The sequence below is a fragment of the Pelodiscus sinensis genome, chromosome 8, assembly GCF_052426305.1.
Source record: "Pelodiscus sinensis isolate ZL-2025 chromosome 8, ASM5242630v1, whole genome shotgun sequence".
Lineage (NCBI taxonomy): Eukaryota > Metazoa > Chordata > Testudines > Trionychidae > Pelodiscus > Pelodiscus sinensis.
The window spans coordinates 32,657,980-32,781,600 of record NC_143059.1 but is presented as its reverse complement, the minus strand read 5'-3'; the positions used below and the strand labels follow the sequence as shown (position 1 = coordinate 32,781,600).

Genomic DNA, 123,621 nt, shown 5'->3' with positions numbered 1-123,621 from the left:
CGACTTACATACAGATTCAACTTAAGAACAAACCTACAGTCCCTATCTTGTACATAACCCGGGGACTGCCTGTACAGATACATAATGGCTCATGTGCTAGAGGCTCTGCAGGATCAAGCAAGCAGGTGAGAGTGACTCTAGCCCCTACCAGTTAAGGGTAAGGCTTACCAGTTAACCTTTTACATCCCTAGTTAAAATCCTACTTAGTGGCGAGACAGTTTATACTGACAAGTTCTTTTGTCCATATAACTAGTCAGATCTCCAAATGAAGACTCAAGTAAGCCATGCCATTTCACTATTTCTCCCTTCCCCCCCAAAAAAAGTCCTTTTGTTGGTGTAACTGCATCTATACTAGGGATTTTGCCACTATAGACTTTGAGATTCCTGACTTTTCTAGGAGCTTCAGGGTGTAGCCGAGTTAGTCAGTTACAGAAAAAAAACCAGCAAGCAAATAAATGGTCTGGTAGCACTTTATAGACTAACAAAACATGTAGATGGTATAATGAACTTGTGGGCACAGCCCACTTCAGATGACTGGAAAAAAATTGACTTTGCTAGACTCTGAAGTTTCTAGAATAGATCTGATAATATTGTTCAACAGTTTCACACTTCTGTAAAGCAGCAATCTTTAAATTCCTTCTTGCTGCAGAGAAAATAAGACACTCCATACAGGAAAACGCATAGCAGAGCTTTGGTAGGTAGGTAGGTATAGCAATTTTGCTATTTAGCCACCTCCCAACAGCTGACTTGTGTGCCCAACCAGAATAGCCATCAAAAGGTACCTTAGACCCTGTTTAATTGCTCCAGGATGGTTTGTAGAGGCTGTTAATCTCTAACAAGATAGGTGCAGAAAGACAAGAACCAATGCTTCAAGTGAAAAATTTAACTTTCCAAAACCAAGTTCAAGATTTACAGAATACTAGTATTTCTGCACAATACATTTTTACCACCAAATCACTTTGGCTAACTCAGCAGAACTTCAAACCACCACAGTATTTGATTAAATGCCTTTTAAGTCCCCCCAAAGCTACCAATGAAGTGGGAAAAAACCCACAATTTCATCTGACAATGGTTTTATATAAGAGTAATCCCCCTCCTCCTTATCAAGGATTAGAAACCTAGATTTAACCACAAAAGCCAGAGGAGAACTCCAGACCTGCAGGCTCTCATTCCTTTTTTAAAAATCATAACCAAGGCAGCATCTGCAAGTTACAGACATTTGTGTCAATGTTCTTAAACATTCTGAGGGGCTTCCTTCCAACCACAACCTGTGTTGCAGCCATTATCTGGGAGGGCAAGCATTTTTCAGAATCGGGAAAATAAGCTTGCTTATTGTTAGAATTTCAGCCCTGACAATACAGTTATCTTTTTAATTGACACATTAAAGTCAGCTTCTTCTTAGGTGACTGTTGCCAACACTTCAGGAAGTTAGACTGGACATGCCTGTTCCAACACACTTTGAAGTTATGTTAATAGGATTCTGTTATAAGAAACACTGGTGTTTGATGGAATCCTGATTAACTTGTTTGATGAAGAGTTGGTTTTAATTTTGTTATAAATGTAAAGACTGACTTAAGAAAAATAAAAATCTCTCCACTGTTGCTATCAGAGCCCCAATTTGAACCAAGTTTTGGCAGCCACTGACATTTTAGAAAACATATCAAGGTGGTGATGAGGACACCACCGGCCAGCCAACACCAGTGCTCAAAAAAGTTGCTACTATTGGTCAAACAGCACCAGTGAGGATATTTAATGGGGGAGAAGAAAGAATATAAACATCTTAGTGAACTGAGATATTTAAGCAATTACTATAAATATGTCTGGTATTTCCCAGGGAACCCAGGGTCAGCTAGGGAGTCCGTAGCTGACCTCAGGCTCCCTGCAGCTGCCCCTCTGAATCACGCACCAGACTTATGGTTCAAAGGGATAGCCACCGCACAGCATCTGCCATGTGATTCAAAGGGGCAGCTGCCTGGAGCCTGGGATTAGCTCACAAGTCCCCAGCTGACCCTGGGCTCCTAGTGACATGCAGCAGTAGCATGGAGCCCAGGGTCAGCGAAGGACTGTACATGGAGTTCCACATTCCTAAATTGACTAGTCAACAAGCATTTCAAAGAACTCCATTTTAACATCCTTAGTATGGATGCAGGTTCAGAGGGGAGGTTTGAGGAGTCATCTTTGTATGAGGGGAGTCTGGATATACAGGGGTTAGGCAAACAGAGGAACACCTTTTATGCTGGCTTCCCTCCCATGAAGGAAGAGTGATAAAGAGTCAAAAATGGAAAGGGATGATGCAGAGCTTCCAAAGCCAGCGAAGTGGGGTCTGATCTAGTCTAGACTGTTTTTTGCAAGGGAAGACAAAGTCCTGTCCTCTATAGCCCAACCTGGACTAGCAACTTACCCTAGCACAAGATCCCAGCCAGTAGCTCTGACATTTCCCACCCCACTAATCCTACTCCCATTTACTTTTTTCTGTTGGCTGCTCCAGGCACCCAAACAATGCACCCTCCTCCCCAAACCCTCATACTCCTCTTACACAAGGGTGTAAGAATCCTTGAGCATAACAGACAATTAAAGAGCTATATGCAGTGTTTCCCAATTGTATTTGGCCATGGAACCCTTTTAAACTCAAAAGAATTTTGCGGAACCCCTAACAGTCTAATATATGGAACTGAAAAAGTAGACCACAAATAAGTAAAGGTAATAATAACCAAATGCTCAACAAGGTCCTGAGATCAACATTTAAAAAAAACAAATATTAAACATTTTATGATTTAAAAAAATAAAATGTTATTGTAATGGAATTCTCACTGAACCCTTATTTTTACTTAGCAGAACCCCGGGGTTCCTCAGAACATCATTTGGGAAACACTGGCTATATGCACAGCCTGATCTCAAATAAACTGGGGTCCTCACTAGTTCCAATGTTACCTACAGGAGTCAGACAACATTTCAAGCCTGCAGACAGATCTCAATTATTCACTGAGAGTGGTACTGTCAGCTAGTATGTGTTGGGTCCCTGTCCCAGGGCAGTGATTACAAGATCCTGCCAGCTAGGAGGTACCTCTTGAACAGGAATGAGGAACCCAAGGCCTGAGGGTCAGATCCAGCCCCTAGCTTTCCTGGATCCAACCCAAAGCTCAGGGTTCCGCCCAAGACTGAGGAGCCTGCACTGGTGCTTCAGTGCTCTTCCCTGTGTTGTCTCCCCATGGGGCTGGAGCACACAAAATCTACTAGCCTGAGCCGCCCAAAGCTCTGGTGTGTGAAGGGAATGTGAGGAGTGTCTCACCTTCTCAGTCAGGGGCCACAGGGGGAATCCCCCCCCCCAATCACTTGGGTATACCTCCTGACTGATTTTCTGTGGCTCATTGAACCCCCTGCTCTACAATTATATGGATATTTTGCTAAATCCATGGCAGGGATATGAATGATTAACTGGTTCAGACTAGAGCAGCTTCCCATCCACCACAAGGAGGGGGCTTCTCCAGCCCCTGCCCACAGCAGGCCTGGGCTGGGACAGCTCTGGCTGGATATAGCAGCCTGTGTGCAGCAGGCCTAGCCTGAGCAGTCCAGAGCCCTGTCTGTTGTAGGGCAGCCCCACACCAGCCCAGCTGCATTGGAGCAGCCCCCCCCCCCCCCACACACACACACACACACCTGCCTCCCCTTTAATTGGGGAAACATTACATTTCACCAGTTCATCAATTAAATGGGATTTTACATCCCTAATCCATGGTGTGAATGCCCTCCTTTATTAAAACCATTTATAGTATAAAAGAAAGCTGAATCTTTACAACTGCAGATGTATTATGTTCTCTACAAAATTAGGAAGTAACTGCTGGGTTTCACTCCTACACTAGATTTCAATTAAGAATAGTTTGTTTCATTCAACAGAAATATTAACAGTAAGACGGAGAAGAGCTTAAGAGGATTCTTGCAATTAAACTCTTCCTCCCCCCCTCCCCCCCCCCGCCCCGCTCTCACCTTCTTTGATCTCCAGCAACGACAGTACACAGCTTTGTCGCCCAGATCTTCCATATCAAATGCATGGACTACCTTGGGGTTATCTTTCTGGATATGGAGATTTACCAGTGCTTTGCAGCATTTGTCTTTAGAAAGCCATCTTCTGTATGCTAGATATCCAACAGCAGCCGCTCCCGCAGCTAATGAGATTGTAGCAATCCATTCAACTGGAGCAAGAGAAAAGGCAATGATTATGTATCATTCAAAGGTTGAAATTCAAACCAGAGTCATATTTGTGCTTAAAGGGCAGTTCTACTTATTGACACAAGGCTTTGAAAGGAACACTCCCTGATACCACAGCACACCTGGTGCCTGAGCTATGTGACTTTGTCCTCACATACAACTATTTCCAATTTGGGGGACAATTTATATCTTTACATCAGCTGCACTACTATAGATACCTACACAGCCTCACAATAGGCCAATACTTTTATGGCTGACTAGAACAATGTTTCCTCAGCTCCTGTTCCCTAGCACCTTTCCTCTGCTTATGCTACTTTGATGACATCCTCATATAAACCTACAGGATGGAGACTATTTTCCACCCCACTATCAACCCCAACCTGGACCAGTCCACAGAAGAGATCCACACCTTGACACTATGTGGCCATCATTTATTTGTATTGTCAACACCACCCTGTACTGTACTGGAAACCTATGGACCACTATTCCTACCTACATATCGCTAGCTTCCATCCAGGACACAGATTATCCATTGTCTACAGTGGTGGGCAGCCAGTAGATCGGGATCTACTGGTAGATCTTGGAGCCTGACAGGTGATCTTGACTGGTCTGGCCAGGAAACTATCAAGTGCTGGCACTTCAGTTGCCCTTCCACCCATTGTCATGCTCCTCCTGCCCTCTGCCTTGGAGCTGACACCTGGAAGCCTCCTGCTTGCTGTGCAGGTGTGGAAAGGAGAAAAGGGGCACTGATGTCAAGGTGTCCCTCCTCCCCTCACTTTTGAACTCTATCTCCACAGAGAGAAGGGAATGAAGGGAGCTTGGTGATGCAAATGTCACACAAATACACAGTCCATTCTCATCTCCAGACCCAACATATGTGGGGGGTTGTTACTTTTACTGTTTGTGAAGTGTGTTTTTTGTTTTTGATTGGTCTGTGCATTTGATAATTCTCAGAATTAATTGTAAGCATGAGAAATGAGTAGTGAGTCCTAAAATGCCTAACTTGTCATGGCTGGAGTAATTATCCCTATTGTAATTGTTACTCAAAGTGGCAGGCATGTCCTTGCAGATCCTGAGAAAGGCAGAGCTGGGGGTCTCCACAAGCAGTCTTTGCCTGCTGGCACCACTCCTGCAGCTCCCAATGCTCAGTAACAGAGAACCATGGCCAGTACAAGCTGTGGGCTCAGTTCCAATAAAGGAGGGGCTCACATGGCACCATGGAGCCATTGCTGTACATGCCAGCTGCTTTCAGGAGTGGTGCAGGGCCATGGCAGGAGTAACCCTGTCTTAACTCCATTGCTCCACCACCTGTAAGCAGTCTCAGTTACACGGTACCCAACCAGAGCCTGCTTCCTGAACCCCCCACTACACCCAACCTCCTGCCCCATCACCACCTGCCACCACATCAGAGGCCCATACAACTGTACATCCTCTATGTGAAATATGCCAGCAATGCCCCCTGCCATGTATATTGGCCAAACTGGACAGTCTCTGCAACAAAGGATAAATGGACAAGTAGAATGGTAACAGAAACCTGTAGAGAACCATTTTAACCTGCCTGGACACTCAACCATGGATTTAAAAGTAGCTATTCTTTTACAAGGCATTTCACTACCCAATTAGAGAGGGACTGCTGAACTCAAATTCATTTACCAATTAGACACTTTCCCTGGGCTTGAATAAAGACATTAACTTGTTAACCCACTACAAAGCTATTGGCATTTTCACACCAAAAGCTATGAACAAAACATCAAGCCCACTTAATTTGCTTTGCTATTACAGGACCTACAATTGATAGGTAGCTGCTTTTAATATGATATGTCTTGGTTTCTGTTATTTGCACTTCTACTCAGATGAAGTGGATTTTACCCACAAAAGCTTATGATCCTGTATTTTCTGTTTGTTTCTAAGGTGCCACAGGACTAGGCATGTTTAGGGTTATGGGAATAAAGCAGTTTTACTTTAATATCTACCTAGTTTGTACCTTTCTATTAAAGGAGAAATGCAAGAAGCCCATAGAGGAAATTGAATTCACATGGCTTTCCATTCATTTGTTGTTCAGACATCTACATCACTGATGTAAACACAGCTCTGCTACAAGCATTTGTTAATTAGCAATATCGACATCAGCATAGTGACATCAGCACTGTTTTTAGGTTGAGCAAAAATGGTTCCTTTAAAAATAACTAAATAACTTAATAGAAAAGGTTTAAGAGTCCTCAAGACCACATGAATAATGAAAGGAGCTCCACCCAAATTTTCAAGGTAGTCAAATTTTTATTATAACTGGTTTACAGTATTCTCTTAAATACATTGTTAGCCACTGTATGCTCAGCATAAAAGGAACTTGTTTCCTATTATAATTTTAAGTTACAGTTAAGGGAATTGAAATAAAACTCAAAGATTAAATCCCCACTTAAAAGCATGAACCTTTTACAGTACCAAGGTCTTGCATTTCTCAAAGAAACTATTTAGATAAAGGTTTCTCCCCATTTCTCACTTTTGTCATCTTATGCTCATCTCTGCATCTAAGTCTTTGCACTCTGTCTCACTTGATATCATTTTCCTTCTCTGTAATTAATCCTTTTTAAAAAAATCCTGCTTTCAGGTTTTGCCTCGTCTTCTACTTGACAGCACTGTAAGTTTCTGCCCAACTGTCACAGAATTCTCCTGCCTCGTTGCCATAACACCCGTCCCTAGAAACAGCAGGTGTCTCTCTCTCTCTATACAAAGCAGCATAACAGTTTGCGGGAAGATCTTCTCCTATTGTAGATATAAAACCTGTAACTCAACTGCTCATCTATAAAGCAGATGTGCATCTGAGGCCTACAAGGGTCTATTTAAAAACAGATTTAAAAAGACACTTGACTATGCCATAAGCCACCTCATATTAGGAATTTCAGCAAGCCATACCCATCACATGATACAGTAGGCAACACTCATTCTAATCAGAGAATAAAACATGCTTACACATATTCCTGACATCCCCATCTCTATTGTGGGACTTTTTACTACACCCTTCTTAATGATCTTTGTGAAGAGCCCAGTTCCTCTTGCACATTTGTAAAGTCCTGCAAATCCATGGACATTAACATCCACAGATATGGAAGCAGATAGCTGTGGATCATTTTTGCAGAGGCAGACACCAATTCTGTATCCACATAGGGCTATGAGCATCTGCTTTGTACAACCTGCCTTCTTCTTCCCCCCTCCCCCCCCCCCCCCTTCAGTATCTGGTCCCTGTTAACAGGAGCAGCAGCTCAGAGGCATCTTTCACTGCAATTGCCGAAGGGGCTGAAGAGTTTTTCCATAACTGTTCTTAACTAAGCTCTCCCACAGGCATAATTAAGCCACACCTAATGAGTAGCAATAGCTATGGTGACAGGAGTGAGGGCTTCCCATACCCTGGCTGACTGAAGCACTGGGTGTGGAGAAGGGATGTAAAAATACTGTTTAATTGGTTAACCATTGTTTAACCCCATGGTGTGCAATCAGTTCTGAAATAGGAACTACTGCTACAGTGAACTAATCACACACAGCCAGCCAAATAGCCACATGCTAGCATGTTTGATACCATGGTTTAAACCAGATAACTACTTTAAAAGGGGGCAGCCACAGGGGGTTGCTCCAACCTAGCCCCTGCCTGCAGTTCACCACACACACCCTAATCCTGGAGTGGCAAACCCATTTAAAAAAAAAAAGAGCCAAAACAGCAGTGGAAAAAAATGCAAGGAGCTGCACCAGAATTGAGAAAAAAAATATTAAAAATTGAAGACAGCCACCATCTTGGGCACCATTTTTAAAACCCTACAGCTCCGACCCAGTAAGCATAGGGAAGCCAGGGGGTGGGGGGTTAGGGTTGGCCATGGCTGCCCTAATCACAGGCAAAAGCTGGTCTGGCCCAGCCAGGATAGATCCTGCCTACGGAGCACCCAGGTTCACTAAAGACAGAGGCTACTCTCGACACTAGAGCATCCCCTAGTCACGGTAGGATGTTGATGTCGATTAATTGACTAATTGTGTAACTGCATCAAATTTTAGTGGTTATACATTTATTCAATAGCCCCTGGGGGGCAAGGCAAAGCTGACAGGAAGCAAATGTACTTGCAGCCCCATGCCACCTCATGCTTCTGCCTCCAACAGAGGTAGGGTAGCAGCAGCCTGAGGGGCCACTCCCCCCCAGCTTCCCATGGACAGAGGCTATGCCAGCATGCCATGGAGCAGCAACTCACAGTGGAAGATGGCTATTCAGCAGCAGCTGCTCCCACCCCACACTGCTGCCCCTGAATACCTGGAAGGCAGCAACAGGGGGAGCAGGCGGCTCCATGGAGCCAGCATTAGGGATACAATAGTGTAGTCGATAAACCGATAAGCCTTTGCTAATGCTCTAGATTACACATACTCCCCTCCCCCTTCCCAGTACATTTTTTAGTAGGCTGGCTAGCAGCCTGGCTCAGTCCCAGCTTGCAACCGGTTCAAGACCTACTCCTACTGCAGCTCTGCATTTAAAGCATATTTGGAGCCAGGTGGGTGGGTGGCCCAGCTCAATTCTAGCTTGAGTTGGATCCAGGAGCTCAGATCCCCATGTTAGACAGAGGCTGCTGCCTCTATCCCACAGCACAACAGGCCTGCAAGGAAAGCTGGTTTTTAGCCTTGCTGCCCTGGCAGAAGCAGTGTTTCAAAGGGCTAGCTGCCTCACAGCTGAGCCAGGGAAGGAAGCCTCTGCATGTTTCAAGGGACAGTGGAGCCCAGGCTCAGCTGGCAATTCCCCAGCTGATCCCAGGCTCCACAGGGCATTTCCTGGAACCCATTATCAACTGGGGAGTCCCCGGGTGACCCTAAATTCCAGGGAAGTGCCACGTGGAACCAGAGTTCAACTGGAGACTGACCCGAGATTCTGAGGAGATGCCTCACAGAGCCCAGGGTCAGTTGGGGAGTTCCCAGCTGACCCCAGGCTCCAGTTCCCCTTTGAACCATGTGGAGGCGGTGTTTTAAAGGGGCAGCCATGGAGCCCGGGATCAGCTAGGCACTCCAGCTGATCCTGGGCTCCCTGTTGCATCAAAGAGGCAGTGCACCACTACAGCACTTCAAAAGGACAGCACTTCATGGAGCCCCAGGGTCAGCTGGGGACTCTAGCTGATCCTGGACTCAATGCAGAGCTGCCCCATTGAAATGCCACAGCAGTGTTTCAAAAGGGAGGCGCGTACAATTAATCTTGTGATTTATTGTGATTAAATTTTTTAATCACTTGAGAGCCCTACTGATACACAGACTTATCAGCTAATCATTTCATCTACATCTCTAGTTCACAGTGGACTCCCATAGAGTTGGAGCAGCCTGTGCCTCAGGAAGGTAGGGAACTGCTCTAGTCCCCACTGGTTAACCAGAACCAGTAAGCATCACCCAGTAATATGGGTTTTGTTACACCCTCTCCCCTTCCCGACAGAAGTTTTGCTAGCACTTGTCAGTGTAGTGAAAGCCATATTCACCCTCAAGAGCCAAATTTGACATTCCTGAAGTATCATGTTGATATCATTAAATGTACTCACTATGCTCATTCTATGTACATTCTATGCTCACTGCATTCCACACATTCAGAAATTAGTTTGATTATGCACAAACAGGAACTAATTAGATAGTTACAGATGGTGATACCCATTGTGATGAAGAACCCATTGCACAATAGATTCTGCAACTGGTCATTGTTGTAGTCATCATGGAACAGGTGGGCAAGAGGCAGCTTGCTGGCTGAATCCGGCCCATATTCACCTCTCCAGCAGCTGCTCTATAGTAAGGGTGCAACTGCTGCTTTCAAAAGCAAGCTGCTAATTGCTCTACAAACTAGGCAGGGAGAAATTTTGCTGAAGGCAGGGACAGCTAATGAATCCTTCTTACTCTCTCCTCCCTGTGCTAGAGCAGAACCACATGGAACAGCTGACCTAGCACACAGGTAGGGTGCCTGCGAAGCTGCTGCCTGGGAGCCACCCTTCTCTCCCCCCACCCCCCAAAACTACCTGTCCCAGGCCATCACCAAACTCTGTACCCCTTCTCCCCACCATGTCACAACTCCCTCAGACCCTCTACTCCCTTCTACACCCATCTTCCAGAACAGAATCCTCTCCTGCACCTCAAGCCCCTCCTGGACCCAGCTCCTCAAACCCCTAACCCAGATAACCCCGTTCCTTCACCCAAAATCCCTTATACACCCTACCTGCTGTCCCAGGCCCCACATACCCCTCCACAGAAGCACAGCCCTTGACCACTCAATCTTGGAGTGGACCCCCATTAAAAGTTGCCTAGCCAGCACAACTATTTTTTGGCTACAGCCTCTGAACATAATAGAAATTTGGATACAACTTACTAAAGCTTCTAAAAGAAGAGACAAACCTAGATCACCAACATTACATTTGGAAATGGTTGTATATTTAGCACTATTCATCTTTCCAGATGGAGAGTTTACTTTCTATGTAATAGAATAAGCTGAACACTAGGGCAGCTGCCCAGGGGAGGCTGAGGTTCCACCCTTCCGGGTATTATGCTGATAAGAGCTGGCAGCACATACTTCTATTAGTGGTGTACTTCTATTAGTGGTGTACATAACTTATTCTGCACACGGTTAGAAAAGTTAGTGAGAACATTACTCAGGCTGCGTCTAGACTGGCATGTTTTTCTGCAAAAGCAATTGCTTTTGTGCAAAAGCTTGCCAGCGGTCTACACTGGCCACTTGATTTTGCACAAAAGCAGTGATGTTCTACTGGCTGATATCAGTGCTTCTTGCGCAAATGCTTTGACGTTCCCGTTCGGGCAAAAGCCCTTTTCCAGAAGTGTTTTTGCGCAAGAGGACCAGTGTAGACAGCTAAAAACTGTTTTGCGCAAAAAAGCCCCAATGATAAAAATGGCGATCGGGGCTTTCTTGTGCAAAACCGCATCTAGATTGGCATGGACGCTTTTCTGCAAAAAGTGCTTTTACGGAAAAGCGTCCATGCCAATCTAGATGCTCTTTTCCGCAAATGCTTTTAATGGAAAAACTTTTGCGGAAAATCATGCCAGTCTAGACGTAGCCTCAATGTATTTCTCCCCCAAGCCATTCTCCATACCTCTCTCCCCACCAAAAAACAAGTATTTGTTAGCATAGTTTTAAATGCTGCTACCATGAACTTCACCACTTTATTCTCAGAATAATTATGCTAGCTCTTATCACTGCTACCACCTCCCAGTTTATTGTCATGATTATTAGAGGCTAGAGGGGAGTAATGGGGGAAGAAGACTCAAACTGAGTCGACAGAGTGGTTCATTTTAGAATAGTAGTAGAGATGTAGCCGTGTTAGTCTAGTCTAGCTGAAACAAAAAACAGGACTATATATATAGTCCTGTTTTTTGGTTAATTTTAAGAGTTGCACCATCCTACTTAACACAGCCAATGCTAGATGCTAAACAAGAACAAGTCCACTTGTAAAGGCTAGTTTAAGCAAGTCAGACTACTGAAAGTCAAAATTTTTAAGTTAAATTTTCTGCCATGCCGTTAAGCAGGATTTCAAAGCCCCCCCAAAAAACCCTAAAACCCTGCATCTCACAATTAGTTTTAAATGCCTGTAGACACTTATGTATCTACATAAAAAATTTAAAACTGTTAAGTCAGGCTAGACTATACAATAGTTTTAAAGGATTTACAGAAGCCTTTCAGCTTACTCCCAAATTTTAGACCTATTATGTAACCATTTTATAACTCAGTAAAATACCTTTACTTGGCTGCTCATCAAAATGCTACTCAGTCACATGAGCCCCTACAGCCAAGGTTATACAAGCTTTCCCTCCCCTCCCCCCACTACTGAGTTACTCACTTTTAGAAAGTGAGTTTGAGCAACTGCAGTACCAGTCAATAACCCACAGTGGTAGGCACTGGTTACTATGTTTATAGATTTAATGCACCTTTCTGCTGCATTACTTTAAAACATGACTATTTAGGTAGCAACCTAGTTATGAGTGGTCATTAATAGATTAGTGCTTTTAAATGCTACAGAAATGCCACCAAACTTTGTAATTTAAAATTGTGTGTTTAACAACTAAGTCTGGAACTTTCAAGATAAAGTTAGTCAATCACTAAGTTTTCAAGAGAAAAGCCAAGCATACACTACAAAGCAAATGGGCAGAGGAAAGGGGGAGCAGAAAACATACACTCATAAGGATTCTTTAATAAGAACTCCCACCAAAGGGCTGCTTGGAAGCACTGGTGGGTGTGTAAAAGAGAGGTAGTTTGCTTTGTTTACACCGCACGTACAACAAGCAAGGACCGATCCCGAGGCTTCTGCATACCATTATAAACTCACAAAACCAGACCTCAGAGCCAGGGATGAGGCCATTGTGCTAGATTTTTTTTTTAAAGCTAATAAAGACCAGAAACTTGGATACACGCTTGCACGAAGGTACCAGCTACACAAGAGCATCTGAAGGTCACTGCACGTCTCAGGAAAGCCCCATCTTCGCAGTCATCGAGAGGCTTCTGCCAAGGAGGTCCCTTGCCTGCGGCTCGGCCAGCACTTCCGTGCACCGCCACGCTGCACCGCACCGCCACCCAACCACTGCAGTGCCCCGCAAGAGAGGAGAAGGGATTCCGGCCAGGCCCCTCCTGGAAGGTGGGGAGGACCCGGTCCAGACACACCCCCGCCAGAGCGGGAAGGGCCTCAAGGTGAGAGCAAGGGGAGCCCGAGCACAGCAATTCAAGCGGAAGGGGGCGGCGAGCAGCCAGGAGACAACATCCCGCTGCGCCCCCGCCCGCAAGCTGCCGCTCGCCTACCCCGCACGGAGGAGTTCGATCCGAGCCCCATTGCTCCCGCACCCAGCGCTCCTCGCCGCCGCCGGCCTCCCGAACACCAGAGGATCCAAAGGCTGCCCGCCCGCGCGTGCGTACAGGAGGACCCGCGGCGGAGCCTGCTCTTAAAGGGGCAGAGCTGATGGGGCGCGGCTTGCGCATGTCACCCCCGCCGCTAAGCAAAGGGATCCGGTTTCCCTTCCGCCCGTAGGCTCGTCCGCGAGCAATTCTGGGGTCCTGCGCCCCTGGCCCCGCAGACAGCAGCGTGGGGGACCTGAGGCCTCGGTGGGCTTTTGTGGAGCCTCCCTCCCTACCCAAGTGCTCCGTTACCACGAGGCTGGCATCTGCGGAGCGTGCATCGTTCGGGTTTGGGGGGGGGGTCCCATTTTTTCTTTTTTCCACCTGGGCTAGAGACTTAAAAATTCAATTCTCAGCTAAGCCCAGGAGTTGGGGTTTTAAGGAAAACACCAGATAACCAAAGACTTGCTCTCAAGTGGCTGTCACCGATTGGAATGAAGTAAATAATTCTATTCCTGGTGCATAAATAGACTCATAGACAGACTTTAAGGTCAGAAGGGACCATTATGATAATCTAGTCTGACCCCCTGCACAATGCAGGCCACAGAATCTCACCCACCCACTCCTGGAATAATCCTCTCACCTATATTGAAGTCCTCAAATGATGGTTTAAAGACTCCAAGATGTAGAGAATCCTCCAGCAAATGATCCATGGCCCATGCTAAGGAGGAAGGTGAAAAACCTCCAGGGCCTCAGCCAATCAACCCTGGAGGAAAATTCCTTCCTGATCCCAAATATGGCGATCAGCTGAACTCTGAGCATGTGGGCAAGACTCACAAGCCAGACACCCAGGAAAAGTTCTCTATAGTCACTCCTATCATCCCACCATTGGCGTATTTACCACCAATAGTGAAAGGTCAATTAGTTGCCAAGATCATGTTATCCCATCAAACCATCCCATTCATAAACCCATCTAGCTTAATCTTAAAGCCAGATAGGTCTTTTGCCCCCACTACTTCCCTTGGAAGGCTGTTCCAGAACTTCACTCCTCTAATGGTTAGAAACTTTCATCTAATTTTGAGTCTAAACTTCCTGATAGCCAGTTTATATCCATTTGTTCTTGTGTCCACATTGCTATTGAGCTTAAATAATTCCTCTGCCTCTCTGGTATTTATCCCTCTAATATATTTAAAGAGAGCAATCATATCTCCCCTCAGCCTTCTTTTGGTTAAGGTAAACAAGCCAAGCTCCTTGAGTCTCCTTTCATAAGACAGGTTTTCCATTCCTCAACTCATCCTAGTGGCCCTTCTTTGTACCTGTTCCAGTTTGAATTCATCCTTCTTAAACATGGGAGACCAGAACTGCACACAGTATTCCAAATGAGGTCTCACCAATGCCTTGTATAACGGCACTAACACCTCCTTATCTCTACTGGAAATACCTCGCCTAATGCATCCCAAGACCGTATTAGCCTTTTTCACAGCCATGTCACATTGGCAGCTCATAGTCATCCTGTGATCAACCAGGACTCCGAGGTCCTTCTCCTCTTCCGTCACTTCTAACTGATGTTATAACTAATCTTATAACTAAAATTCTTGTTATTAATCCCTAAATGCATAACCTTACACTTCTCACTATTAAATTTCATCCTATTGCTATTACTCCAATTTACAAGATCATCCAGATCTTCCTGTATGATATCCCAATCCTTTACTGAACTGGCAATACCTCCCAACTTTGTGTTATCCGCAAACTTTATTAGCACACTCCCACTTTTGGTACCGAGGTTAGTAATAAAAAGATTAAATAAGATTAGTCCCAAAACTGATCCCTGAGGAACTCCGCTAGTAACCTCCCTCCAACCTGACAGTTCACCTTTCAGTATGACCCGCGGTAGTCTTCCCTTTAACCAGTTGCTTATCCACCTCTCAATTTTCATATTGATCCCCATTTTTCCAATTTCACCAGTAATTCCCCATGTGGTACTATATCAAATGCCTTACTAAAATCAAGGTAGATTAGATCCACTGCATTTCCTTTATCTAAAAAATCTGTTATTTTCTCAAAGAAGGAGATCAGGTTGGTTTGGTACGATCTACCTTTTGTAAAACGGTGTAATTTGTCCCAATTGCCATTAATCTCAATGTCCCTAACTCCTTTCTCCTTCAAAATTTTTTCCAAGACCTTGCATACTACAGATGTCAAACTAACAGGCCTGTAGTAACCCAGGACACTTTTTTTCCCTTTCTTAAAATAGGAACTATATTAGCAATTCTCCAGTCAAATGGTACAACCCCTGGCTGCGTCTAGACTGGCAAGTTTTTCCGCAAAAGCAGCTGCTTTTGCAGAAAAACTTGCCAGCTGTCTACACTGGCCGCTTGAATTTCCCCAAGAACACTGACGATCTCATGTAAGATTGTCAGTGTTCTTGCGGAAATACTATTCTGCTCCTGTTCGGGCAAAAGACCTCTTTTGTGCAAGAGGACCAGTGTAGACAACACGGTATTGTTTTGCACAAAAAAGCCCCGATCGCAAAAATGGCGATCGGGGCTTTCTTGTGCAAAACCGCATCTAGATTGGCACGGACTTTTGCAGAAAAGCGTCCGTGCCAATCTAGACGCTCTTTTCCACAAATGCTTTTAATGGAAAAACTTTTCCGTTCATTTGCGGAAAATCATGCCAGTCTAGACGTAGCCCCTGAGTTTAGAGATTCATTAAAGATTTTTGCTAATGGATCTGCAATTTCATGTGCCAGTTCCTTTAATATTATTGGATGAAGATTATCTGGGCCCCTCGATATACTCCCATTAAGCTGTTCGAATTTGGCTTTTACCTCGGATATGCTAATATATACCTCCATATCCTTAGTCCCATTAGTTATGTTGCCATTATCCCTAAGCTTCTCATTAGCCTCATTAAAGACTGAAGCAAAGTATTTGTTTAAATATTGGGCCATTCCTAGATTATCCTTAACTTCCACTCCATCCTCAGTGATTAGCAGTCTCACTTCTTCATTTTTTGTTTTTTTCCTATTTATATGTCTATTAAACCTTTTTACTATTGGTTTTAACTCCCTTTGCAAGGTCCAACTCTACATGACTTTTAGCGTTTCTCACTTTGTCCCTACATGCTCTAACCGCAATAAGGTAGCTTTCTTTGCTGGTCCCTCCCATCTTCCACTCCTTATATGCTTTCTTCTTTTTCTTAATCACCTCTCTGACATGCTTGCTCATCCAGCTTGGTCTAAAACATCTGCCTATAATTTTTTCCCCTTTCTTGGGATACAGGCTTCTGATAGCATCTGCAACTTTAACTTAAAATAATCCCAGGCCTCCTCCACCTTTAGATCCATAAATTCTTTAGTCCAATCCACTTCCCTAGGTAATTTCCTTAATTTATTAAAGTTAGACCTTTTGTAATCAAAAACCCTAGTCTCAGATTTATTTTTGTTTATCCTTCCATTTAGTTTGAAAGAGAATCCATCTTACTCTTACTGAAAAAATGAGGAAGAACGACTCTTGCGCAAACCAAGCTCCACAGCTCCTTTTTGCGCAAAAGCCTCTTGTGCAAAAAGGCCCCTAATTAATTACGCAAATGAAGCATGGCAATATGCTAATGCATGCTTCATTTGCATATACTTTTGCGCAAGAAGGAAGCAAGCAGTATAGACGTAGCCTAGATATGTGGGTTACATACTTCCCCTAGCTGAGGAAGCGCATCCAGAGCTTCACGGTAAGTCTACACTGCAGAACTATTTTAGGTTATCGGAAGTATCCTGATATAGCTATTCACATCTATTGAAGCAGCCCATTGTTTCGAAATAAAATTTGAAACAACGGGCAGCTTTTTCTGACGTCCTGGTAACCCTCATTCCAAGAGGATGAAGGGGCATTTTGGAATAGTGAGTTGTTTTGAATTATGAAATAAGCTACGCAATTTGTGCAGTGCAAATTGTTTAGCTTATTTTAAGCTAAAAGTGCAATGTAGATACACCCTCAGAGACCAAGTTGAGATCCCTGATGAGCCCTGTCTTGTTACCATCACCTGGCAGGTCTGAATCTCAGACCTAAGAGCTTAGTGTAACAGCCTCTACCACTTAAGCTAAAAGCCAACTGGCTCTAAGCTTAGGTTACAGAACTCCCTTGTTCTTATCTCTTGCTGTAAATCAGGGCTACTCAACTTTGGAAGCCCTAGGGGCCACAGTGATACTCATAGCACATGGTGAGGGCCGCAACTTAAGTGTGGTTACATATACATGTATATGTATATGCAAATAGCTTCTTTCACACTGATGGGTATGAATACAAAGATTAAGGCAAGACTACACAACCCGCAGGCCCTATTTAAGTCAGTTCAGCTGATATTAATAAAAAATGCAATATTTACCCCATTTCCACCCATATGACAGAACTTTTAATGAGCAATGAGAGTCCAGGAATTTAACTACTAAAACGCATATCAACAGAAGACCATTATATTGACTACTTTTTTGTTTTGGCTCTCACCTGCGGGCTACGTGTTGAGCCCCACATAAACCCAAACTGCACCACAGGCTGCAAACAAACGGGCTGCAGGCCACATGCAGCCCACAGGCCACGTGTTGAGTAGCCCTGCTGTAAATGGTCTAAGTGCCACTACATGGGACAATGAAACACACTAGGGCTATGTCTACACTCGCAGCTTCTTGTGCCAGAAATGTGCAAATGAGGCTAAGCGTGGAATATCGCCGAGCCTTATTTGCATGGCTACTGAGCCGCCATTTTTGCAGAAGAGGCTCTTGCGCCAGAAAGAGCTGTCTGCACTGACCCTTCTTGCGCAACAAAAACCCTCTTGAGCAATGCCGTTCTTCCTGAAAAATTATCAGCGTAGCAGCATTGTGCAAGAAGGTTTTTGTTGCACAAGAAGGGGCAGTATAGACAGATCCTTCTGGCGCAAGAGCCTCTTCTGCAAAAATGGCAGCTTATTACGTATGCAAATGAGGCTCGGTGATATTCCACGCTTAGTCTCATTTGCATATTTCTGGCGCAAGAAGCCATGAGTGTAGACATAGCCTAGGTGTGTGGATTACACAAACATAAGTCCTGTTTCTTTTCCTTTTTCCCTTGGTAGTTCCCCTGTTTTTCCCACTCATTTCCTGTTTGTCCCTAATATATAGAGCGGTATTTTCAGGTATACCTTAACCCCGTGGTCACCAACCAGTAGATCGCGATCTACCGGTAGATCTCGGGCTCTAAGAGTAGCTCTTGAGCCCTCTCTGAACTGCACACCTGCGCAGTACATTTACATTAGATTTCCTCATGTAATGTAGGCGGGGCTTCAAGGAAGGGGCGGGGCAGTAGATCTTCGCCTGTTCTGAGACTTAAAAAGTGATCTTGGGTGTAAAAAGGTTGGAGACCACTGCCTTAACCAATCATTTTACTGAAATTTAACTAACCAAGCCTAGCATATTATAACATGATCATTTAACCAATTATATCCCACCACCTTAATTAGTTTACACCTGGCAAAATTAATTATACAGGAGACAGAGACAATTGAAGATACACTAGTGAGAGTACTGTGTGTGTGAGTACTTACCATGCAGCAAGCTATCAACCTTAGTTTCAGTGACTGGTTGGAATATTTTGAATGTATCTCCTAGCTTCAGAACAAGGCCTCAGACAGAGCTTGTTCTTATATAGGTCTTCACAGGCATCTCTATGTCCTAACACAGATTACCAAGCAAACTGACTTTCCAGAATCTTCTCCAAACTGTGGCAAACTGTTTATGTATCTTCTGATATATAAACTTGTAGAGAAATGAGGCTTACTATCTCTACGATTCCCAGATGTCAACATCAGCAAGTATTTGAGTGGTATAGTTGTAATAATGATTTTAAGGCTATATACCCAGAGATCTTCAAGTGAACAGTATTCTAAAAGTTACTATGCAATTGTCTTGTGTGATTAATGTTCATGTATACAATCTGAGTAGATTTACAAAAAGTTCATTACATGCTATGGCTCAGCTACTACTTGGAATAAATGTGATCAGTATATTAAATTGTTGTATTTGTGATATAACCTTACTTTTCCCATTACTTAGTGATTCTGAGAGATTTATAGAATGTAAAATGCATGTGACCTGAACTGTCATTGAGGTACAAGTGACCATTCACAGAAGCATCTCCAGTATTATTCTTTTATTCAGCCTTGTCTGAAGAGCATATGACATGCAGAAAACTTCCCCTAGGAAGGGATTACTTAGGGTATGTCTACACTGGGAAATGTTGGTGACAAAAGTATTGTCAACATGCAAAACTCACCAGAAAGAAAGTCAACAAATCACATTTACACTGTCAGGAAGCTTGAAATCTTACATGGAGCACCTGGACAGAAGTTAAGATTGTTTTAATTTATTTAAATTAATTAAATATATAACTTTCCATCTGAAATTTCTAGTCTTATAATATTTGATTCTGGAATAATTATAAACATCTGTGTAATTTTTGTTATCTTAAATTACTGATACCAACCAAACTGATGCAACCCATAACTGCATCTCAATGCTTTTGATGTTGTTGTTGTTTGTCTCATAATGCTAAGAAAATCCTTCTAGCAAGAAAGTGCTTCTTCCTGTGATTCCTTTACTACAGTCACATGAAATGTCCAGTTGTGGGTAGGTCTGAGTTCATTAAACATTTTTCCAATTTTTGTGTTCAAGTGAGTGAAATTCATTTGAAAAAAGGTGAACTTCTGCCTTGCTTGCACTAGATCTGAACAATCTCACCCAAGAACAAGGGGAATAAATCAAGCAATTGCTGCCTTTGTCTGAGGCTGCAAGCATTATAGAATAAATTTGACTGCATATAACCCAAAACTGTTCTACTGACTTTCTTTACCCTGATGACAGAAGGTGACAATTGAAGGTTTCCAGTACTGCATATGGATAGGCTTCTATGTATGTATCCTCAGCAGAGAACAGAGCTAGACTATGACTATCGCTTCAGGCTCCTCCTGCCAAAGATAGGTTCTCATGAGGTTTATGAGTAAACCAATGTGCATGCACTTTGAGTGAAACCAGTGAGTGACTAGCTAGGTCTTGAATTGCCACTGGTGATGGAGAGCAGATATATGCTGTGCAAACTTATTGGATGATGGACAAATATAGAAAAAGAAATGTCTATGTTTTTGTTGCAATTGATGTGAGTATAGAGCCTTCTTGGGCAGAGCCTCATAAGATTTTGCAGTATAGGAATATAGAGTCTAATGTAAATGGAGCATACTTTAAAATATAATCTTACTGGGCAAATAAAGTGTGGTCCCAAATAATAAAGACTGCAGTGTCTTGTGAGAAATCTGCTTGACAAATTATGACAAATGATGCCAGATGATAATTATATACTAATTCTTGTGAATATGTGTATATCTAACTCTTATGATCATACATACAATTAAAATAATCACAGGCACAAAATCTGGAATATTCTATTAAAATAAATGTATATCTGGACGAGCACTCTTTGGCTACGTCTAGACTGCAAGCCTCTTTTGAAAGATACTTTCAAAAAAGAGAGTCTAGACTACAACCAGAGTCTAGACTACAAAAAGCAAGACGCTTTTTCGAAAGAGAGCACCCAGGCAGTCTGGTTGTTCTTTTTCGAAAAAGCACAGTTTGCATTACATAGCGCCTTTTTTCAAAAGAGTGCTTTCAAAAAAAAGTGTTATTCCTCATAAAACGAGGTTTTCCACGGTCGAAAAAACTGCCACGTTCTTTCGATTTACTTTCGAAAGAACGCGTCAGCAGTTTAGACGCAGGGGAAGTTTTTTTCGAAAAAACTGCCACGTTCTTTCGATTTACTTTCAAAAGAACGCGGCAGCAGTTTAGACGCAGGGGAAGTTTTTTTTGAAAAAAGGCAACTTTTTTTGAAAAAACCCTGTAGTCTAGACACACCCTTTTAGTATTTGTTGTTAACCTTTTAGGAAGATCAAAGTTGAGTGTAAACAGTGTCAGGAATCATTAGCACATTGCAAATCATGTGAGACCTGACTTTCTCAAGGACAGTGCAGATGGTCTAATATTGGTGTAAAAACACTTGTAACTACTTCCCAGGATGATTTATACTTTGAACTTTACTAAAACAACTTGTTTCCAAAACTAGTTTGTGTAACTTGGCCAAGTTTTTAAGGTGACATTCAAAGGAAGATAATATTGTCTGAGCTCAATTTTATTTCCTTATTATGCATACAAATCTGTTAAAATTTAAAGTATTATTTTCTGCGGGGGGGGAGGGGGAGAGGGTACATTAGAATTTAAGATCTAGCCTACCGTGTTTCTCCTGGGATAATCTATTCATAGAATCATAGAATCATAGAATAATAGGACTGGAAGGGACCTCGAGAGGTCATCGAGTCCAGCCCCCCGCCCTCAAGGCAGGACCAAGCTCCACCTACACCATCCCTGACAGATGTCTATCTAACCTGTTCTTAAATATCTCCAGAGAGGGAGATTCCACCACCTCCCTGGGCAATTTATTCCAATATTTGACCACCCTGACAGTTAGGAATTTTTTCCTAATGTCCAATGTAAACCTCCCCTGCTGCACTTTAAGCCCATTACTCCTTGTCCTGTCCTCAGAAACCAAGAGGAACACCTTTTCTCCTTCCTCCTTGTGACACCCTTTTAGATATTTGAAAACCGCTATCATGTCCCCCCTTAATCTTCTTTTTTCCAAACTAAACAAGCCCAGTTCATGAAACCTGGCTTCATAGGTCATGTTCTCTAAACCTTTAATCATTCTTGTCGCTCTTCTCTGTACCCTTTCCAATTTCTCCACATCTTTCTTGAAATGTGGCACCCAGAACTGGACACAGTACAGGCAGTCCCCGGGTTACGTACAAGATAGGGACTGTAGGTTTGTTCTTAAGTTGAATCTGTATGTAAGTCGGAACTGGCGTCCAGATTCAGACACTGCTGAAACTGACCGCCAGTTCTGACTTACATACAGAATCAACTTAAGAACCCCAGGCGTCCCCAAGTCAGCTGCTGCTGAAACTGATCAGCAGCTGATTCCAGAAAGCCCGGGGCAGAGCAACTCTGCCTGGGGCTTCCTGTAGTCAGCGCTGGTCAGTTTCAGCAGAAGCTGACTTGGGGACGCCTGGGGCAGAGCAGCTGGGGTGCTACTGGACCAACCCAGCAGCACCCCATCTGCTCTGCCCCAGACGTCCTGATTCAGCCGCTGCTGAAACTGACCAGCAGCGGCTGAATCAGGACCTGGGGCAGAGCAGCTGGGGTGCTGCCGGGTTGGTCCAGTAGTGCCCACGGGCGCTGCAGGACAAATCGGCAGCGCCCCAGCTGCTCTGCCCCAGAGTCCAAAACAAAAGCCTGGTCTGCTGGGGGGGGGGGGGGAAGCACACTAGCTGCGCCCCCCCCCAGCAGACCAGGGACACGGGTAGCAGAGCCGCAGCAGCAGCGGGGTGCCGTGCCTCTGAGGCTTTGCTCTGGCAAAGCCTCAGAGGCGAGGGACCCCGCCACGGCTGTGGCTTCAGTCTGGGTGCCTGTGGTCTGCTGGGGACGGTCCCCAGCAGACCACAGGCACCCGGACTGAAGCCGCAGCCGCGCGGGGTCCCGCGCCTCTGAGGCTTTGCCAGAGCAAAGCCTCAGAGGCGCGGGGAACCGCCGCTGCTGCCGCTCCAGTCTGGGTGCCTGTGGTCTGCTGGGGACGGTCCCCAGCAGACCACAGGCACCCTGACTGAAGCCGCAGCCGCGGGGGGGTCCCGCGCCTCTGAGGCTTTGCCAGAGCAAAGCCTCAGAGGCGCGGGGAACCGCCGCTGCTGCCACTTCAGTCAAAGCCTCAGAGGCGCGGGACCCCCCCGCGGCTGCAGCTTCAGTCAGGGTGCCTGTGGTCTGCTGGGGACCGTCCCCAGCAGACCACAGGCACCGGATCTCAAGGGGCAGCAGCAGCGGTTCCCGCGCTTCTGAGGCTTTGCTCTGGCAAAGCCTCAGAAGCGCGGGAACCCGCCCGGTGCCCCTGGTCTGCTGGAGACGGTCTCCAGCAGGCCAGGGGCACTGGAGCAGCTTACGAATGGGGCTTTCTCGCCCCGACTTCCGGGGCGAGAAAGCTCCGTTCGTAAGTGCGGATCCGACATAAGTCGGATCCGCGTAAGTCGGGGACTGCCTGTACTCCAGCTGAGGCCTAACTAGTGCAGAGTAGAGCGGCAGAATGACTTCACGAGTTTTGCTTACAACACACCTGTTGATACAACCTAGAATCATATTTGCTTTTTTTGCAACAGCATCACACTGTTGACTCGTATTCAACTTGTGGTCCACTATGACCCCTAGGTCCCTTTCCGCCATGCTCCTTCCTAGACAGTCGCTTCCCATCTTGTATGTATGGAACTGATTGTTCCTTCCTAAGTGGAGCACTTTGCATTTCTCTTTATTAAACCTCATCCTGTTTACCTCTGACCATTTCTCTAACTTGTTAAGGTCATTTTGAATTATGTCCCTATCCTCCAAAGAAGTTGCAACCCCACTCAATTTGGTATCATCTGCAAACTTAATAAGTGTATTCTCTATCCCAATATCTACATCATTGATGAAGATATTGAACAGTACGGGTCCCAAAACAGACCCTTGCGGAACTCCACTTGTTATCCCTTTCCAGCAGGATTTAGCACCATTAACAACAACTCTCTGACTACGGTTATCCAGCGAATTATGCACCCACCTTATCGTGGCCCTATCTAAGTTATATTTGCCTAGTTTATCAATAAGAATATCATGCGAGACCGTATCAAATGCCTTACTAAAGTCTAGGTATATGACATCCACCGCTTCTCCCTTATCCACAAGGCTCGTTATCCTATCAAAGAAAGCTATCACATTAGTTTGGCATGACTTGTTCTTCACAAACCCATGCTGGCTATTCCCTATCACTTTATTACCTTCCAAGTGTTTGCATATGATTTCCTTAATTACCCGCTCCATTATCTTCCCTGGGACAGACGTTAAACTGACCTGTCTGTAGTTTCCTGGGTTGTTCTTATTCCCCTTTTTATAGATGGGCACAATATTTGCCCTTTTCCAGTCTTCTGGAATCTCCCCTGTCTGCCATGATTTTTCAAAAATCATAGCTAAAGGCTCAGATACCTCCTCTATCAGCTCCTTGAGTATCCTGGGATGCATTTCATCAGGACCTGGTGACTTGCTGACATCTAACTTTCCTAAGTGATTTTTAACTTGTTCTTTGTGTATCCTATCTTCTAAACTTACCCTCTCTCTGCTTGTATTCACTACGTTAGGCACACCTCCAGACTTCTCGGTGAAGACCGAAACAAAGAAGTCATTGAGCATCTCTGCCATTTCTAAGTTTCCTGTTACTGCTTCTCCCTCCTCACTAAGCAGTGGGCCTACCCTGTCCTTGGTCTTCCTCTTGCTTTTAATGTATTTATAAAAGGTCTTCTTGTTTCCCTTTATGCCTGTAGCTAGTTTGATCTCATTTTGTGCCTTTGCCTTTCTAATCTCGCCCCTGCATTCCCGTGTTGCTTGCCTATATTCATCCTTTGTTAGTTGTCCTAGTTTCCATGTTTTATATGACTCCTTTTTTATTTTGAGATCATGCAAGATCTCCTTGTTAAGCCAAGCTGGTCTTTTGCCATATTTTCTATCTTTCCTGCACAGTGGAATTGTTTGCTTTTGGGCCCTTAACAACGTCCCTTTGAAATACTTCCAACTCTCCTCAGTTGTTTTCCCTTCAGTCTTGCTTCCCATGGGACCTTACCTACAAGTTCTCTGAGCTTATCAAAATCTGCCTTCCTGAAATCCATTACCACAATTGGGCTAGGTCTAGACTGCAACATTTTTGCAAAAAATCTACTCAAAATGCTCTTTGCATTTTGCATAGCTTTTTCTGCTTTTTTTTTCTGAAGAGGCTTTTCTGCCATTTGGCCCCGTTTAGACAGGGCCAAATGGTGAAAAAGCCTCTTATTTCAGTGGAGCCCTTATGACTCGTAAAATGAGTTATACAGGGCTCCCCAAAAGAGCGTGTTTGGTCTTCCACAAAGAAAAGAGGAAGAGCAAACGTGTTGCTTGGATATGGTGGATTTTTGTGGCCCCGTAGTCTCTAAGTAGCCCTGCAGAATACAAAGGATTTTTACCTCACACTCACATGAATTAAAAGTATGGCTAGATGAGAGAGGTTTAACTAAAGTATTTAAAACACTTTGATTTTGTTAATATTTACTTATTTAATTCCGATAACAGTCAAAAGATGGGAGAAAAGATTTCCTTGTGAAATGCATGCCTCTGTGTGTTTTCATAGATTTCAAGGCCAGAAGAGACCATTATGATCATCTATGTCATATAACACAGGACATAGAACTTCCCTAAAGTAATTTTGGGGCATATCTCTTTGAAAAATATCTAGTCTTGATTTAATAATTGTCAGTGACACAGTAGCCACCACAATCTTTGGTAAATTTTTCCAATGGTTAATTATTAGACGGTTTTCTTAAATTCAGGGTCGGACGGCGGCATGGGTGAGCTGGGCAGCTGCCCAGGATGCCAACCGATGAGGGGCGCCTGATGGCAGCTGTAAGTAGCGCTCGGCATCTCTTACAGCTGCCATCAGGAGCCACGCGCCCGGCTCCCGTAGCGCCGGCCTGCCCGCATCCCCGTGGCGCTGGCCAGCAGCGCCCTTCCCTCCATGCTGCGGGGCCCTGCACGGCCCGGCGCGCATGCCAGCAGCGCTGGCCAGGCCAGGCTGGGCAGCGCACGCACCGTGCGCCCTGGGGGCGGGCCCCGGGCTGCGCACCAGCAGCTGTGACCGGCCCGCGCATGCACCGAATGTCCCATGGGTGGGCCCGCTCATGCACCCTGTGCCTGGGGGCAGCGCCGCGCTCCCGGGCCTAGGGTGCCAAAAGGGCTCGGGCCGGTCCTGCTTAAATTATATATTCATATGTGTATAGGTGCTACTGGAATATAAATAATAATTATACCCTTAAACACCAAAACATCCTAATCCTATAACTGTTTCTGAAAGAATAAAAGTATGCTTGCATTGCTACTTTGGTAGGTTCATATTGTGGCAGTGTTAAAATCAATGCAGCTTGGTCGTTGCATGGCTATAGTCTTGTTTAGTTATGTCTACAAAAAGGACACTTCTGAAATATTGCCACTGGAACATCTGGGAGGTCCATTTGGAATTTTTGAGTAAAGTTCCATAATTAAGAAGACAGGGAAAAAATGCAACTTAAGTTCCCAACATGTTTGGTGGGAGCATGATAAGGTTTAAGGCAGTGGTCACCAACCTTTCTACACCCAAGATAACTTTTTAAATGTCAGGACAAGCCAAGATCTACCCCGTCCCTTCCCCAAACCCCTCCCCTTTCCTTGAGGCCCAGCCCTCTCTGTTCCCCTTCTCTCCATCACTTGCTATCCATGACCCTTTTACACTCCCAGGTTACGGCTACACTGTCGCTTTTTTTCGGCAGTAAAAAAAAGAAAGAAGAAATTTTCCCAACATTTGACCTATCTAGACTGGGCCAAATGTCGGAAAACCCCCTTCTTTTGGAAACCCCCTCATTCTTTGTGGAACGAGGAATACAGGGGCTGCCAAAAGAGCGTGTTTTCCGGAAAAACTCCTGCAGTCTAGCCATACCCTCACTGTGTTGAGACAGGAAGTGCAGGTTCTAGGGTGTGCATGAGGGATTTAGGTATGGGAAAGAGTGAGAGGTGCAAGCTTTGGGACGGAATTTGGATGCAGGAGGATGTGGAGAAGGGGATGTTGGCTCAGAAAGGGGGCTCCAGGCTGGGGAGTGCTGGCTCAGGTGGAGAGTTGGGGTGCTGAGCAAGCCACAAGCTTGTGGATGTGAGGGTGCAGGAGTTAGGGTTGAGGACTCAGGGCAGAGAGGCTAGGAGTATGATGGGCTCAGGACACAGATTTGCAGTGTGTGTATGGTGCAAGAGTGTTGTGGCAGAAGATTGAGGATGTGGAGGTGCAGGAGTTTGGGAATGTGAGGCGCTCAGGACAGGAGGTTCCAGTGTATGATAGGCTCAGATTTGGAGTCGGGTGGGGGGTACAGGAGTGTTATGATGCTGTGGCCAAATGAGGACTTGGCCCCAACTGGGGGCTTGTTGGCCAGGCTTCATTTTTAAATAAAATATTATGTCAAACACAAAAGGTTTCAGCATTGTCTTTATTTATGAGAAGGGTGGGTAACCTGTTTTGAGTCAGGGGTCACTGGCCCACAGAAAAGTCAGTCAGGACCATACAATGAGATACAAAAACACAACCCCTCCAAACCCCTCAAACCTCACTAATGTGGCCCCAACTGTATTTGTGGGTACCGGGACAGCGTTCTGGGGCAGGGTGCTTGTGGGTGCTGGGACAGGGTGCCAGGGCAGGATGTTAATGGGTGCTGGGGCAGGGGACAGGGTTCCAGTGGGTTCTGGGGCAGGATGCCAATGGGTGCTGGGGTAGAGGACAGGGTGCTTGTGGGTGCTGGGACAGGGTTCTGGGGAAGGGTACCAATGGGTACTGGTGCAGGGGACAGGGTGCTTGTGGGTGCTGGGGCAGGGTATTCGTGGGGGTCTGGGTGAGAAGGAGAGGACAGGGACCGATACCTGAGGATACTGCAGCTGCATGCCAAGGCCCAGAAAGTGCGCAGGTTGTTCCCCCATCTCCCAAACAGCGGTGCGGTACCTGACACGCTGGTCCATCGCACACCTGATGCCTTCCTTCATGGGGAGAGGGGGAGTCCCAGACTGCGCCAGCCCCAACTCCTTGGGCAGCACACACCTTGCTCCCCTGCTCCACACAGCAGCACACACCGCCTGAGCAGCCGGAGCCAGCGCAGTCCTGGATTCCCACCCCCTCCCCCATGCGCAGGAAGGCACCAGGGGAACAAAGTCCCCAGCGCGCGATGGACTTGTATTTTAGGTACCACGTCGGCTGTTGGGGCAGTGGGGAGAGCAGCACTTCCAGGACCTGGCGCGCAACTGAAGAACTGCCCCCCGACCCCGCAGGAAGCCCGCGCTACCTCCATGGTCCCTGGAAGTAGCATCAGTGTGGCCTGCATCTTGGGGGTAGGGTGATAGTGAGGGGGGGCCCCAAAGCCTCGCGATCAACAGGTCAAGCCTCCAGGATCAACCAGTTGATTGCGATTGACGGGTTGGTGACCATGGGTTTAAGGTTATATGCCCTTTGCATCCTTTCACATATCTATTTATGGTGGAGAAATGATCATGGAGTAGAGGTATCTCTACTTTTGAATTTACCCCTTGCTTTAATCCCAGGAAGAGGTAGTTAAGATGATGCGTTTCTATGCCCTGCTCCGTTATGAAGGAGATGGTGGGCTGGGGCACTTGACTACTAGACTAGATCCTGGGGCTCTCCTGTAGGCTGCCACACTAAGCAGCAGTCAGCTAGGCAGATTAAAGGGACTGGCTTATGTCTCCCCCGACCCCCGCAATACCCCTGCACATACATACCTCACCTGTCCTGAGCCCCTTCTTACACCCACAACCCTGACTCCTTCACCCACCACAACCACAACCCCCTGCTCTGAGCCCTTCCTCAACCACCCCCAACCTCGTAAACCAGAGGTTGGCAACCTCCTCCTTAGCCAAATATTGCTCAGTAGGGAGCCACATAAGGCTCTTTTGCTGCTGGAGCTCAGCCCCTCCTCCCCACAGCAGAGAGTTCACGCTGGCAACTCCAACCTCATGTTCCCCCCTCCCCACCGCAAGACTGAATCTCCAGTGCCATCTTCCTGCAGGAGGAGGGGGAAAGAAAGCCCGAAGCCTCCCTGCCAGATCAAGCTCGTGGGGAAGAAGCAGAGCCAGAAGCAGCTGCGTGCGTTGCGCTTTCCTTTCCCTGGCTGCGGGAACATCAGAGCATGCACATGCTTCCTGGAGGCTTTCCCCGCTGCTCCCATTGGCTGGAATCTGGCCAATGGAAGCAGCAGGAGGCTTTGTCTGAGTCTCCTATATCAGAAACTCTGCCCTGAGTCCTATGCACTCCACCTCTACACTTACATTTCATTCAGTTACTATTGTATCACAACCTCCTAGCTTGATCACAGCCCTCCCCAAGGGAATGCCACATGACAGTACCTGTAAGAAATATTAAGTTACTTTCATTAACCTCTGATCCCAGGCTGAAGGGCAGGGCTACTCAACATGTGGCCTGCAGTGCGGTTTAGGTTTACACAGGGCTCATCACGCAGCCCATGGGTGGGATCCTTTGAACATGGCATCCACTGGGAACATGCTCCACAATGGCAAGTCAATAAATGGTCTTCTGTTGATATGCATTTTAGTAGTTAAATTCCTAGACTGTCATTGCTCATTAAGGGTATGTCTACATTGCAAGCTTATTTCAGAAAAAAGCTATTCTAGAAAATATCTTCCAGAATAGCTTATTTCGAAATAAAGTGTCCATATTACAGGGAAGCCTCCAAATTAGGCCAAGGCAGGCAGGCTCCCCTAATGTGGACGCGCTGTCTCAATTTAGAGCCCCAGAAGGCACTGGGGAGGAAAAACTTAGAATGGCCCTGGTGAGGAGTTATTTCGACATAGCAGCACTGAAGCATCCACATAAACCCTCTTCTGAAAGAACTTTTTTGGAAGCTGCCTTATTCCTCATGGAATGAGGTTTGCCAACGTCAGAAAAAGCCTTCCTTTATTTTGATTTTCTTTCAAAATAACCCAGTTGATGTGTGGATGTTAGTATTGTTTTTCTGGAATAACAGCTGTTATTCCAGAATAACAGTGCAGTGTAGATGTACCCTAAAAGTGCTGTCATATGGGTGGAAATCGAGTAAATATTGCATTTTATTAATATCAGCAGAACTGACTTAAATGGGCCTGTGTGTTCTGTAATCTTGCCTTAGTCTTTGTATTGATGCCTGTCAGTGTGAAAGAAACTATTTGCATATATTTGAATATGCATGCAACCACACTGAAGTTTTGTGGCCCTCGGCATGTAGCTTGAGGGGCTTCCAACGTTGTCCCTGTGGCCTCCAAAGTTGAGTAGCCCTGCTGTAGCGTCTTGCAGCAGCCAGCAATTGCCACTTCTGCCTTCGGGCAGTCAGCTGGCTCCCTAGGCCTGCTGGCTCCGCGGCCTGACTGCAGGGGGCGCTGCGCCTCCTCCCGCCCGGGACTGCATTTCCCAGCATGCAGCGGGCTCCGGGCTCTGTCTATAAGTAAAAGCGGAAACAAAAGAGCCAGCGAGTGAGAGCCAAGCGGATCCGGCCTCGGCCCCTGACGCCCTGCGAGAGCCCGGCCCCCGCCCGGAGCGACTGCGCGCACCCAGCCGGGGAGCAGCCGCCCGCCGCCGCCTCGCAGAGCCCCGAGCCGGAGCGTGTCTCCGCCATGGCGCTGAAGCGGATACAGAAAGTAAGAGCGGCCGCGCCGGGCCTGCCGGGGGAGCCGGGCCTGGGGTCCCCGGGGGGAGCGCGGCCGGGGGAGGCCGCTGAGGAAGGAGCTGTGCGGCCGGGGGGCTCGGGAGCGGCCGGGGGAGAGGAGACGTGCAGGCAGAGGGGCGCTGGGGGAAGGGAGGCCCCACTAGAAGGGAAGCTGATGGCAGGGGAGAGGGGGATTGCAGGGGAAGAGAGGCTCAATGGGCAGCGAGAACTTTGTGGTGCCGGTGTCGGAGGGTAGAGCAGTGGGTGTGAAATCTTGGCTGTGTTTCTCCTCCTCGGAGTAATGAGGTTCTCGTGTCTTTGCTCATACCAATGGGGATATTGATGGTTTGTTGCTTCTGGGAGACTGTTCTTTGTTCCTCTTACCCCGTGGAAAAGGAGTGCCAGTCTGTGGTTGGAGGAGGATTGCCTGTAGAACCCTGTCGGAATGGTGCTGTGCAGCTGCATAACAGTCTGGATAAAGTATAACCTTGTGCATACACTAACCTTCACAAGGCCCAAGTGAGGTGGGCAGAGTTGCAGTTACCTTACAGTGGGAGAAACTGAGGCACCAAGATGAGGCTTGCCTATACTAGGGATGTTAAAAAGAAGGTAATTGGATAAACATTTAACAGCTGAAAATCTCAGCAGTTACTGCAGTTGCAAGTAACCGTGTATGGGGCATGCACTGGCTCTTGCCTGCCACTCAGCTCCTCGGGGAGCCAGCTACCACCTTGTATTGCTGCCTCTGATACTGACATCTGCCTTCAGTACTACACAGTATTCCTCTTGTATTGGCTAGCGACTAGAAAGTATAACCATGTAAACAGTTAACCAATAAGCCTGGACTCATTGGTTAATATTCACGGTTACATGTGGGTTCCCATCCCACTCCTGGGGAGTCAGGTGGTTCCTTGGGAGGTGGTGTGCACTGGGAGTAGGCTTTTAAGAGGCAGCAGCTGGCTCTCTGGGGTTGTATCTAGACTAAATAGCTCCGTTGATGAAGCCATGTGAAGTAGTTTACTCGATATAGTCAATGAAGCAGGGATTTAAATAATCCCCGCGTCATTAAAATAAAAATGGCCACCACGCTGTGCTGACAATCAGCTGATCCGGCACAACATGGCAGTCTAGACATGGCACGGTGGACAAGGGAAGCCTTTGTTGATTGCTCTGGTATGCCTCGTTTCACTTTATCACCGCGCGGTGGCCATTTTTATTTTAATGAAATGGGGATTGTTTAAATCCCTGCTTCATTGACTATTGAGTAAACTACTTTACATGGCTTTGTCGATGGAGCTATGTAGTCTAGACACACCCTGGGAGTGGGGCTGTGGATGGGATCCAGCAGCTGCCTCTGCACTGCTGCCTCTTAAAAGCCGACTCGCAAGAAAGCAGTTGGCTCCCCAGGAGCAGGATGGGAGCCTGCATGTAACAGCGACAGAGTCCTGTAGCGCTTTAAAGACTAATAGATGTATTGGAGCATAAGCTTTTGTGGGCAAAGACCCACTTTGTTATGTAACAGTGAATGTTAACCAATGAGCCCAGGTTTATCAGTTAACCATTTACACGGTTATATTTTCACATCCTAGGCTATATAAGGGAAATACTGTGTGATACTGACAGCAAGTGTCAACAATAGAAATAAAACTAGACTGATGCTGAATGTAGTTGAGTTGATATGTAATCAAAGAAAAACTGTGTTCAATGCCACTTCCAAAACTGCATTAATTCTGGTCTGGCCAGTTATTGGTAGGTTCCATAGCAGATCAGTGGAGGAGCTGAGATTAGAATTTGAGAGTTCATGTTTCTCAACACTTAACCGCCAGAAGATCATGTTGCTTCTCAACGGGATCAGTGTTTTGTGTTAATGTCAGAGAGACTTTGGTTTAATTCATCTTGTTCCCCTGATTGCTAACAATTGCTCTCCTAAATCTGTTTGCTTTTCTATCGCATTGGGTCTGCTCAGTAAAGCAGATTGTATTTTACTTTAGTTGATCATTTCCTCCCTAATGTTGCATACTTTGTCCAAGGGCTGGTAGTCGAAGTAAGGGCCTATCTTATGTAGCCTGTGTCCAGGTTACAGTTATGACAGTAGCACAGTTTACCGTGCATTGCTTTGTTGTGTAGCATTGTAGTGTAGATGCTTCTTAAAGCAATGGAAGGGTTTTTTTCCATCAATGTAAGATCTCCAACTCTCTTGAGTGACAGAATTTTTCACACCTGTGAGCACTACAGTTATATTGACCTAACTTTTAAGCATAGACCAGAACTTTGATTGTCTTGCCCCCAAAGATTTTACAGTCTTTTTTGATTATGCTCCTTTGTACAGTGCCTTTCACAATGGGGTCCTGGTCCATGACTGAGACTCCTAGGCAATTTGATAATACAAATTATAATAATGAATAATACACCATTTACATGCCACCTTAGGTCTGAAACTGTTGCAATGGAAATGCATCTGCTACTAACACAGATGTTCCTAATTATCAGTTAGGGTGGGGATATGAGAGTTTAACTGATAAGCATCAGTGTGTCAATTCCTGTTAACAGTTGAATTCTGGGAGGGATCTGCAAGGCCAGCGGCCCATAGCCTGGCAGTCTTCCCTCCCTATCCTTACATTCCTAGATAACCCATTTAACCGTGTAATCAATAGACTTCTGATTGGTTACATGTTTACTAATTTTATACATTTTTACATCTCAAATTCAGGGTATCTTGTTGTGATCTTCCTGCAGAGCATGTTTCTCTCTGGCAACTTTATCACTTGAAAGGTACAACCTGGACATCTGATAGGAATTCTGTACCTAGAAAAGATGGGTTAAGGCATGATTTTTATGTCAGCAAAATAAGCAAAAATGTATGGTATTTTTGGTTTGTTTAAGGGGAAGGAGTTGCAGGAGGAAAACCCTTTCAGTTTTCCTAGCTTTAGGCCCTGACAATCAAGGAAATGGGATGTGTGTAGATATCTGAATCTTTAATTTGTCATTAATATCAGAGATTGATCAAACTTACTGTTGACATATCTGTCATCTTGAGCGTAAGACTGTACTTCTATGAGTAGGACTCCATGTTTGTCCCGAGGTTGTGGAAGACATGCATGAATTCTGCAGCGGTCAGTGTAACGGACAGCCACTGCTGCTGGAGCGGGTTGGCGTCCAGCAGCTGGAGTTACCTCAGGGAGTGCCAGAGCATTGATTTTGGGGGTGCCTAAAGTAGCTGCTGGTCCCCTGGAACTTCCTCCATGACAGTGGCCAGAGCAGCTCTGGGCCATCTGGAGTATCCTCCACAACTGGTGGTACAGGCATCCCACTCCACAACAGTACTCCCCACAAAGGTTTGAGTGGTATTTATGGTATAAGTCATGGCCTATAACTTTTTTCTTGTCCACAACCTGTCTGATTTTTACTAAAAATATCTGTGATTAAATTGTAGCCTTTGTTATGAGCCACTAGGGTCAAAGGTAAAGTATGAAGTACAAGTATCAGACTTAATGGTGATGCAGAAACATTAGACATTTGTTATTTAGAATTGTAATGTTTTGAGAACCTACTAACTAATACTGGTCTTATGTCAGATAATGTCCTGTCCTATCCTATCCTATCCACAGTTAGAAACATGATCAGCCCATCTATTTGACCCTTGAACATATCACTAAATGAGTTTGTAAATGGCATCTGTAAATGTCAAGGATTAAATGACGGAACTTCTTAAAACAAAAAACTACCAAAACACCTTTCTTTTCAAATAGTACTTGCCCTATCAGAATCCTTGCAACAAAAGATAGATGTCCATTATGAAAACTAAGAAACATGGGAGACCAAGGAATATTTATATGGATAGCTTATGTAAAGTTCTAAAACTAATATGTACTTCATCTTGTTGTTGATGCCATGTAATGAGTGTGTTTTTATCTAACACACACTTTTGCTCTTTTTACACAAATTGCTTGATTTCTACATTACAGTTGATAGTGGAAATGGAGGTTGGTTATTCAGCAATAACCAGTTCACATGTAGTTAGTGAAAATATTACTTCAATTGTACCAATTGCTGAACAAATTGCTGAAGAAATTAAAGCAGAGATTGGGATCTGGGAGATAGAAGTTCTGTTTTGTTTGGAGATCTAAATCTATTCTGCCACATACTGTTTTTTGTGATGTTGAGAAAGTAACTTAATTCTATCAGTCCCTGTCTGTAAAATGACAACAGTTCCTGCCTATCTCACATAGGTTTCAAGTTGGTTTCAAGATTCACTTGAATGTTGGCTTAGAGCTTTGAGGTCCTTGGACAAAAGGCATATTTCAGGTTTTTTTGGTATTGCTATAGTACCTTGTTTTTACCAGTTGCTATCTTAATTACAAATTGGGACTGCTTTGATGACAAATAGCCAGGGTGCAAGTGGGAATGTCAGAATTGTTATCTTGGATCATTTAGTTCAGCATCCTGTCTCCAACAGTGGCCAGAACCAGATGCATCAGAAGAAGGTGCAGGAACGAGCAGTGGGCAGGTCAGGAATAATTTGACCCCTACACTCTCCTCTCCTTGTTTAGATCTCATCCTGATATCTCATATATGGAGACTGACTTAAACCCTGAAGGATGAATCTTAATAACCCTCCCCAAATCATCATCAATCATGGTAACTCTGGTTAGTCTAATTGTCCAAATAAATTTCCATTCCCTTTTTGAATCTTGCTGAATTTTTGGCTTGACTTTCTGTGGCAATGTTGTTCTAAATGCATTACCATTAGTCTAAATATTTCCTTGTGTTGGTTTTGAATTTGCCATGTTTTGATTTGTCAATATCCACTTGTTCTGTTATAAACCAAGAAGAACAGACACCGAGGCAATTTACTATGTCATTCTTTCTTATATATTTTTACCACATCTCCTTTCTAAGATAGTCACAATCTTCACCCATCTTTTTTCCCCCATACATGAGTTTTGCCAGGCCTTTTCTGAACCCTTTCTAATTCTACACTATTGCTTTGTGATAGGTAGAACAGTGCTGCATGTAGTAATCCAAATGTGAGGGCAGCACCATAGATTTTTATAAAAAGACGTTACATTTTCTGTATTGTTCTGCATCATATTTCTCATGTATTCATCTTTTTTTCAAATCTTCCTTGTTTTGGAGTGAACTAGTGTATAGTCAGAATATTTTGAGAAGCATCAGTTATATGCTTGAATGACTTGTGAATAAATGTTCACTCTAAGAAAACTTGTGCTGTCTATCTTATTAGTAATTTCTAAAGCAGGGAGATAGGAAGCAGTTGGTTTAGATTGTACAAGACTATTTTAACTACCCAATTGTTTGTTTTTAATCTGAAATAACTGAAGAAATGGTAAAGGAGGAATGTGACCAGGTGGACTAGGCTCAGAGGCTCGCTGCTGGAGACCACAAAGTCCTGCCATGCTCGACCCAGGTAAGGAGCAGGGGAGAGGTCATCTGAGCAGGCTAGAGTGGCTGCAGGGGAAGAAACCAATTAGGGCCTTCTCCTATAAAAAGATGTAGTTCAGTTCCTTGCTGGAGTTAGAGGCGCTCCTGGCTAACAAAGGGAACTGTAACACAATGAATAGCTCAGTGTTAATAAAGACTAGGGGAGCAAGGAAATGTGTCAGGCTGGCTACTGGGCCTGCACTTAGAGCCCTGAGTTAAGGGTAGGAATTGGTGAAGGCTGGGGCCATAGAGAAGAGGCTCAGGAAACTGAAGGTAGGTTCCCCCCGCCCCTCCCAAAGGGATGTTGACATGTGACTGCTATTAAGATTCCTGGGCTGGGGCCCAGAGTAATGGGTAGGCCCTGTCCCTCTCTCTTTCTCCCAAAAGGCCACTGGGGGTGGGGGAAAGCCTAAAACTGGACATCAGTTCAGTCCCCTTCTGGGGGTTTACTGTCAGGTGGCCTAGCTGAAGACTGGGGTCAAACCAAACTAAGAGGGCAAAACCATTGCCTTCTTGGAGAAAGTCCTGGAGGTAGTATCCGATGGCAGGGCTGTGACTGGTTTAAAGGTTGCAGACACACCCAGCGAGAGGAGATTCTCATAAAGAAGAGTGAAAACCACATCACAAATAGATACAGAAGGGCAGCTGAAGTTGATAGGTCTAAATTAAACACTTTTCTTCTATCTTGTGAAGTGAAGATGGTGGCTTTCTCAGATCTTCTCCCTCCCCTCCTTTTCTGCTAACACCTCACCCCTGGACATTTTTTTTCAAGGGTGTGTATTTTGTCATCAGCCAACTTAATGAATGGCACTACAATAACAAACTAGCATGGCGTGGATGAGAGAGATGGGTCATTAAGGAAAATCAGTTAAAATGAAATACACTGACACATTATCTCCTTAAATGATGTTCAGTTTTCCAACATGATTATGAAAGCTAAAAAAGACTAACTCTATATGGTCTCTTAGAAAATTTAGTTTTCAGTTGGTATGTTTAGTCCACCTGAGAATATAACACAGAACTCAGTGACTTTTCAGGTTTACTGTAGATATTGGTTCTTATATTGTGGGGCCTCAAGTCTATATTCAAGTTAAGTATATAGAAGACACTGAACAGAGAGAAGTCAGTGAGGTCTTTATAGCTTCAGCAAGCACCTGAAGGAATTCTTGGAAGAATAAAGGGCTGGTAAACAACTCATGGAAGTCACTTTTAAAATTCATGTCAATCTAGACATATTGTCTCTGGCAAAGCTTGAGTATTCTTATGAGAGCTAGAAATTATCTGTCTTAAAAATAGCTATAGAACTTGGTAATTCATTGAACTGAAGTGTCTGCTTAGAATAATAGTTCTACGAATATACATGTTAAAAGGTGGCAGTACCTACTAAGGAAATAGAGCTGTAATACACATTGAACATTTTCTTATTTTGGTAGTATTGGTTGGTAGGATCTTATTAGTATCAGCATCATATTTTCTGCTGTATCATAACTTTTTCTCAGCAATCTATCCTGTAGGTGTGGTTTCCTGGCCAGGCGCTTTTCAGAGATGGACAGCACACAGGCTTCTAGAGCAAACTAATACCTGAAAAGAGGTATTCTACTCTATGGGGGAGGTATAGACTAAACTTCACCAGGTGCTCCCAACTCTGTGACAAACCTATATTGAGTCCTTCAGATTTCCCTCTCTACGCTCCAGTGTATATTTTCATCTGCCTTACAATAATGGCCCTCCCCTTTGACTGCCTCTGGTCAGCCATCTTCTTTGTCATTGGACACAAGGGAGTTGATAGATTTGTGTAATCAAAATAATAAATTTTGACTACACAATGATTGATCCACAATGAAAGCTCCTTGAGGCAGGAACGATAACACAAATAAGAGATATGTGCAGGACAAAGTACATAGCATTAAGTAAATAAAATATATACAAAAATTCACTTCTGACACTCTAAATTCTAATCTCTAATTACTGTGCATTATGAAAGCAATATGCTACGCTGTAGACTAGACTTGAGAGGTCTGCAGATTAGTCTTTGAAAATTGGTGCGAGAACAACTGTTTGGTGCTAAATATGAATGTATAGGTTCTAAGCTCTTACTGTATCAATTAGGTAGTTCAGTGAATTTGTTCATATGGCTCTTTTGTGGAAAGCTGTTGTCTCATGGTTGATGCTCATAATCCTTCATTTTCATCTGTTTGTGGACTTTGGTTTTCATATGTATTATAGGGTTAATATTGAGAAGACTCTTTAAGCGACTATTTTCCCAGGACCTTACCTCTAGTGATCAAGGAGAAATGGAGTTTCTGATACTTTGTTCGTAGCTTAAATGTAACTATTTGGAAATACTAAAACAAAAAAAATCTTTTCAGCTATTCTTGTTATGAGTGTGGAGGAACCTGGATGTTTTTTATTGCAGTAGAGTTATTCTTGAAAGTTTAAGTGAACACAGAACAGTAAGGCTTGTCCATTGTGTCAAGAGGAAGAGAGGAGGGAAGGTATTCAGTGGGATTTCTCATCTATTAGTACAAAAATTCTAAAAACTAATGTTAATATTGGCTGATGCCATGGATTTTAGGCTTTTGTTAGTCTCGATTTAGCAAAGAAGACTGGACTGTGTAAATGGAACTCTTGTTTGAATCCAGAACATCTAAGTTTGATTTCATGTTCGAGGATCTGAGCTGAAGGGTTTTATAGCGTGTGCTCACATTATCAGAACAATAACAGATATTTAAAATATTTTAGAAAATGAGCTATTCATCCTAAATATTTCAGCAGTCTTACTTTAGCGAACCAGTGGCTAATGTTAAATATGTTGACTGAGCATATTTGACTGTTGACTGATTCTTAGGTTGGAAATGACACCTTTATTTGAAGGGACTATTGTGGTTAATTTCTTCCCGTGAATGTCAGTTAAATGTAGACAAGAAATGCAACACTTCATACAACCCTTGTCATATGCTCAATTTACATTAGGTAATGCTCCATCAGCTGTAATACATGAATCCAGTGCTCGTTCCCTTCGTTATGCTATATTTCTAATAGATGAATTACTATTATCTCACTTACAACCAACTTTATTTCCATCCCAAAAATGTTTGCGCTCTTACGTGCTTGGCAACTATTGAGTTTGTTCTTAACGTTTTCATTTGTATTCAGTTTATATGCACTGAACATCAATACACTAGATGCTGACAGCCACATTCAGTGTCTAGTGTATTCAACAGCAAGAGGTTACCCAGGCTGTATATACTTATCCAAAGAGAGTTGCTTTTTTACATATATAATTTATTTTAAAAGAATTGTATGATTGGAAGGGAAGGGCTGCTTGTTCCCATAGAACAAAATACTCCGACCCTACCACAAAGGATGTTAAAATACGTTTATTTGTGTAAGCTCCTGTTCCCCCTTTTTCTCCCCATGCTTGGAGAGACAGGGGAAAGAGGAAAAAATAGTGAATAAGATTGTTCATGTAACTTGAACAATTTTTTTTTCTTTTCCCCCTTACTCTTCCCCCTCCCCTCTTCACTTATTTATTCTTGGATCTGGACTTGTAATACTCCAGTCATCTAAAGAAGTGGGTTTTGCCCATGAAAGCTCATGATACCATCTCCATACTTTGTTAGTCTGAGGAATGATGAAGTCATCCAATAGAGTGTAAATAACCAATTGAAAGCATAAACCACGGGAAATGCATCCTTTCCTATGGTGTGTCAGATGCTTTCATAAGGCAGTCAGTCAAATTTTCCAGCATGGAAATTTCTACTACTAACGACTTTGTATTCCTTCCCTTGTTCATTCCCTTGCTTTTCTACCTTTGGGAAAACCTACAAGCACTCCTCTGATACCCTTTTACATCCATCGCTAGCATTGCTCTTGCTGTTCTATCGCCGACGGAAGTGATATATCTGGTACAGGAGCCTATTCTCCAGTTTTGCACAGTTTTAACTTCTACACCTGATCTAGGCTTAATTTCCTCTAACAACTGGAATGATGCTGTAATGCCTCTGTAGGCACAATCCTGAAGACCAGGAAAGTAAACTGGAGTTCTATAGCAGAATAGGAAAAAACAGCTAATTCTCCATATCATTGAAGTGACTCATGGCATGTTGAGTTCCTTCATTATAGATCCTCTGTGATCCTCACTAGGGATGTTAGCGAGTAGTCGACTACCCAATAAGCATAAGCTTATCAGGTAATCGACTGGAGTATCGACTACTCTTTCCCCCCACCCCCACTCCCTTTCCCCTCGCTTGCTGCCTCTGAACAGGAGCAGGTGCTGGGGAGAGCTGACTTAAAAGCTAGTTCCTCTAGCACTATCTCTGCAGTGCCCCCTCAGAAAAACCCACACCCTCAGCCACTGGTCGCTGCCTGCAGGCAGCACCACCTCCTCCTTTGTCTAGATTCCCAAGCAAAAGGTGTCACCTGGTCACACGCAGGAGCGGCTCGAGGCCGGCTGCAGCAGCTGGCGCCCTAGGCGGGGCAGCACAATCGGCGCCCTTGCCTGCACAGCCGTCAATGGCCGTGATGTCATCACTGGGCGCCTGAGCCAGCGGCGCCCGGGGCAGCTGTCTAGCTCGCCTTAGCTCACGGGCTGCCCCTGGTCACACACCGCTCCCAGGCTGGGGTTACAGTGATCATTGCATAAGTGATGGGCTGTGTACTCTGTGAGTTATACCTGCAATTCCCATCCCCGTCTACATGGTAGAGCAATGCCCAGGGAAACTGAGGCACTCATGGGGGTTACTACAAGACAGTAGAAATCACATGCAACATAACAAAGTGCATACAATAGTATCAAGTAGTCACTAAGCTACCAAATAAGCATATGCTTATTGGGCAGTCGACTGCTCAGCTAGTCATTTACATCCCTAGAGCTACCCCAGGGCCTGGTTATTTAAAAGGGCCCAAGGCTCAGTGGCAGGAGCTAGAGTCCCAGACCTTTAAATCACCACTGGAGCCTCAGGTGGTGCAGGCTAGGCAGTGCTGAAGGGCTGGCTGGAGGAGACAATTCTGTCGGCAGCCATGCCCATGGGGATCTCTTCCTTATGTTGAGGAATCTTTAATGCATTTCCTGGAGATAGAGGGCAGATGGGGATATGCATAGAAAGAGTAGCTAAATTTTGTTGCGATGTATTTGCTCTTCTGTTTTCTGTCAAGTAGGATGTTTCCAAAAGGGCATTTATATCAGACTTAAGATGTTTGCTAGATGTAACACACTGACAAAATAGAACTTGGTGAAAAGCTCAGTAGCATAGCCCAGTGATCAGATCTCTTCAAATATAACCCAGTCCAGTGGTTTTCAACCTTTTTTTTCTTGTGATCCAGTTGAAGAAGACTGTTCATGTTCACAACCCAACATAATGATATCTTTTGACTGGAGTGTGGGCTCCGAGGCTCTAGATTGGGGGGAGTGTCAGGGCTGGGGTAGGAGGTTGGTGCTTGTGGTTGGGCACAGGCTTACTTCCAGCGGTTCCTGGTCAGCAGTGCAGTAGGGTTGCTCAGGCAGGCTTTCTGCCTCTCCTGGCACCACCAACCATGCTGTGCCACAAGCAGCCAGCAGCAGGTCATGCTCCTAGGTGGAGACACACAAACAGCTTTGCATACTGCTCTTGCCCACAGGCACAGATCTCCCCCAGCTCCCACTGCCTGGGAATTGGTCAATGGGAGTGTGGAGCCAGTGCTCAAGGTGGGAGCAGCACATGGAGCCTCATGAACTCTCCCAGCTTGGAGCCAGGATGCATTGTGATTTGCAGTGCCAGGACAGGCAGGAAGCCTGCTTGCACCTGTAGCACCCTCACTACAGCAGAGTGACCCAGTGCCTGATGTTGTGCAACCCAACACTTGGAAAATCACTGACCTAGTCTGACAGCAGTTTATGCATTGTGATCTTCATGAACACCAAATCCAGTTAATCTTTAAAAATAAATTATACATATTGACTGCTCCTGTTTTTCTATCTTCTGAAACTAGTTGTCTTGTATGTGCCTATTTCCTAGAACAGGTAGGTATTTTTAACTGGCTTTAATAAGCAGGACCTAGAGAAAAGTCTTCTGTAATGACTGAGTTGTTGACAAATTGCCTTGATGCATACATTTAAGTGACTCAGATGATGTGGAAAACAGATTAGGGTTTGAACTAGAAACTAATCTTCAAAATAGTTGAGTGTTTGCTGGCAATTTTAGTGGGAAGAGTCAATAGCAAACCCTCAAACACAGGTTCTACTTAGGGAGTAGTACTGGAAGTATTTTCAGACCTCCTTTCTATTTTTATACTCAAATGTGTATATTTAAAAGTCAGTTAACCACCTGAATGACCGGTATCCTAACATGGCCTATTACTATTCAGATAGGATATTCTCTCCAGTTTTCTTTAAAACTAATATGGGAATCTTTCTTTATATTTACTGGAATTGCATGGAAGCCCAAAACTGGGGCAGGTTTATAAAGACAACAGTTAAATACAGTCTGAGGACCAAATAATTTTTTTAAAGCTCCCAATTATATGTGGACTTAAACATTAGTCTTAACCCCACTATATATTGGAGAGTGTTTGTGTGAATGTCTCTGTGTTTGTTCAAGAACTAGTGCTTACCATTTAGGAGGAGGACCGCCAAATTCAGTATGTGGCTTCCTCTTATCATGACTCAAAGCAACATGAAGGCTTGGTTGTGCCAGAATAACGGGGATGTGCCTGGAACTGGATTGCTTCTCATAAAATCATGCAGAAAAGAGCATCAGCAAGCAGGGGAAAGGATCTGGGTAGGGGTGTACCCACCTCATCTGGGATTGCCCCAGCCCTGAGCCTCCCATCTCCTGGGTGCTCTTTTGGAAGAGTGGGGAGGGAAGCCTGAAGCTCCCATCACCCCCTGATTTGTACAGGGGCATTGCTGGCTCTTTCTCTTGGTCGGGAAGTGAAGGGAAAGTGCATAGCTTGCTGCATTTCTTTGCTCACTTTGCTCTTGCTCTCTGACAGGAAAAGGAAGGGGTAGGGCAAGTAGCCCTGGTACAAATTTCAGCAAGGGAGGAGGGCTTTGGCCCCGTCCTTCCTTCCCACCCCCTACGCACACAGTTCCCTGGCCAAAGCCCTTCCTTAGCCCCCAACTCTGACTTGTGCATTCTCTAGCCCCTTGCCCTGAGTCCTTCCAATTATGATAGGTCTTAATACTACACTTGTAGAGCACCTTTTGAGGGGGAAATTGACACTTTACAAGCTAGTTTAAATCAATTAATGTAAATCAATAACGTCAAGATTGGGCTGTGCAAAACATTTCACAGTTAAAGGAATACTCAGTTAAGCATTTAAAATTTGTCCTTAATACTTTAAATAATTGAACTTAACACTTAATATTCTTATTTTTCATTTTCTACAGTGAAATGACAAGTGCAATTGATTTGTGATTTAGCAGATCTGTTTTACATGTCAGTAATACAGTTCTTGAGTTGCAAATACTGAAAGGAATATTTATTCATTTGGGAAAACTTTGCATTTTCACTGGCACTTTCATTTCTATTGGGGGGGAAGGGGTTTAAAGTCCTCTTTATATGCAATTGTGGTTAAAACTGAATTTGGCTTGATTTTTAGTTATCTTATTCTTCCTTGTAAATATATTTTTAATTTACAATATTTTCATGTTTCTCATAGGAGCTAAGTGATCTGCAACGTGATCCACCTGCCCATTGTTCTGCAGGGCCTGTTGGAGATGACTGTAAGCTCTTGATAATTTACTACAAAGATCCTAGCAATTTTTGTCTGAAGGAGGGATAAAAATTGTCTAAAATACTTAATGTGTTTTGTCTTTCAGTGTTCCACTGGCAAGCAACTATTATGGGACCTGTAAGTATGTAATTCATATAACTGAAATAATCCCCAGTCCCTTAGGGTGTGTCTACACAGCAAAGTTATTTTGGAATAACGGCTGTTATTATGAAATAACTTTGTGAGCATTTACACAGCAATTCCATTATTTCGAAATTATTTTGAAATAACAGATGGCTTATTCTGGCTTCTGTAAACCTCATTCTACGAAGAATAATGCTTATTCCAAAATAGCTATTTTGAAATGAGTGTGTAGATGCTCCACTGTTGCTATTTCAAAATAGCTCCTCACCAGGGCCATTCTAAGTTATTCCTCCTGGGGCTCTAAATCGAGGTAGCACATCTACACTAGGGAAGCCTGCCTCGGACTAATTTTGAGGCTTCCCTGTAGTGTAGATGTGCTATTTCAAAATAAGCTATTTCAGAATAACTATTCCAGAATAGCTTATTCTGAAATAACTGCAGTGTAGACGTAGTGTTAGAAAGAAGGCCTGAGGTATTGACTTCTCTGACTATGGAAAGGATTCGTGTTCACACCAGCATTTGACCACCTACAAGCACTGTAGTCTTGGATTAAACTATCATATTTTCAAGTTAAATATTTTTGGGAAACTCTGCTATTCTAGTAGCTTAATACTTAGCCTCTTCTACATACTCCACCTACTTTGTTACACTTCACTTTCACTTTCAGTGAAACTTAAGAAATTCCTCCTTGTGCCCTTGAAACTATAAAAATTTTTTAAGATAAACAACTTCAGTCTACATTGAGCCTTCGAAAATGAAAAGCCTGTTCTTTCACCCCAGGGATGATCACTTGTACTGTAATGTTAGGTGTATCAGTCCAAATGGAAAATTTAGGGTAATTTAAAAATCACATGTAGTAGCTCTAAATACAATTGTCATGGCACAGGATGAGTGGGGGCCTTTAAAGGGTGAAAGTTCCTCCCACTTCTGTGTTGTGGCTCTACCAAAAACAGAGCAATTTTTGTACTCGTGATCTAGCAATCATGGAAACAATAGGCTACTAGATATAAAAGATCTGCTTTCCTCAGTTTGAAGAAGGTCAGAGAGCTGGTAGGATTTGCCATGAGACTCTCTCCCAAATAGGTGATTAGAGAAGGACAAAAGGACTGTTCTTGCTAAAAGAGAAGTGCTTCGGAATGGAAAGAAACCTGTAAATGAATCCTGAAGAGGTTCTTGAACAAAGGACTATTTGAGAAAAATGAACCTGTGAAGGAAGAGATGTTTACTCAGACCCTGAGAAGGGGATCATAGCCCAGATGTCTTTCCTTTCGAACTTTTTGTTACCGTCAAGCTGAGGCCCTAGCCAAATCTGATGACAGGAGGGTGATCAGCAGCATTACATGGTGAAAAGGGGAGTTATGACTGATTTGGGACAACTTGTTTTAACATATTTCAACACAACTCCAGCCTCTCAAGAAAAGGATTAGGCCTTAACCTACCAATGGAACATTAAATCCCGTTGTCTGTGTTCTTTGGAAGTTTCATCTGACTTGCCACTGATCCATGAGCTCTCTGGCTAGGACATAATTTATCAATAATGGATTCATATTCACAGCAGCTGAAGTTATCCTTCTGTTTCAATGACTTGCTTCCTTTCTTCTACCCCCTTTGCATTACTGAAAGACAAATGACAGATCCAAAAAGGACATAGCATTAAGACAATGCTGAATGTTTCAATTAACAATGCTGTGAGGCTTGCTCAGCACAAAAAAGGGGGAAGTGAAGGAAATATTTTAAAAGAAAGATACAGAATTTGTCCCAATAGTGAATGACTGTGATGACCTGAATAACGCACAAATCCTAATCTCACCTCATGCCCTGTGCAGTTCACCTTTCATATCCTGTAGCAGAAACATTATTTTCTTTCCAAACATCGAACTTGCACAAGAATAAAGATGTGCTTCTCTAGTGGTCAGTGGAAACAGATCCCTTCACAGTCCATATCTGGCATTAGGAAAGGCTGTGATATTGGTGTAGTGCACTTGTAGTGCACTTGATATTGGGGGGAGACAAAAAACAACATACTCTTTAAAATACTCCTGGTGAGCTGTAGAAAGCACAAGATTAAAATTAACTTTCAGAATTCATTTCCCATGTCTGCGGGTTAAGATGACTTGTATGCTATTTTGGGGCCAACCAAGGATAAATATTTCACACTGATTATGTTTCAAATGACTGGAGCTCTGGAGAGAGAAAATATCTCTAGATGCCAACTTTCAGACACTAGCAAACTTTTACATGTACAATTAAAATAAATAGTTCTTAATCCAACTATTAAAGCTTATATGTAGTGTTATAAATCAGGGTATTTAAGTTGTAAATTTGGAAGAATTAAAAAAAATGTTGACAATCATTATTGTAAGCACCTTTTTATTTTTTATCAATGTAACCTTTTGCTTTCCTGAAAAATTGGATGGGGTTGAACAATAATTATTTATTGACAATAGACCTTGAGATTTTAAAAAGGTAAAGCTTTCTAACCATTAAAACACACATTGTTGACATCACATGTCAAAATATCCAAAATGAACTTAGTTTGATTTAAGGTATTTAAGTGCCATTTTTCTTACCTTGCCTATCTGCATGTTTTGATTAATATTGATAGAAATAGTTATTCGGTGTATGTGTGGTGAAGTTAACTTTCACCAATAAAAATGTAATTCTTCCAATTTTAGTTATCAATACTAATGGACTAGAGAGAGAATTGTCCTCATTTGCAATCTTTATATGCAAACTATGCCAAATAAAGTACAAGCTTGTTTTTCCTCCTCTTCAGTATTAAATTTGTTTATCCTTAAAGCTTTTTAAGATCATTGACAGGTCCATTTAGTATGCATTCAAACTCTCATTTTATTCCTAGCATTGTGGCAAACACTTTTGGTTTAGTATAATACAGACTTCTTAGCATTACTGTTTTAAACTTGTCTCTGACTTACAACAGTTTCTTCATTTGGAAATATCTCTGCATGGAAGAGTCACATGGTTTTCCCTATGACACTTTTTCCTAAAAAAGTAGAAATTATATTTTCCCCCCTCTGCCTAAATAAAGAGCAACAGACCATCTTAGATCTACGCAGGGAACATGAGAAGCCAGTGTACTTGCACTACTTTGTGGCAGGCATCAGATTCCCAGCAATTATATTAAACATACCAACTAAATTGGAAACAATTATTTTTTTCTTTCCTTAGTCAGAAGTCACAGGGATGCTTCAGCTTTGAGGCCCTCAGCCGTCTAATCTTGGGTTTTTTCCTTTGTAATTATGAAAATCAAGGGTTTCCTCGACAGACCACTGCAACAGACAGATATTTCTCTTAACTGTGTGCAACCTGGACTTAAACCTGTGCACATGTTGTCTAACAAAATGCATGTTCACAGATTTATACAGGTCACAAAGATGTTGTGTGTTTAAAAACTTCCTGAGATCATCATGATCAGCTGAATAATGTTGGAAAATCCTACTCTTTGCACCTGCAAAGAGAGCACACTTCTTAAGGTAAGTATATTTGTGGCTTAAAGCTGGAGGAAGGCCTTGAATGTAGCAGAGCAATTGTGGTTCTGGTGCACACAGGGTATGCTGTGGAAGTTCTGCTAAAGAGGGCCTGCTTAGAGGTTCTGTGCTGTCATGGAGCTGAGTTCCAGGTGCACTTTGCTGCCTGAACATGCAGGTGAAGCTAGCTTGGAACTGGTGCATGACCAAGTAAGCAGATTCACCAGCATGGGTGTCCAGTATGTTAGGCGGGGGAAGGCTTTGCCTTCACAAACCGCCAGGCATAGCCCTGCCCACACTCCATCCCCAGAATGCCTGCTGGGACCATGCTGCACGCCTTCTGCCCTCCTCGAGGCTGGGCTGAGACGTGTAGTGTGCCCTTCTCCCTTCCCCGGTGCTCTGGGGCTGGAGATGCTGAGCCGATGCACTTCCTCCCCCAGGACTGGAGAGGTGAGGCTGGGCTGGGCTAGGCCAGGTCACATGGCATGGTGCATCGCCCTCTGGGGCTGGAGCCATACTGCACACCCTGCGTGCCCCTCCTCCCAGAGACTGGGGTGAGCGTGCACCCACCCGCACCCTTCTCCTCCCTGTGGTTGGGAGGGGGAGTGTGTGCGTGGCTCGCTGTCCCGCCTCCCCATGGGGGGGGGGTAGGGGCAGAGGTGGGGGGAGGGGGCTTGCCTCCCCCAGCCCTGCCTTCACCAACTGCCCATGTTAACAAGCCGAACATTCTTTCTTTTCATCTCTTTGCTCCCCGGAAGTGATGCCCAGCAGGGTATGGGTTTCTGCAGTAGTGATCAGAGATGGCTCTGCTTTTGCTCCACAGCCTTGGGGGAGGATTCCATCCCTCATTGTCAGCCACATGCCTTCCTAGCAGTTAGCCTGCATACTTGAGCTTTGTGCTGGAAAATAAATTTTAGTCCAAAGTTGCTGTAGTTTTGGGAAGGCTCTTCAAATTCAGAAGGGACCCTAGTAGTATAAATCATGTTTTTTTGTCTTTTACAGCCTGATAGTGCATATCAAGGGGGAGTGTTTTTTCTCACTGTTCATTTTCCAACAGATTATCCTTTCAAACCACCAAAGGTAAATACTTAATTTTCCTAAAAGTGTTATGAAAGTCCTAGGCTGTTTCTGTGTCTTCCCTGTTTAAAACTCAGTTTTTGGAGATAAAAGGAGAAAAGTCAGTAAAAAAGACCTATTCATATTGAATTAATATAGCTGTCCAAATGTTAAAATTGGTTTATAAGGTCAGATATATGTACAATAGGCTATTCGTGGCAATAAAAGTCCACACTGTGCTGTTTCTGTGGGTGGCAGCTCTAGAAAGCAATGACTGGATATTAAAAGGGCAGTGTTTACTTTGCCAGTTGTAATAAACAGAACTTGAAACTAACATCTGTTTGTTAATCACAGATCGCTTTCACAACAAAAATATACCATCCAAACATAAACAGTAATGGGAGTATTTGCCTTGATATCCTGAGGTCACAGTGGTCACCAGCTTTGACTGTATCAAAAGGTAATGGCCTATATGTACTCTTGATTTTATTCATCTGTAATAGTAATGATGATGAGCATTTTAATGATGCTATTGCAGTGTTAGGTCAGCCTTACCATGCATTCCTACACTGATTGTAACTGAAAAACCGTCAGTGGTAGAGTAAGTATTTTTATTCTGCTCACTATTTAAATGGGAAATTGCACAAGATTGCTGACTGTTTTCAGATCATCCAACCATTTTTTTACACTTCAATTGTCATGCTAGTGAGTCATATGCATGATAAACAACTATTCATTTTGTGCCACAGTTAGATAAAGGCATTGTATTTAGTATTTTAACATTAAAGAAGTATCCTGGGCACTGGCTCTGAGTGGTCAGGCACTCTACATCTCTGACTGGCTCAGCTAAGGAGGATAAATTAACGCAGATCTGTGTGAATAGTTAATTTTGAGAAGTAGCCGAGCGCTATTTAGTTGAGGAACACCGGAATCTTAAAGCGTTATGAGGGCTCAGGCAGGAGCCCAGAATACAAAAGGTTTCTGAAAGGGCAGAGTTGGAGACTATTCCCAGTAATATCTCTTTGTGGAGCCATCCCCAGAACACACACAGTGCCAGAAGAGAGAGTACAAAGCTTCTTAGGGAGGAAGGCCTGGGGATATCCTGAGTCAGCAATGGAGAGAGGGCTGGGGCTTGTGACAGAAGCTTGTTTATATACCATATGTGGCAGTTGATTAAATAAACCCAGCCTCTTGAATGGGTACTGTTCACTGATCACTAGCTTTATTGAAAGCCCATTAGAGAAAGCTAAGGCAAGAACATAACTGAGCTTCCGGGGCAGGTATCTGGTACATTCCAGGAGGTTCTGTAGTGTGTGTGTATATACATGTATATAGAGGCAAAAGAGAATCTAATGTCTGGTTTATAAACCCACAAAAACAAGGGTATTCAAACATACATGGAAAATCCTGTAAACCCATTTCTTGGGGGATAAATCTAGCTTTTACTTAGGCTTTTTTTGGGGGGAGGAGAAGTTCTGACTAAATCATATTCATGAATGAAATTGCATAGTCTGTTGGTCCTCAAATCTTCAGTATATTAGAATGCGTAGATAATTGAGCAGTTTTAGAGGTAGCATTCAGATTTTCTCAAATTTTGAATCCTGTTGGCTCTTGGAACAGTAGGGTTGAAGTTAGTTTTGCCTATGTATCAGTTTTTCCTATTACTAGGATTGTGAGAGTTCTACTTAAGGTATATCTATCTTAAAAGCAGTTCTGGTGCCAACACTTGAATTTACTATTCATTAAACTTATCACCTCTTTCCCTGATGCTATCTATGTAGTACAGGTTGAACTTCACTGGTCCAGCACCTTTGGGACCTGCCTGGTCCCGAACAAAGGGATTTGCCAGACCAGGAAAGGTCCCTTCCCTATGGCCTGTGCTGCCACCAGGCTGGGCTCCAGCCTGCCCCCACTGCTGCCCCAGCCCCCCCATGGCTCTCTAGATGCTGCTGGCCCTGCTACTGCTGGAACTGGAGTGCCACAGCCAGAGCTGTGCAACCAGGGCAAAGCTCCCTACCTGGGGCTGGAGCGGGGTCCGGGCCAGAGCTTCCTGGCTGCTGCTGGGGTCAGAGCTCCATGACTGCTGGGATAGGGAGTTCCGCTGGGCCAAAGCTCCCTGTTGTGCTGCCTATCTCCCACATGCCCACACATGGCTCCAAGCGGAGTCACTGGTTTGCCCCTATGATGCTCCTGCCCCACCACCACCAGACTTTCCTCTTCCTGGGCTCTGTGGCCCAGGAACATCCGTGGTCCATGCCATACCATGGATGTTGCTGGACCAGGGAGTCCCAGTTAAGGGAGGTACAACCTGTAATCTAAAATACAGTCCAACTCTTAATGATGGAACTGCTCTAAAAATGTATAGGATTAAACAATGTAATGTTTCCGCATGTACTTAGCCAGACGCTAAACAATGTTTCCTTTTAGAATAGCATCATGACATTTTGTTAGAACAAGATAAAATTGTTAGTGTTCATCTGACCTTAATTGCTCCATTCAGGTGCAGTTATTATAGCTTCTTGTATAACATAGTTGCTGCCCACACACATACATTCTGTGCAAGACAGACTCAGTAGCTACATGAAGTCTAAATTTATTTTGATTGTGGGGGTAGCTGCATAAGGAACATCTTGTGTGTTCTTGATCTGCAGGTTTCTGTATAAATTGGCCACTTGTCCTGTCACTAAGCTCCAGTTGTCCTGTTCCCTATTAATGTCAGTTGATATATTGGGGGAGAAAAGGGAGGCAGGAAAGGTGTCAGTCTTTTGCATCTTATCATTGCCTTAGATTTTAAGGCTACATTCCATGTTTTTCTTAATGCTCTTTTATCATTAGTGGTGAGTGGGTCTGCCACCTGATTCACACTTTAGGTGGAATGCTTTTAAAGCCCTAATTTAATTCATGTTCATTAGGAATGTTAGCATATAGCCATTTCAATGATTAACCAATAAGCCTGGGCTTATTGATTAATCCAGATGACTATACCAACCCCCTTCTCTTGCTGCCTCGGATAAAGAGACAGCTAGGAGAGGGGAGGATGGAGTCAGGTCCCCACACCTGCTGGTTCCTGCAGAGCTGCCTGTTGCCCCCTCCCCTGCTGCTTCCTACAGAGGCAGCATCAGGGGGAGCAGGCAGGAGCTCGTGCTTAGGGGAAGCCGGCTTAAAAGCTATCTTCCCCATGAGCACTGGATCCTGCGGAACCACCTGTCTTCACACCCCCACTCTGCTGCCTCTGATAGAGAGGTTGCAGCAGGGGAGAGGAGAGGCGGGATGCTGGAGTAGACGGGTGGCAGGTGGAAGCCAGTCTTTGCAAGGAGCTGATTTTTTTTTTTTCTCTTAACTGGCTCCCCTCGCAAACTGGCTCCACCTGCCACCCTGCACTGCTGCCTCTTATATAGAAGCAGCAGCACAGGGTAGCAGAGAACACCCCAGGGGTGGGGCCAGGATCGGGGAGCACATCGGCTGCTGGTTCTGCCACCAGAGAGTATTTTAGTAACTATAACCGCTAAAAATTGTTGTGGCTACATGATTACTAAAATACATAATATCTTAACATCCCTAATGTGCATATAGGGTACATATCTCAAACTGGCCCCTCACCTCAATGGTTATTGGAAGTTTATTTTTTCTACTTGCACATACATTGGTTCTTGCTGAGCAGGATTATAGGACTTCAATGTGGTGTCTGATACAGTGGTTTCTGATCAATGTGACCAATCAAATTGTCAAATATTAGTGGCTTAAAAAAAAACAAAAATTGCCAGAAATTTCAGCACAAAATTAATGAAACTGCCACAGCCCAAAATAATATTATTACTAAATGGACGTGAAATTTTTGTAATGTAGTGGGGGTGGGGGAAGGCATAAAACAAAATGATTAAACAGCAAATTGTCCATTTACTCTGAGGACAGTAGGTGAGTTAAGAGTACCCAGACTCGTGGAGTTATGCAGATGATTAAGTATTATCTAATCCACCCTTTTGTCACTTTTTCCAACTATACTTCAAACACTGGAAATAATTACATTATCTGAAGATAATAGACAGAAATATGGCGCAAAGTCTGAAATGTATAAGCTTATTATCTTTTGTTTTTTCTGAGAAAAAAGTTCAACAGATTTTGCTAGATACAAGATTGTTTTCATAAAGCAAATTTAACTAAATCTTAGTCTGTGCTAGAAATGCCATCAGTTGACCTGTCCATAACATTTTTTTTGCTATGAATTATCTAAATATTGGCACAATATATGCATAAGTGTTTCTACATTTTTTACTATAAATATATGCCCCTCTCTCAAAATATGAGGGCCATAATTTTGGGGGGAATTAAATCTGCCTGAGAGTGCCAAGAAATTAATACTGACATCTTTGGTGGCAACATTTGTAATATTTAGCATTCAAATTCTACCACCTACTATATGCAAATTCGGTGAAAATATTCATACACAGTCTACTAAAGAAAATAAGTTGGCTACAAAATAGGAAAAATACACTAAAATCTGGTGTTGTGTGATAGTGTGACAACATAAAATAAATGCATTTGTAATTAGCACATTCTGATCCTGTGATCTAGCACTTAAACGATCTGTCAAATTCAAGTCTTTCAATGTAATTGTGTAGGTTTTATGACAATATGTAGTTTTCATTAACATGTACGTCAAAATTGTCAGTTTCACTTCTAAGGCATGAACACTGCAGTGAGCTCCTCACGAGGATGAGAGTCTGAATTGTGTTGCAGTTTTTGTTGATCAGGATCTTGGTGTATAAACTCCCTGGGTCAGGGACCATATCCTCATCTGTGTCTGCACAGCATTGAGCAGAATGAAGCCATGATCCTAACTGAGGTTTCTGGGCATACTTGCAGTATAAAGACTTAATATTATGTGCATTTTTGTTCCTCCACATTTATTGTATGTAGTAAGGTACTATAGAAAATAAGGCAAAAAAGTAAACCCTTCCTTGATCTGTTGTTTTTTAGTTTTATTGTCCATATGCTCCTTACTTTGTGATCCTAATCCTGATGATCCTTTAGTACCAGATATTGCACAAATCTACAAGTCAGACAAGGAAAAGTAAGTATAACTCTTTGTTACTTAAAGACTTACTTTTAATCCACAACATCTAAAACATTCCTTATCTTTTTTTTTTTCCAAACATGCTCGCAAAGTTTAGGTATACTAAAGATATACATCTTTAAGCCTTTTTTTAAGCAATATAAATAAGAACCCATGTAATACTTCTATAACTTCTACTAAACTACTTTGAGACTGTAGGGTTACACAAAATTAACATTGACATTTCCTAATATTTGCATGCACAAATCTATACATACAATTTTAATTCCCTTTTGTACATTTATATTAGTTTTAAGTGACTAAGGATAAATATCTGAATGTATTAATTGAGATAGTATGTGGTCCTGTTATTAAAGACTTACTGGATTTATGCTTCTAAAAGGTTAAAAGTAGCGTGGTTGTTTAATTGCAGTTAACTCACTCAGTTAATTCAAAAAGTAATTGATTAATTACACTGTTAAACAATAGAATACCAATTGAAATCTAATATTTGTGCATGTTTTCTACATTTTCAAATATATTGATTTCATTTACAACACAGAATGCAAAGTGTGGTGCTCACTTTATATTATTGTTTATTAAATATTTACACTGTCAGAATGACAAAACAGTATTTTTCAGTTCACCTCGTACTGTAGTGCAGTCTCTATCATGAAAGTGCAACTTCCAAATGTAGACTTTTTGTTGTTGCACAACTCAAGCAAAACAATGTAAACTTTAGAGCCTACAAGTCCACTCAATGTGTGTTCTTGTTCATTCAGTGGCTAAGAGAAACAAACAAAAAAAACCCCAAATAGTCTATAAGGTGCTACTAGACTAACAAAACATGTAGATGGTATCATGAGGTTTTGCCCCCAAAAGCTCTTCTGAAGTGGGTTTTGCCCGCAAACGCTCATGATACCATCTACATGTTTTGTTAGTCTTTAAGGTGCCACTAAAAAAAAAAACCAAAAAAAAACAAAAAATAGTCTAAAGTTTTTCCAGTTAGACTAACTTGGTTACCCCTCTGAAGTGAGAGAAACAAGTTTGTGTACATTTATGGAAGAATCTTCCTGCTGCTTATTTATAATTAAAGCCCTGCATGGTTACAAAATTTGTATCAGCATTAGGGATGTGAAAGTGGAACCAGTTAATATGCATGGTTACACATAGGCTCCCAGTACATGCGGGCACCAGCTTTAGGGGGCCACTTGCCCCCTGCATGTAACCACATAACCGCTAAAATGTTCAGTGGTTACATAATTACGTAATGGCATTTTAACATCCCTAATCTGTATCCACATTCACATCCATGGATGCAGATACCTGCAGATATGAAGTGGATATCCACGGATGCAAGGCTGTATTTACAATGTCACCTGACAGTGAGAAAAGGCATTCGCATGGCACTTTTGTAGCTGGCATTATAAGGTAAGTATGTGCCAGGTTTGCTTAACATTCATATGCCTCTTTATATTTCAACCACTATTCCACAGGATGTTTCCATGCTGATGACATTTGTTAAAACCAATGCATTAATGTAATTTGTGACTGAACTCTTTGGGGGGAGAATTGCATGCTGCTTTTTCGAGTGCTTGCTTCCAAGGGCATGAGTTCCAGAAGCTTTTTATCCTCAGCAGTATCTGGTGAGTCAGCCAGGGAGCCCCCCAGAGAGGTGCGGCTATACTGGCCCATATATACTCCTACTGGCCCTCCACCCCCTCAGTTCCTTCTTACCATCCATGACTGTTGCTGGAACGATTTGCTTGCTCCTTTGCAAGTGTGCCCTTATCCTTTCTTATCTTATCCCTTGTACATAGTTCTGTAAATAGTTGTAGTTAGGATAGTCATTAGTTACTTTACATTAGAATTGTTTTGCACCCCTTTTTCCGCCTGTGAAGGGGAATACTGGGGCCTCACAGCTTTAAGCCCTGTGCACAGTGCCAAAAGCCCATGCCCTGCAGAGACTCTCACAAAGAGTATCTTAAGTACCCAGGAAAGGGTCATTTGACCAACTCATGCAAGATCTTCAGGTCGTTCAAACCCAGAACTAAGCATGAGCGTGACTCTAGGCTGAAATTGTTGCTGATGAAGTCAGCACTTCAACCTGTGGCATCAGGACCCACACCGTTGGTGAGAAGCGCACCAGTATCAGTGTGCGAAGCAGGTGCCAAGCCGAGGCACACGGCATAGTCAGACCACTCGTCAGCACTGGTCCCAGTCCCTGGCACTGAGGACATCCATGACAGTGTGGAGAGGGAGATCTCCGTTGAGACAGGAGCACAGGGTGCAACCACAGGTGGGACAACGGAATGCACCATTTTTGCCTGAGCGTGATATTGCTCCCGTGCTGTGTAGGCTCAGGTTGAGCTCCACGTGGGCAAGCAGTCCGGAGGTCTAGGACCTGTTGGTGGGAGTGGTCCTGGACCCATGAACCCCAGGCATGTTTGCTGCAGCCCAGGAGCTGATCGTGCTCATGTCTTCACCAGACCCAGCAGTGTGTGAGGCAGACTCTGATGCACAACCACACCAAGAGCAGCTGTCATGTTGTAACCTCCAGCACTAAGAGGTTCACTGTTGGCTCTGGCCACTGGGGCCATGATGACCCGGGGCTCAGATCTGGCACTGGGCTCCATGACAGTACTACCTGATGCGGGTGTTGAGTGAGTGCGGCACAGAATGGAGGCCATCTGGCACCTTTGGCACTGTGCCCTCACCGGCACCGTGCCATACTAGCATATCTGCACCTAGGGTGCTGCACCAGGGGAAACCTGCGGCGATGGTGCACCATAGCCGGCACCACCATGGTTGGCGTTGGAGTACTTGTCGGAATCAGAGTCCATGGTGTCGAGGGCTTCCTTGCACCGGTCTGAATCCCAGTAGTCCCATTCTCTGCACCGGTCCCACTCATGGCAATGATCCCAATCGGATCACCGTTCTAGGCATGCTAGGCCCCTACCATCCCAAACATGGCTGCCTCAATGGCAACCAGTGACCTTTTTGGACCCCTTGGGCACATCACCAGGTCTGAGGCAGGGTGTACTAAGGTTGGCCTCAGCATCAGGGGACCCCGCCGGTTACACTTCTTACCTGGGCACCAGCTTCAGAGTCCTGGGTTAGCCCATCAGGATTGATGGGTACTCCAGTGCCCACCCAGCAGCCAGTCCCAGCCACAGTTGCCTCAACAGGTGAGGGCCCCCTGAGGAATTGGAATTGCCCAGGGACTCATCTTCTTCCCCTGATGGGGCACTAGCTGACCTGTCTCTGGTCATGATGGCTATAGACATGTACACCCATGAGAAGCTTTTTAGGAGGTTGGCCCTAACCCTGCGAGTGCAGGTGGAGGAGGTGGCAAAGGAGTCTGACACGATGGTGGATATGCTGATGGTGAATGCCTCACTTGGGCTAGGTCTACACTCGCGGCTTCTTGCGTGAGTAATATGCAAATGAGGCTAAGCATGGAATATGGCCAAGCCTCATTTGCATTCCTAATGAGCCACCATTTTTTTCAGAAGAGGTTCTTGCGCAAGAAGGAGTGTCTACACTGCCCCAATAGTTATACCTATTACTTTTCAGGAAGATCAGCATTGCTCAAGAGGGTTTTTCTTGCACAAGAAGGGGCAGTGTAGATGCTCCTGCTTGCGCAAGAGCCTCGTCTGGAAAAAAAAAATGGTGGCTCATTAGGTATGCAAATGAGGCTCAGCAATATTCCACACTTAGCCTCATTTGCATATTACTTACGCAAGAAGCCACGAGTGTAGACATAGCCCTAGGATGGCCCTGCCTCTCAATAAAACGGTGTCCAAAATTACAAAACGTCTGGCAGGCACCAGTGTCCATTCCACCGACACAGAAGTGGGTAGAGAGGTGGTACTTCATTCCACAGTTAGGGCATGAACACTTGTTTGCCCACCCACCCCTCAGCTCTGTTTTGGTGCAAGCCACATGCCAGAGGGAGAGGCAGGGCCAGCCTGGGCCCATCCCCAAGAGTAAGGAACCAAGAAAGCTGGACCTTCTGGGGAGGAAGGCCTATGCCCATCCAGGCTTGCAGCTGAGGATTGTGAACAAACATAGGGGATGCTCAGCAGATATGCCTATAACTCCTGAGTGGTTGAGAAGTTTAAGGACCAACTTCTCAGGGAATCCCAACAGGCGTTCAAGGCTCTAATGGAAGAAGGCGGAGTCGTGTCTTGCACTGCCTTCCAGGCCACATTGGACACTGTTGACTCAGCGGCGAGGTCAGTGAACATGGGCATAGTGATGTGCCGAAACTCATGGCTGCAGGTAGTGGGTATCCTGCCCGAAGTTCAATCAACCCTGCAGGATCTGCCCTTTGAAGGGTCAGGGCTCTTTTCAGAGCAAACTGACAGCAAACTACACAGCTTGAAGGATTCACAGGCATCCTTGAAATCCTTTGGGCATTCACACCCCGGCCCCACAACGTCGCTTTCTTAACCCTAGGCCATGGAGACCATTCGAGCAGGGCCCCAGGCCGGAGGGTAATAGGAGGTGGAAGAGGGGCAACAACGACCGCGCCAGCCGTAGACATTCTCAGTCAGCTTCCAATCAAGTTCAGGGGCCCTCCAATAAGACCCAGGGCCCAAGATCTGGGTTTTGAAATTTCACCTGAAGGCAGACTACCAGACCCACTCCTAGATTGCCCCTTCATGAACAGATTGTTCCCCTTCCACCGTTCTTGGCATTTCATTACCCCAGACTGCTGGGTCCTCAAGATAGTGGCGGTGGGATACTCTATATTCCATTCCTGTCTTCTCCACCCTTTCACCCCCCTTCCCTATCCCTGTTCAGGGACCCTTCTTACAAACACCTCCTATGTCAGGAAGTCTATTTGCTTCTGCTGCTGCCAATGTGAGAAGTGGTTTGGGGAAAGGGGTCCCAGTACTTGCTCATCTTCAAGTCCAAAGGGGGTCTCTGCCCCATCCTAGACCTCAGATGCCTCAATACCTTTATAAAGAAATCAAGATTCAGGATGGTGACCCTAACCTCCATCATTCCCTTCCTTGATCTAGGGGACTGGTATGCTGCCCCCCATATGAAGGATGTGTACTTCCACATTTCCATTATCCCTTCCTACAGAAGGTTCCTCCGTTTTACAGTGGGCACGGAGCACTACCAGTTCATGGTCCTCCTGGGGGCAGTGGACAGGCTGAACAGAATATTTACCAAATGCATGGCAGTAGTGGCTGCCTTCCTAAGGAGGAGGGGAATGCAAGTCTTCCTTACCTGGATGACTGGCTCATCAGGGGACGCTCCAGGAGCCAGGTGTTGACTCACATAGGCTTGGTCCAAGAAACCTTTTCCCACCTAGGGCTCATGCTAGATGAGGAAAAGTCAATCCTAGACACCATGCAGGTAATAGTTTGCAGGAGCAAGACTGGGCGCCATGACAGATAAGGCATCTCTGCTGAGTGCCAGGCTCACGGCAGTGAGGGACATCATTCTGAGGCTTCAGGCCACACCTCTGACCGCAGCAAGAAACTGCATGAGACTTCTGGGTCATATGGCGGCCTGCACGTACATAGTGCAACACTCCAGGCTGTGCCAGCATCCATTACAGACCTGGCTACTGAGAGCCTACAGGCCAGTCCATACTCAGATGAACATGGTGGTGACCATCCCACCGAAGGTCCTGTCTACTCTGGACTGGTGGCTGCAGGAAAGGGAGGTGTGCAGAGGAGTCCCCTTTGCCCAGCGGCAGCACTTGATGCTGTTGGTGATGGATGCCTCTGATATGGGATGTGAAACCCACCTGGCCGACCTACGGACGCAAGGTATGTGGTCCCAAGCAGAGCAGTCACTGCATATGAATGTCAGGGAGCCGAGGGCAGTTCATCGGGCATGTTAGGCATTCCTGCCTCAGCCCTGATGGACAACACAACAGCTATGTTTTATATCAATCGACAAGGTGGTGCTTGATTCTCTCCCCTGTCAGGGAGTCCTAGCCCTCTGGGATCTCTGTATTGCGCAAGGGATCCACCTTCAGGCCTCCTCTACTGGGGACTCTCAACATCCTGGCGGAGAGACTCAGCACATTTTCTGCTTACAGCTGGTCCCCCAGTGCGACCTAAATTTTGTGCTCAGGGGGCTCATGTGCCCCCCATTTGGGCCCATAGCCATGTGTTCACTCTCCCATCTTTCATGGAAAGTGGCTTTCCTTGTGGCGATCACATCAGCCAGAAGGGTCTCTGAGCTCAGGGAGGATGTGACCTGCCATCTTTTTTGCAGGTTGTCTGTGATTCTGGTGGCTCCAGCAGGGTCGAGACAGCACTGATATACCACTCTGGTGTTGCTGTTGGTAGAGGACCCCCATCTCCCTGCTGCTCCTGCCAGACCTGCAGATGCAGGAGCTGGATCAGGGTCACCTGTGCCATTCAAACCTGCAATCCTTCCACCTCATAGCCTGAAAAATCTGTGGTTTAGATGTGGAGAATTTCTGTGTTCGGACCCGGTTAGGTGGGTACTGATGGAAAGTAGGAAGTCCTCCACTAGGGCACCTTACAGAGCTAAATGGAAGCGGTTCTCGGCCTGGGCAGCCCAGTAGGGAGTGGACCTCCTTTGGGCTACTATCCCTCAGATTCTGGATTGCTTTCTCGAGCGTAGGCTGCAGTGGTTGTCCATCTCTTCAGTGAGGGTACGCTTGACCGCCATTGCTGATTTTCACCCTGGAGATGGTCTGTGTTTGCCAATTCGGTAGTTAAGCATTTCCTGAAGGGTCATGACAGGCTCTATCCCCAGATTAGACAGCCAGTCCCCTAGTGAGACCTACATTTCGTGCTCCAGGGGCTCTCACCCCTGTTTGGGCCCATAGCCATGTGTTCACTCTCCCATCTTTCATGGAAAGTGGCTTTCCTTGTGGCAATCACATCAGCCAGAAGCGTTTCTGAGCTGACGTCCCTTACATCGGAGCCCTCGTACACCGTGTTCTACAAGGTGGTGATGCTCCCGCACCTGGCCTTCCTGCCCAAGGTGGTATCTCCATGCCATATGTCTCAGGACATTTTCTTATTGGTCTTCTACCCCAAGCCTCGTGGACCGGAAGGAACAGGCTCTACAAAAACTCCCTGGGTCAGGGACCATATCCTCATGTGTGTCTGCACAGCATTGAGAGTAAAGAGAGCGCTTGCATTTTATTTTGTTGGAACAAAACTGTTTCGTAGGTCCACGCAGCTTTTCATCACCATAGCTGAAGGGCCTCCTGGTGTCAGCCCAGTGCCTGTCCTCATGGATCACAGCATATATTAAGATGTGCTATGACCAAGCGGGGAAACCAGCCCTTCTTCTTAGGGCACATTCTACCAGGGCCCAGGCCTGCTCTAGCACAAGTTCCGATACTAGACATCTGTAGTCATCGGTCCATACTTTCACAAACCACTGTGACCACTCAGCAGGCTAGAGAGGATGCAGCCGTTAAGAGAGTGGTGTTGCAGTCTATTTCCTACTAAGTTCTGACCCCCTCCTCCATGGGTACAGCTTGGGAATCACCTAGGTGGAATGCACATAAGTACTCAAGAAAAAAGTTACTTACCTTGTAACTGTTGTTCTTTGAGATGGGTTGCTTATGTCCATTCCAAATCCCATCCACTTTCCCTTAATCAGAAAGTCCAGTTAGAAGGAACTGGGCGGGGGGACCAGCAAGGGTATATATGGGCCAGTATAGCCGTGCCACTCCAGGGGGCTCCCTGGCTGGCCCAACGGATACTGCTAAGGGTAAAAAGCTTCTAGAACTCATGCACATGGTGTGCACACATGTAGGTGGAATGGACATAAGCAACACATCTCGAACAGTTATGAGGTTAATTGTTTTTCCTGCTCCATGATTTTGCCCACATTCTGCCATATATTTTTGTGGTATGGTAGTTTCAGATGACAACTCAGAACATGTTAAATCAAATAACACTTTCACTGCAGATTTGACAAAGCACAAAAAAAGTGTTCAATATCAGATTTAAATATAGCAACAGTACTCCACTCAAGGTTTAAGAATGTCAAGTGCCTTCCAAAATCTAAAAAGGAGAAGCAAAGCATATGTTCAGAACTTTTAAAAGAGCAAAACTGGTGCAAAGCTACAGAATCCAAATCACCAAAAAAGAAAAATAGCCTTCTTTTGACGGCATATAACTCAGATGTTGATGAACATGTAGTGAGTCACACTGCTCTTGATTGTTATCAGCATGGATGTATGTTGTCTGAAATGGTGGTTGAAGCATGAAGGGACATGAATTTGTAGCATAACTGACCAATGTTCTCTCAATGTTTTCCATCCATGTGCAGATTGAATTTTGGTACATACACCAATATCAAGACAATGTGCGGATGTGTACTATTATACAAATAAAAAACCACACATACATATTTTAAGTGTAAATGTAGTTTAAAAGATATAGAAGTAGTATAACATGATAATTAACAAGGTGCACTGCTTAAGATGTTTAATATAAAATCAAAGAAAATTAAACACTGCCTGTAGAGTACATGTATTTTATCATCCTTTCTAACAACTCAAGCTAATAAGCATGCCAAGATGTTGTGCATTGAGAACAGCTATATAAATAAAACCAAGTCATGGCCATTAAGTGAAAGCAAGAAAAACATGCCCCAGTGGCCCAATTTAACGACCTATCCTACCATAAACCACTAACTCTCCAAGGAAAGCTGCCCTTTAAAAAAAAAAAAAAAAAAAAAAAAAAAGTTGCCGAGACTCTACTATGTTATGGACTTTCCAGTTCACAGAACTATTCCCCTTGCATACATATCTGCACATATAACTAAGTTTTAATAAGCTATGAGTCAGCTATAGAAATAGTCATGCTCTTATTGCAAATATTAATAAAATAGTTTGTTACTGTAAAGTAAAAGGAATTCACTCAGGCTTATGCTATTTCTTTGGGATGCCAACTCTTTTCTCACGCAAAATGGTAAAGAAAAGGAATAAGCAAAATGGTTCCTGGCTTCACACAGTGTCACCAATTCAAAAATGTAATAGATTCATTGAACTTTTACAAATCCCTTAAGTACAGAAAGCATATTAACACATGGCTTTGGAGTTTTCACACACATTCGGAGTCTTTATCATATAAATTACTTACCACTAAAACACTAGAGCTTGCTACTTTGAGTCAATGGGAATACTCTACAGAGCCAGAACCATATCAAATGGCAAAGATCTAGCTTATATGGTCAGGGCTGGCTTTAGGGAAAATGGTGCCCTGGGAAAACTTGTCTGATGTGTGGCACCTCGCGCCCCCCCCACACTTCCATTGGCTCCCCCACCCTTGGACCCCTATCCAGTGCCCCCTTGTCATTAACTCCTGCATCCTAACGCCTACATTGTGCCCTTAGTTGCACCATTTTGTCACCATCACCCCCAACCTCTGCACTTCCCTCCCCCCTGCACCCTCAGCTCCAGCCCTGCATTGCCACTGTGTCTACCACATTGTCTCCCTGCCTCAGGAGAAGGCTGAGAGTAGGGTGTCTGGCCAGAGGGAGGGAGCAAGAGCAAACTGGGTTTGCAGGGGTGGAAACCACTTTCCTGACTTCCATGGGCGGTGAGCTATATGGGCTCGTGGTGCCCATGCTCCAGCAACATCCAGAGCTGGGGGCCCTGCTCCAGCAATATTTGGAGCTGGGTCTCTCTGGCCCTGCTTGGAGCGGGCCCTGGCCCCCCCATGCATCCTCCCACCCCGGCCCCAGAGAGTCTCTCCCCGGACCGTCCCTGCCGTGCACAACTTTCACCCACCTCCCTCTTGCCGGCTGCTGCTGCCGCCACGTACAGCATGTTCATACAGGCAGGCGGGGAGACGCTGGGCGTGACATGACAGCCTGCGACTTTACTGCTCAGCGGCACATTGTGCTGCGCAGCTGAGTTGCCGGTTCGGAGTTCGGGGACTTCTGGGGAGGAGCGCAGACTCTGGTACCGCAAAGTGAAAGGCAGAAGGTAGGGGAGGGGGAGTGGAAGGGAGAAAACTAGGCAAAGGGCTGGGAAAGGAAGGGGCATGTACGGAGGGGGAGGGGGAAGAAAGGGGAAGGCACCAAAGGGACAGGGTAGAGGGGAGAGAGAAATGCTGGGGGCCAAGTGCAGACAATGCAGAAAAGGGCAGGAGGGGAGGTTTCAGTGGGAAGGGGACAGGATGATGAGAGGGGAGAGAATAAGGGCATTGGAGACCAGAGGGGACGGTGCTGGGAGAAGGCTTGAAAGAAGGGGTGGGTATGAGGAAGGCAGGAATGGAGCAAGTCATGTGTGAGGGCACAGAGGAGAATGGGGGCAGAGGGTGGTGAGGGGGTGGGCATCAAGGAAAAGGAGGGAAGGGGTAGGCACCAGGAGGGGGCAGGGGTAAGGGAAGGTGCAGGTGCTAGGGGATTCTAAGGGTGAAGCAGAAGGGCAGACACCTGCAGGGGAGGGACCAGCACCAGAGGAGAGAGGCAGGGCAGGTTTGTAGAGGAAGGTGTTAGAAGAGGGGATGAGGAGGGGTAGCTCGCATGATCAGAGTGGGGCTACTGGAGGAGTGGGCACAAGTGGGAGAGAAGGCCTGGTGGAGGGAGGCAGGTTGCAGGAGAGCTGAGGGCAGTGAGAAGGGCAGGAGTCAGGACAGCAGAGAAGGGTGAGGAGTTGGGGGGCAGCAGGCACTAGGGGAGCTGATGGAACAAGGGGAGGAGACATGGCAGCAGAGAGAAAAGGTAAAGGTTTAAAAATATTTATTAACTAGGATGTCACAGTGGCACATCCAAACAAGCCACATGAACTCAGTACTGGTGCACAACACAAAATTCATTCTGCTCACGGGAGGAAACTCTTAGGCTATGTCTACACTGGCTGTTTCTTGTGCGAGAACATCTTGCGCAAGGCTTCTTGTGCAAGAAGTCTTGCGCAAGAACATGTCCACACTACCATGTGCGAGCTGTGCTTTTGCACAAGAGCATCCATGGCAGTGTGGACGCTCTCTTGCCCAAGAAAGCTCCGACGGCCATTTTAGCCATCGGGGTTTCTTGCGCAAGAAATCCCTGCCAAGCATCCACTGCCTATTGCGCAAGAGAGCTTGCACCTGTTAGAAAAGAGCGTAGCTCTTACGCAAGACGTCCTCTCTTACCATGCTGTACTGTACATTTCCTTGTGCAAGAGCAGGCGGGCAGTGTGGATGCTCTGTGGGTTTGTGCGGAAGAACGACTGTACTTGTGCAAGAAACTGCGACTGTAGACATAGCCTTAGAGGGAACACTTCCCCCAGCCTCTCTGCCCCCGAGTTAGTCACACACATTGGGTTAATGCAATTGCAGGATAGTTGCATGAGGGGGGTTTGGTGGGGGCCAAACTAATCCCTGTTGGTAGGAGGATGGTGGGAAAAGCCCTTCTAGAGGGGTGATATGACACCTTTTACTTCTGGCCATGTGTCCATCTTGCCCCGAGCTTGTTACCTTCAGAAGCGTGGCTAACGGGGCAGGAGGAGCAGGCGGTGTGGCTAAAGGGGGCCAAGGGGCGTGGCTAATGGGGCACCACCAAAAATTATACAAGCCTGCCACCTGTGCTGACTTCATGCCCTGTGCCGGTCCCAGGCACTGCCTCCGCTGCTCGCATTGGCCAGATTCCATTGGAGCAACCCGCTTGGGGCGGGGGGCCCAAGCCTCACTGTGAGATCTGGCTCGTGGGGGGAAAAAGGCTGCAACATCTATGTGGGCTCCCTGCTGTGGAGGGAAGGAGGGGAGCTTAGCTCGAGCCATGGCAGTGCATTCGCACCCTTCACACACACAGCCGCTTTTCCGGAAAAACTTGCCAGCTGTCTACACTGGCTACTTGAATTTACACAAAAGCACTGACTTCCTACTGTAAGAAATCAGTGCTTCTTGAGGAAATACTGTTCTGCTCCCGTTCAGGCAAAAGTCCCTTTTGCGCAAAGCTTTTGCGCAAAAGGGCCAGTGTAGACAGCTCAGATTTGTTTTCTGCAAAAAAGCCCCGATTGCCATTTTCTCGTGCTTTTGTGGAAAAGTGTCCGTGCTAATCTAGACGCTCTGTTCCGAAAATGCTTTTAACAGAAAACTTTTCCGTTAAAAGCATTTCCGGAAAATCATGCCAATTTAGACGTAGCCACACTGTGGTACAGGCTTTCAGAAAGAGAAAAGCCAGCCAGCAGGAAAAAGGGGCTGAAGGGGAGGGGTAGGATTCAGAACCCTTGCAGCACTCACCTGGCTGCAGTGCCCTTGGCTTAGGCCTGGATCGCCTAGCCCTAAGGCTGGTCCTATACATGGTTTCCAATCTCTCGTTCCCAAATTTGTTTGGAGACTTATGGAAATCACGTTTGGAATCCAAGTGATTTCCATTAAGAGGTATTTCTCTTGGCCACTGGAAACTCCAAGCTAGAGTTGAGACATGACAGGATAGAAAATACAAGAGTGACATTGCAAATCAAACTTTAAATGTGTAATACATGTTCCCAGACCAAGCTAAATCCAAACATTCCACCCACAATCCCTGTTTCCCACAGTACCTCACCTTGCATGTCCTCTCTGCAGTGTCCAGGAGGCTTCTAATTAGTGGAGCCAGGTCTGCATGGCTCTGCTACTTAAGTGGGTGGCCTTTCATTCCTCAGGCAGCCACCCAGCCATGCACATTAGAGGGAACTATGTATTTGGCATGTAAATATTTTCAATGCTGGTTACAACAATGCCATGCAAATGCCTGTTCTCAATTTCAGATTCTACTGTAAACTAGAAGCAGGCAGCTTTACCCCCTGCAAATGTAAACTAGTTGCTTGAGCAATTTGCTGAACAAGAAATAGGACTGAGTGGACTTGTCAGCTATAAAGTCTTAAATTTTAGGGGTTTGGATGCTGTTATTTATGTGCATAAATCTACATGTCAGTTCAACTTTCATGATGGAGATTGCACTACAATGTTTGTATTAGGTGAGTTGAAAAATATTATTTTTACAGTTCAAATATTTAATCAAAAATAAATATGAAGTGAGCAAGCTACACTTTTGTATTCTGTTAATTTGAAATCAATATTTGAAAAATGTAGAAAACACTCTAGTTTAAAATATACTGAATGTGGATATTAAATTTTGATGTTTGATTTCCCAAATGTAGCTTCTGTCAAAAATCCAGAAAACATTGAGAAGTTTTTTTCTATAGCCATAACAAACAGAAACATCCTACAGCAAAAATGGACCTTTCTTCACCATGACCTCAGTTTAAAACTGATGGTAGAGCTTCTGGTATCAAGATGGCGATATAGGAACTAATAGCTACGATAGTGCATACTTCTGGTGCAGAAGAGATTTAAATGGAAAGGATGGAATTTCTGAAGAGATCATAGTGACTGGATTCTTGCTCTTTGGTCTTAGTCTTGTTCTAAAAGCACATCTGGAATTCCCAAAGCTGAATTTTGATGTCTTCAGACAGCACCCTGTCATACACTTCACTGCCACGAGGTAGCTTGTAGCACTCTTATCCAAGTACTGTACATTGTATGGCTGTAGCGCTGGAACGTCTGGTACCAGTGTTCTAGGTGGTTAGGTCTCCAATGCTTTGGCACATAGAGGCAGCTTACCTCCAGAACAGTGCTGTGTAGAGTATTTCAAAACTCTAGAGTAGTGGTTTTCAATGGGTTTTTTTCCCCCCCTCGTTATCCAATTGAAGAAGATTGATGCCCGTGACCTAACATAATTTGATGAGTATAGGCTCTGGGGTGAGGCAGAGAGCTTTAGGGTATAGAAAGAGACTCTGGCTTTGGGATCAGGTCTGGGGCAATCGGGGCTTACCTTGAGCGGCACCCAGTCAGCAGCACAGCATGACAGGGTTCCTACCTCTCCTGGCACTGCAGACCATGCTGTCTCCAGAAGCAGCCAGCAGCAGGTCCTCAGCCAATGGTAGTGCAAGGGCAGGGGCAGTGTGTGGAGCCCTGTGCATGCTCTCTTCCCTCACCCAACCTAGGAGCCCCAGCCTACTGCTGGCCATTTCTAGGGCACAGCAATCTGCGGTGCCAGGACAGACAGGCAGCCTGCTGTAGCACCCTCATTGGTCACCTAATAGGACCATGTAGCACTTTAAAGACTAACAAGATGGTGGTTTATTAGGTGATGAGCTTTCCTGGGCCAGACCCACTTCCTCAGATCAAATAGTGGAAGAAAATTGGCATGACCATATATACCAAAGGATACAATCAAAAAAATTAATACATATGATAAGGACAACTCAAATTTCAGAACAGAAGCGGAATGGGGGGGGAGGTAAATGTCTGTGAGCTAATGATATTAGAAGTGATAATTGGGGAAACTATCTTTGTAATGGGTAAGATAATTAATGTCTTTGTTTAGACGGAGGCATAAAGTGTCAAATTTAAGCATGAATGACAGTTCAGAGGATTCTCTTTCAAGTCTGGTGTGAAAAGGTCTTTGAAGCAGGATGCAGGTAATCAGTCATTGAGACAATGCCCTTTCTGGTTGAAATGGCAAGAATCTGTTTTTTCTTTGTGATCCTGTCTAATATCTGTTTTGTGGGCATTGATTCTTTGGCGAAGTGTCTGAGACGTTTGTCCAATGTACATAGCAGAGAACACTTTAGGCACATGATTGCATAAATTATATTTCTGGATGAGCAGGAATATGTGTTCTTGATCTTATAACTCAATTGGTTAGGTCCAATAATGGTATCAGCAGAGTGAATATGTGGACAAAGCTGGCAACGGGGTTTGTTGCAAGGGAAAGTTCCAGGGTTTGTATTAGTGTAGTATATTATATCCTGTGGTTGCTGGTAAGAATCATCTTGAGGTTAGGTGGTTGTCTATAGGAGACTATGGGTCTGTCTCCCAGAGCCTCTCGGAGTTTAGTATCCTGTTCCAGTATAGGTTGTAGTTTATTGACAATGTTTTGGACAGGTTTAAGTTGGGGGCTGTAGGTGATGACAAGTGGTGTTCTATTGTTGGTTTTCTTGGGTCTGTCTTGAAGTGTCTCTGAACTGTCATTCATAGAATCATAGAATCATAGAATAATAGGACTGGAAGGGACCTCGAGAGGTCATCGAGTCCAGCCCCCCGCCCTCAAGGCAGGATCAAGCTCCGTCTACACCATCCCTGACAGATGTCTATCTAACCTGTTCTTAAATATCTCCAGAGAGGGAGATTCCACCACCTCCCTTGGCAATTTATTCCAATATTTGACCACCCTGACAGTTAGGAATTTTTTCCTAATGTCCAATCTAAACCTCCCCTGCTGCACTTTAAGCCCATTACTCCTTGTCCTGTCCTCAGAAACCAAGAGGAACAAATTTTCTCCTTCCTCCTTGTGACACCCTTTTAGATATTTGAAAACCGCTATCATGTCCCCCCTTAATCTTCTTTTTTCCAAACTAAACAAGCCCAGTTCATGAAGCCTGGCTTCATAGGTCATGTTCTCTAAACCTTTAATCATTCTTGTCGCTCTTCTCTGTACCCTTTCCAATTTCTCCACATCTTTCTTGAAATGTGGTGCCCAGAACTGGACACAGTACTCCAGCTGAGGCCTAACTAGTGCAGAGTAGAGCGGCAGAATGACTTCACGAGTTTTGCTTACAACACACATTCATGCTTAAAATTTGACACTTTACTCCTTGGTCTAAACAGATATTAATTATTTTACCCATTACAAAGATAGCTTCCCCAGTTATCACCTCTAATATCATTAGTTCAGAGACATTTACTCCTCTCCCCCCCCATTCCCCTTCTGTTCTGAAATTTGATTTGTCCTTTTCATATGTATTAATTTTTTTGATTGTATCCTTTGGTGTATATATGGTTGTGACAATTTTCTTCCACTATTTGATCTGAGGAAGTGGTCCTGGCCCAGGAAAGCTCATCACCTAATAAACCATCTTGTTAGTCTTTAAAGTGCTACATAGTCCTGTTTTTTGTTTCAGCTACACCAGACTAACACGGGTACATTTCTATCACTGGTTACCTAATCACCCTGCAACAATGAGACCCAGTGCTGTCGTGACCCAAGTGTGAAAAATCACTGCCCTAGAGAGTGGATCTCAGGAAACTGATACCTTTGCATGCTGAGGGAGGAAAGGGGCACTTCACAGGTGTGTGTCTAGAGGCTCTGGGCCCTCAGCATATTGTAGACCAGGCTTTAGAATTTCCAGAATATGCCCTGAAGAAAATTTGGATTGCCAGTATCTTTGAATCTCTGGAGTTTTCCCCTGGTGTTTGACATTAGCGCTGTGAGAAAAGCTAGAAGAGCTACTATCACCACTCTTGGCAGAGCCATTGCTCTTACTGTGTTCCAAGTGGTGGTAGTTCAGAGGGAGGGGCATCTAGCTCAAAGCACTTGTACTTTAGACAGTCTCCTCGGTGAGTAAAGCTGTTCATTTCCAATGGAACAGGAATACCTGCATATTCCTTCTCACTCCTGTTTCTAAACATTTTACTTGTTTAGAAGGCATATGGCTCAATTGGTATTTATAATCACAATCTGAGGATTCTACAGTCATTTGAAATGGTGGAATGCTTGACTACTTTCATGAACAATTGGCGGGATAACAGAGTAACTTGGAGGTACACCAGTTTTCCACAACAGTGTGCTCAAAGTAGGTGGTGGATTGAGCTTTATTTCTAGAAATTGTTTGGGACGTACGGTTTCTTGATCTGGATAGTCCAAGAGAAATCCAGATGTGGTTGGTTTGCTAAAACAGACACATTGAAACTCCATTGCAACATATGCCCTAATTTGTTTTCTGCAACAGTATTTTAGTACCTGTAATATCTGAATCACATAGAGCATCTTAGTGGACCTGAAAACACAATAAATAATATCAGTGAAGACAGACTCAGTCTCATTCTTAGTGATCATCTTACATCCTTCCAAATTCTATAAATTCCTGGGACAAGTAGATGGTAGGCACCATTAGGTGGTTGGTGAATGTGTTTTGGGATGCATGTTTCTTACCTATGATTGTTGCTGAAATCCTAGGCCTATTCAAATCATTGGGAGCATTGCCTTTGACTTCAATGAAGCAGTATTTCATTCCTAGGCTATGTCTACACTACAGGGTTTTTGCGCAAAAACCCGCGGAGCGTCCACACCTCAAGCACATTTTTGCACAAGAAAATTTACAGTAAAACGGCAGAACAGAGGGCTTTTTGCAGTGTAGGTATATCTTTTTCTATGAGGAATAACTCCTTTTTGCGCAAGAGTTCTTGTGCAAAAAGATGTGTGTGGACACTCAACAGGGGTTTCTTGCGCAAAAGGAGCCTATCAGAAAAAGCACAGGTGCTCTGATTGCCAGTCTGTGAATGGCATCAGAACTTTCTTGCGCAAGAGTGTCCATGCAGTGTGCTTTTGCGGTGTTCTTTTGAGGCGTGAATGTGCTTTTGCGCAAGAAGTTTTGGCGAAAAGCTTCTTGCACAAAAACCCTGCACTATAGACAAAGCCTTAAAGTTTATTCTAATTGTTGGTAACCTCGGAGTCTGTTCTTTATTATCTTAATCAGCTACAATCATTGTTCCAGGATCTGAGTCCTTATGGAATATCTAGAAGAGATCTCAAACTGCTTTTAACATGTGAAAAAGCTGGTGTGTGCTTGGTGCAATAATTTAACAAAATACCCATTAAAATACTAGCACTAAGAATGAAGGTACTTACCGGATATGTTTAATAGACTGTCATCTATGTATTACAGATAGAATCAGGTTAGTTTTTTTAATACTCATCTATTCAGGTTCTTCCTCATGAGGCACAGATAATTGAGGATTGTTTGCAATTTGAATACTGAATTGTGTGTGTCAATTTGTGTTGGGGGGGGGTGTCTCTCTGCTTATGTTAGATGGAGATATGGTCTTGTTAAAGGATATTCCTCTGCTGAAATAGTCTTTGTCCATGGAGTGGATATTTTTGCAGACTTTTGAGAGGTTTTTCTTGCCAGTTACGATTAGTGTCATCAAATCGTCGGACCCATTTTGCAAGCACCAACCACAATAGTTGAACTTGTATGTATGTCTGCCTTTTAATACAAAACCCATAGTTTTTTAAGGTGAAAAAAACCATGGCTCACCCTTTGCTTGTTTGTTCAATATTTCTTCCTCCTGTTTTTTTGGGGGGAGGGTGTGAGGGGTGAAATGTCTTCACCTTTCTTAAAATGGTGTGGAAATTCCCATACAGTTTCTTGGAGAATATCTTAGTTTATGAAGAATCTTTCTTTGAGCTCTTAAATCCTCACTTCAATCAGTATGAGATGGTATCTCCCCATAGATGTGGGATGTGACAGTTATGGGATGACTAAACTTTGGTTATTCTATACACTGACTTCTACTAATATTATCTCTGAGTCCAAGGATTTATATCCCATTAGGACGTGTTTTGCAGATTACGGAGACTGCTACAGTTAGTGCACAAATTACATATATTGGCATCTTAAAAGGAAGTAATTAGAATTATATAGATTTGCAAAAGTTCTTTCTTCCACTTGCTTTTATTTGAAGAAGGAACTTAACAGGTGGGTGCGCAAGAGGCTTTTGAGCCTACAGTAAGGGGTTTAATATACCATGTTCTGCTTCCAGGAGTGAAGAGTTGGCTGTCCCAAAACTCCTAACTTTGGGAATTCTGGTCAGTCTCATGAAGGAAGGAAAAGACTCAAAAGTTGAAATCCAGTCAAATTATACTTTCATAGAAGCATTACTTCCCTTTTGAGTGTCAAAATTCAGCTGTTTATGTAGACTATGGCATTTGTGACACTGACAACCAGAAGGAGAATTAAAAATTTCCTAGGTTTTGATCTTATGCAATGAGAACTTTTATACATATGAAGTATGTATTTTGTTTCCTGAAAAAAATTACTATGTGAAACAGTTCTTTGATTTCACAAGATTATAATCAATTCCAAAAGATGGGGAGCTAGTAACATAACATATATGAGTACTTATATAGGTGTTGTGGAAAATAAACCTGTCTTTATTGAAACATCTTTTTTCTGCTCATACAGATACAACAGACATGCAAGAGAATGGACTCAGAAATATGCAATGTAAACTTGTGAAGACTTTTTCATATATACCACAGAGTACTGTAAATTCTAGGTTTTTTCAAAATTAGAAGTAAATGAAGCACAGTTTACTGTTTCATTGTACCATGAAGCCCTTTTAATTTTTACCCATGTAAGTGTGTTTCTGGAGCAAGAAAAAACAAACTTCCAAAAATAATCTTAAAGCTGTGATGAGAGTATTTATCCTTTTTGTATGCTTTGCAAAAGACATTTATTATGGTTTTTAAGACTCTTGGACTTCTGCATCTTCAGCCTACAAGATCCATAATGCAGTTGTAAAGCAACCAAATCATTTTTTGCTGAAAAACTAGATGTTTTACTTGAGAAATACTGTATGTGTCTTTAAAATACATTGTCAATTTCATAGGTCTGTTCAAAATTTAATTGTTATATAATTTGTATTTTTTTACTGTATAGACTAAATATATTTTATTTACCATGGAAATCAATTCATTTAGACTGTTTTTTTTTCTCAAGCACAGTATTGATATGATACAACTGCTGATAATGAAATTAATGCGGTGTTGCTCCCTATGGGCTCTTCTACAGAGTGATTGCAGATTTCTTAAAACCTAAAATGATCTTTGCACTGTAATTCTTAGTATGCTGATTATGGAGGAAACACTTGGTTTTTTTATTCTGTTGCATACTTGACTTAATTTTATTGCATTGTGAACTAATTGCACTGCTATGTAGAAAGACATGTAACTGTTTTGTTTGTTGCTATTTACGACTGATTTCCCTCTCCCCTCCCCAATATTGGCTACATAATATTCTCAGACCTTTTACAAATCTTACAGTAGCTTTTTCCATATAAATAAAATGCATTTTCTACTATTTGTCTTGGCTGTTATTTAAATCTTGCATATCTTTGAAAGTGCTTCTCTAAAATTAAAAGATCAAATATTAAGTTACGCATGTGAATTATAGACAAAAGGCCATGCATCTAATATTAATTCTGAGACTTGTTAGCTGCAGCCCAGTTTATGTAATCTTCTCTTTAAAGTGTGTGGGATTCAACTTTGCTGAAATCCTACACTAAACACAGACAAGCAATTCTCTTTTGACAAAAAAATCTCAGATGTTTGGACATTAGACACTTCATATAAATTCATATAAATGAATGCTTTCAATATCAGAATGTCACAGTGAGGAATCTTCCCTCATTTACGTCTAACAATATTTAGGACTAGTATTTTTCACGTGATGCTAACTTTTTAATTAACTGTGTCCTTTCCGTCTACTTCACAATGCATGTAGAAAATCCATAATTTTTGGAAAGCAGATTTTGTTTTTAAATGAAAAATAACATTTAAATTTCAAATCACAGATCACTTTTTCTTAGGATACTAAATCACTGTCAAAAATGCTTGGTTACCCTATTGCTTTGACCTTTCTGCATTAAGCAAAACTGGATTGACTGGGAAATTTGCCACCACAGAAAACAAAACCTTTGAATGCAAGTTAAACTCCAATGCTTTCTCTTAGCCAAGGAAAAATGCCATTTACTGTAGTAAACATCTAACTGGAATGTTTAGAACACATGCATGCTCTCTTCTACCACTGGATTTTTTTATTCGTTCATACTTGTTTAAAACTCTCCGGATTCACCATTGCCCAGAATAAGGAACAGCAGCACAAAATGGTGACTTGTGAAATGTATGTATTAGAGAAAAAAAGACAATTTCCTTTTGAGAGGAGAAGCACTGAGGCTGTACACTGTAGAATATACCATCTTTAAAATATTCAATATAAGTCTTTAATAGTGAGAAAAATAGCAATTCCACTGTACTTGAAATGGGATATTACTGTTAGGGAAGCTACAGTATTCACCATTCATTTGTTTTATATAGTATCAATAGAGGTGGCAAAGGCTTCTTAGTAACATTCTTTCCCAAAATTATTTGTTTCTCTTGTATTTTTGTTAGTACCAGAACAAATGGTTTAAATAGTTCTTAATGTCTTGTGCTTAGATGTGAAATTTGGAAGCTTGACTTGCATGTTAGAGAACTATTCTTTGTCTTCTACTTTACTAAAATATCAAGGGTAGTTGGAAACTGTATATACTGTACTTAAAATTGGCAATATTTGAATATACACCATACAAAAAGGAATAACTTTCCACCATAATGCAAGATTTCCAGGATGAGCATAGAAACCAAATTAACAGTCAAGGATGAACTGACTGCAGCATTAGATTTTATTCTTAACCGTGAATGTGTCATGAAGACATTCTTTATAGAGGTTTTCTCAGTGGTATTAGTTGTAATTCAGTCCCTGATTTAGCTGTCATCTTGCCTTAAGTAATCTAGACTTTGTCCATTCACTATCATACCTACTAATCTAGAAGTCTGATAGTGATTCCTTTGATAGGCATTTTAGGTAATTCCAAATTTCATACACTTAAACCATTGTTGAATAAAGAAAAAATTTAAGAATTTCCTGGTAAATGTTTTAATCACTTATTAGATAATGCATTATGAGGACTTTTTCATTTCTTTCTTCAAAAGATTGCTCAGTCCTGCTGCTTTCATTATGACGGAATTAAAAAAAAGTATAAATCTTTACTTTCCTCCTCTCTTCAATTTTGTTCTACTGGTCATTGCAAAAATGCTACATCAGATTGTCCCCTCACAATTGACCTTGTTACACCACGATCCTCTAGTTGTATCTGGAAATCCTTGGAAAATGTAATTGTTTTATTTTTATTTATGCTTACTTTTAATATTACAGACAGCTTGCTTTTTAATAACTTGTTTAAAAAATTTGAGATTGTGATAGTTGGCATCTTTAACCAGAAAATAAGGCCTAAATGACAATAAAGATTAAAAAGTCTGTTTAAAGAATAACTTTAAGTATTTGTTTAATCCTCTGTTTTTAATATGGTATTCAATTGCTAAGCAATTAATTGGGGTTATTAAAAAGGCCTTGTATATGGGGGAATAGTGTTGCAGAAACTGCAATAAGGGTAAAAAGCAGCTAGAAATAATAGTAAAGACACTGTTCTGATAACTGCACCATTTCAGTAGGAAACTAATTCCCCAGTGAGAAAAATAAAGAACAGAGTGCATGGGGCTGCTATAAGAAAGAGAGAGAAGGTGCAAAATTGCATAATCAGAAGAATTATTGTAGGTGAAATATTTTTCTCTAAAAACACCACAGCAAGAGTCTCTAAAATAAGTAGAAAGGATGTTCCAAAAGAGTAAAGCTACAGGGAAGTATAGGGAGGGAGTGACTTGCTAGTGGAAAAGGGGAGTTTGTTCTATATTTGTAGTAACAATATTAAGTGGAATAAGAACACAAATGCACTATCGAACACAATGAAATATTTTTTTAATAAAAAGCAAACAATTGGTTAATAAGAAACATGCTGAAAGAAAACAAGCGATAGATGAGTTTGACTTACTTCACTTTAGAATAGAGCTCTAAATAGGCTTGCCAGATGCTATCACCCAAAATCCTGAACATGGCAAGGAAAAAAAACTTGGTTGAGCAAAAAACAAACAAACCCAGGAGATAAAAGTTGAGTAAAAAAAAAAGGCTGCAGTATCTTTAAGACTCCCCCATGCTCCTTACTTCCCCACACCAGACGCAGCAGGGGAATAATGTCTGCTGGCCTTCTGTCCAAGAAAAACTGAAAATACTGGACATTTTACATGTCTGGTATTTTCTAGGTTTTTTTTTTTACTGGACTGGCCAGAAATAAGACTGTCTGGGTGAAAACCTGGCACCCATACCGCTAAAACAGTGTTTGAAAGCCCCACCTCTGAGGGTAAAATCTAAGCAAAGAGTGCCAATGAGAAGTGCACAGCATTGAAACTCAGGAATCCCAAGTTAAAAACTTGCTTGGGCCCAGACTTCATTTAGGCCCACTTTGCTAATGGAGAACTGAAGCACGGAGAGATCTGGGACCAGATCCTCAATATTTAGGCACCTAAATATCATGGAAATCATTGGATGTGAAACGTGTATCGGTGAGGACCAAGGTCTAGCCTCAATTGCCCACTCTTGAAGGTGAATAATATTCCTTTCCTATCTCCCCTCCCATCTGTGTTGTGAGGAAGAACACACTATGTGTGAAGTGCCAAATACTCAGAAGGACATTTTGAAAACACTCTTTTGAAGACCAGTTGGTAGATGATTTTTGAGAGAAACAGCTGAGGGACTATTATGTCTCAAAGTTATGTTTTGACATAGCCTTCTAGTTGCAGACTGCAGGCATGAAGTCAGTTATCATCCCAGTAAAAATATTGCCTGATGAATTTGTGTCAAAAAGAAAAAAGTGGATAGGCCTTCTGAGAGCTTTAGTAGTCTCCAAATATAATGCCAATTATCTTTTTTTACATTCATAGTATACAGGTTTCTCTGTAGATAAGGGTAATGTTAATAGGACTATATCCTAAGGTTGAATTCCAACAGATATTGGAGAGGAATCTTCATAGAACCTTGTAAAATCTGGTGTAAGGTGGATCAGTCAGCTCTGTAAGCAAAAGTAACTGCCCCAGAAATATGATTTTTCCACATTTAAAAAAAATCACAACTGAAATGATTGCAATTTGATTTTCATCAGCATTATCAGGACTAAGGATGTTAAATATTGACTGATCAAATAGTCGATACATTCTGCATCGACTATTTGATTAGTTGATAGGGCACCTCCGCCTTTCAAGTGTAGCTAAACTTCAAAGGTGAAAGGGCCATGTGGAGCCCAGGATCACCTGGGGACACCCCTGTGACCCCAGGCTTCGTGCAGTGCTGCTGCTTTGAAATGCTGTGAGGCGCCTATCACCAGGCTCCCCATGGTGTTTCAAAGCAGCAGCGCTGCACTAAACCTGCGGACAGTGAGGGAGTCCCCAATGATCCTGGGATTAACAGGGCGCTGCTGCTTTGAAAGGCTGCGTGCATCCTGGGGATACCCAGCTGGCCCTGGACTGCATATGGCATTTCAAAGCGGCAGCGCCACGTGGAGACCAGGCTTCAAATACCACCTCCTCCTCCACCCTTGCTGCCTCTTTCTGATAGAGGCGGCAAGCAGGAGAAGCAACTAGTTGACTATTTGATAAGCATTTGCCTATCAGAGTCAACTAGTCCTTCACATCCCTAATCAGGACCATATAGTTTGCAACACTGGTTTTAATATTAAAAGTGTTTTAAGATACCAGTTGTCTCCTTCACTTTTTGGACATCAGAGTAGGGAACGCTGGTACTGGCATTTCTGGGCCGATACACAAAACAAACCTCCTTGGCTGTGATACAAGTACTGAATAGAACTAGATTTATTGGGTAACTGCCTAACAACTTTTATGTCAGAGCCCCAAAGATAATGCTGTCACACAAAAACTGCAAACAAGAAGAAAAACCCCTGATGACACTAGCATTAACCAAATGCACCAAAATGAAGAAAAAACAAATATTACTGTGTCAAAAGAAAGAACAGGTAGTTGGGAGGAGGTGGGGCAAAAGCAGTGTTTAGAACCAGATTCATACTATCTTCCACTTATAGCAGACACTGTAGTAATAACACAATGGTGTAAAAATCTATAAAACTGCACTGGAACTGACTAGAAGACAAGGCTATTAGTAAGAAGAGAATATCCAGCTAACTGTGGATCTGGTGAAGAAGTGAAATACTGGTTCTTGATGCACAGGCTTGTGCTGAGAGCTGTTTCATTATGGCAAAGAAAAAATAGAAAGGTCAAGGACAACACACAGGCTCTGCCAGCTGGCACATGTCAGTCAATAGGCCTGCCTGACTTGCACTCTTCCCAGCTCTCACTGAATAGAGAGAACTGTCCCGAGAATCACAGGTCCGATGATGCATACCCAAGGGGGAAAGGACAGAACCAGGCGGACAGTTTTATCGAATAAAAAATATTTATGACAGTGATGAATTTATAGTATTTATTCTAAGATTTTTAATAGACCGTATTAATAAGGAATTTACAGTATTTTTTATTCTATGATTTCTAATTAAATGTGTCAAAGATATAAGGATGGGAACGGCAAGGGGAATAATCTCTAATCTTAAAATATCCAGCTAACCTAATTAAATAACAGTGATAACTACAAACTCTATGTACTACCCAAAACAACTACACTAAGTTTATACAACAAGAAAAAAATCAGATCATACATACCAACTTACACAGCACATGGAACATTTCACAGATATCGGTTTGGTTGCGGAGACCTTGGTTATGCCCGAGAGTCGGGGGAGGTGGCTGGTCGGTTGATCAGGCCGGCAGCACTTTGAAGTATACGAGAAGGCACACGCATGGTAGTACGTGTGTTGCGAAGACCTCCTCGAGGGAACTGTGCGATGGGTATTTATCCCCAAATCTGCACATCGCTTTCCCGTGCTTGTATATTACCATATATGGCCCAATGGTCACCAAGTGAGGGGTCTGTGTCCCAGGGGTTGGGCCAAAACTGTGCAGGTTTCATGCGACCAGGTAAGCCCCACAGTTCTCACGCCAAGGTGATGGGTGGGAGAGTCTGAGGCTATTTTTCCCTTTTCACACCTTTCCTTTTTCTAAAGGCAATGGTATGCAGGAAGGGTGCGGCCGGTTTCTCTCAAGGAGTACTGCAGCCCACTATAGCAAGAGCGGCCTGGCCAAACTTTTTTTTACTGGGGGGGGGGGGGGGCAGTTTCTTTTCTCTAACAAGAACTATACACAGAGTCGTAGTAGCTGTGTGAAAATCCAGGCTAGTAAAGGGACATGCTGTGAGGTAATATGTTTGAATGGACCAACTTATTTGAGAGCGCTACACACTTTCCAACCACTACCGAGGATAGAGCTTTGTTGATCCACGGAGGCTGGTCCAATCAAATAACCCACCTTGTATCTGAGTAAAGCTATGGAATCTCCCAGTCTCACGCGAAGGGGCTGAGGCTCAATAGTGACTCGTGAGACTTCTGCACAGAACATCTGGGCTACGTCTACACTGGCCCCTTTTCCGGAAGGGGCATGTTAATTTCAGCGATCGCAATAGGGAAATCCGCGGGGGATTTAAATATCCCCCGCGGCATTTAAATAAAAATGTCCGCCTTTTTCCGGCTTTTAGAAAAGCCGGAAAAGAGCGTCTACACTGGCCCCGATCCTCCAGAAAAAGCGCCCTTTTCCGGAGGATCTTATTCCTACTTCGAAGTAGGAATAAGATCCTCCGGAAAAGGGCGCTTTTTCCGGAGGATCGGGGCCAGTGTAGACGCTCTTTTCCGGCTTTTCTAAAAGCCGGAAAAAAGTGGCGGACATTTTTATTTAAATGCCGCGGGGAATATTTAAATCCCCCGCGGATTTCCCTATTGCGATCGCTGAAATTAACATGCCCCTTCCGGAAAAGGGGCCAGTGTAGACGTAGCCCTGGAGAACACTCTTCATTTTAATACCTGCTTCTCAACACGCCAAGGGCTGCAAGCGAGGGACTGCCAGGATTACCAGGGAGACTTTCTTCATACGCTCCACGCGAGAGTTGCTGCTTAGCAGCTGCTGCGGGAGCTATTTCTGCGCAACGACAATCCGAGCGAAGCGAGTCAAAGAAAGGTCGCGCTGCGTGGCTGGAGGGCGGGCTGCCCCCACCACAGAACACGCCGCTCACTTGTCCGTCTCGCTCGCTTGTGGCGCGCACAGTATCGGCTCCGCCTTGAGATCCCTCACGCGACCGCACGTAGAGGGGGAGGGGCCCACTAGCGACAGCTCTGTTCCCGCCGCACGCACCTTCCCTTCCCGTCGGAAAACGCTACAGGAGCAGCTCGCGCGCCACCTTCCGAGTTCAGCCCCTCCCTTTGCACGCGCCGGCCTCGCCGGTTCGGAGCATGCGCTTTGAGGACTACGTTGCCTCGGACCTTGTGTTCTGTCAGAGAGGCGGCCCCCGCTGTTTCCCACCCTGCACCGCGCCAGCAGCGCGCGCGGTTCTGCCCTGTCCCGCGTCTTGTTGTTTGGCTATTGTCATGGCGGCCGCGCTCCTGGGCCGGGCCTTGGCTGCTCTTCCCGGCGCCCGGCAGATTCTCAGGTGAAGGCGCCGTCCGGGGCTAGCGGCGGAACTTCGGAGTGAGCCCGCCTGCTGCGGCCCTGCGCTTCCTAGCGTCTCCGCCCGCCTCGCCGCCTCTTCCCCTGTCGGCAGCGCCGCGGGCCCTCCCCGGGCGCAGCACCCTCCGCCCATCCCTCCCTGTAGCCCTCTGTGCTCGTAGGGGGCAGCGTGGCCTGGAGGGGGCTGAGAGAAGCCTTCAGCCTTCCACTGATCCAAGCCTGGTTACAAGTGCGGGGCTGTCTCCGGAGGCGCGCTCCTGGGCATTTTGGCTGGGAATATGGTGGGCTGTGAATGTTTCTAATGGGTTGAGTCTGGTAACGAGTATCTGAAATAACTGCTTTCCATTGGGCTTTAAACTAACAGTCCCGTTAGTTAGTGTGAAGTTTAATTTACAGCTGAGTTTCCATACTGATGTAGTTTTAATACCATATGACTTTGCCTGTGTTAAAGATGCAGTACTACATACTCAGTGGAGAAGTGGTTTTCAAAGCACATCAGTTCAGATAATGCTCCAAAGCGACCCTTAACAGCCTATTTTCGTTTTGTAAAAGATCAGCAACCCATTTTTAGAAAACAAAATCCAGGTAAGGAACTTTCTAAAGAACTTGGCATTAGAATAAATGTTTTTGTTTCACAGACTAATTAGAAATGTACATAAAATCACTGTTTATGAAATCATTGTCATATTAATTAGTTAAGATATGTTGGCAGTTCTGTTTACAGATGTGAGGTAGTGGGAGTGCTGTCTGCTCAGTAACCTGGGGTCCCCTGTGCTGTGATGTGTGATTCCCACTGACCTCACCTACATTTGTATTGGCTCAGACACCTAGTCCCAGCTTGGGCAGATAACAAGTCTCTTCCCAGAGGGAGAGACAGAGAAGAGAGGCGGAGATGGCCACCTGGCTGGGGGGCAGAGTCTGGGAGGGAGGCAGTTTCTGGCTGGGAAACATGAAGGGAACAGACTAAGCTGAGGGTTGAGGGGGCGATGGATCCCCTAACCCAAGGGGTCTGAGGCACTCTGGCCCTGACTCCTCTAACCACATCACGGCTGTGCTGTGCTGTATCCTGGAGAGGCAATAAACTCTCTCTATTCTACTGGCTGGTGTAGTCTGTTCTGGCTGCTATGGGGGTATGTTGACTGCAGCTACATTATTTACATACCTTAAGCCGATCTTCTGGGTCTAATATAGACCTGGTCCTAGTCTTTAAGATACTTGTTTTTACAATTACATACTAACATGGATACCTTTCTGAGACTTTTGTCCAATTAAAGCACATGATGTCTTCCTGTGACTAGACTACAAATTAGTATATTACATCCCATGAGCACACAGTTTTTTGTAGATCTGAAAAAGTAGTATTCTTCGTCATCTTGATAAAGCTACTCTTCTTTTTTCCTAAAAGCTAATAGCCCATGGCAAAGTCTGGAATTGTTGAGTGGAGTGTGAAAGGAGAGGTTGACCCATGTATGCTAGGTCTCACTTGTTTTCCTTTACTTCTGAACCTGGATTACTTACTAAATGCTTAGGTTCAGTAATGTCAGTAGCAGATAAGTGGAACTATCATTTTTGGAAAGGTGACCTGCAAAGAGTGGTTGGGGGGAAGAGGGGCGAAGGAAATTGAGCCTATGCCCTTTCCCTCACTACTCCTTGTCTACATTAGCATGGTTTGTCGCCAAAACCTGCCTTTTGGTGACAAAACAGTGAAAATATTTACATTACCAGGGGACTTTTGTTGGGGAAAAATACCCAGTTTTTGGCAACAAAAAAACTTCCATCCTGTGAGAGACGTTTCTTTTCCCCTCCCTTTATTGTTGAAAGAGACAATTTGGACTCTGCTGTTTAGAGAACTGGCTTCCCACAATGCCTGCCCTGATGGCTGTGTTCAGTGTTTTGCGATCTCTGCTGTCCTGCAGGCATGCATCCCTCCCCTTTCTAAACTCTGGGAAGTATCTGACAGCTCAGTGAGCTGCTCCATTGGGGAATAAACAAAAAACAAATCATTGGAATGCTTCTCTTCTGTTGCTGTAGGAGGGCTGGAGAGACTGCTGTTCTGCTTTGACATTCCTCAGCTCAGAGCTATGAGGGAATCCCAAGAAGCACAGGCATCAGCTCTACTTTCCCACAACACTGCACTGTGGGATGCTTACTCACATTGCTAGCTTCCCTGTCAACAGATAGAGCAAAGCAATGTGGCCCCATATTGTCAACAACGGGAAGCAAAACAAATGTTGACCATTTTTTACTTTTGACGACTTTTGCATGTCAACAGCACTTTTGTCGCCAAACCTTCCCAGTGTTGGACGTAGGTTAGGATCTGTGAAGAAACCCTTGAAAACCTGATTCTATCTTACAAATTCAAGTCTTGTTTGACCTGAAAAACTTCCTTATGGAAGAATTTGTGAAACACTATTACCAGAAGTAAGGTGCGAAGGCTAATTAAGAAAGGAAGGACATTTTAGGAAGACTGTTTAAATCAGTTGAGGGAAAAATTGGGGGTTAATTGTTAAATAAGTTGAACTTCAATAATTGGCATTTTAGGCTCAGTACTTGCCATTTGATGATTCAGCACTGTTTCTTTTTCAGTTAAGGTATAAAGCTGAATGTATACCTGTTTTATTCCAGCAGATCCTCTGGCAAAATGAGGGAAGTTGAGACTTCACTTTCCTTGTATTTCTAAGTAAAAAAACAAAACAAAAAGCAAGCAGATTTTTTTCAAGTTTTTATATACAGGCAGTCCCCGGGTTACATGGATCCGACTTACATCGGATCCCTACTTACAAACGGGGTGAGGCAACCCCGCACTAGCTGCTTCCCCCCAGCAGACCAGGGAGACGGGAAGCTAGTGCCCCCCCCTCCCCCCCCCAGCAGACCAGGGAGACATGGAGCGGCTTTTCTCAGAAGACTCCTCAGCTTGAGAATAAAGGACTGAGGGAAATGAGGTGTGGGAGAATAAAACTGAGCTCTGGAGAAATGTTTGGCTAGAGTTTCCCCTACAATATGTACCAGTTCCGACTTACATACAAATTCAACTTAAGAACAAACCTACAGTCCCGATCTTGTACGTAACCCGGGGACTGCCTGTACAGAGTAAAGAAGGAAAAAGAAGTTAGGCTTATGTTTCTAAAACATTCCATAGTGACATGTAAGCTGTTAGGAATGAACGATCAGGTGAATAAAATGACTTTTGTTTGGTTTCTCTCAGTGGTACACTAGGACAAATTTTATAGAAAAAGTATGTGTGGCAGAAAAATATCAGTAGCAAATGCCTGAAGAAAACTGGAAAAACATTTAAATCAGGAAATTGAACCTGTTTTAATTACTATCTTCCTAATAAACTACTAAGTTAAAATTTTGTTTTGTTTTACAGATGTAAGTGTTGTGGAGATAGCAAAAAAAATTGCACATGCTTGGAAAGAGCTGCCAGTGTCAGAAAAGCAAGTAAGCTTAATTGCTTTTGGTTTTTTTTTGTTTTATGCTCTATGTTGCATATTGAGTTTTAGCTTTATGTTGACTAGGTTTGGTGTGGCTAATGGAAGGAAAATATGTTGGAAAGGTTGTAAAACAGAAACTGGTAGTACCTGCAGTTCTGATTTTTCATGATTTCCTCCCCCCTCCCCCCTATAACTCAGGTTTTAGACCTGGGTATGGGACAAATGGTATTGCTGATATTGATGTTTACATCCCTAGTTAGAAGAGTAATTGACTAGTTGATTAACCAATAAGCCTAGGCTTATTGGTTAATCTAGTTGATTACTTGCATTTCCCCCCCCCTTCCCCAATGCTTTTGTATCAGAGGCAGCAAGGGCAGGGGAAGCAGGAGCTAGTGCTGGAGAGGGAGCCAGCTTAAAAGCTGGTTTCCTCTCTTCCCCCAGCACCGGCTCTGCTGTGCCACCTGCTCCCCATAGAGACAGCAGCACGGGGGGGGGGCATGGGTGAGCCTGGGCCCCAGCAGCAGCCCCTGTCTGCAAGGGATCCCAGTCCCCCACGGACAGGGGCTGCTGCTGGAGCAGCCTCTGTCAACAGCCAGCACGGGCACCACCATGGACAGAGGCTGCATTGTGGTTGCAGCCCCTCCCAGACAGGGGTTGCTGCCACTGGAGCAGTTCTGTCCTTGGTAAGTCTGGGTCTGCTGTGGACAGAGGCTGGTCCCTAGAAGTACCCCCTGTCCTTGTGGGCTCCTAGCCCTCCACAGACGGAGGCTGCTGCTGCCCTGCACTGCTGCGTCTGATACAGGGGTAGCAGCGAGGGGCAACAGGCAACCAGTTTGTGAGGGGGAGCTGGCTTCTAAACTGGCTCCCCTCACGAACTGGTTCCCAACTGGCACCCCGTGCTGCTGCCTATGATAAAGAGTCAGCAGTGCAGGGTGGCAGAGGCCTCTTTGGGAGTGGTGCTGGAGCACATTGGCTGCCAGCTCCGCCCCTGGGGCTATCAGTCAACTAACTGCTAAAAATTCATATGGTTAGTCAACTATTCAGTTAACAGATAGCTAACATCCCTACTTCTAAAAATGGACAAGGATGAAATATGTGCTGCTTCTTTTAGAGCTGATGCCTTAAACCAGTGGTCTCCAACCCTTTTAACCACAAGATCACTTTTTCAATTTAAGTGCAATGTAAGATCTCCCTCGAATCCAAATACCCTTCCCCCCCCATTCCTTCCTGCCCATTCTTTGAAGCCCTTCCCCTTCTCCACCCCTTCTTCAAGGCCTCACCCTGCTCACTCCATCTCCCTTTCTCTCCCATCCTCACTCACTTTAACCAGTCTGGGGTAGGAAGTTGGGGTGCAGTCTCTAGCCTTGGGCCATGGGGTTTGGAGTGTGGGAGGGGCTTTGGGCTTAGCCAGGATGGGGGATTTAGGTCCAGGAAGGGGTTCATGGTGCAAGCTCTAAGAAGCAGTTTTGGTGCAGGGGGACTCACGTATGGGACAGGAGGTTGGGTGTAGGAAGAGGTTCAGGATGCAGGTTCTGGCTAGGCACCATTTAACTGAGACTGCTTCCAGGTGGTTGAGCAGTGGAGTTAAGGCAGGCTTACTCCTGCCATGGCCCTGTACCACTCCTGAAAGCAGCTGGCATGTTCAGCAGTGGCTCTATGGTGCCTTGTGCTGCTCCTCATCTACAATCACTGAGACCACAGTTTCTACTGGCCACGGTTCCCCATTATGGATCAGTGGGAGCTGCAGGAGTGGTGTCTGCAGGTAAGGACAGCAAGTGGAGACCCCCTGCTCTGCCTCTCTCAAGGGCTGCAGGGACATGTCAGCCACTTCCAGGAGCAGCAATTACCATAGGGATAATTACTCCAACCACGATAGGTTAGGCATTTTAGAACTCTACTCAAAGAATTAAATCTAATATATAAAGGAGAACGTTTGTATGTTTGTGCTCTAATAACTAGGACACTAGAAGACCTACCGCAACCAAACTTTCCATGGGATAACCTTTCCTCCAGGAGAAGGTTTTAAGGTACTGTGGGAGGGAAGAGATGAGAAACCAACTCCTCTCCCCACTCCACGGAGTTTGGCAGTGCGTGGAGAAGTGGCTTCCCTGCCATCGCTGGACGCATATGGAGGCCCGTCTTCAATACTGGGAGACCTAAGCTGACCCCGGGCTCAACTGCCCCTTTAAAATGCTGCCTTCATGAATTTCAAAGGGCCAGCTGCTATGGAGCCCGGAGTCAGCTGGGTCAGCTGACCCCAGGCTCCCAGAAGCATTTCCCCACAACCTGGAATCAGCTGGGGAGTCCCCAGCTTACTCCCCGGCTCCTAGTAGCATGCTGTGTAGCATGGATCCTGCACTCCATGGCTTTGAAATGCACAAGCGTCCCCGCTGCACACCATGTGCAGCCAGGAGTAAGCGGGACACACAGCGTTCAGCATTCCTCCTTTGAAATGTACAAGAACCTCAACAGGGGAGCTCTTGTACATTTCAAAGGATTTGTAGACAGGCACTTCCACATTCCTCAATTAACCGCATTTTAACACCCTTAGATTGTGGCCCCCTGGGAAAGGAGAGGAAGGACTAAGATATGGGGCTATTACACATGGGAGTTGGAGGCCTCATGTTACAAGGATTCTTTTTAGAAAGAATGCATTGATTATTTCTAGGGACTTTGTGAAGCATGATTATTCTGTTGACTGCATGGCAGGCCAACATTTATATCCTGCTATAGTCTGCATGTTTTTGGAAGGCTCTTTGATCTTTTAAGTGTTTTTAAAACTGGTTTTCAACCAGAGGTACTGGTACTCTTAAAGGTATGCAAAGGTCTTCCAGGAGGGTACATCCTGTCACCTAGATCTTCGCCTACTTGTACAATAGAGTACATAAAAAGCAATAACAAAGTCTGTACAAACTAAAATTTCATAGCAACTTGTTTTTACTGTTCTGTACCCTGAAGTTTAAGTACAATATTTATGTTCCAGTTAATTTATTTTATAATTATATGGTAAAAAATAATGGAAAATTACTTGTTTTCTCAATCGTATGCTGTGACACTTGTATTTTTATGTCTGATTTTGTAAGCAAGTAATTTTTGTAAATGAAGTGAAATTTGCAGGTACACAAAACAAATCAGACTCCTGAAAGAGATACAGTTGTCTGAAAAGGTTGAGATCTACTATTTTAAGGTTAGAATCTTTAGTTGAAAATTAGTTATGTTTGCTTACTAGAATTGCTTCTATGGTATTTGTGTTTTATAGACATATGAAGGAGCTGCTAAGGTAGAGAGACAAGCATACAAAGAAGAGCTGGCCTTATACAAAGCACAGTTAAGCCCAACTCAGGTAGTAGCTTTGAAAGAAGAAAGGAGACGAAAACTGGCAAAAAAAAAAGCAATGAGGAAAAAGAGGGTAAGTATTTAAAATGTTATTTCATTTTCCCTTTTAAGATTACTTAAATGTATTAATCTGGTTATTTCGGATTGTTTTTAAACATGAAGCATGAATGCAAAGATAGCAATGCTGTTAGGTTAAAATCATACTTACATTTATTATTTAATTTGTTTCTCACTATTGTTAACTTTTTTCCATACTTAACTGAGACCATGGAAAATAGACCAGCCCAGTTTCACTTTCTGATGCATGGGACTGAGCACAGTCCTGTAATATTAGGTGGCATTTGCTGCAAGCCAATTATTTAACCTGATGAGCTCATTTAACCCTCAGCCAAGGGTCAAGATTGCAGATAATTCCATCAAAAAGAACCAAATAACAGAGACTAGATCACAAGTGCTTCACTACAGTTTATTTCCCATATGAATGGTGTTTTGGAGGAGGCCTGTCAGATGGAAGCAGCAATACAGATCTATAATAGGAAGAGGCATCCTGGGAATAGCTTTCCATGAGGATCCAGTCTACTCGTCCCCCATTTTGGCAGTTCCAGGATGTCATCCAGTTGATCATTTTAGTCACCAACACACATACTAGACAGATTTAGTAAGCTTGGCACTTAGTATCAGAGTAAGAACTCCAAAATTAAGAAATATTCTCCTTCCACTATTTCATCTTCCCCTGAAGAAGGGGAATTTTTGGACTTAAAGCCACAAGTAATGGAAGAAACAACTCAGGAAAAGCTCTTTGAAGCAGACTGTTTTGATCTAATGCTGTGGTTCCCAACCTGTGGTCCGTGGACCCCTCGTGGTCTGTGACGGTACTATGGGGGATCTGTGGAAAGTTGAAAAATAAGGGTTGGTTCTTTTTTTTCTTATTCTTTTTTTTTCACTCAGGGAGTGGGGTCTGTGAAATGTTATAGATTGAAAAGGGGTCCATATGCTCAAAAAGGCTGGCAACCACTTATCTAGTACTTTGCCATGATGTTACCTCACAGTATGAGTCCATAACCTGTCCAGTGAGAACAAGAAATTCCTGATGTGGAGTCAAGTGAAACTGTAAAACAGTTTCTCCTTTGTCCTAAAGAAGGAGCAGTCTGTCTTCCTTTAATCAATGCTTGAAAATATCATAAATCACAGTTGGAGCAATTCAATAAATGGAGGCTCCCAGGCAAGGCCAGAAACTTTATGTTGTGTTTAGTATCAAAGGACAACTGTTAACCTGCGTATGATAAAGGTGGCAATAGCCATCCTAATTTTCATTTAAGGAGTCTACTGATAGCCAAATAATGATCCTTAGAAGAATCTGAAATGTTTAATGCAGTCCTTTCATGTAGCTAATTATGATCACTTCCTCTAAGGGGCTCAAATCTAGCCTATTCTTTTAATCTGGGTTAAAGTATAGTCTTCACTTGTGAACAATTCAGTTTGGAATTAATGTTTAAAAAAAACAAAAACCAAAACCACCGTAATGGTCTCTTCTCTACAGTGTAATGCAATTTTGCAGTATGAAATTTATCTTTTTGTAAAATGTTTGTTTTAGTAACAATAAAATGCTAATGATAGAATCGGATTTGCTAAAATGAATTAAAACAAATTATATAAATATTCAGTGGATTGACTTATTCACTGAGAGAAAAATAACTTTTGCTGCCTTATTTTTTAGGAATTAACAGTGCTTGGAAAGCCTAAAAGACCTCGTACTAGCTTTAACATTTTTATGTCTGAACACTTCCAAGAAGCTAAGGGAATTTCAGTTCAGGTAAACTAGACAAAATTGGTTTAGATTTTTTCATTGTTTAAAACAACTATCTTCCAAAATGTATTGCGTTTAGAAAACTTGTTTTAGCTTCTCTTATAGGTAACTGTTCAAACGGTTCAATGTTTTTGGATCTTCCTCTGCTGGCCAGAACTGGGAAGTTGCATGGCATGGTTGAACGCTTGCTGCTAATTGCTCCCTATCCAAACCAAGCCACTCAGTGGATATGTGGACTTAATAATTAGGAAGTCTTGCAGTATTGTACATGCTCTGAAGGCTTACGTAGTAACTGGAGAATTCTATCTTTCCCTGTTTTTTTCCTTAGGCCTAAATACACGGTTGCATTGCTTTAATGAAGACCTTGTCTGCACAAGAAGTTTGTACCAATTGAACTTCTGGACTATGGCTACACTGTAGCCTTCTTTCGGAAAAGCTTATGCAAATGAAGCATGGCGTGAAATGTTGCCATGCTTAATTTGCATAATAAATTCACAGCAGCTTTTGGGCAAGAGGCTTTTGTGCAAAAAGGAGCTGTGTAGACTGCTCCTTTTTACACAAAAACCCCCTCTTGCGCAAGAGCCATTCTTCCTAAATTTTTCAGGAAGAATGGCTGTTGCAGAAAAGCCTCTTGCATAAAAGGAGTTAATTATGCAAATGAAGCATGGCAATATTCCATGCCTCATCTGCATAAGCTTTTCCGGAAGAAAGCTACAGTGTAGCCGTAGCCCTGGTGTGAATTTAAACTGGATTACACTATTAAAAACCGTTGTGTGGACATGGTGACTGGTTTACGTGTGGCTTGTTTCGGATTGGCTGTTAACTAATTTTGCTTTAGGGGATCTTTTAGCTTTTATAGGCCGTCCTCGCTATAAGTCCAAGATATAGTGAAACAACTTAAAGTGTGGGATGCCCCCCCCCCAGCTGACTTCCATTTGCGCACATTTTTTTTGTGCGACTTAGAGTGAGGAATGTAAGGACTTAAAATGCATGTTCTTACAAGTGTTAACCATTTTAGATGTATACCGGGTGGGTGACTTGTAGCAGGGTTGCCCTGTATATCCTTGAGAATCTTATGATCCAGATTTTTTTACATGAGTTTAAGAAAGTTTGTAAAATTTTTATCCAGTGACTTCTTCAAAAATTTACATATGTTCAATTCTTTTGTAGGCAAAAATGAAGAGTTTATTTGAAGAATGGCAAAATCTATCCAGTTCTCAAAAGCAGGTTTGTGTCTAGCTTTTGGTCAGACTCCAGTCCAGCTGTTATCCAACTACAGAATGACAGTTTAGTCATTCTGACTCCAGGACTCTTTTGTAAATTCTAGTTACACCAGCCCAGTATTATAGTGAAGAAGGCACTTCAACAAAAGGATTTTATATTAATTTATTTTACAAATTCTTAAAACCAATTACACGTCAAGCTAAAACATCTCATATTGATTATTAACGCAATAGTGACCACTTTTTAAAAATACTGATACAATTTTAGTAAGTGGTGGAATGGGTGATTGTCATTGGGGATGAATATTAATTCCTGAGTATCAAAGGGAACAAAAATTATCAGTTAAATTTTTTCTAAATTATCATCTTGCTTTCATAAATGAAATTAGATCTTTTTAAAAACGTCAAACTACTAATTGATTTAGTTTTCTTGGGGAATGAGTCCATTTGATAGACATTTTTAAAATCACACTCTTATATGCATGGGAAAAATCTTACTATTTGTGGCTTTTTTGCTGTCTTTACCAGTGCACTGAGGTATAATGTTCAAGTTCTGTATATAAGAATATTTGGCACATTCCACATAAAATAGTATAAAAACTCAATTTGCCTTTCTTAATCTTGCCTTTTTTAAACCTGGCTTTCCTTCTCTTAAACTTTCTCTGTCCAAATGATGTTTGTTTGAATGTGTATTTAGAGCACACAGCTATTTTACATTTCACATTCTCTCTACAGAGAGAATCAAATTTGAAATTGTGCAGAAATGTTTGTTTTTTTTCTTTCCAGCTTTAATCCTTATGTACTCCAGCTTCATCAAACTTGCACTCCAATGCAAAATCTTAGTGACCTCAGAAATGGTAAGGCAGAATCATTTCCCAAATGCATGGAATGTGACAATCAAATGTGGTGGGATAATTGATATAAAAGACGGACCTTACTGTTAAGGTTTTGTATTAAAGTGCAAGTTTTGAAGTTGAGGTTATGTATTGCTTTGTGATATTTGTTGAAAATAAAAGCTTTATGGAATATTGGAGTATGTTATTGTATCAGTAGTCAAATGGAAGAGAAATGCACAAATCTTTTCTTTCCATTAAGTTTCGGATGGATCGAATTTGTACTGTTGTAACCTTAATTGCTCCTAAACGTGGCATTTCTTCGCTAATATTTACTTAGCAACAGGGAAAGGGGAGATTTAAAGATTTTTATTTGGAATCAAATGTCTGTGCAAATAGTAACATACTTCTAGTGTGCTAGCAAGAAGATATTCTGCAAATAGAGCATACAGGCAGTCCCCGGGTTACGTACAAGATAGGGACTGTAGGTTTGTTCTTAAGTTGAATTTGTATGTAAAGTCGGAACTGGCGTCCAGATTCAGCCGCCGCTGAAACTGACCAGCGGCTGACTACAGGAAGACACGGGTGGCGGGACCGCCGAGACGCGCCGTGGTCCCGGCCGCATCCTCCGCGGCTTTGCTCTGCGTCTCTGTGGTCTGTTGGGGGGGGGGGCTCCCCCCAGCAGACGAGGGAGACGCGGAGCAAAGCCGCGGAGCACGCGGGCAGCGGGACAGCCCAGACGCGCCGCGGCTGTCCCGCTGCCGGCGTGCTCCGAGGCTTTGCTCTGCGTCTCCCTGGTCTGCTGGGGGGAGCCCCCCCCAGCAGACCAGGGAGACGCGGAGCAGCTTTTCTCGCCCCGGAGGACGCGGGCGGCGGGACCGTGGCGCATCTGGGCGTCCCGCCGCTCCTGTCTTCCGGGGTGAGAAAAGCCCCATTCGTAACTGCGGATCCAACATAAGTCGGATCCGCGTAACTCGGGGACTGCCTGTACTACATTAAATGCTCAAGAGGGAAACTTTTCTGTCTAAAGCACGATGCTATACATAATAGCTTTTCTAATTAAAATTAAAAAGGCAGTTTCCTCATGGAAATATTAAGTCTGAAATCTCAATATTGTTTCACTACTCCATGAGCTTAATAGAGCATACAGCTAATGCTTTATTTGGTTTAGCGGAAGTTGCTTAATAAAACATTACTCCTCTGGAAAGATGCAAATTTTAAATATGCCATTGCCTGAAAATTCTACCTCTGTAAGACTCTAGGATGGAGGAAAATTTGAAATTGTAGAGGCCCTGAAGGTCTCAAGAAGCCGAAGAAATAATGGCTCTTATGGAAAAAGCTTTTGAGGAATTAAAAATAGACTTGTGTCTTTAACTGAGATAAATAGCAACCTATGAGTGTTTTCATTGTGAGTAAATTTACTTCAGAGAAACAGATACTATTGGGAAGGGGAAAATATCTTAACATTTGGCTGAATTTCCATTTCCAGAAATAGCCATAATTTTATCTAAGGACATATTAACACATTTTAAATTATTTCTCAGACATATCTACAGCTTGCTGAAGATGACAAGATTCGGTATGAAAATGAAATGAAGTCATGGGAGGAGCAAATGGTTGATGTTGGACGTGAAGATCTGATACGTTACAAAAACAGATTAAAAAAGTCAAGAGTTGCAGCAGAGAACAAACCTGTAAAAAAGGTTGTTTCAAAAAAGATGGTTAAAACTATAAAGAAGGTTCAAAGAACTGAAGCTTCATCACCAGAAGTTATGGCAAAATTAAAGACACACAGTTCTGAAGAATAAAGCTGGTAAATGTTTTATATTTAATTACTTAATTGCCAGGACTTCATTCTGTTTGTAAGTGTTAATGCACTTAGCACTAGCACTGAATTTTTTTGGGGAAAAAATAGATGGTTTATATAAGATGAGAAAAAAATTGGGTAAGAGATTTGAATGAAAGTCTCTTAGAACTATTTGAATGAAAGTCGCTCAGAACTACAGAAATTATCTCTGTAAGTGTAACATAGTCTGTATAAACATTAATCAAGCTGTGAACACTTTTGATACTGATTGTGATGAGAAGAACGTTTTTGAGCCCACAATGATGCAAACAAGTGTTTCTGTAATTTATAAGGTATTTTTATTAAAGTGTAACCATAATCTACACGTATCTTCTAAATTATGTAACTAATTGGGAGGTGAAATTTGAATTGACAGCAGAGTATGTGTTCTGTTCCCTCCCGTAGTGTTAACAATGCGTGCATTAGCAAGAAATAAATGTCTGTGTTTGTATTTTTACTAATTTCAGTTCTAGCCAAAACAAATGTAAACTTCTGAATTATGTACATATTTAATTTGCATCCAGATTCATCCGTATACTAGTCTGAACGTATCCCACCACATCTATGCATGTGTATAAGCTGCATAGAATAAAAGTCTTGTACAAAATATTTTCTCTTGTTTTCTGCCATTACTTCAAAAAACTGCAGACATTTTATTGTCAGTTTTGGGGTCGTTTCCAGAGGAAGCAATATACACTTTTTAAAGTTTATAATTTCAAAACCCTGGCTTCTGATTTAGGAATAAAACTGGGCTTTGTCAAGATCTGATTGGTGTTTCTTGGAGCCTTCTCCCTTTGCTGAGGTCAGTGACAAAACTTCAGGCTTCTAGAGAGGTTATTCCAAGCTTGTATGTTAAGTAACTTAACTACACCTAATTCAAAGAAATCCTAGATAACTTTGTGGAAATTTCTCCTTGAATGAGGAAAAAGCAAGCAATCACAGGAAGTTCAAAAGCCTGTAATAAATTGACAGATATTTCTCCGTTCCTTTTTGAGTTAACTTATGTTCAGGTTCCATGAGCCTCTGGTACCACAGACAGGAAGTACTGTGAGGGTATGTGTACAGAGCACCCTTACCTCAAAATAGCTTATTTAAAAAATAAAGCGCTATTCCAACAAATCCCATAACCATCGTGGAAAAGGGAGTTACTCACCCTGTGCAGCAACGACTGTTCTTTGAGGTGTATGCGCCTGTGGATGATTCATGTATGGTGACAGACCTCCCTAGAGCCACAAATCGGACCTTTTTCTAAGCAGTTGCTAGTTGGGCTGCACATACTCAGCAGGCGTCTCATGCTGCTGTCAGTTTGACAGTTGAGACCCCTTCCCCTCAGTTCCTCGTCTACGGCAGAGCAGACTTACTCCAAGTAGCGGGGAGAAAGGGAGGGTGGTAGAGCACCCATGAGGGGGACACACCTCAAAGAACAATCGTTACTGCACAGAGTGAGTAACTCCCTTTTCTTCTTCAGATGACGTCCCTATGGGTGCTCCATGTATGGTGACTACCAAGCAGTGTTCCATGCAGTTGATGGGACTCAGAGTTACTGCTTAATAGCAGCAGATAGCACCACGGTAGCTACCACTGCATCATTTGTCAATTGGGGCATGATTGCATAATGTTTAGAGAATGTGTGATCAGAGGATCACGTGGCTGCCTGGTAAATGTTTCGTAGCTGCATATTTTTGAAGAATGCCATTGATGCTGCCATAGCTGGAGTAGAATGGGCTCTTGGTAAGGCTAGCAGAGGTTTACTAGAGAGTGAATGGCATTGGAGAATGCAAGTCACTATCCATTTTGAAGTTTGCTGAATTGAGATGGGGTTGCCCTTTGAAAGGCCAGCCATAGCAACAGTGTTGTGAAAACTCCAAGTTCTGTCAATGTAAAAGGCCAAAGCTCTTCGTACATCCAGCAAATGCAGCATTGCCTTTATGGAAGAAGCATTAGGTTTTGGGAAGAACACGGGCAGGACAATGGGCTCATTGATATGGAAGCTTGTGCTGACCTTCAGGAAGAATGTCAGATGTGGCCTCAAAGTCACTTTATCCTTACCCAACATTGTGTAGGGTAGGTTCTCCATTAGCTCACTTATTTCACTGAGGCTACCAGAAATAGAACTTTCATGGTGAGTAGCGATTGAGAACACGTAGCCATTGGCATGAAAGGGGGCTTCATCAGCAGCCAATACCGGATTAAGGTCCCATGCAGGGGTTGGCACTCTACGAGGTAGATAGAGATTATGAAGACCTTTGAGGTACCTCCCTGATAGTGTGTGTGCAAATACTGAAACCCCCTCAAATTGTGGAATGCCAAGATGGTGGCCAGGTGGACCTTGATCAAAGACAGATAACCCATCAGTCTTCAGGGTGCATAAGTAGTCCAGAATGGTTGGTATTGGAGCTTCATTGGGGTTGATTTGTATCTGCTGACTTCAGGAGGCAAAACGCTTCCATTTCAGCAGATAAGTCACCCTGGTGAACTGTTCCTTGCTGTGCACTAGGACCTCTCACATGCTCTCACACTGGACCTCGTCATGGAAGCATCAAGGAGCTGTGCACAGAGGTGTAGCAACTGCAGGTTCGGGTGACACAGCTTGTCTGGAATAGGAGCTTGTGTCAGTGTGGCAACTGGAAATCAATGGAATCGGAGGAAAGGCGTAACACAGTGGCTCATCCCATGTGAGGAGGAACACATCACCCCTGGATTGCCTGTCCGCTCCAGCTTGAGAGCAAATTTTGGAACATTTGGCACTGTTTGGTGTTATGAAGAGATCAGTGGTGAGAGAGCTCCATTTGCAGAAGATATCTAACTGCTGAGTGGCATTCCCACTTGTAGTGAATTGTAAAGTTGCAACTTAGGACATCTGCCATGGTGATGTCGACCTCCAGTAAGTACGTGGCTTTTAGGGTGATCCCATGCCTAATATACCAGTTCCACAGGTGGACTGCCTCTGCACACAGATCTAGAATGCGCTCCCCCCCGCCTGTTTATGTAGTACATCGTGGTTGTGTTGTCTGTGACAAAACAAACTGAGCAGTTGGTTATGGACGAGGCAAAGTGCCTGCAGGCATTTTTTGATGGCCCTGAGTTGTAGAATGTTGATGTGTAAGAGTCTCGTGTGGCAGCCATTGGCCGTGTACAGTTTTGCATTGGAAGTGCACACCCCAACCCAGCAGAGACGTGTCCATGGTAATTTGTACGGCAGGCTCCTCCTGTAAAAACGGGATCCCAGTTAAGTGGTTGTGTGGACATGTCCACCATCTGAGCGACTGCAGCACTTGCTCGGATACAAGCACCAGTTTGTGTAAAGGATGACTTAAGGACATATAGACCGATGCTAGCCAATGCTGTAAGGCATGGAAATGGAGGTGTGCATATCACACCACATATGTGGTGGCTGCCATGTACCCCATCTGTTAAAGGCCGGTACAGACTGTGATGGATGAATTTGCGATGAGGGTGAGAACCAAATCTCGAAGGGTATGGAATCTATGTTGTGGAATGTATGCCCTGGCTGATGTGGCATCGAGTCTTGCTCCTATGAATTCTAAGTCCTGAACTGGATTGAGCATTGACTTTGGTTCGTTGATTACAAGTCTGAGCAAGTTGAACAGTTGCTTGGTTCTTGTTATGTCAATCGCCTCCCCTTGTGAACAACCTTTCAGTAAGAATTCATTGAGATAAGGAAAAATTGTCACCCCCTGTTGTCAGAGATATCCCGCCATGGCTGCAAGAACTTTGGAGAAGACCTGCAGGGCAGATGACCAGCCAAAGGGAAGGATCTTGTATTGAAAATGGTCCCCTCCTGCCGTAAAGCGAAGGAAATGGATGCATGGTTATGTGGAAATACGTGTCTTGTAGGTCAAGGGCTGCGAATCAGTGCTGGAATTATTGAGGCTAGTGTGACCATTTTGAAGTGCTGTTTCTGCAGGAATTTGTTCAGCTTCCAGAGATCCAGGATTGGCTTCCAGCCTCCTGTGCACTTCTGGGTGAGGAAATACATTGAATAAAAGACCCTTTCCCCAGTATGGAGTGGGAACCCTTTCTATGGCTCCTAGTTGAAGAAGCTGCTCCATCTCTTGCTTGAGAGGTAACTTGAGAGTAGTCCCTGAAGAGGGATGGGGAGGGGGGATTGGGTAGGTGGGATGGAAGTAAATGGGATGGTGTAACTCGTGAGTATGATTTCCAAAATCCAGCTGTCTGATGTTATAGTGCCCCACTGATGGATATAGGGGTAAATCCTGTGGTGGAATAGGCAGCCTTGTTCCTGTCATTTCACTGGAAGATCTGGGAGTTTGTGCAGACCCTCGACCAATGTTTCAAATTTGCTGTTTGGTAGCTTAGGAGCCTGAGAAGCGTGATTGCTGAGGGCGCTTCCTCTGGATATGGTGTCTGTTCCTGGTATAATCATTGGGCTTGTGTTGTGGCTGGTTGTAGAAAAACTTCCTGGTCCTGTTGTACAGGGTGTAGCGCCTTCTCTTGTAGGGTGCATAGAGTAGTGTGGGAGTTACTACCATGCAGGATCTTGTCGGTGTTGGCTGCAAAAAGTTTTAGCTTGTCAAAAGGTAGATCCTCTACTTTATTCTGAAGATTTTTGGGGGACCCCTGCAGCCTGTAACCATGACACCCTTTTTGTGACTGTCACTGTGGCCGATGCCCTTGCAGCTGCATCAGCCAAATCAATTGCTGCTAGTAGAGCAATGTGGGCAATAATATGGCCTTCCTGAAGGTTCACTCGAAGGATAATCTTTTGGACTCTGGTAAATGCTCCATGAGTTCTGCTAATTTAGAGTAATTATCAAAATCATGGCTTGCTAATAATACGGTGTAACTTGCTATCCTAAGCTTCAGAGTAGCTGAGAAGTACATTTTTTCCCTGAAGTGGTCAAGTTTCTTGTGATTTTAGTCCCCTGTATTGAATCTAAACTGGGGAGTCTTGTATCTTTGATTTGCAGTATCCACTGCCCACAAATTGGGTTGGGGATGGGAGAAAAGAAAATCTAGCTCTTTCGGGAGAACAAAATAGTTTTTGTCCACCCTTTGCCAGTTGGTGGAGCTGAAGAAGATGCTTTCCAGTTATTATCCAAGACCTCCATAATGGCCTCACCAATGGGCAATGCTATTCTGCCCCTTGTGAATGGACGAATGTTTTTAAGGAGGCGATGCTGTTTCTCCTTTACTTCCTGAAGCTTGAATTCTTATGTGGTGGCCACTCTTTTGAAGAGGTCCTGAAATGGTTTCAAATTGTCAGTGCCGTGCATATCATCCAGGACCATAGCCTCATCTAGAGAGGGGGAAGGATCATCTCGCAAGGAGCGTGAACCTTCATGATCATCGGATAGCTGATCCTCCTCCTCTTTGGAATCTGGCATGGTCAGGATAGTCTGGAGTAAAGAGGCTGGCAGAAGTCTTCTAGGTGAAGGGGAGAGACCATTCAAACGATGCCTGTATGGTCTTCAGTAGTCCCAGGGTGCCCACTGTGGCAGGTCATGTGGCAGTGGATAATGACAGTCAGGGTATCATTGTGGGTGGACTAATGGTGGTAAATTGGGACATTGTGAGGGACGAATGTTGTGAAGAAAATGTACTCCTTTGGTCTTAGTGAAGTGTAGCACGGTCATATGCCCGTGGAGATGTCCTGCGGGCTGGAGAACAAGGCGATGAGAGGATAGTGACCGCTGTCCAGGTGCAGGGGGAGGAGGGCAAATATGTACCACCTCCTCAGAAGTCTGAGTCTTGCTTTTGACTAGTTCCTGTGTGTCAGTATGATGCATCCACTGAACACATGGAGCAGCCTCCTCAGGGGGAGGCACTTGGGCGGACAGTGCAGCCTGTGGCGGTGCACTGATTTCGCAGAGCAACTTGGCAGGCAGCTCTGCATCCTGGTTCAGTGCCATGTGGCGGGAAATGTGAATCAGCACCAGGGTTTGCTGGCGCAGCTTCTGTGAAGTGGAGGAGGTGCGCATGGGCTCGAAGTGCTGCCTCGGTATCACAGCAGCAGTGCCTGGAGAGGCTCTCTGCACCAAAACACTTGTGGTGCCAGGAGTGTTCCTCTGCCTGCTGTGTTCGGGGTATGATTGAAGTGGCAGTGACCTCATCAGCAACAGCCCACGAACCCTTTGCCTCTTAGGGGTTGGGGAAACCGATCTCTGAATGGGGGGGGATCTACCCCTTTGCTGTTGGGATCTGCATTTATCTGTAAAGCAGGGGTGGGCAAAAGGGCTGGATGCGGCCCGCCAAGCAGGTTGATCCAGCCCATGGAGGCCCTGCTGCTCCCCCGCACCCAGGCCAGTTAGCACCTGGGAGTGGGGGGAAGGGCACAAAGCTTCCTCCACCCTGCAAGGAGTGCATGGTACTTCTAAGCACCACGTGCTCTTAGCAGAGCAGGAGGAGACTTTGCATGCTCCTTTGCCCCCAGCCTTGATTGACCTGGGGGCAGAAGGGAGAGCGCATAAAGTTTCCTCTCACTGCCAGGGCCATGGGCACCTAGGGGGAACCTCGGGGTGGTGGGGGAGAAGGCAAAGACTTCAAGTGCTCCCCCACTCCCAGAACTAACATGGTCTGTGGGTGTGGAAGCAAGGAAAAATCATGGCCCTGCCCCTTCTAGTGTGGCCTGGGGCCACTTAGAAAATTTCTGAAGTGGCCCCTGGTAAAAAATGATTGCCCACCCCTAATTGTAAAGTCTTTTCTAAGAGCAGCATACGGAGCCTAAGGTTCCGGTCTTTCCTGATTCTTGCTGTCATGCTACAACAGTTGTCACATTTCTGGGGGATGTGTCTCCCCGAAACAACGAATGCCCATCAGGAGCAGGCATTGGGTCAACATAGGATAGACATTTCTTGAAGCTCTGCAAGCCTGGCATGACAAGCCATTAACATCTGATTAGGCTGGGAGGGAAGGTCTTGCTTAGAATGCATGTGGGCTCCAGATAAGTGCTTCCGTAGCATTTACCCCCTCAGGGCAGTAATCTTTTCCTTTGTCTTCTGTTTTGGCTCTCTCCCCCCCTCCCCCCAAGTGGCTGAATTGGAGCAGAGCTGCCTTCACACAGTACTTGTTACTAAGTTTGTTTTTTGTTACCGTTTCAGTGTTAATTGATTCCTTGTTACAACTTCATTTCTTTAAAAAAAAGTTTTTTTTCCTAGTCCTGGTCCTAGCAGACCACTTCAGTGGCAGCAGCTTTGATTTCCCTCATGCCCCACTTCATTCATTCTACCCCTTTGCTTCCCCATTTTAAAAGAAAAGAAAGAACATAGCCTGAGCTTCAGCAATACTCCACCATTCCCAGCTCTCAGGGCTTTAAGAAGTGTTTCCAATGCAATGAACCCATGCCGGCTTTGGATGGGCACAATTCTTGTATAAGATGCTTGGGGGAGGCACATGCCCCCCAAAAATGTGACCACTGCAGGAGCCTCATAGCCAGGGCTAGGAAGAAGCGAGAAGTGCAGCTTCGTATGATACTATTTGAACGGGCACTGCAGCCTTCCGGAGAGCCCCAACCCTCTTTGACTCAGAGAGGCCTGAAAGATAGATCTATGTCTCCCTTGCCCCACAAACACTGCAGGGCAAAAGGTCTCTCCAGTGAGATCATTTCTGGTGAAGCCATCCCCCAGACTAGCTGCTGGGGACACGTCAAGCGCATCAGCAAAGCTAGTGGTGACATCTTTATCAGGCAAGGCTAAGCTGCACCCCACACTGTCTCAGGGTCAGCTGAAACAAAAAACAGGACTATGTAGCACTTTAAAGACTAACAGGATGGTTTATTAGGTGATGAGCTTTCGTGGGCCAGACCCACTTCCTCAGATCAAATAGTGGAAGAAAGGTGCATTCATCATCGGCACTGGAGGGACTGTACTGACAGACCATGGCACTGCTGCAACCAGCGCCACAGCACTCGGGCCTTGTCTAGACTACGAGGAAGATTCGAAGGAAGATATGCAAATTCTGCAGGATCTCACTTTTGAAAGCGGAGCATTTGAAAGTGAAAGTAGTTTAGATGCTGATTTTTCGGCGAACCCCTCTGTGTCAAAAAGCTGCTTTTCCTCAAAAAATGAGGTTTATGTGGCTTTTCAACAAAGCGGGGTGTGATGTAGTGCGCAAGCCATACACTAGGGTCATCCACTGGTGGCTGTGTTTGGGCTGGGGGTGACCCTTACTAGCCAGTATCTGTAGCACTGCCCAACAGGACAGCTACCTAAGTCATGTAGGCAAAGACCCCAACCTGTCCGACCGGCACAGATGAACACCAGGTTTCGGGGGAAGGGGCACTTTCTGGCTGGAATCATGAAGGAGATGAACTAAGGAGGGGGGCTGGAAGTCTAAGGGCCAAGGCACCCCATCTCAAGGGGTCTGAGGCATCCTGGTCCAGACTCCCGTAGCCACGTCATGTCTAGGCTGTGCTGTATCCTGGAAAAGCAATAAACCCTCTCTATTCTACTGACTGGTAGAATCTGTTCTTGCTGCTACGGGGCTGCATGATCAGGGGGACCCCTGACGCGCCGTCACAGAGGGTCTGCCAAAAAAGCCGCATCTAAACTACTTTCAGTTTTGAAAGCTCTGCTTTCGAAAGTGAGATTGGAAGAAGATATGCAAATTCCTGCAGAATTTGCATATCCTCTCTCAAATCTTCCCTGTAGTTTAGATACAGCCTTGGTGTTGGGAACTGCCTACCAACCAACACCTCAAGTACTTGACACTGCTTGCTGCTGAGCCATCACCTAGAAGGAGCTCTTCTCCCCCTCCCCCCACCTGCAACAGGAGGCTGCACCACAGGTGCAACACTAACTACTCAGTGTAAACAGAAGACAATTGCCCATTAACAGCTGAAGCCTATAGCACTCAGCCGAATTCTTCCCCTCCACTGGAGGGTCCCCCTCCATAAGCTTGTTCTCCATGACCATTTCCATGTTGCACTACACTTCTGTTGACACATGAAAGCGCTGAGTTACTGAATATGATCAGAGGAGTGTTTTCTTCTCACAGCATTCATCTCCAGGCACATCTTGTCAATTTCAACACTACCATGAAAGACTTCACTATTTGCATTGGTACCTGGACTGGCAATATCCCCCTCCATATTACTGACCTCGGTGGGCACTATGGGACTAGCGGGGGCTCCGCAGACACCACTCCAGAAGCACATCTGCATCACCAATGAGGCTTCCACCAACCTCTCCATCCACACCCTTCCGGCTTCAGAAGAATTGGAAGAGGGTCAAATTCCTGATGAGGACAGTGTTGCACAAGCCCAGCAGACCTTTGAGGATAATCTGTCCCCATCTCTCAATGAGGCTGTAGTACCCGAAGTCTCAAATTCTACAGACGACTTGAAACAGTTCCAAAAGCTTTTTAAAAGAGTAGCCACCAATCAAGAAGTTCAGCTCCAGGAGATAAAAGAGAAACAACATCGTCTCTTAAAGAATATTCATCTGTCCTCTCAAGGAAGAGCAATAATCAAAGTATCTGATGACATTTGGCAGACACCTGCCTCCATCCAACCAACCTGCAAAAAATAGACAGGAAGTGCTTTGTCCCTCCCAAGGACCTGAACTTTCTGTCCCTACCCCCAGCCAAACTCATTGGTGGATGCAGTGAATCAACACTCCAAAGCTCCCCAGCTAAAATCTGCAAACACTGAGAAGGAATACAAGAAAGTAGACATCTTTGGTAGGAAGACCTATTCATCAGCCTCTTTGCAGCTTAAAATAGCAAACCACTCCGCTAATCATGATTTCGATAATTATTGCATGTTGGCTGAACTCATGGAACATCTACCTGACTCCAGGAGGCCCATTCTCAAGGCAGTCATTCACAACGGACTCTAGCAGTACTCTATTGCCTGTACTGCTCTACTAGCAGCTATAGATGTTGCTGACACAGTGGCTAGAGCGACTGCCACAGCTGTGGTGATGAGAAGAGCCTCCTGGTTACATGTTGCAGAGGTGCCCAGGGATCTACAGACGGAAGTGGAGGTTCTCCCTTTCGACAAACAAAAGGTATTCGTGGCTAACACAGATAAGATCCTGCATAATAGTAAGGACTCTCGTGCTATACTCTGCATCCTTGGCATGTACACGGCACCATACCGGAGAAAGTGAGACACTCTTTATAACAGGAATAAGGACAATTATTACAACCGTCCCAGCAAAGACCATATGAGTATAATCGATCCAGGCAGAGACCTCAGAGGAAGTGTCCACTTCAAGCATGCTCCTCCAGCTCCCAGATGGCTAAACAGCAAATTTGAAAACTTGGTCAAGGGTCTGCCCGACCTTCCCAACCATCCAGTGACAATAAGCCAGAAACACCTGTTTGCCCACAGATTGCGTCCCTTTTTCCAGCATTGGGACTCCATAACATCAGACTGGTGGGTGCTAGAGATTGTCCACATAGGATACTCTATACCCTTCACGTTGCTTCCCCCTACTTCCCACTCCTTCCCCATCCCTCTTCAGGGACCTCTCTCACGAGACCCTTCTCAGGCAAGAGATCGATACCCTCTCCATTGCCCCTATTTGGAGAAGGCAAACCAACCTCTACAAGGGAAGAGGGTTCTATTCAACCTACTTTCTCACCCAAAAGCATATGGGGGGGGGCTGTGGGAGGCCGATTTTTGGATCTTTACAAGCTAAACAAATTCCTACGCAAACAACGTAGTCAAAATGGTCACACTGGCTTCCATAATTCCAGTATTGGACAAGAACTGTTTTGCAGCCCTCTACCTACAAGATGCATACTTTCATGTCACAATACATCCTTTCCACAAACGTTACCTCCGTTTCACGGTGGGGGATAATCATTTTCAGTGCATAGTTCTCCCTTTCGGATTTCCTTCAGCACCGCATGTCTTCTCGAAGTAGTGGCAGCCTATCTTCGGCAACAAGGGGTCATCATCTTCCCATCTCAATGACTGCCTCAGATTCATCATAAACAGAAGTCAATTCCCAATCCAGTTCAAGACATCAAATTCATTGGGGTTCACCTTGATTGTATATTAGCCCGGGCCTACCTATCATACCAATGATTCAATGCCCTTCGGGACTTAGTGTCTACCCTGTCTATGAACTTGTCATCTACCATCCATACCTGCCTCCACTTGTTGAGCCATATGGCAGCTACTACATATGTCGTCCAGTATGCACATCTCCATTTCCATGCTATGTAGCATTGGCTAACTTCAGTCTACAAACTCTCTCGGGAAGTGAATCATTGTCCCGGCACACATACTAGACTCTCTCAAATGGTGGACCTCCCATCACAACGTCCTTGCAGGGGTTCCCTTCCTTCAACCTGAGCCATCGGTACCGATCACCATGGATGCCTCATTAATAGGATGGGGCACATACATGCACCACCACACTATGCAGGGAAGATGGTTACTGCACGTGGCTCAATTGAACATCAACCTTCTCAAGCTCAGAGCGGTCAGGAATGAATGTAGACACTTTGCTCCCTCCATTACCAACTGCACTGTTCGTGTCCTAATGGACAATACAATGACCATGTCTACGTAGGCAGAGCAGCACTCATTCTCGATCCTTTTGAGCAGAGTCTATGCACTCTGGAATTGGTACATCCAGCATGGGGTTATCCTCAAAGCATCATACCTATGTTGAAGCAAAAACTTCTCTCTGGTTTGGTGGCTAATAAACAGCTTTATTGATCAATAAGGCAGAGTGAGCCAAACGTGACCCCAGCAGAGCCGGGCCCAGTAAGGCTGCTCAACACAATCAATCCCTTAACCAAACAAGTCTGATGCCAGGGCATTCCATCAAAACAAAAAGAAATTATCATCAGCACAGAAAGAAACAGGGAGTTTGAGCTTCAGCTCAAAATAGTTCATTAACACATTCAACAGCCCATCTCACTGGCTTTTTTACAGTGGTGAAGGTCAGTTCACTCACTGGCGTATGTGCAAGAGCAAGAAAGTGAAGCTTTTATTATACAGAATGGCTTCTAGCTAAATATGAAATGGTTTTCACACCTACCTGGCGATAACGTCATGGGGGATACTTTGAGTTGCAATTTTTCCACAGACCGCAAGTAGGAGCTGCCTCCAGTGGTTACGGAATCTATCTTCTGCAGGTGGGGCTACCCAGTAATAGATCTCTTCACCTCTCCCACTACAATATTGACACGACCGTCTTTCTCAAAATCGGCGCAAACTACTTCACCCTCAACCCCACACCCTCCACCTTCGTGTCTGCCTTCTCTATGGTTCAAAGGTGCTGAATCCCACTGTTCAGAACAAGTGAGAACCACCCTCCTTCATAGCAGGAGGCCATCCTCTAGAAATACTTATCTGCACAAATGGAAATGGTTCACATCCTGGTGCCAACAGACACAGGTCGATCCCCATGTGGTTCCTCTAGACTACCTATACTGGCTGAAGAACTAGGGCCTATCCATCTCGTCTGTCAAAGTGTATTTAGCAGCGATCACGGCATTCCATGAGCCATTGATGGATCATCCGTGTTTGTCCACCCAATCACAAAGAGATTCCTCAAAGGCCTCTACAACCTCTATCCCCCTCACAAGACCCTAACTCCTTCTTGTCTAAATCTAGTCCTGGACTGCCTCGTGAGGTCTTCCTTCGAACCTATGGCCACCTGTCCACTCCCACTCCTGACTATGAAGGTGCTGTTCTTAGTGGCCATTACCTCTGGTAGGAGGGTTAGTGAGATAGAGGGGCCCTCATGGCAAGCCCACCATACACTATATTCCCTAAGGACAAAGTTACTTTAAGACTACACCCATCATTTGTGCCCAAAGTCAGCATCTCCTTCCATATTAATGAGTCCATAGTCCTGCCTATGTTCTACCTGAAGCCTCATGCATCCCATAGAGACGCAACGCTTCACAACTTCGACGGGCTCTAGCATTTTACATTGACAGAACATAACAGTTCCGTGAATCTCCATGTCTCTTCTTGTCCCTTGTGAACCACTTCAAGGGCATTCCAATTTCAACGCAGCTTATTTCCAAGTTGATAGTAGCCTGAATACTACATTGCTACTCTCTTTGGAATAAACAGTTACCAGCTCAACCTAGAGCACATTACACTCATGCCACTGCAACATCCAGCGCCTTCCTGAATAGTGTGCCTTTCAAAGACATATACCAGGCGGCCACATGGTCATCCGACCATTCCTTTGCTAGACATTACGCTATTATGCCTCAACTAACAACTGATACAGCAGTGGCTACAGCAGCGCTATTTTCCACTGCTAAGCAGTAACTCTTGAGTTACACCATCCTCACGGAATACTGCTCTGTAGTCACCAACAATGGCACACCCACGGGGACATCACCCAAAGAAGAAAAGGAAGTTATTCATCCTGCACAGTAATGACTGTTCTTTAAGATGTGTCCTCCCCATAGGTGCTCCACGACCCTCCCTTCCTCCCCTGTACTTGGAGTCATGGTAAATAAGGCGTAGACGAAGAACTGGAGGGGAGGCTGTCATGAGAGGTGCCAAACCATCAATGGCACAAGGCACCTCCTGCGTGTGTGCACCCAACTGTCAACTACTAGGAAAAAGCTCCAAACTGCAGCTCCGGGGATCACCCATCACCAACAGTGGAGCACCCATGGGGGGACACACCTCGAAGAACAGTTGTTACTGCACAGGGTGAGTAACTTCCTTATATAAGAATGCCTTATAACAAATTCATGTTAAGTCAGTTTAGCTTATCACAAAGAACAGAGAGGTGACTTCATCATTCTGTAAGTATCAATGTGGGGAACAGAAATTTGATAGGGTTCTTCAATCAAGTAGACAAAAGTTTAATTAAGGGAAATCTATACAAATTGGCTGTGTCTAGATTGCACCCCTTTTCCATAAAAGGGATGCAGATTAGACACAGCGCAATTGCAAATGAAGCAGGGATTTAAATCTTCCCCGCTTCATTTGAATAAACATAGCTTAAAATCAGGAATAAGGGATCTTTCGGAAAAGGCTTTATTTTCCGAAAGATCCCCATCTAGACTGGCGCTTTTTGCCGGCAAAGCCCCGAGCCGGAAAAAAGCGGCAGCCATGTTCATGCAAATGAAGCGGGGAAGATTTAAATCCCCGCTTCATTTGCAATTGCGCTGTGTCTAATCTGCATCCCTTTTCCACAAAAGGGGTGCAGTCTAGACACAGCCATTCAGAATAGAAGTAGGGGGTTAACTTTTTAAATGGGACAATTAACCATTGGAATAATTTACCAAGGATTGTGGTGGATTTTCCATCACTGGATATGCTGCATTTCAAAAAGGGATATCCTATGGCCTGTGTTGTGTAGGAGGTCAGGCTAAATTATCACAATGGTTCCTTTTGGCCTTACCTATGGATTTATTTTCATGATTGGGTCTGGCAATGTTCTGTATAGACTTATTTCATTCATAGGGAAAGTGTGATTTTTTTTTTCTGAATAGCCCAAGTTTTACACCTTTGATTTTGTTAAATTCTGTTTTGTTTCTAAACATACATACATATATAATGTTTTTGCTGCAATGTTTCTTTAAATGCCCAAAATATTAACAAAGTACATCTATAAAATCAAGAGATTTACAAAAATTCATAATCAAATCTGGCCCTTCATCATTGTAGGAATTGGAATTCAAAAGATTTGTGCTTGTATATAGCTCATAATTCTTTAACATACTTGCACATTTAAGAATAAGTCTCAAATAGCTTCCTTAGCTACCTTGAATATACACATTATGTTTATGTAAATTGCCTTTTCTGCATTCACAGGTTTTTGGACTCTAATTTGAACATTTTTTTTTCTTGGACAGTGGTTCTCAAAGTGCAGTCCGCAGACCACTAGTGGTCCACAGCAACCTCCCAGTTGGTCCACAGCTCAAATGCAGCCCCTCCCTCCTCCATCATGCAGTGGGGAGCCCATGCAGCTGTGAGGCTTGGAGCACCTGCTCTGGCTTCCAGGCCCATCGAAGTAAGGGAAGTTAAGAAAGCTCTAACTGGGCCTGACTCCCCACTTGCATCCGCCCCGGGTGCCCCCTAAAGTACATAGTAAAGTGTGATCCCTCCACACAGGCAAGGATGTGCAAGGAGCAGACCCAAGGGTCTACCCATAGTTTGATCCATGCCTGGGTGCAAGGCATAGACAGAGGGACAAAGCACAAGCCCTGGACTGATGCAGGAATAGAGCAGGCTTGGCCAGCTTTCAGGGAGGACAAGGAGGCCCAGGTCAGTCAGTTGATCTGAAGTCACTGCCTGCTCTAACTAAACACCTCCCCAGCTAAGATTTTGAGAAGCTCAGAGAACTTGTAGGTAAGGTCCCATGGGAAGCAAGACTGAAGGGAAAAACAACTGAGGAGAGTTGGAAGTATTTCAAAGGGACGTTGTTAAGGGCCCAAAAGCAAACAATTCCGCTGCGTAGGAAAGATAGAAAATATGGCAAAAGACCAGCTTGGCTTAACAAGGAGATCTTGCATGATCTCAAAATAAAAAAGGAGTCATATAAAAAATGAAAACTAGGACAAATAACAAAGGATGAATATAGGCAAGCAACACGGGAATGCAGGGGCGAGATTAGAAAGGCAAAGGCACAAAATGAGATCAAACTAGCTACAGGCATAAAGGGAAACAAGAAGACCTTTTATAAATACATTAAAAGCAAGAGGAAGACCAAGGACAGGGTAGGCCCACTGCTTAGTGAGGAGGGAGAAGCAGTAACAGGAAACTTGGAAATGGCAGAGATGCTCAATGACTTCTTTGTTTCGGTCTTCACCGAGAAGTCTGGAGGTGTGCCTAACGTAGTGAATACAAGCAGAGAGAGGGTAAGTTTAGAAGATAGGATACACAAAGAACAAGTTAAAAATCACTTAGGAAAGTTAGATGTCAGCAAGTCACCAGGTCCTGATGAAATGCATCCCAGGATACTCAAGGAGCTGATAGAGAAGGTATCTGAGCCTTTAGCTATGATCTTTGAAAAATCATGGCAGACAGGGGAGATTCCAGAAGATTGGAAAAGGGCAAATATTGTGCCCACCTATAAAAAGGGGAATAAGAACAACCCAGGAAACTACAGACCGGTCAGTTTAACGTCTGTCCCAGGGAAGATAATGGAGCGGGTAATTAAGGAAATCATATGCAAACACTTGGAAGGTAATAAAGTGATAGGGAATAGCCAGCATGGGTTTGTGAAGAATAAGTCATGCCAAACTAATCTGATAGCTTTCTTTGATAGAATAACGAGCCTTGTGGATAACGGAGAAGCGGTGGATGTCATATACCTAGACTTTAAAGGCATTTGATACGGTCTCGCATGATATTCTTATTGATAAACTAGGCAAATATAACTTAGATAGGGCCACGATAAGGTGGGTGCATAATTGGCTGGATAACCGTAGTCAGAGAGTTGTTGTTAACGGTGCTAAATCCTGCTGGAAAGGGATAACAAGTGGAGTTCCGCGAGGGTCTGTTTTGGGACCCGTACTGTTCAATATCTTCATCAATGATGTAGATATTGGGATAGAGAGTACGCTTATTAAGTTTGCAGATGATACCAAACTGGGTGGGGTTGCAACTTCTTTGGAGGATAGGGACATAATTCAAAATGACCTTAGCAAGTTAGAGAAATGGTCAGAGGTAAACAGGATGAGGTTTAATAAAGAGAAATGCAAAGTGCTCCACTTAGGAAGGAACAATCAGTTCCATACATACAAGATGGGAAGCGACTGTCTAGGAATGAGCATGGCGGAAAGGGATCTAGGGGTCATAGTGGACCACAAGTTGAATATGAGTCAACAGTGTGATGCTGTTGCAAAAAAAGCAAATATGATTCTAGGTTGTATCAACAGGTGTGTTGTAAGCAAAACTCGTGAAGTCATTCTGCCGCTCTACTCTGCACTAGTTAGACCTCAGCTGGAGTACTGTGTCCAGTTCTGGGCGCCACATTTCAAGAAAGATGTGAAGAAATTGGAAAGGGTACAGAGAAGAGCGACAAGAATGATTAAAGGTTTAGAGAACATGACCTATGAAGCCAGGCTTCATGAACTGGGCTTGTTTAGTTTGGAAAAAAGAAGATTAAGGGGGGACATGATAGCGGTTTTCAAATATCTAAAAGGGTGTCAAGGAGGAAGGAGAAAATTTGTTCCTCTTGGTTACTGAGGACAGGACAAGGAGTAATGGGCTTAAAGTGCAGCAAGGGAGGTTTAGATTGGACATTAGGAAAAAATTCCTAACTGTCAGGGTGGTCAAATATTGGAATAAATTGCCAAGAGAGGTGGTGGAATCTCCCTCTCTGGAGATATTTAAGAACAGGTTAGATAGACATCTGTCAGGGATGGTGTAGACGGAGCTTGGTCCTGCCTTGAGGGCGGGGGGCTGGACTCAATGACCTCTCGAGGTCCCTTCCAGTCCTATGATTCTATGAATCTAAGGATAGAATATCAACCCCTTTAGCATCACATCAGGGAACTGAGGTCAGCATCCACCAACAGTTCTTCCTGAAACCCACTGAACAACGGTGAAGTGCTGCTATTACACAGCTCCACCAGATGGGTAGCTGCATGTCAGCAGTGAGTATCCCTGCCTGTTTAGGATCTCTGCCTCAACAACTTGCCTAACCCACCAAAAGGCCAGCTGCTTCTCTGCACCAGGTGAGAGATTCCTATATAGTCAGTCGTAGTGTCAATTCTAACAGTCCCTGGCTATCTTGTAGCCTGTGAAGTTAGAGTTCTGCTGTGGCACAGATGTTGGGAGCTGTCACATTGGATTTTAAGGGTAGCAGATCACTGCTGTGCCCACGGGGGGTGGGGTGGGAGGGTAAGGTGTTTTCCCCAAAGTCTCTTACAAAGGGGGCCATGTGAGGTGTCAAATGAAAGCATGTGTTCTACTGATTCTATGTATGCTATTCATGTACTTGTGATATCTTTATGTGGAGTTATGAATATGGACTGTGCTTATACTGTGAATGTTCTCTCAGAGCAATGGGCTCTGTTCTGCCTGTTGTACAGAGAACTGGAGTGTCTAAGGGGTTTTGCTCATGATTCTTCTGGCTGGCAGGATTGGCAGCTGAAATTCTCGTGTGTCTGGTTTGTGGCCTATTTAGGAAAGGTTGCCAGTCGGGGGCTGTAAGGAGCCCTGGTTTTGAGCAATTCGCCCTGAGCAGACGCCCTCTCCGGTACCCAGATGTGGGGGTCTGTCACAGGAGCCAACATCTCTGGCAAGATAAATGAACTGGACAGTCATGGGAGTGAGGAGCCCAGGAGCTACTTGCTGACCAATAGGGAGAATTAAATTGTACTTAATTTATCAACCCTCATTTTAAATAAACATGGGAAAGTTAATGTTTCACCCGTTTCATAATCTGCAGTAACAAATTCTCCCTGATTGCAGCACTCGCACCTGACCTGGGTGTAAATGTCATTCATGGCGAGGTTTCCATTAGCATTTGTTTCAGCTCGACCAGACTAACACGGCTCCATCTCTAGCACTAGTCCTAGCTAGGGACCGAGTGAGAACTGCACCCTGGCTCCGCAGCGAGTACCGAGCATGCGCAGTACCAGCCTCGGAGCAGCGCGCGTCAGGCAGCGGCCCCAATGCGAGCTCACAGTGGTCTGGGCGGGCGTCTCGCGCGGGACGGGAAGTCCCAGGGGCGAGCAGCCTCTGCCGGCGGCCAGCCGGAGACCCCGTGGGGACTGGGCCGTAGCGGCGCCGGTTAAGGGCTGCGGAATTCAGTTGCTCTCCCCGCCTCAGCTGCGCGTCTTTGCGGCGGTTCTAGCCCCAGCCGTAAATCAGCGCGCGTCCCCAACGTAACGCGCGCGCGCCAAACCGGGCCCGCGACGCGCGAAGGGATGGGGCTGCTGGAGCAGTGCGAGGCGGCGTTCGGCGCCGCCGACCTCTACCAAGTGCTGGGCGTCAGGCGGGAGGCCTCGGGGGACGAGATCCGCCGCGGCTACCACCGGGTCTCGCTGCGGGTCCATCCCGACCGCGCGGCCCCGGGCCGCAAGGAGGAGGCGACGCGGCACTTCCAGGTGAGCCCGTGAGGGTGAAGGGGGCAAAGACGCGCCCCCAGACCGGCACCCCTGGCTGCCGCCCCCCGGGGGGAGGGCTCTGTGGGGAGACGCTATTGGCTGCCCCGTTGCCGTGAGGTAGCGGCTTTGGGCCATTGTCCTGGCCCGCGGGCCACAGCTGCTTGCGAGCCTGCATCCCGCGCTGCCTGGGCTGCTTCCGTGGGGCAGGGAGACTGAGCACAAGACGTGGGGCCGGGCCGCTGCTCGGGACCAGGCGCCGCGGAGAGTGACAGTTGTTTGCTCAGCTCCTAGGCAAGGCCTACGCGGTGCTGAGTGACCAGGCGCAGCGGGCGCTGTATGACGAGCAGGGGGTGGTAGATGAGGAGTCAGATGCGCTGAGCCTGGACCGCAACTGGGAGGAATACTGGAGATTGCTCTTCAAGAAGGTAGGTGCTCCCAGAGCCAAGGGCTAGTGACCTAGGGGGGGTCTTAGTATTGCTACTTTTGGGGAGGGGGTCCCATATCTAGTTCTCCTAGGAGTGTGGATGTGTCGATAATTGATAGATAATGATGGATGCTTGCTCTAAAATGCTGCTGCCTTGGTTAGTAAGAGAACTTCTTCTTTCCAGCTATCTATTGTATCTGTGTTGTACTGTCCTAGGCAGTTGCTAATTCTGTTGTTTTCCAACTCTTCTAGCCCAGACCAACTGCACACCATTTGTGGCAATGACATTCAGCCCATCTAGTCCAGGAGAGTTGGCAACCCTAGCCCCTCACTGCCCCAGAGCATGTGGGCAAGACTTACCAGGCAGACACCTGGGAAAGAATTCTGTTGTAACTCAGAGTAGTATAGTATATTTCCGATAATCCGGCACCTTTAGGACCCAGGGGGTGCCAGATTATCAGATATGCCAGACTATCGGAAGGGGTGGCTATGAGGGGTCTGGTCCCAGACTCCTCATAGCCCCCCCTTCCGATAGTCTGGCTCTGCCCCAGGTGTCCCTGATTCAGCTGCTGCTGGTCAGTTTCAGCAGCGGCTGAATCCGGGACGCCTGCAGCAGAGCAGCTGGAGTGCTGCCGGGTTCGTCTGGTAGCGCCGACCCTTGGCGCGGCGAGACCAACCCGGCAGCACCCCAGCTGCTCTTGGGGATGCCTGGGGCAGAGCAGCTGGGGTGCTGCCGGGTTGGTCCCGCAGCACCGCCCCTCGGCGCTACTGAACCAACCCAGCAGCACCCCAGTTGCTCCGCCCCAGGTGTCCCCCAAGTCAGCCGCTGGTCAGTTTCAACAGCAGCTGAATCGGCATGCCTGGGACAGAGCAGCTGGGGCGCTGCGGGGGTGGTCCCCGCAGCGCCACATCTCGGTGCTGTGGGGACCAACCTGGCAGCACCCCAGCTGCTCTGCCCCAGGTGTACCCAAGTCAGCCACTGCTGAAACTGATCAGCGGCTGATTCCAGGAAGCCAGAGCAGAGCTGCTCTACCTCGGGCTTCCTGGAGTCAGCCGCTGGTCAGTTTTAGCAGTGGCTGAATTGGGGAAGCTGGGGGCAGAGCAGCTCCAATGGTCCGGCTGCTCGGAGCACTTCCGGGTTCCTGATGGTGCCGGACCATCAGGGATGCCGGACCATCGGAGTTTTACTGTATGTAAGCAACTAGTCGAATCATTACTTGCTTCTCCTTCCCCTTGCTGCCTCTGTAACAGAGGCAGGAAGGGGGTAAGACTGTGTTTACTGAGACTAGGGATGGCAAAAAACAGCTGTTAATATAACGATTAAAAATCTTAGTGGTTACACACTGTGGGCTCTGCAGGATAAGCTTTATACTGCAGAGTCTACAGCACAGGGTGACAGCTGGCTCCCCGAGAACAGGGCTGGGAGCCAGAGTTGGTGGGAATCAGCTTAAGTGCACCAGCTGCTGGCCCTGCTCACAGGGAGCTGGTTGCTGCCCCGTGCTGCAGGTTTTGATAAGGAGCCTGCAGCCTGGGGCAGAAGCTAGCTCCCCAGGAGCTGGTGTGTAACCGTAACAGAAATGGATAAACTGAAGCTTATTGGTTAACTGTTTAAATGGGTACACACTTGTATCGCTAACTCGGACACAGTAAAGAGACTTATGTAAGGTCTTATTCCAGAGATGCAACTCCATTGTGGGGCCTTAACAGTTCTTACACTTTTTTTAGGCTCCTTTTGAGCCTTTTATTGATTATTCACTGTTTCACCTTGTCAACCAAAACAGGATTCATTATAGCCATATTCCCCTTCCAGTGATCTTCAAGTCCTATTGGCTGGTCAGCCCTTCAGTTTTTCCACAAGACCAGAATGGTTCGCTATCCTCACTCTACCTTTTTAGCCTGAGCAGTTTCTCATGCTCATTCAGACAGAGCAGAACTTCACAAGCTAGATGTTAAAAGGTTTTTTTCTTTTTACCCAAATAAACCCAAGAGATTTAGAAAGGCACTAAGTCTTATTTCTTATGCACAAAATAATAAAGAGCAGGCAAGCACTTCTCAAATATTGTGTGAATAGGTTAGGTTATGTATTGAAGAGAGCTACAAATTAGTCTTAGTACCAGTCCTTGTAAGGATTAAATCACATTTCACAAGAGCAGTGAGGGCCTCCTTGGCTTGCCTTCAGCATATTCCCATTGTAGAAATTTGCAGAGCTGTTACTTGGGACCTTATTTGTACGTTTACAAAACATTATGCATTAGTTAGTAGGATACTCGATTTCTTAGAGCAGTATTTCAGACATTGTTTAATTGGGACTCAGTGTCCAACTTTTCTCAGATGACAGTACTGCTTTTCAAATTGTCCCATGAGTTGAAATAGAGTCCTTCCTGAAGAACTTCAGCCATAGATGACTAAACCTTTTTAGAATAATTTTAACATCAAATTTTGGACTGGAAAACATGAATGTGTCAGGGTTTTTTTCGAATCTGACTTTGAGAATTTGTCTTCACTGGTAAATTATAATTCATGTTTTGAAATTTCAGATCACCATAAAAGATATTCAAGACTTTGAAAAGAAGTATAAAGGTTCAGAAGAAGAGCTAGCTGATGTTAAAGCAGCATATAAAGATTTCAAGGGAGACATGGACAAAATTATGGAATCTGTACTGTGTGTTGATTATGCAGATGAACCAAGAATAAGGAAGATCATACAACAAGCCATTGAATCTGGAGAAGTTCCATCTTACAAAGTCTTTGTAAAAGAGTCTAAGCAAAAAATGAATGCAAGAAAAAGGAGGGTATGTTACTGCACCTGCAAAGGCTCAAAGGGGAAAACTGTTGAATGTTTACACTTGTCAGGAAGTGTTCTTTTCAAATCCATTTAAACTGTGAATCATTTTACTTACAAATTCTCGGGGTGTGATTTATAAAAACAGGACTGACACACCATTAATGAGTTAATGGACTTGAAGTTTGAATCTGAGTCTACACACTTCGTGTTTTTGTCTCTTCAGCAATAACAAAGGCTTTGTCTACACTAGCATTTTTGTTGGCAGAATTTTTGTTGGAAGAAAAAATCCTGACTGACATAAATTTCATCAACAAAAGCACTGGTGTAGACAGCACTGTTGGCAGGAGATGCTCTTCTGCCAGTAGTTATTGCCGCTTGTTGGGGCAGTTTAATTAAGACAATGAGAGAGCTCTCTCCCACCAACACAGTGTGGCTACACAGGAGATCATATAGCAGCACACCTGCAACAGTACAGCTGTGCTGCTGTAAGGCCTGAAGTGTATACATAGCTTTAGTTTTTCAAATGCCATATCCTTAATGGCAGTCAGTTTACTTCTTGGCTTCAGTGCAATAATAGGCATGTACATATTTTTTCTACTTGCATGTCATCTGTTTGAATACCATACACACTTTGCTAACAGCTTATTAATATTCAAAATATTGGAGCAGATCGGTGTCGCTTGACTCAAATCTAAAGGGACTATCTTAGGCCAAAAAACTTCCTTCTGAAATCATACCATATATTTATTCTTTACACCAGATGGTGCATGCAGCAATTATATTAATAGAAGAATAGTAAATATTGTTAAAATTCAGTTAAGAGGAAGCAAAAACATGGTAGAATTTCCTAATAGCACAGCCAGAATTGGACATTTGTTTAATGCAGATAAAACTTTAAGGCCAAACAACCTTGAACAAATAACTTTTTCCAAGTTTCTACCTTTTTTTTCTTTCTGTTTTGCTCCTATAGCTTTACACTATAATCTCCATACTCTGGGTGTCCCTAATTCAGGAACACCTGTGGTATGGATGCTGGTAGGTGGAGACGGAAGTGGCTTTGTGCATTGCTGCTCCCATTCCCCCAGCTTGGGGGGACAGAGGGAGCAAAAGTGCAGTTACGTGCTCTGGCAGAGGCTTTTCTCTACTACTTGCATAGCAGCAAGGGGAAGAGCCTGGGAGCGGTGAGGGGGACAGAATGCCAGGTGAAGTGTCCTATATCCTTCCCCTTACTTCTTCTCTGGTCCAGCAAAATCTTTAACCTAACATGCCCTTTTTCCTAGAGTTGTTGAATTAAAGGGTCAAGTGTATTTAAACACAAAAGGTAGTATTCAGTGACTGTTGTAATAAAACTTAGATCAAATAATGTGCTGTTTGTTTTCATCTAAGTAGCTAGTTACTATTTCAGGCTCAAGAAGAAGCTAAAGAGGCAGAAAAGACCAGGGAGGAACTTGGCCTTGGTGAAGGGGAAGATGACTTGAAAGCACTAATTGAAGTAAGATTTGAGAATCTCTGTAGATAAATTATTTTTATATCTTTGACTTTAGAGAGTTACCTTTTTGTGCCCAAAAGTCAGTAGGCTAATATGCTTGCAGATGTCCTCAGAACTGCATTACCTATTGGAAAAATATTTACTGGCGATTATAATAAGCCCTACTGCTGAATTTCATGCTTTTCATTTAGCCTTTAGAAGGCTGATTAACACTGAGTATGATGCAGTATTTTATATAATAAATTCTCTTACACTAAAATAAACTGGTTCACTGTAGTTACGTTTATTCTGGTCCCAAATAAACCATGAAAGCTTATACAGGCAGTCCCGCAGTAATGAACGGGGTTTGCTGCCCGTCTCTGCTGGAGACCAGCAGACCAGGGAGACGGGAAGCAAAGCCTCTGAGGACGCCGGCAGCGGGACAGCCGCAGCGCACCTGGGCTGTCCGCTGCCCGCGTGCTCCGCGGCTTTGCTCCACGTCTCCCCAGACCAGGGAGACGGGGAGCACGCGGGCAGCGGACAGCCCAGACGCACCGTGGCTGTCCCGCTGCCGGCGTGTTCCGTGGCTTGGCTCCCCGTCTCCCTGGTCTGCTGGAGACCAACAGAGCAGGGAGACGGGAAGCAAAGCGGAGCAAAGCCGCGGAGCACGCGCGCAGCGGGCAGCCCAGACACGCCGCGGCTGTCCCGCTGCCGACGTGCTCCGCGGCTTTGCTCCGCTTTGCTCCTCGTCTCCCTGGTCTGCTGAAGATCAGCAGACCAGGGAGACGGGGAGCAAAGCTGCGCAGCACGCGGGCAGCAGGACAGCCACGGCGTGTCTGGGCTGTCCCGCTGCCCCCGTGCTCCGCGGCTTTGCTCCGGACGCCTGTGGTACAGCAGCTGGGGCGCTGCCGGTTGGTCCCGTAGCACTGCTCTGGGCGCTACTGGACCAACCCAGCAGCACCCCAGCTGCTCTGCCCCAGGCGTCCTGATTCAGCCACTGCTGGTCAGTTTCAGCAGCGGCTGAATCAGGACGTCTGGGGCAGAGCAGCTTGGGTGCTGCTGGGTTGGTCCAGTAGCACCCAAGCTGCTCTGCCCCAGGCGTCCCCAAGTCAGCCGCTGCTGAAACTGATCAGCGGCTGACTACAGGAAGCCCAAGGCAGAGTTGCTCTGCCCCGGGCTTCCTGGAATCAGCCGCTGATCAGTTTCAGCAGCAGCTGACTTGGGGACGCCTGGGGTTCTTAAGTTGAATCTGTATGTAAGAACTGGCATCCAGATTCAGCCTGTTGAAATTGATCAGCGGCTGATTCCAGGAAGCCCAGGGCAGAGCAACTCTGCCTTGGGCTTCCTGTAGTCAGCCGCTGGTCAGTTTCAGCAGCGGCTGAATCTGGATGCCAGTTCCGACTTACATACAGATTCAACTTAAGAACAAACCTACAGTCCCTATCTTGTACGGAACCCGGGGACTGCCTGTATTAGGAACCTAGGATTGCTGCGCTAAATACATACCATACCACAATAAAGGAATCATTGATGTGTTAGTAGGCTCTGTTGGGAGTAGACAGGAATATTCTTCATTGGCTTTGTTCTTGAATTATTCCAGACGTGGCATGGTCTGCCTTATGGTAGAATCATAGAATACTAGGACTGGAAGGGACCTCAAGTGGTCATCGAATCCAGTCCCCTGCCCTCATGACAGGACCAAATCCTGTCTAGACAATCCCTGATAGATATTTATCTAACCTACTCTTCAATATCTCCAGAGATGGAGATTCTACAACCTCCCTGGGCAGTTTATTCCAGTGTTTGACTACCCTGACAGGAACTTTCTCCTAATGTCCAACCTAAACCTCCCTTGCTGCAGTTTAAACCCATTGCTTCTTGTTCTATCCTCAGAGGCCAAGATTAATTAGTTTTCTGCCTCCTCCTTATGACACCCTTTTAGATACCTGAAAACTGCTATCCTGTCCCCTCTCAATCTTCTCTCTTCTAAACTAAACAAACCCAGTTATTTCAGTCTTCCTTCATAGGTCATGTTCTCTAGACCTTTAATCATTCTCGTTGCTCTTCTCTGGACCCTCTTCAATTTCTCTACATCTTTCTTGAGATGTGGTGCCCAGAACTGTACACAATACTCCAACTGAGGCCTACCCAGCGCAGAGTAGAGCGGAAGAATGACTTCTCGTGTCTTGCTCACAACACACCTGTTAATGCATCCCAGAATCATGTTTGCTTTTTTTGCAATAGCATCCCACTGCTGACTCCTATTCAGCTTGTGGTCCACTATAACCCCTAGAAACCTTTCTGCCGTACTTCTTCCTAGACAGTCGCTTCCCATTCTGTATGTGTGAAACTGATTGTTCCTTCCTAAGTGGAACACTTTGCATTTGTCTTTATTAAACCTCATCCTATTTACCTCAGACCATTTGTCCAATTTGTCCAGATCATTTTGAATTATGACCCTAACCTCCAGAGCAGTCGCAACCCCTCCCAGTTTGGTATCATCTACAAACTTAATAAGCGTACTTTCTATGCCAATATATAAATCGTTGATGAAGAGAGCCAGTCCCAAAACAGACCCCTGCGGAACCCCACTTGCTATACCTTTCCAGCAGGATTGTGAACCATTAATAACTACTCTCTGAGTACGGTTATCCAGCCAGTTATGCACCCACATTTAGTAGCCCCATCTAAATTGAATTTGCCTAGTTTATTGATAAGAATATCATGCAAGACCATATCAAATGCCTTACTAAAGTCTAGGTATACCACATCCACTGCTTCTCCCTTATCCACAAGACTCGTTATCCTCTCAAAGAAAGCTATCAGATTGGTTTGACCTGATTTGTTCTTTACAAATCCATGCTGGCTGTTCCCTATCACCTTGCCACCTTCCAAGTGTTTACAGATGATTTCCTTAAATACTTGCTCCATTATCTTCCCTGGCACAGAAGTTAAACTAACTGGTCTGTAGTTTCCTGGGTTGTTCTTCTTTCCCTTTTTATGGATGGGTGCTATATTTGCTCTTTTCCAGTCTCCTGGAAGATCTCCTGTTTCCCATGATTTTTCAAAGATGATAGCTAGAGGCTCAGATACCTCCTCTATTAGCTCCTTGAGTATTCTAGGATGCATTTCATCAAGCCCTGGTGACTTGCAGGCATCTAACTTTTCTAGGCGATTTTTAACTTGTTCTTTTTTTATTTTATCTTTTAAACCTACCCCTTTCCCACTAGCATTCACTGTTAGGCATTCCTTCAGACTTCTCAGTGAAAACCGAAACAAAGAAGTCATTAAGCATCTCTGCCATTTCCAAGTTTCCTGTTACTGTTTCTCCCTCCTCACTGACCAGTGGGCCTACCCTGTCCTTGGTCTTCCTCTTCCTTCTAATGTATTTATAAAAAGTCTTCGTTTCCCTTTATTCCCGTAGCTAGTTTGAGCTCATTTTGTGCCTTTGCCTTTCTAATCTTGCCCTTGCATTCCTGTGTTTTGTCTATATTAATCCTTTGTAATTTGCCCTACTTTCCATTTTTTATATGACTCCTTTTTTATTTTCAGATCATGCAAGATCTCGTGGCTAAGCCAAGGCAGTCTTTTGCCATATTTTCTATCTTTCCAATGCAACGGAATAGCTTGCTTTTGGGCCCTTAATAATGTCCCTTTGAAAAACTGCCAACTGTCCTCAGTTGTTTTTCCCCTCAGTCTTGATTCCCATAGGACCTTACCTATCCACTTTCTGAGCTTACCAGAATCCACCTTCCTAAAATCCATTGTCTCTATTTTGCTGTTCTCCCTTCTATCCTTCCTTAGAATTGTGAACTTTATGATTTCATGATCACTTTCACCCAAGCTGCCTTCCACTTTCAAATTCTCAACCAGTTCTTCCCTATTTGTTAGGATCAAATCTAGAACAGCTTCTCCCCTGGTAGCTTTTTCAACCTTCTGAAATAAAAAATTGTTTCCAATGCAGTCCAAGAACTTATTGGATAGTCTGTGCCCCGCTGTGTTAGTTTCCCAACGTATGTCTGGATAGTTGAAGTCCCTCATCACCACCAAATCCTGCACTTCAGATGATTTTGTGTGTTGTTTAAAAAAAGCCTCATCCACTTCTTCTCCCTGAGTAGATGGCCTGTAGTAGACTCTTAGCATGACATCACCCTTGTTTTTAACCCCTTTTAGCCTAACCCAGAGACTCTCAACACTTCCATCTCCTATGTCCATCTCTACCTCACTCCAAGCATGTTCATTTTTAATATATAAGGCAACATCTCTCTTTTTTTTCTCTGTCTATCCTTCCTGAGCAAGCTGTACCCTTCCATACAAACATTCCAATTGTGTATTATCCCACCAAGTTTTTGTGATGCCAACAATGTCATAAATGTACATACTTTTTAGCACTTTCAGTTCTTCCTGCTTATTACCCATACTTCTCGCATTTGTATATAGGCATCTAAGATAACAGGTAACAGGACAGAGACCTCAAGAATCTAATCTGTCACTCTTTATTCAATGGGTAGGTATGGCCACTTGCTAGGGAGATGTTAAAGTGTTCTCCTACTGATCACATCAAGCTTTATATACTAGCCTGTCCATCCCACAGCATGCTGTCAAGTAGGCCATGGATAAGGGGAAAAGAGCTGAAGTTTGGAAGAAACAGCTTGAAATTAGCAGATATTTTATAACTTCCTGTGATTATAAATGAAGGTCGGACATTCTCACAGCTCACACATGAAAAGAGTGAGTTAGATTTTCAGCTGTTTTTAAAGGACAAAAGAGCATTTGCATCCAAGTTGGCTTTTTAATATCTGGCATGGGGCTACACTCTCTTCTTTCTGAGGTGGACCATGCTGATATCTATTTTGCTGCCTTCTGTAGGTAGGACAACTTTAGTGTATTCTACATGAGGTTACACCTTAAACTTATTTAAAATCTGAAGCTCTGAAGAATGTATTATTATCTTGATTAAGTGGAGAGTCTTGCTGTGAACACATGACATCAATATTCCAAGAGCTTGAATGGTTTCTTAACGTTTTCCAGGTGGAGTTTAAAGCACCCACTAGTCCAGTGCAGTCAATAGAACTGCTTGCATAGATGCCCTTTGAAAAGCAAGATATAAAATGACCTGAGATCTTTGTTTGAGGAATTGCAATGCTCCCTCTGCCATACTGTCACTGTTGAGACTGGAGGCAGCTTAATTTACTTGTAGATGGAAGCTTCTTACAAAGGGTGCTGCATGAAGAACTCTTGATCTTGGAATTCACTTAATCTGTTCTCTGTGCTTTGATCTGAATCTGGTGATCTGAATCTACTTTGACTGTGTTGATCTCGTCCATATGCAGCAGCAAAGCCTGTCTGAATAGGCGTTTAGGGAACACTGAAGTGGCTACAGGAGGGATGGTTCGTTTTGGAAGGGATGTGAGGATGTTGATTTGAATTTCGCTTGCTGGCATGTTTGTGAGGGTAGAGGAAAAATGTGCTGCTGTTCAGGTTATTTTTTAATTGTATCTATTTAGTTAATGATGAGGGAGCCTCCTATGATAGCCTCTTATGCTGTATCCGTATAAACAAATTAGATATCTAGATTATCTATTTTCTAGAACCTAGTTCTGATCTCCATTACCTCCTGTCAGGAACCCACGGTCCCATTCTCAGTTACTTAATATTTGTGTTGGCCTTTTCTACTTACTTATTTTAGATACGAGGTGATGTGGATTAAGGTGGACCATAGATTTTTACATAATGACATTACATCTTCCATATTCTCTCTTTAGTACATCCCAACATCTTTTAGTAGTCTAATGAAGTTGGATCTCTCAATTACTTTTTGATAAACAGATTTCTCATTCATTTTATAGAGCAGAAATAAAGATAGAAAGAAAGAAATGGATGACTTTCTGGCTCAAATGGAAGCAAAGTATGGAAACAATTCCAAGAAAGGAGGAAGGAAAACAGCACCCAAGAAGGCAAAGAAATAATTACCTATTGACTTTTTCTAGACTTTGTCAATCCATAAATGAATGCCAGTTCTAGTAAATCTCTGCAGCCTTCCAGTTCAGAAGACATGTGCATCAATGCATTGTGGCTGAGAAGATGATAGCAAGTACAATGAAAATGAACATCTAAAATAGTGTCACCAAAATGTTCTCCCAATTTTTAATTATGGTTACATAGATTATTGAATTACCACTGTGCCACAGATAAGGGTTGTAAACTTACTATTTTGGATTTATATCTATCAAAAAATTGAATTGTGTAAACAGCAAAACCTACCTGAGACTACTGCTGGTGGCAAACCAATGTAATTTAACGGGGTTGAGTGTCTTAATGTTGGGTGCGTGGGGCTTCTTATCTGAGTATCTCATGAACAGAACCAGAAAATGCTTACTAGTTTTCCCGGTACTACTCTGTTGCTCTTATGGTCTTTGCACTTCTGTTGAACAGGGCAAGAGTTTTTCAAGTATTAGTGGGTTTATTAAAGATTTTTGAAAACTAGCTTTAATAAAAGTTTTTGCAGAATTGTAGTACTCTTGTTTCTTCATCTCCATATTTGCACAAATGTTTATAGATATCTAAAATGCTTCATTATTACTATTGTCTGTTCACAGCTGATGTTGGATTGCCTAACGAAGTAATTCTGCATAATATTACAGCATTTAACACAAAAAACAACCATTGAAACAAAATGATGGATATATATTACCAAGGTGGCATGCTATTATTTAACACTTGTCCTGCAAGAGTTTTTTTAAAATAGAGTCCTATTTCTAAAGTTCTATAAAAGTTCTCAGAAGTATATAAATACATAAATTACTTCAGAAAAAAATCTAACCAGAGTAGCCCTGTACTAAGTTTAGTAAGAATAACTTAAAGGCAACAGAAATTCACCTAATATGCCTTGATATAAATGGAGGGGCAGTTAACAGTTTTTCATCTCAAGTAATTTTTAAATTAAGACAAATCTTATTTTATTTTGTAGGCCTCTTTAGTAGCCAGGTATTGAGAATTTGCAACTTGAAGCTAATGGAAGTTGCAAGTACTCAGTTTGTAAGATCATCCTCTGAAAGTGTTTGACTAGAACTATATTACAAACCCAACCAATCTTGTCAAGGGAGAGACTAGCATTTCATGTTAAGTATTACC

General features: G+C 44.3%; 4 protein-coding genes and 1 long non-coding RNA gene across 8 annotated transcripts in view; 3 read left to right on the top strand and 2 right to left on the bottom strand.

Moving 5' to 3' along the window:
- The window catches only part of CISD1 (CDGSH iron sulfur domain 1), a 14,852-nt gene extending 1,718 nt beyond the window's left edge, over positions 1-13,134 (bottom strand). Inside the window, exons 1-2 of the mRNA XM_006131979.5 lie at positions 13,001-13,134; positions 3,985-4,190 (exon numbers count right to left, since the gene is read on the bottom strand). Coding sequence (XP_006132041.2) covers positions 3,985-4,190; positions 13,001-13,031 — 237 coding nt within the window. The 5' untranslated portion in view covers positions 13,032-13,134. The remainder of the gene's footprint in view (positions 1-3,984; positions 4,191-13,000) is intronic.
- A 17,092-nt stretch (positions 13,135-30,226) lies between these two features.
- On the top strand, positions 30,227-73,162 carry UBE2D1 (ubiquitin conjugating enzyme E2 D1). 4 transcript variants are annotated; one of them, XM_075935025.2, is made up of 9 exons: positions 30,227-30,416; positions 35,764-35,849; positions 43,505-43,568; positions 43,665-43,696; positions 47,079-47,196; positions 48,193-48,270; positions 48,601-48,706; positions 53,224-53,317; positions 72,264-73,162. In XM_075935025.2, the coding sequence occupies exons 5-9, from the start codon at positions 47,146-47,148 to the stop codon at positions 72,307-72,309; spliced, it is 375 nt and encodes a 124-aa protein (XP_075791140.1). In that variant the 5' UTR covers positions 30,227-30,416; positions 35,764-35,849; positions 43,505-43,568; positions 43,665-43,696; positions 47,079-47,145; the 3' UTR covers positions 72,310-73,162. The 4 variants fall into 4 exon arrangements, 3 of the variants coding, with proteins under 3 accessions (XP_075791140.1, XP_075791139.1, XP_075791141.1); XM_075935026.2 differs by lacking the exon at positions 30,227-30,416 and adding an exon at positions 34,655-34,931; XR_012905609.2 differs by lacking the exons at positions 35,764-35,849; positions 47,079-47,196 and adding an exon at positions 54,622-54,730 and having other exon boundaries at positions 30,228-30,416.
- Positions 73,163-79,847: 6,685 nt separating this feature from the next.
- TFAM (transcription factor A, mitochondrial) lies at positions 79,848-93,438 on the top strand. Its single transcript, XM_075935023.2, has 7 exons — positions 79,848-80,333; positions 80,802-80,935; positions 83,721-83,791; positions 87,044-87,193; positions 88,838-88,933; positions 90,098-90,154; positions 92,528-93,438. Exons 1-7 carry the CDS (start codon positions 80,137-80,139, stop codon positions 92,789-92,791), a joined length of 969 nt encoding a protein of 322 aa, XP_075791138.2. The 5' UTR covers positions 79,848-80,136; the 3' UTR covers positions 92,792-93,438.
- LOC112547282 (uncharacterized) lies at positions 87,873-111,520 on the bottom strand. Its single transcript, XR_016350171.1, has 3 exons — positions 111,388-111,520; positions 103,596-103,732; positions 87,873-88,006 (listed from the first exon to the last, which is right to left on the bottom strand). It is a non-coding gene; the product is annotated as an uncharacterized LOC112547282 (long non-coding RNA).
- DNAJC9 (DnaJ heat shock protein family (Hsp40) member C9) lies at positions 111,329-123,002 on the top strand. The gene is made up of 5 exons (XM_025189143.3): positions 111,329-111,810; positions 112,095-112,235; positions 114,772-115,026; positions 116,425-116,511; positions 122,337-123,002. The coding sequence occupies exons 1-5, from the start codon at positions 111,631-111,633 to the stop codon at positions 122,454-122,456; spliced, it is 783 nt and encodes a 260-aa protein (XP_025044928.2). The 5' UTR covers positions 111,329-111,630; the 3' UTR covers positions 122,457-123,002.
- The last annotated feature ends 619 nt before the right edge of the window (positions 123,003-123,621 follow it).

Excerpts from the sequence above, each read along its gene's own strand:
- UBE2D1 (XM_075935024.2), top strand. The coding sequence starts at position 30,393 with ATGGCGCTGAAGCGGATACAGAAA. Across the intron at positions 30,417-43,504 it reads CGCTGAAGCGGATACAGAAA|GAGCTAAGTGATCTGCAACG; the intron begins GTAAGAGCGGCC and ends TGTTTCTCATAG. Across the intron at positions 53,318-72,263 it reads TACAAGTCAGACAAGGAAAA|ATACAACAGACATGCAAGAG; the intron begins GTAAGTATAACT and ends CTGCTCATACAG.
- TFAM (XM_075935023.2), top strand. The coding sequence starts at position 80,137 with ATGCGCTTTGAGGACTACGTTGCCTCGGACCTTGTGTTCTGTCAGAGA. Across the intron at positions 87,194-88,837 it reads AAGCAATGAGGAAAAAGAGG|GAATTAACAGTGCTTGGAAA; the intron begins GTAAGTATTTAA and ends CTTATTTTTTAG. Across the intron at positions 90,155-92,527 it reads TATCCAGTTCTCAAAAGCAG|ACATATCTACAGCTTGCTGA; the intron begins GTTTGTGTCTAG and ends ATTATTTCTCAG.
- DNAJC9 (XM_025189143.3), top strand. The coding sequence starts at position 111,631 with ATGGGGCTGCTGGAGCAGTGCGAGGCGGCGTTCGGCGCCGCCGACCTC. Across the intron at positions 115,027-116,424 it reads TGAATGCAAGAAAAAGGAGG|GCTCAAGAAGAAGCTAAAGA; the intron begins GTATGTTACTGC and ends TTACTATTTCAG. Across the intron at positions 116,512-122,336 it reads ACTTGAAAGCACTAATTGAA|AGCAGAAATAAAGATAGAAA; the intron begins GTAAGATTTGAG and ends TTCATTTTATAG.